This window comes from Parus major, chromosome 4 (assembly GCF_001522545.3).
Source record: "Parus major isolate Abel chromosome 4, Parus_major1.1, whole genome shotgun sequence".
In the NCBI taxonomy this organism is placed as follows: domain Eukaryota; kingdom Metazoa; phylum Chordata; class Aves; order Passeriformes; family Paridae; genus Parus; species Parus major.
Window position 1 is genome coordinate 3,915,532 of NC_031771.1, and position 144,179 is coordinate 4,059,710.

The following is a 144,179-nucleotide window of genomic DNA, read 5'->3' on the forward strand; positions in this document are numbered from 1 at the left end:
AGGCTGGCAACATGAATGCTAATTGGGGCTAATATTTTATGTGAGCTGCAGAAAATACAAGCACTGAGATAACCTGGATTTCATCTCTCCGTGCCTGACAGTTAGGAAGCAGCAGTCACTCACCTGTAGGCCATTAAATGTAACACAAGACCGGCTTCTCCAAGTACCTGAGCAATTACTTCTATCAATCAAAAATTCTCAAGTTATTTCCTTGAGGTAAATAAAGCCACTAGAATGGTAACTTTTAGAAGTGACAGAGATAATAACCAAACTGAGCTCTGATGACTGACGTGGCAGAGAGGGGGCTTTGCTTATGTGTGCAGCCATAATTGCTAATGTCCTGTTGTCCTAACATAAAAGGCAGTGGATTTTACAGAGACAGCAAAGCACAAGACAAAAAGCACAGAAAGAAAACAAATGGTCTATGAGAATCATCTGTTGTCTGTGAGTAAATGGCTGGCAGCAATTCCGTTTGCTTACAATCTTGACAAGCATCTCCCCCTCTGACAGAGTAACTAACGTGCCTTAGCAGTAGCTGCACAAGTAGCCCAAAGTGATTAAATCTCACTCTTTCTTGCAGGAAATTGCCTGTGAGTCTTGTCTCACAGCTACATTATGTCTCATTATAAGTTCTGTCTTCTATATAGATTGGACTTCAGTTTAGGAGTCCCACGGAGCATCTGCTGTTTAAGGTTTCCTACCAATATGTTGCAGATACAGGAATATATTATATATACATTACTGGAAATCTGAACAGCTTTAATCACGTCTCAGGAACAGTTGCTCTGTAAATGGAAATGTCTTTGTTTTTATTTCCATGTTTTCTTTACTGGAATCAGAGATGCTGAGAGCTTCCTTTTGTCACTTTGCTCTTGAAGGTGGAAGCATTTTCTTAATTCACTGAAGGCAAACACCTCCAACCTAAGACAGCTGAAGAAATCCCCACTTTTTAAAGACAATATTAAAAATTAAAGAGGATTCAAAGTGTCTAGTTAGTGTGCATAAGGTTTTCTAAGGTGACACAGGGGTCCATAACTCCTAAAAAAAATGGCAACTCTGACACAGGCTGAAATAATGAACTTCATTCAATTCTGAGAACATATAAAATTAAAAATCTGTTCTTTTCAATGAGGCACGCCTCAAAATCTACAAGTAAAAATAAAGACAACTTTAAAGTAGAGACTGCTCGGAAAAATATTTTAAAATTTTTCCATATTTTACCACAGCTTTTATTGCCTTTTTTAAATCTTAACCTTTTAAACACAAGCTGTCTAAGCTGCCTTATAGCACTGGGCTGAAAAAGAGATTCCACCTTTCTGAAAGCCTTCTAGACAGCCTGGGAATCTGATTTGGACCAGACTGCATGGGATGGATCTTGTGGAGGAGGAAGGATTCCTGTCAGACCAGGTCTCATTAGTTCACCACCTCCAACAGCCACCACACAGTACTGAAGCTAAAAGAATGCTGCTGCTCCCCTTGAAGGGATTTGGGAATTCAGGCTGTTCCTTAAGAGTACTTGGCAGGGCCACTTCTGCCTTGTGGTGTCAGCAACTATTAAGAGGGAAACTGTCTCCAAGGAGCCCAAACCTGTCCTTGTGCCACAGGCACGTCGTAAAGGAGCTGCAGCAACAGCCCTGAAATGGCCTTTTATGTGGCAATGGTACATTTTCTGCATCATAGAAAAGGCAGGGACTTCAACTCCCCCCATTAGCACTGTGCATTGTGAACAGCCACCACAGCCAAATGAGGCTGTACCTGCTGGAGAGCTTGGTGATGCTCTTCTCCTAAAATACATCACTTGATTGTGTTGTGAGGAATTACTGTAAATTGATACTATTCAAAAGAGGGTTTGGAGCAGACTCCTACAGTAATAAGAATTTCTGCCTCAGATACTGGAAGGTTTAGGAATCAGATGGGTAGTACAGTGATCGTGATTATTACAGTACATTATTAAATGAAACCATTTATTACTTGCCTGTCTCTTTTCTACACTTGTAGTGCTTTGGACAGTAGAAAGAAGATACCTAAAGTCTTCTTTTAGGAGAGATGAAATCTTAAGGTTTAACATTCCTCCCTAAGGAAGCACTCTGTAGAAAATGTCACCTGTTCTGGGGAACAGTAACTGCTGCATCCATTCCCCTCAGCAACATGTATTTACCCTTGAAAAACAGTTTATCCAGAATGACTGTACTCAGGTGAAATATGCTACAGATGCTAATAGGGATGAACATGACTGGATTTCACTTCCTCACAGAGAAATCCTTTAAATTATGCCTTGATCATAAAGAAAATGAAGTAATCAAAAGGAAGAAATCAAAAGGAAGAGCAGAAATCATAGAGGAGAGGGCAGCATGGTGCAAACTCTATTCTTTCTGCTGCCTGCATGCAGAAGGTGCTGAACTCCACTACTGTACCTGCCTGGCACAGCCAGTCCTACACAACTCCCTTTTCAGCAAGGATCATTTGAATTACAGCAGCTTCTACAGATCCCTCATGAAAACTTTATTCCAAGTCCTAGACAAGCACAAGAGAAACAGCCCTGCCCCACAGGACAGGCAACATGAAGAGATCAATGACAAGGCAGAAATATGTTGTGTCCTACCTGAGTGTGGAAAACTTCAGCTGAAACCTCTCATTCCCTTAGCAGCCTTACCACAGCTCCACGCCCAGGAGCAACCCATAGTGCCCTCCACAGGAGCATGCATAGTGCACAATTCCATGGATAATCCATGGAATATTCAGTATTTACTACTCTATCATACATTTCAGCAGAAAAAGAACAGGTTTTTCCAGTACTCCTTGCTGTTCCTCGTGCAAACCAGCTCTTGGGCAGTTCTGGTCCCAGTTCTCCCCCTAGGCCCAGCCAAGGACAGGATCTTTCTTCAACTAAGTGGAACAGAGGAAATCCAGAAAAAGAGAAGAGGGAAAGAAAATAAAACACTTTTTGGAACTTCTCAAAGCTAGTCCTTATCTGAGCAATAAGAACACAGTGAAACAAACAGCACTTGGTGACAGACCTGTGCAACATCTGTCCATCTGCATTTCAGTGGGACAGACTGACATTCTCATACCTGGTACTTGTGCCAGAGCTGTGAAGCTGTGCTGCCCAGGGAAAGCTGCTGCTGCTTTGCAACAGACACAGTGTAGGTGGACAAGAATAACTCTGCTGTCAATAAGCCTTTGCTAAGGAGCCACAGAAGAACAGTGTGCAGCACCAACACAGACACATTGAACATTTATCGACTGAGCCGTAAAAAGCCGCGTTCGCACCTTCTGTGTTACCTTACATGGAGGAAATCCGGTGTTACCTTAGCTACCCCCTCCAGCTACAGCATCCCAAAAAAACCCTCTGGAGGTTTCCTGCCCCCCTTCATTTGTCTCTCTGCTATTTTCTGTCAAAGCACCAAAATCAATAGTGGCACGCTGATAGAACCCAAATTGCCTGGAAGATCCAGTACGTGGCATCCAGTCAGTCAAGTGCGATGGATTTAATTCATGCAGCATTTATAATTCCCAAGCTTTGCTTGTCAACAGGGGGAAAAAAGGATAGATCTGAAAAGCAATCAGGCAGTTTTCAGAAAGACAAAATCCTGCAGTGGTTCCACTTGCTCCCCTGCCTCCATTAGTTTGTATTTTTTTTCCTTCACTCTCATTTCTGTACTTTTCATCTCTAACACTGGCATCATAACAAAGGGCAGCTGTTGCCAACTGAAGTCTGTTAAATTTTCTGGCAATTTCTATAGTGCATGCACAGGGGTTCTAACTACAGCATCACGAACCATTCTCTAATGGGCAAATTGTCAATCCAATATGAGGAAGCACATTTAAAATACTGAGGGATCCTACATGCTATTTTGAGAGTTTGGGGCTGCATTTTCAGGTGGCTTCCCTTTCTCACACAGAAACCTGTATTTTGCTTTATATTTTCACAATTAATGGCCTAATTCTGCAGGAAGAGCCCTGCATCTAAACAGAAGGGTTGTTTTTATATGAGCAGTAAGGGCACTGTGAATCTTAAAAGTTTGAATGGGACTCTAGGGAAAATTTGAGAAGTCCCTTAAATATAATTAACCACAAAAAACCCATATCATTCTAGCACATTTTAGAGGCAGGGATCAGGTGAGGGCTGAAACAATTTTAAGAAATTTTCCTGGTTTTATTCTCCCCAAACATGTTTTTATGTCCAGTGATGCAAAGGGAATAATACCAAGGTGCATGGAGCCCTGAAGCAGGCCAATTTCTACTTCTTATCAGCATGTTGGTGTGACTTAGCCTGCTCCCTTTCTCCTGGAACCTGCCTTTCTAGAAGCTTGTCCTCAGCCATGAACAAGGAATTCCTTGTGTGCTGACCAACACACAACAGTAAAAGAACACTGGGAGGTTTCCACTCCTGACATCAAGCACCAGTCCTAAGACCCAGCTGAGTTGGAACTGCCCTGGCTGGGCACCCCAGGGGAGAATAATTTCACCATGATTTAACCCCTGTGCTTACCGCCTGCTCGGGAATCACATTCTGCAGAGCCTCAATATTAACTGGGGATTCCAGGGCCACTACAGTGGGGAGGCAGTCATTGGAACCAGTGGCTTTCTGAAGTTCCTGAGAAGGTGACTTGCTGGTGCAGCTTTTGATTTTACGGCAATTTTAGCAGTTATTTTCCCCGAGTTCTCTAATGTGAGTGGCATTGCACCCTCAAAGTTTAATATGAATCCCATCCTCCAGATATACACCTTCACTGAGGTTTCAGGAAAAGTCCCTACTTTTCACACTGCTTCATCACCCAAGTTGTTCAAGAGTTGGATGAGGACATTAATTCCTGGTTTTATGTGGTGCTAACAACAGGGTAATAAGCGTCATCTTGGAAATATTAATCTGTGTCCGCATGTCAGCTTTAGGTTTCCATCTGGTAATCTGACTCCCTGCTCCACACTCCCCCATGGCTGGAGGCCAAGGCTGCCAAAAGAACGTATGGCTACACCTGCATTGCCATCTGCTGCACAGCAAAACCCTTCCAGGATCACAGCAGTGGGGCAGGAAGACAAAAACAACACTTGTGTACTGGAAACGAGAATTGCGTACCCGAATTTGTATCGTGGCCGTCAGTATTTATCATAGATGAGGAGTCTAAGACACTTTCATTTACTGACAGGGAAAAAGGAGGTCTCTGACTTCAAAATCCTGGAAGTTAGGGTCACAATTACTCTCCTACTTGGTGTGTCTCCCTTGGAAGGGCTGGGATGTCTCCATGACAAGCAGAATGTGCTTCACATGGATTTCACCAGCGTGGCACCTGTGAGTGACATAGAGAGTTTGATTTTAATTTATGTGTAAAGACACAGGAAGGCTTGGGCAAAAAAAAATAAAAATCTATTTGTATTTTCTTTGAGTTTATATTTTGTTGTATTTTATTTCAGAGTAAGATTATACTAGAAGGAAAATGCAATTAAGATATTATTCAGGGAGGCACAAAAACAATTTTTTTGAAATGGACAGGGATTAAAAGGCAAGACTATTTGTGCTGCACTGGGGGATGATGATTACTTTAGACTTAGATGACAAATAAAATACCAGAATCAATCATTCAGTTATCTTACCAAGCTGGATGAATTAACTTCTTTCTTTAACACAGACAATATTAGTAAATAGGTAAAGACCTAGCCCCAAACCTCCAGCATACCCAAAATATCTACTCTGAGAGAGGTTTCAGAGATGCCAAGGAAAGGGTTGCTATAATTTTATATACAAGTTTTTAAATTACTATGGTGATACATGCAGAAAATCTTAAAACCAAGTCTTTGCAACAAATTAGTTGAGGTTTCTGAGTTGTTTTTAACATGACTCCTAGGCTTAAGAGTGGAGGTTTCATGAATCAGGGTCATGAATAATTTCTGATTGTAAATAAAGGTAGACAGGTTACTGCTGCCATTAAGCCAGACTTCTCATCAGCTCTCTGAAACTTTGAATCTTCTTGGAAACCCAGGCTAAAGGGCCCCAGTCCTTCCCACTGTTCCACACCAGAAAGGTTGTATTTAGCACTTCAGCCAAGTACACCCACAACATTCCTGTTCCAAATCAAGTAACTGGTTACATCAGTGCTCCCACCTCAGAGACTTCAGCAAACAAAAACTTTCATGCTCTTCAGTGAACATCACTGATACCACCTCCTAATCTTCCTGATGGCTTGCTGTAGGCACTGAACTTCCACACCTTCCTCCCTCTCTTGCACAGGATGTTTCCTGAAGCATTTGTGTCAAGGGCTGGATGGTCTGGAGGTAACAGAGCTTGGGACTGGATGTCATAGGAATCACCTTGAGGCTGTCCTCTCTGAACACTGATTTATTTTTGTACCACAATCATCTAAACCCTGTGAGCATGCACCTCTCAACCACCCAGCACCGTGGCTATGTGCACCAGGAACACAGAAATGATTCCTAAGAGGGAGCAAAAAAATCACATAATTCAAAACCACTGGGGAAACTCAAGTCTGCACTGAGAACAGGCATCCTGAAAATCTGCATCCTCTTAGTTCTATTAATAACCCAGTGTTCAAGTCAGTATTGACCTATTAATTAGGTGTCAGTAATTCATACAGAAGCATGCTCAGTTCCTTAGATGCAAGGTGAGATCAGCAGAAGGAAGACAAGAAATTGGTTTCAAAACCACAAACACTTATTTTCCACAGCCACAGGGAGAAAATAAACTCTCAGGCCAAAAACAGGATCCAAAGCTGAACATTTGCTACCGCTTCCATTTCATCTTTGCTATCTCCAGAACAAACTTAGTGACCAAGTGGAGGTTTACAGGCACCCAAGTCCATGAATTCCCTTTTCTTTTTGCAGCTCTTGCACTCCTGAGCCCACAGCCAGACAGGCTGAGACAATGGCTCCAAAGGAGGTGTGACCACCCTCCCAGTGCCCAGTTGCTCACTTTGGAGCCTCGATGTGTTCATTTACATATGTGCTAACCCTATTAACCAGTAAGCAAAACACGAACCCAGTTGGTTTTTATAAGGCAGCTGCGCTTGTTTGGGGATTTTGACAGCGAAGACACACAAGACAAAACAAAACCCAGCATACAAAACAAAACCAACCCAGATGTCCTGTGGCAGCTTAGAGGAATTAAGGAAAGGGAAGGGAAAAAAAAAAAAAAGAACAGAAAAGAAAAAAGTGTTTTCTAAACTGCTGCTTCGGAGCTTTTATCTAGATTTAACGGATACATTAATTCAATTGACGTGCAGTTTAACCAGCCGACAACACATGAATACCTTCCACAAATGGTAGGATTTGCCTTCTTTCCCCCTGCAGAGACATTACCACAGATGTGAGCTTTTTCCTTCTGCTCTTTTCCTTCCCCCCATCCCTCTCTTTGTAATATTTTAGCAAATAATGACATGTACCACATGTCTCCCAACACGCAGGCAGGGGAACTCTGAAATGAGCTGCTCCCAGTTCTACACTGCTGATTCTTCCTTAACTGCCTCGGTCTCTTAATGCAATTTTATTGGCTTTTTAAATTTTTGATGGACAAATATTGATATGCTAATGACTTGCAAACCAGTATCCAAGAACGTATTCTCTTACTAAAAGAAAAAAAAACTCAAACAGATTTTTTTATACCTGGGATTGGCATGATGTCTAAGGACAGGCATAAAAAGAAGCAAAACTGGGTGTTGGGAAAACAGGGACATGGTTAGAGAAATTCTTATAAAAGGTGGAAAAAAGGAGAGGGTATAATGGAATGAATGCAAAAATACGGCAAAAGAAAGGAAAAAACAGTACTGGAAGGGAAATCTGACATTTAAACCTCGGCTCCTGGCTGGTGCCCATGGCAACTCCTCTGACAAGTTGGTAAAAACTATTCTCTCCTTTGACTGCTTTCAAGGATAATCCTTGCTTCTCTTTCCTGGGAACCATGACAGATTTTCTCTCTTTGGGGACGGTGCTGGAGTTTCTTTTATAATGGCTCTAGTAAATAATGGAGTGTTAATGTCTTTGAGGATGACTAGCTGTGAAGTTGGGTCTGTTTGGGACACAATTTCACACTTGTGTCCAAGTGAGGCATTACGTGGCAAGGAGTACAGGTACCTTCAAATGCTTTGTATCACATGTTTGTGCCATTTTAAAAATTCTAAATGGAATCCAGCATTAATAAAAAAAACAAAAACATTTAAGGGAAAACAACTTGAATTGCTCCATTGAGCTCAGCATGTGGTATTCACGGTTTCTAAATTTAAATAAGGTTTCCATCTGCTCTGTTGTTCAGGAATCTTAGGGAAAACTATTAGAGAGCAGGAGGAGGGGGGAGAGCAAGCATATTGAGGCAAGGTTATGCTTTCTGTGTGGGATACTTCTGAAGCAAACAGTCTGTACTGTGCTGGGTCTTGCCTTGACACACAGAGCCCCACAGCCCCAGTCCAGCAGCTGGCAACACCACCAGTGCCATGGTGTAAATGCCTCAGGTGTAAGGGAAACTGGGCTCCTTTGGAACAAGAATGGATGGATCAGCTGCAGGAATGAAGGTGCTCACACATGGGCCTATTGTTCTTATTTCCTCACTGAAATATGAGTAACAAATGTACCATTTCCAGTAACTTTCACCATATTAAGTAGAAAGAGAAGAAGTGCCACAAACTGTACAGGCTTGTATTAATAAGTCAAAGTCAGCAGGATAAAATGCACTCAGAAATCCCTGGAAGCATAAACAAGATGCAGAGCTCTAGCCCAGAAGAGAATAAACACAGTGTAAGTAAGCCATAAACCATGGATGTTTAAACAAAGTCATAAGGTTTTATACTGGCCTTAGAATAAAAGCTTTTAATACATTTAAAAGCCATCTGGGAAACGGGCAGGACACAAATGTGGTGATATTATAAAATGTAGAAAACAAACATGTCTAGGAGGACACGGAGAAGCCCAAGAAAGCTTGGGGCAGAAGGGAAGCATGACAGCAGATGGAATTAGTTGTGAGTAAAAGGGAAATAAAATATAACCAATAATCGTAACTTCAAACTTTGTGTTTTCTGTGCATTTAAATGAGTTAATCACCCAAAAAAGAGAAGATAATGCTACTAAGGGACAGTGCCATGAAAACCTACTGTGTCTGTGGCACAGAGCTGCTAAAAGCAATTTCTCACAGTGAGGTTGGTAGTAGCACATCAGTGTTGCAGGACTCTAAATCCCTTTCAAACCCTCCGAGAATGGTGAAGAAATGGGGTAGGAACACAGTTCTGCACTTTTGTTATGCAAATCCACAGTGCACTTCCCCCAAACATTTTGTTCATTTCTTGTCACTGGTAACAGACACACACAAAGTTTTTTGGGGGGACGGGACAGCAGACTGTAAAAGGATCAATTTAAATGATTAAAGCAACGAGGACATTTCCATATGAAGGGCGATTAACAAGTTCTGGGGCTGGTCTCTGTGTTCTGCCTGTGCAGTGCTCACTATAATGCACTGCCAACCACCACAGTAATGAGAAGCAGGACAAGGAGATCAGCGCTGCCCTGATTAAAGAGGATACATCTTAGGGAAGCTGTGATACCAGGCTACAAAGGACTGTGCAGATAAGACCAGCATTTTTATAGGCCTTCTTAAAATACAAGATGAAGGAGGATGTTTGAAAGCCAGAAATGTAAAAGTGATACAAAGTGCTGCATAATGAACCCATCGCCACAATCACCGAAGGCAAGGACTCAATGAGGTTTGAAAAGATGGCTGTTTTTACAGCTATGAAATCCACACTTTTTTCTGAAAACAATTAAAAACTTCCCTAATAACACAACCATAAAATATTACAGCATAGGATGAAGGAGAAGCACCTCATTCTTCAAACAGTGATTTAAGAATGCAGCCAAGGATTAACCTCATTTTCACTTGTGGGTATCGCCAAGCAGAGCATGATGGTAACTCAACACCCTCAAAATTAGGAAGAAGCTTAAGCAGCCTGTACAAACTGATGACTGACTGATGAAAGTGCAAGAGACACTCTTCCAGTGTGGACACATCATGTTGTAACCCTAATTCACAGTAAGATTTTCTTCCCTCAGAAGCCACAGCAGGTCCAGCAACAGAATATTTGACAAGATGGAGGCTGGACTAATTTTTCCAGAACACACTTAAAAAATAATTTAGTGAGTGGTAACAGGTTTGAGAAAATGTGCTTGCTTTTAAAGCAGGAAGAGGTTAGACAAGGATGGAATAAATAGCCTGGAAAAAGCAGATGGTATGGTGGTTGTGATGGACCATCAGCAATGTCTCACTGCAACGGGGATGCAAACTAAATGTGCCTCAGCAGTCCTACCTTTTAATAGAGGCTCATCCAACAGTTCTGCCAAAAATATGGGCTTGCTTTCCCTACAGGGTTGGGGCTTTTTTTCAGTAGTTCAGCCATGGCAAATGACCACACGGTCATGCATTAGTTGAAAAATTTGAGCAATAATTACTTCAGTGATTAGTAGTTGCAGATTTTAAAAATATTTAAATATGGGAAGAAGGAATACAAACATTCTGTTCCTCAAAACCATCTGATAAGAGTCCCATTTTCAAGAAACCACAAAAGGCTTAAAACTTTTGTTTTTAAAGAAACATTGAGGCTCCTTTTTCAGCTGCTCGAGTACAGAAACTGACACTTGAAGAAAAATGTCAAATACTGCAGCAATCACAAATTACATAAAATGTGAGTTCTAATCACAGGGTTTGGCATCACTGTGCTAGAACGTTAAAATATGCCCAAAATACATCCTGTTCTAGTGGGGAGAGCATTCAGCTGAGAAGGATGAGGCAGGATCTATTTGTGGCTTTCAGCAGTGGCTTTTGGGGCAATTATAAAAACCACCTGTAGAGCTGCTTCCCACTTTTATTTTGAGACACAGCGTTGACAAATCTGTACGATGCTTAGTAAAAATGGTCCCCAGTTTCAGCTGGGGCTGTATGTGTAATTTCACTATAAATAACAGCAAGAAAAATACTCCAAAGCCCTGTATTTAATTCCTTGTGAGAATACCAAGTCACAGGTAATCTTAGCTGAGCTTCCACGTAGGCAGAGAGCAAAGGTTCAGAAATCTCAGCAGCAGCTGCCTCTTCCTCCTGTGAATAGACAGTCCATGGTGGTCCTAATGCATTCTTTCCCTGCCTTCTCTGCTCCTTGGGATTGAGTGCAAGCACAATAATAATGCATAAATACAGGCATCATGGCCTAAAGCTTCTCTTTTCATCCCCAAAGCTTCATATTGCAGGTGTTATTTATACTCTTTGTTCCGTAAGGAAATCTCTGGAAAGCAAAATGAGGAGTTTCCAGCGTTTGGAAAGATAAACAGCTTGCTGTGTGAAGGGGAGGAAGCACTAATAGCTTGCATGCACATAACTTGAGCACATTATTCTTCAGTGTATCACAGTAAAGGCATTTCCATGGCATGCTCACATTGTTCCTTGAGCTACTGCTTCAGGAAGAGAGTATTCCTGGTAAAATCCTCTGAGAGCACTAAAATCCCCACCTGCCTGCCCTCGAGACATGCCGAGTGATGATTTGAGTATTGGAAGAGATTGAGATCTGAGGTACCTGAGAGTTACCCAGGAGGGCCCCATTCTCCAAGCACCACATCTGGACTGTAAAATAACCCCCTGCTTGTTTCAGCTTCAAAAGAGCAACACACCTGCTTTAGGACAGACCAGCTACAGACTCCCAAATTGTGAGCTGGGTGACACTTCCACACACAGATAATATCAGTGTCTAAACCACTCTTCTAAACCAGGGCGTCAAGAATCACTTCTTGGTAACCCACAGCTAAGCAGAGGTGGTGGCAGAGGTGCAGAAAGGGGATCAGACACACAGGGACAGGGCAGCAGACTCTGGGAAGTGGGGAACTGGAGTTTGAAGGAGAAATGGGGAAAAGAGGGCATTTTTCCTCACTCTGACTGTAAATATGTAGCATTTAGACTCCCTGTTGAGGAGTTACTCAAACATTTGTAATTTACAGGTAATCTGAGTTACAGTCATAAAATTAGGAGAAATCAGATGTGGCAAGAAACCAAAACAACTGGGCATTACACTACAAGCTACTTCCATTCTGCATTTGGATTAGACATCACCTTTGCAAACCAAGCACAATGCTCCAAGTTTATAAATGGAAACCTCAAAGCAGCAGGAGATCAGGAGATGAAATGAAGCACTGAAGATTCCAACCTCATGCTACAAAACATCTTGCTCTTTGCAGCAAAGAGAAACCTGAACACCCACAGAGTGCAGGACCCTGGCTCCTGTGAGAAGAGTGGCAAGCACCCAAAGTCACAGCTATGTGGGAGGTCCCAGGAATGAAATTACCATCTCAGAGCCTGAGGCCCTACAGGTACTACACATGATTAACTCCCTACAACTGCAGGCTCGGTGACCCCTGAAGAACATAAAACCAGCAGGAAGGAGTGGCTTCCTTGGCAGTGTGTGTGGCACATGCATGAGCCAGGTGATGTCACTCCCAGCCACAACAGGCCTCCCACACTTCCTTCACCAGTTCCCCCTGAAAAGGTCCTTTTGGCCTTTGAAACAGCAAGCAGGGGCTGCAGCCTCTCCACAGACTGTGCTGTCAGAACTGCATTGTAATTCCCCCAGCAAATCCTTCCTCAGTGCCTCTGGCACACTATGGCCAGCATTTCTCCCTTCTCAGGTGACTCTTCCTAGGGCTCTCTCATCTGCTCCATCCCCATCATCCTGGCACAGCTCCTTACCTCCAGCTCCCCTTTTGGATCACACATCAGCTCCCTTTCAAATGCTCTACCAGGACAAAGTCAGACCTGTGTGAGAGGAAAGGAAGGGCTTTATCCGCTGGGTTACTTAAATCTATTCCAATCTTCAAAAATGTCTGTCAGCAACACATGTAAAACCAACTCTTTTCCAGTGAAGGATTAAAGCCACCTATCTTCAGCAAACTTCAGAACATCCCACAGGAAGCAGGGCTAGATTTCACTGAACCCACCACCCCCCACACATGAACTCTGTGCCAGATGGAGCCTTAGCAAAGCACCACTGACCTAACAGCAAGGTGTGCTCAGGGCAGCACTTCCCTATTGTCCCATACATACAAGTCAGTGACAGACTGGGAGCAGTAGCTGGACTCTGTTTATGCTGAGGAAAGACAACAGGATGAAAAACAACTCCCTGCACTCTCAGTGCCCTCCAGCTGGGCTCAGAAGAAGCCACAAGTCATGTACTGGTATGCTGCTCTTGCATAACATCATCAGATACTGCTCTTCTGGACATGCCTAATGTTTTGGAGGAGAGTTTTATTTGTTGATATAGAAACAACTGAGAAAGTAAATTTTTCCCCCTCAAGACAGACAGTGAAACATCTGTGTATGGATGAGTGTCACCACATCTGCCCCGCTCATGATCAGCAATTGCCTCTGCCACAGCCAAAACAGAAATGTAGGCAGCTTGAGCTAAAGGCATAAACTCAACAAGTGAGGTGACAGATGAGGGAAAAAATGCTACACATTCCCTGGGAAATCATCAGTAGGCAGAAATCAAGCCCCCAGTTCAGCAGAACTCTTTATGCTTGAGTGTTTTGAAGACACTTGAAGAAGACAAACCCTGCAGCAGCACAGAGCTGCTGAGTGCTGGTCAACACTTGGTTCAGTGACAGTTCACAGAGCAAAGCTCCTAAAAGTGCCAGCAACATTCCCTGGAACTGCCCCAGTGGCTCCAGCTGCACTTCCACTCCAGGACTGATCCTGGAGGATCATTCCAGGGTGACCCTGGTCAGGCAAAGCAGACAGACAAACTGAAGCCAGGACAGAGAAATAGCACGAAGCTTTGGCTTTACCTTTCCAGCAGGAACGCCACGCACAGGGACCGTGGAGCAACATCTCAGTAAACAATAAAACCCCAAATTAATAAGGAACCGGCCACATGCTTTGTGCCTGACATTTCTGTACTGTATATAAGTAAATGTTAACTCAAAATATCTTGCTGGTGGCACCACATTATCATACCAGTGCCTGATTTGACATGTGCTTTCCTTTAACCAGCAGAGAGGCAATAAGCACAATCTATGGAGCTCCTCTCAGCTTGAATTCCTCTGCAACTCAGAGGGATACTGCAACTGCAATCCACCACACATATGGAGTCATAAAATACTCATCACTGATTCTCAGGGGCAGGTTCCATTGTTTTGGCAGATTGGCACTTCAGCTCCTAGATGAAGTTTAGTAGCACTTAATTTTACAAATCTTAAGAACAAACAAGGGACAGATCACAGTGTTTCTGTCTTTGGCAGCCCATGAGAATGATCACATCCTTCCTATAACTTAACCAGGTATAAGGTTGTAAGTACAATATTTCATCTCCATCTGCTTTTTGCACATCTGTACTACTGGGTCATGCAGCAGTTCTGTAAAGATACCCTGTAGATTGCAAAAAATTTTTGTTTTAAAACTGATTTACGAACTGAGAGTCATATTCAGTGCTTATGGTATTCATATCCCTAAAAATGAAAAGCTGAGAGTGAGTGATGGTTATCTCCTGTTAACAGGACTTTAAAACCATTTGTTTTCCATTTTCATTTCCCTGCACAGTCATAAATTGGTGTCAGATTGATTCAGTGACCCAGATATTACTACTTCCACAACTTGGTCATTTTTATCTCCCGATCAAAACGGTTGCACTACAAGAAGGATCTTTATGTCTTTTTCTATCAAGTTGCCATGCCAGTTATTTGCAACATAGATGCTAGAATGGCCACATCACAGGAAAGTTATTATTACTTTTACTGCAAACAGAACAGAATTAGGCACAGCAGCAGACTAAAATTTTATTCCTCAGCCCCTTTAATAAATTAGCTCACTTTGTCATCTGGTGCCCAGTTACCCCTCAGACAAACTGTATCTTCCACACAGAAGATAAAAGCTGACTGAACATCTCCTTCACTGGAACAGTGTTTCCCTTTTTGTCCCTCTTGGTAAGATGAAGGCAGAAAGAGCCATGCACGATCCTGTGTCCTACACAGGAAGTTTCCCATCTGCCCACGAACAAGGGCTCATTTTTATTGCTTTGGACATTTCCTAGGGAACAGAAAGTACCACTGCCAATTTCTGTCCTAGGAAGTATTATGTTTGATTTTAATTATATTTCCAGAGCTTTTTAGGACTACAGCATTTCTAATTACTAGTGCAAACTGAAGGTATCAGGAAGGGGTGCCCTCCTGACATCCTAAGGGCAGCAAAACAGCCAAGCTGATCACATCACTCCCCACCTCAGGGTATGGATCAATGTCAAAGGAAGGATAATATACTAAAGAAACCTTTCCTGGGCACTGGGAAAAGGCACCTGAGGAGATGCTTTACTGGGGGTCCCATTCTGAAAGCATTCTGCTACAGGAAAGAAACAAATTCTGAATGGCAGCATCACTGAAGTCCTGCAGAAACCTGGTGAAAGCCCTCTGGAATACCCCAATCCCACATTTCTTCATGGAAAAAAAAATCCCTGAAACACTGGACAGCGAATACACTGCTGAGACTACACTGTCCTCTTGTATGTTAACTCAGGGTACACAGTGGGTGAGAATGGGAAGAAAGTATTCCTGTAGTTACCTCTTTATCCACTGCTCACCCTCCTCCTGCTCCACTCTCCTGGCTTAGTGCCTGCAGAGGATCCCACTTTGGTATCTGTGGTCTGAAAACACTAACAGAACTTACAAAAAAAAAAAAAAAAATTGGAGAGACTGTTGAAATAATACAGCAAAGATTAATTCTTTCTAAGAATTACTGCCAACTAAGAAAAAAATAGGCTTTTACCTCTTTTTTTAGTTCCAAAGACAAGAAGGGTTTTAACTGAAAATAATTATGGCTCCCTAAACCTTGGAAAGCAATGGATTTAGTTAATATGCAAAACTCTCCTTGGTGTTATGCAAATAACTGGGTTATGGAGCTGCATGAGAGAAGGGTTTGTATTATGAATCAAGGTAAGAGAATTTCATCACAAAAGCACAGATGTTCCAGGGACTGGCTTCTGAAAACAAAGTTATGTAAAAAAAAAATCACTATAAAAGCTCCCTGGCAATATTCAATATTAAGGATAACCACAACTTCCTACTCTTGCACTGCTTCTGTGCATAAGTGACGACAGCACTCACCTGTACCCAGACATAGATGGTTTTGTTCAGGTGACTCTGCTGACTACATTTGTGAGCCATGTCTTGGAATTCCAGCAAAACAGGTCTAAGAGTTTTACAAACACCAGGCATTAGCAGTGCAGCAGCCTCCATCTGAAGTCTGCTGTGTGGATAGCAGCCACAGAAACAGTACAAATTACTCTCTTTGTGTTTGCTGAAACACAACACTCTCCAACAGTGACAGTGCCTGGTTACTGTGTTCATGAGAGGCCAGTGAACAGACTCGGCCAGCAGAGGCAGGTTAAAAACCCAGTTATTTTTCTATCCACTGCTACCAGAGCTATTATTACAGCTTCTCTCCTCTTTGGAAACCAATCTAAATAAAACATCACAACCCTGTAACGTGACTTTCTCAGCCTGCTGTCTGGTTTAAGTCACAGGGATGCCTCACAGAGAGGACTCGCCTTTTTGCTTGGCAGTGTCTTTCTCAGCACGCTGGTCTTCTCTCATAAGTCTAAAATTCACTCTGCCAAGACCTTATGCATGCTCTGGCCATAATCTGAGTTCATCTCAGGATACATGAGCAGTGTCCTTTCCCTTTCCTAAGCCTTTAGAATATAATTATAGAAGTGAGACAGTACTCACCGACCCCACCTGTACACGCACTCCAACCTTTTCTCACAAGTTACCTTCTCCAGAACATTAAATTCACAGTATTTGCATTAACTGGTTTATTAAATCACTGAGCAAGTGCAAGTGTGGTACTTCTGTTGGCACACAGATGTTGTCAAGCACATTCCAGAGCCCTGCTGGAACGAGAGAGCCAGTTTTCCTATGGAACCTTAATTGCATTTTTCTGTGATCAAACATGGGATTGCTGGAAATCACAAAGGACTTCCTCCATAAATAACAGGTTTTTCTCCTAATTTCAGTTGTTTGTTCACCCAACTAATTACAGACAGGGCAATCACTGCATTACCATCCTGCTGCTTGAGCACTGTAAATTGTCTAGATACAGCAGTAAATATCACCTCAGAGTTTAAACTTGGCTTACTTGGCTATTTGCTCTGAAACACTGTTTTAGACCACAATGCTGAAATCTCTCTCAGTGACCGGGTAACATTACAGTGCTTTAGCTCTGCAACAGATAAAGGAGATGTCTGTTATTCCAGATGTTCAGGATATGCCAGAGATCCAGGCAGACAGATTCCCAGGCTCCTACACCCAGTCTGTCACTGCTTCCAGTATCATAAATGCATGTATGAACTACAGAGATTCACTTCAAATAATGCACTGCAGGCACAGATGAAATTCCCAGTGAGCTCTTCATTAGAAAGGGCACTCACAGGCAGAACTGGCTCTGTTCTCCTCTGGAATTGGCAGCTATACTTTTTTCAGCTATTTTCTCGATTCTCCATTTTTTAACAGAATTTTCTCGCTCACTTACTTTATTTTTGCTTTCTTTCTGCTTCCTGGCCAAGGCCTTGTGCCCCAGGTATCAGCCTTAGAGCTGTGGCTCCAGGTGTGTTCCCCACTGTGCTGTGTTGGAGCCCTGCTCTGGAAGGGAGAGGACCTGAACCCCTGGATTACAATTGCTGACCTGGGACTGCAAAATGTCTTAAACCTCTAAGCAAATGTGTAGATGTCGCTAATTCTACTCAGTAAATAATTAATTGGCCCACAACCCAGATGGCAATGTGAGATAGTTCACTTATGAAGGAATTAAGTTAATGCTTGAGAAACTGAATTAAAATCATAAAAATTCTACGGTAGTTCACTGTTCAGATATGTGTAGCTAAAAATATTTTTAAAAAAAAGAGGAGGAATCAGAATCTGCAGTTCTTACTGCTTTAAATTCATCTACTTGACAGATGTGTACTCTACTTTTATATCAACAAAGATAATTTCATTTTATAGGAAGAAAACTAGAAATGCAAGTTACATTGTACCTGTAACTGAACTGATTTATAATTAAGATTGAAAACTTTGCTGCTGCATTCCTCATGTTTTGTTGTCGTAATGATACAACCATAAGAAGCATTTCTGCTCTGAAAGCTCTTACATAAATATGCCATCCACTCAGAAAACCTGTTTTACTTGAGCATTCTGACATGCCTTTGCAATTTTAATGATTAAAACAGGTCCTCTGTGCTTTTTATTGCTGATGCCATCAGAAAGTCAGAGCACGAGTAGAACAGGTCAATCCTCCTTATTATGATCCACAGAGTAATTTACTAAATTAAGTAAGCCCTTCCATCTCAAGTAATTCAATGCAACTAAACACAGACCTCACATTTATTTTTCAAATTAAAAAAAAAAGGTATTTAGACATTAGATAGGCATTTCTTTGTTAACCAACAGGAATTTCCAAGAACTTGGGGGAAATAGATGTTTTATGTCAGTAATTGAAATTAATTTCAAAATGAGGTCAATATATCAGCAGGAAGGCAGCTGCTGGATACCAGTGAGTGAATCCTCCCGGGAAGGAAAGCTCTGAGAAAAGAGGAATGAGCAAACACTTCTGGCTTTGCCTGAGCTGCAGCAGGAAAGAGCAGGCAAGCAAAAAACATCAGGAACCCACACCGGCCAGAGACAGCATGGCCATTCAGGCTTGGGACTGCTAATTGACAGGGCAATCAGCTGGGTAATTAGAGATCTAGCTGTGCAGATCCTTATTCAGGTTTTATCAGATAAATCTCTGCCTTAACACAGGCGTAACCTGGTCTCCCTTGAAGCCTGAAATCAATTCTAAATCAGAAGTTAACCTCTTCCACTTAAAAACTAGTATAAATAGTAAGAAAATAAATCTTTTTGTCTTTGCTTACCAGGCTAGGGAGATAAACTCACGATGGTCTGCCATCAGTCAACAGAAATATTCAGAGGCTACCGCCATGCCAATTATTTACAGAGCTGGTAAGAAAACAATTAGCATGTGCCACGGAAAAATACATAGGATCTCAAACTCAGTTCTCATTATCTGGGAAAGTTTTTGATTTGTGCAAAGAAAACACTAACGAATGCTTGCTGAGAACCAGCGATTTTTATTACAGCCTTGATTTTGCTGGTGCCATCAATTTTTCACACCCCATCAACTCAAGCTGAACATCAGGGGATTCTGTTTCTGACTTGGGAGAAGATAGCAATCAACAGATCACAGACACAACCCAGTGCAGCCAGGGTGTTCCTTCTGCTGGACACTGTGACAAAGTGAATTGGACATGAACTTGTAATTATGCTCCAAAAGCTGTGGTCTCCACTCCCTGCTCCCTCCGAGCTGTCTGAGGCAGCCTAAGTTATCTGAAGCAAGGGACTGGCTGTGTGGCTCAGCAACATGAGATAACGAGGGCTTGGTGAAGCAAGTGGCACAAAAAAAGAGAAGCTGCAAGAGCAGAGTGAACAAGTACATCCATCACACACACTTTCCTCCCCTACAACTCACCATAAATTCTAGGGCCGGAGGAGGCTCACAGGTTTGACACAGGGCCTGAGATAAATGACACATCCCAGCTTATCATTCCAAAAGGAAAGTAGGTGCAGTCAAGCCACCGACAAAAATTAACTGTACCACTGTGTCATCCCACCTTTAAGGAGAAGGGAGCACCACAGACTTCTCAAACATCAGCCCTGTGAGTGGAGCAACACTTGGAAGGGCTGTGCTGGACCCTGGAGCTTCACAGCTGACAGAGCTTCCTCCCTGTCCTAGAAATGTCCACAGCCCCAGAAACTGGGGCTCCTTTCCATGCCCTTGCATGGAGCCCTGTGAGCAGCAGTAAACATCCCAAATGAACCTTGGTACAGGCATAATTTACAAATACTCCTCACTCAGCACTGACATCCTGATGAGAATCTTAGGCCAGGTCCACCACAACAATATGAACAAAAAAAATGTCTTTCTAGTAATTCAGTGGATCAAGGTTTTCATCACCCTCTGTTTTGTTTTTTCTTTCCTGTTTTAATACATCAGGAGGGCTGTAGGCTTTGCCTTAAGCTTTGACTGACATTTTGGCAGCCTTTCTCCACAGAATAAATCTACAGAGATCAACAAAACAGTCTGATAAACTTTTTCCTTAGCAAACATAAAACAAAAGTGCACAACTTATTGTGCCCACAGATACACTTTGTACAAGCTTCCTAGGTCTCTTCTAGGGAAAGAAAGAGGGTAACAAAAATAGAGGGAAAAAAAAGAGTAGAGAGAAAAAAGAAAAAGCTTAATGGCCTAGATACCACTTTCATTTTACAACTGAAGTAAAATAAACTATTTTTGCCAAAATGAACCTTTCTTGCTGGAGTTGTACATAACCTAGACAGCAGAGTTCACCAAAATGAGTTCACAGAAATACAAAGTGGAAAGCTCACATCAATGGTGAAGGACAGCTTTCCATTGCTCACTTTAATGAATGAACTAAGGCTGAGAGAAGCATCAATAACGTTTGGGTTTATCCTAAAGTGAAAGTCAGCAGCACCATTTCCACTCAAGAGCTCAGCAATTTAATGCCACACTCTGACATGAGACACGTGGTGTGGGAAGCCAGAGGAAGCACAGAAGGGCTGGGGGCTGATGAAAAAACACAAGGTTATTTTGAAGAGTTTGTCATACTAAAATCTATGCTAGCAAGACCTCACCTGGGTTTTAAAACATTTTATTTTGCCTAAATTAAATAACCATTTTCAGTCAGTAATCAACTAGCTATTTATCCAGCCTTCCATGTTTCAAAGTGCTCAGCCTATTCAATGATCACCTCATTGAAGCAGTTTGATATCTGGGTGTTTGAATAAAGGATATCAGTGAGAACACTGACTGCACATTGCTTGTTAGTGCCTCATCCCTTTGCTCCAGAGGATGCAAGGCTGAGAGCCAGCTGCAGGAAAAGGTAAGCTCCATGGAAAAGCTCACATAAAACCCCAGACTGTCAACACTGAGACATCTCTGCTTCACAGAAAAGAAAATAACAAGATAAAGTATTTTCAGATGCAAGACTGGCAAAAGAAATCCAGCTTCTCAATCCTTATCGAATCTATTCCTACAGCCCTTATTTTAGACACTGAGTGAACTTGTAACAGGCTTCCAAAAGAGTGGAAGGAAATCATCACACACAAGACTCTGCGTAGACAAAAGGAAATCCCCTCAAACTTTGACCCAGAACTCAGAAATTTCTCTCTTCCCAGTGCAAGCCTGAAGCCATTTCAAATCATATCTGCTCATTAGAGACCAGTTTCTTAAGAAAAGAACACAAGGAAACCAACTCAAAAAAGAATGACTGCCAGCTGAAGTATTTCCTTGGCCTCTGGAAGAGTTTTTCCCAGAGAGGATGATTTTTAAGAAGAAAGAATTCAGAGATTTAGTGTGTGCCTTTCTAAAAGCAGCGTATCTATCAAAATCACAAAGCTAATGAAAGGAAAAATGGGTAATTATTGTTATTCATACAACAGTAATAGGAAAATAAATTCAATCTGCTGGTTTCACTGTATTAGAAATCCCACACATAATGTGTGTCACCACCACACCTTCCCAGATTTACAGCATGAAAAACCTTTAGTTTAATTGTTTATCTTCCTTCCAAGTGATCAGCCAACTACAGTCCACAGCATGAAACAGCAGCAGCATCTTTCATTACAGAGAGCCTGATGAACTTCACCCTTTGAATTCACATATACATTGTGTGATTTGTGCTCTACAAATGGAGAGCAGTTTTGGAAAAACACAGATAATAACATGATGAACAGCATGGTGCAGCAAAGAAGATTTTTTTAAATTGCACATTAAAGTCATTATTAATAATGTTACAGGGGGGTTGTGCCAACAAGGGTAGCAAAACCTGACCTCGTGTAAAACGAAAAACAACTACAAAAGAGCAAAGTTAAGTACTAGAACTGCAGTGTGCAAAACACCATTCACTTCCAGATACATTTATTTATGCACATTACAGACTCATTCTCAGTGCACTGCTGTTGGACACTTTATTGTGGAAGTGTGGTTAAGAGGACACAGAAATGAAGGGTACACAGCAGCTGGTACACAGAACAGATGTTCCACACCTGAGCACATCAGAGAAAGTGCTGAGAGACGTGGGGAGGCAAAGCACAGAAACTAAAGATCAAAATTAGCACCAAGTCCAAGGAGTTCAAGCTCAAAAACCAAAGGAGAAGGTTTGGAATTCAGAAGTGACTTGGCATACAAGGGCAGACTGGATTTCTCTCTTTTATGCCCCTGCATAAATGGGAACCTATCAGTCAGAGTCAGTTCAGAAGTGCACAACCCATCTCTGCCAGTGCTCCCCACTAATTAACATCAACTTCCTTTGATATCGGTAGTTTGAGATTCTTCTGGTATCAGAGGATCTTTTAATAGAGGATTTCCATTGTGCCACAAGCATTTGTGATCTCTAAATCCTTTTTCCTTTTGATCCCCCCGCTGAGGAAGCCTGTATGCCCCATGTACTTTTATTTATCAAAGCAAGGGTGATTTGTCTAACAGATAATTACAGAATAACATGGCCACAGGGTGTTCAGGTGTTTCTTTTAACTCAGGTAAAGGCTTCCTACCTCGATGTTATGGGGACAGCCTGTCCTTTCATGTGACACTTGGTTCATGTCACAAGTATGTATGAAATGTCTACTCCAGGAGTGGTTTTGAGAAGTCAGTCAAAGATAAAAGGTCAGATAGCTAAAGCATCTAAGTTTTTATTTTCATTTTCTTTGAAGTTTTAATTCAACAGCAAAAATCTGTCAAATAGGAATACAAGTTTTTTTTCCCCTATTTTTCCTGGCTTGACTTCTCAGTGCATCAACATTTCAGAAAAACAAAGTAAACAGGGAAGACAAAAAGAGGCTGCCTGCAGTTTCTTCAAAGTGTAGTCAGGATCCACAGCTCTTTGTGCCATCATTTTCCTTGGAGAATTTTGGGCAGGAGGCATTGAAAGGATTTTTTATGAACATCAGTCCATTTAAATGCAGCCCCAGGGAGATGGGGAAGCACTGTCCCCCCTCAGCAGATGGAGATCACTGAAAAAGAGGCCAAATGGTTTGCCCAAAGACATCCGAGTTAGCAGGTTGAAAGTCTGGGGATGTTTAGAAAGCAGGACATGAAATAAACATACCAGAGAGGAAAAAAAAAGAAGTGATGAGAGGCTAATTTCCAGAAAAAAATAAAAAAATTGGCAGATTAATGGTATCTCCAGGATAAACAGAGAAAACACATTAATGGAAAACTTCACCAAAATTGGATAAAATGCAAATAATCTAATATTTCTGCTAAATTATGCCATGACTGATTTTCTACATAGAATTTCAAATGAATGTGGAATGTTCTTCCATGTTCTAAAGTGCTTTTCCATCATCTATTATAGAATTAATTTAATATTTACTCAATGCTAAAATATGAAGGAAGTCGTTAAATAAAAAAAAAAGAGAAAGAAAGCCTGGGAGTTCTTCAGAAAAAAGTTTATCTTTGTTATCAGAAATAAGTTTATCTTTTAAACTGACAATTTTAAATTTAACTTCAGATTAATTTTAATTTAATTTTAAATTATTCCTACATATGGGAGGCTGGACTCCCACTCAAAATGAACGGTCAGAGTTTTTGGTGTACTTTTTTATGTCCTTTTCATACTGGGACAAAATGTCCCTGCTATCCTTCCTAGTTTTGGATTTCAGTTGGTCCCTTTTGTTTTAGCCAGATGGGGATGCAGGGACTTTGCTTTAAGAAGAAAGGCTGAGCCCAGCCTGCAGTGAGGGAATTCTGTTACCTCTCCCTTTACCTGTACAGGAACTTACAAGACACCGAGGAAACTTGCACACCAAAATAAACACAATGTGACAGATTTTAAAATCAACAGTTATTAAATAAAAAAGGCAAAGTGATAGGAAATATTCCTTGTCTTACTCTGCATTTCCTAAAGGACCTTTCTTCATTTTGTTTTTAAAAACAGCATCAGCAGAGATCTGTAGAAAAGGATAGGGCTGCCTACCACCTACCAGCTTCCATTTCAAAATGAGTGAAATAAATCCTCCTGCCTAAAAGCAGAGCTTGGTGTGTTTGTGGCACAGCTCTGTAAGAGCTATTATCTTCATCAAAACAAAGAGAATGATTACATCTTACTAGGAGGGCCTCTTCCAGTTACTTCAGCTAGAAAGGACTCAGCTTAAACTGGAATTTGTGAGTGAAAAGGAATAATTTACTCCAGCTCAATATTTGTAAAACCACATCTGGAGGAAGGAAGGGTCATTCCCATTGTGGGAGGAAGTTAAATCCAGTTTCATGCTCGCTGTTCCATTTCAAATACTGGAGGGCTGCTATTTCTGCCAAAGCACACAGGACTCCAAGCCAGCAACTGGTAGGAAAACACATGTTGGTAGATCAAGGCCACTGACTGTGCAACTTGGGAATATACTTTCACGAGTGGAATAGAGTCAGCTATGGGCTAGAAATAGATCTTAAAACCCTAAACTCATCCATGTGACATAACAAAATATAAGCAAACCCTTTTTTTTTTTTTTTTTTTGGCATCTGCTGTTTATTAATTCTAGATTTTCATCTTTGTTTTGAATTTTGGAAAAAGAGAAGGAAATGCTAAATTTAGTATTTCTATTGTCTCATGGCTTCTAGGAAAGCCTCAGCTCTCACTGCATCCCCTGGAACATCTGTCCTGAAGAAGTAAGCAGTGGAGCAGTAAAAACTGCATAAGAAATATCTAGCAATGTAGTGAAGTTGACAAGGACAATCCTCATCAAGAAGGTTCAAACTGCAAAGAGAAATAAAACATTTCTGGAAGTTTCTGGCTCTTTCATATCAATCTACATTGTGAACCCTTAGCAGGTTCCAGCTTGAGAAAGGCATTGGCAGTTTTTGGGGTAACGATGGTAGAACTAATGATTAGACTTGATTGGCAGGAAAGGTTGATGTGCTCCTAAGTAATTGCTGAAGGTTTAGGATATTCCAGGCAGACAAAATTACTGATTTGATACCGCACTTCTTGCTAAATGACTGGCCAAGATTTAAGTGAATAGCAGTTTAACGCCTCTCCTTTCCATCAGACTGTGAAGGGGAAGAAAGAATATTTCAGCTTGTAATGTGAAAGCTGACACAGAGCTGTCAGGCATTTCCTTTCAGCTAATCCTCCCTAGGAAATGCAGCGTGTGAGCTCTGAATTCCCTGTGAGTTTATCGATCTCGCTTTTGCCGTATACAAACAAGTGACATCAGCCCTGTGGATCTGTCAGCACCAAGCGAAACGGCAGCTCCCCGTATCCAGATGCAGGAGGGTTGGTTTGTTTGTTTGAACTGAATGAGCACAAGATGCTGAAGGTGCCTCAGCAGATCCAGAATGGAACAGCTGCTGGGATGAGACTCTTCCCTCAGTCACTCACAAGCTGAAGCTGTTTATAAATGCCAGTTTTTGTATAATGAGCGCAGGTCACGCAGAGATGAAGCAGCCCATGACATTTGTTTTAACTACAGTTGACAACACAGTGCTAAATTGACTAGAGCTAATGCAGCACAAAGTACTTGGACATGCAGATGTGAAAGAAGGAGCTCCCCAAATATTTAAATGGACAATGTCAAGGCAATCACAAATACTGGATCACATTAGCATGACTAACACAGTCTGCTATTCGGAATTATGGAAAAAACCCCTCATTGCTGAGCATAACACTTTGTGTAGCCTATTAGTACTTACTGAGCATCTCCTGTCTGCCCTCATTCTTTGGCCAGGCTGCTCATTTATCAGGAGCTGTGTGCAGCCAAGGTACTCTGTGAGCCCAGCACAGGCTGCCCATACATCATGGAACCCATTAGCCATGCACATTTCTTTCCCTGGCTCCAAATGAGCCACACCAATTTGTTACACAGCTCACCCGTGGGAGTGAAAGGTATATAGAGCAGCCTAGTGCCAAATATATGGAGCTCAATTACAAGTAGGATAATACAATTACACAAATATGGGGGATAATTAATTGCTTGGAGAATATGCCTTCAGACATGAGCTGTTCTCCCAGTACCAGAGCAGAGCACGAGCAGATGGACAAGAAAATGCAGATAAAAAGCGGCTTAGGTGTAACAGCACATTTCCATTTAGGAAGGATGCATTTCTTTGGGGAGACTTGAGTCTAAAACCCTGTGACTTCACAGTGAAAACAGAGCAACAAAATCACTTGTCAGCACTGTCTTACTAACTCAAAGTTGCTCTGAAGAACAGTCCGTGACATAACTGCTGAACGACCTCTCTCTTGGACACAAAAAACCACTTTTATCTCCTCAGTTCCCAAATCTGCTGCAGAACATTCTCACAGGAACCAAGAAAACTGTTCTTTAGGAACTGCTGTATTTACACCCTTACAAAAAAATAGGTCCTTCCTAATCAACTTTTTGAACTATATTCTGCCAAGTGTTTTTCCCAATATTTGATTTCATCAGCTACTTTTCCTAAGCAAAAGATTTATCCATTGACTTCTTGAACCACTTCTGGGTGTTTGTTTTCATTACATTGCAATTTCTGTTTGTCAAGTTTGTTGCAAGGCAGTGCAGCTCAACCTGGGAAGAGCACTGTGCTCACAGGGGGGACATTCCTTCGAAGAGCTTCATATCCAGCCACTGCTCTCTCCTGCAAATGCCTTGTGCCCTGTGCTGTTTATGCTGTTTGCTGCTTCCATTTCTGCTGGCTTTTCAAAAATGCTCTTTCATTATGCAGGAGGGACAGGCAGCCCTGCACACCCAGGCTGTGCTCAGGGAGGGTCCCAGGAGATGGCACTGAGTTGCCCCCTCACTGAAGACCCTCTCACTGCCCCACCAATGGTCCCACTGGTGGCACTGGCCCATCCCTAGCTCCTTTCCCAGCCCACCTGCCTGCCAAGGAACCTCTCCTGGCTCATGTTAAACTGCTAATATTGTTGTCATGTTAAACAAATACTGAGGGTCAATGAGTAATGAAGCATCAGCCACCGGTGCCATGCACACAGAGCTCAGACAGCACTCCTAGAGAGACCAGATGGAAACCTGCAAATAAATTCTGCAGTATTCCAGCTTACAACAGGACAGAATTTTTAACATTTAAAAATTGCAAGTTACGATAAGACAGAATTAAAATTATTTTTCCCCTGCTAAAAAGCTACATCTTAACAGATGGATTACAAAACACAGACACCAGAATTTATTCATTTCTAATTCAAACTGCTAAGAGGCATAGGAGATATTTCTTGTATTCCTTACAAGGAAGAAGAGGAAGGAATTCTGGTAATTTATAAAAGATCCCTGCATTTTCATAAGATTGAGCCTACATAACAAGAAAAATGTGGTGTACTACCAAAGACCAGGCACGTCCTGTCATGAATGAAAAGTGCTGCTCTGCTTTCACACGCTGGGAATGCAGAGAAGGGTTCAGCATCTCTGCCAATCCCTTGTGTGATTTGAGTCTTTGCACTTCACCCGCTCTGCAAGGGGGAAACTTTTGACAGGAAATATATATTATTGAAGGAAGTTTTTTTCTCTAGGGCACAAACTTCTCTACTAGACAGATAATGGCACAGGGAGGTATAGCCAAAGAATGTAATTCTGTTTGAGTGAAAATGAAAATGTTATTTGATATAGACTAGAAAGACATGAAAGCAAAGGGATTTTACTGCCTTAGGCTCGGTGTCGTGCTTGGCAATGTTTTTCCTTTTGGCAGCAGCCAAGGCCAAGGTGAGGGGTGTGAGTATTACCCAATGCATGAAGGGCTACCTGAGTTACCTAATGGTGCGTGCTGGGCACTCAATGAGCCATTCCTCAGCTCTGCCTGCTTTAAGAGGAAAAAGAAGTTCCTCTGAAAAGTGCATTTGTCACGAGGGGATGAGTAGGTTTGATGCTTACTACCGTAAACAAACCACACTGGATGTAAATACATCCATCCATGTGCACTCCAGAATGGATTTTTTCCCTTTTACTGAGCACAGTACTAACAAGACAGAGCATTATGTTCATGTATTAAACATTTTTTATAATGTATGCTGTCTTCGAAGCTACACAAAGGTGATTTGTGACATAATTAATGAACTTTGCCTTAGGTGTGTTAAAAAATGTATAAGTTGTGTGAAGTACTACCCATTTCTTCATTATGGCAACTAAGTTGCATTTACTGTGGAAAAAAGACCAGAATATCCCTGTATTACAGAATCACAATTCTCAGGTCAGTGATCCTTAGAGCATAGAATTTGCTTTAGCTGAATGATCCCTTCCATAACACCTCCTCTGCCATGAGCAGAGAGACCAGAATGGGTCCTGAGAAAAACAGGTTTGTTGGCCACCACCAGCCAAGGCAAAGTAGTGCCCCAAAGGGAAAGAAATCATGCAGGCTCCAACACTCCCAAGAGTTCAGCCTGTTGTTTCCCGGAATACTTAAAAGCTCAGCTCATTATAGTTCATGTCTACATACACACTGTGAAATCCTACTTGTTCCAAGTGCTGCATTGTTGGGTTCCTTCTGAAATTTAAGAAATATGACCTGCTACAGTGCTCAGCACCCTAAAGACACAAAGATTTGTCCTCAGTGTGAAGCACCATTAAGCCCTTAAAAAATGCAATGATTTATTCTTCATATTACAGCAGTTAATAAATGTGTTACTGAATTGTATCAAAAAAGAAAGCAAAGGAAAGTCCTTTTTTGGCTCCAAATTGTATTCCATTACTTGGACTTTATGCTTCATTAGGACACCAAAACACCCCATCTAACTGCACACAGGATTTCTTGGAAGATTCTCCCATAAGGCTGAAAAAACCAAGGGAACACAAAACCACATTCAACACCTTAAATATACAATTTGTGTGGGTTTATGTCAATCTTAATCCTCAGAAGTACTTTAGAAAAGCAGCAACACATATTTTGGTATATTGTTCCCAAATAATGTTTGCTAATTGTTTATGTTTGCTGCATCTACAATCACATGTTTGCATTCTATTTGCTAATTTAAATTATTAAGATAACAACTTTTTTTTCATATAAGGGAGAAATGAGGACTCACTCTCAGCCTTTCTCTACCTACTTATTTAAGCAGAAGATGAACAAAATCTCATTCATATGCCAATTAGCATATATTTAGCAGAGGCAATTTTACACAGCTCACAGCTTGTGTCCAAAGATCAATCTTCACTTGTTTTGGAAAGAATGCCAACCAGCCTTAGGAATTTAAGTTGTTCTAATACTGCATGATGTTTCCATTTTATTGGGCTCAGAGAGAGCCTTGCTCATGATCTTGGTTACACTATGAGTCTTGCAGCAAAACCCCCCCCCATCTTTCTCTGGACTCTGCAGGAGCAGTTTCAGGTAGTATTTGTTATCATGGATAAAGCTGTCATGTTTGGAAAGTATTACCACCTCCTGCAACAGCTCCCACAGGACTGAGTTTATGCAGAATTCACAATGACAAATAAAACCCCAAACAAACAAACAACTGTCTTGTCTAAGTTGTACATTTTACTTCACCAAGGGACAAAACTTAGCAAAGCACAGCTCCAGCAGCTCCAAGAGAGGTTGACACAATCCTATTTGCATGAAAGATTACACAAAGAAACAAAAGCCAGTTGACATCTCAGCCACATCTAACATCAAATGTTAAACAGCACAACCAAGTCTTCCTCCACTTTGATTCACTACAGCTTTCATCTATTGTTATTTTCCGGTCTGCCTTCCTCCATCTGAAAGCAGTGCATTCCCCAGAAAGCCTGTTCTTCCAATAAACAGTCTCAAGTGCCCATTATCCTGGCGGGATTCCACCTTTTGAGGATGAACACACGAGGTTGTGTTTATCAGGGTCAGGGGAAAGGGCACGTGTAAGGGAGTCATATCCTATACTTAGCTCTCTAATTACAATCAATTTTTGAGAGACTTTTCCCCTGGCAGGCAATGACTTTGGTGAGGAATTCTTGAAAGAGGAGATTGTCTCTGCAGAGACAATCTGTGTGTGTGTGTAAAGAAAGGCAACCTTCACTTATGTAACAATCCCACTCTGCATCACTGGCCCTGCCTCTCTTACCTTCTCTCAGTTGGCAATTTTCCTTCTGGCAGAAGGGTGCTGATAAAAAGAAAATAAAAAGAAGCATCACATTGTTATTTCTTTGTCTTCCCACTGTTCTGTAGATAAATCAGATGTTAAACATGACTTTTATAAAGTCTACAATTTCCAAGCTTCAGGCATGTAGTGGAGATCCAAAGTCCTGCTACTGTCTGTCAACATCCTTTGCCTAATAAAGCATCTCAGGACAGCTCAAGCTCCATTTAAACTGCTTTTATAACTCCCCAAATATAATTTTACTAACCTGCTTTTTAAATTACAATTGCCCACTGGCCTGCCTGCTGGTGGGGAAAACCTTCAATCCATTATTCAGCACACACTCATGCAAGCATTACTATTAACAAGGGAGAAGTTAGCTAATGACTGGCAGCTTAAAGAATAATGAAAATGTTAATATTTGAGGCCATCCTCCCTGCTTCTGTCTATCACAAGTGCTGGAATAGTTTAAATTAAATACTTTATGTGACTAAACCACATTTCAGATGATATAATGAGCTACAACTATGGCTGTTAAATGCATCTATCATTTCTAAAGCCAGGCTTAAGTCCACTTGCTCACTGAGGGTTCAATTTTACCCTAAATTACACATGGATAATTCCACCACAGTGAATCATACAATAGGAGGTACATTAGGGGAATATTTCATCCTTGTGAAGTATTTTGCTATAGGTTTTTGAAAAATTAATTCAATTCCAATAATTTTTACAATTTTTGAAAGAGACTCAATCAGCAAAAGCAATATTGTAGAGAAAAAGTGCTGCTGGTTTGATGAGACTCAAGTTACACAGTCAGGTGTAATAGAGTTTTGGAAAAGACTTCTTTTGCAAATGCAAAAAAATCTAGTTCAAGTGACATTGTATCAAAATGGATATACCAGAAACAAGCTATTAAAACTCTCATTTTTGCCCAAAGGGAAAATACCTCTGCCATCACAGAATTTCATGTTAACAGTCTATAACTAGTTCTGCAGAGGTGGAGGAAGTTTTGAGCCTTGCAGTGTATGGGGTGTGGGGTATCAATGCCCCACAGGCATTCCTGGGTGACCCCAATTCCATGATTCCTCTGGATTTTAAGACACAAGATGTAACGCTCCCATTTATTCCTGCCAGTGCTGTTTTTCCAGGGCAGGCTTAGGAGCATAACCAGGCTTCCCCTCCTCCATGCAGAGCTGATCAGAATACCAATAGAGCAAACATATTTCAAATTAAACAATGTCATTAAGTATTCACAAGACACCCAATTACCACTGTACCCAAGTGTGCTTGCTGTCAATGTGTATTAGCCACAGAATTGATAGAAGGCTAGAGCTGACTCAGAAATTGTCACAACTTGTGATCTTTGTCAATTCAGCTGAGTGACAGGCTGAGCCGTGTAAATAACTGCATCTCCTGCCATTAAAAAGATCATTTCAGGTCACTTCAAGTAAAACTTTCCTATTTTCTCACAGAAAAAAAATATTGAAGCCTTCTCTGACCAACCAAAGCTTTGTTTAGTCAGTGGGGTTTTATTTTCAACTTCTAAAAAGTGAAACATTTCTAAAACAAGTTTTGAAATAGATTTTTAGATTGAAATGAAACCTTCCCAAAATGTTCTGAAATAACCATTGTTGGGAATTAACTTGCACCGAGTGTGACTGTGGATCTTTGTGACTTTATAAGGAAATGCTCCAGAGTCTTCTGGGTGAGATAAACGGGCAACCTCCTTCCCCATGGACTGGCTGCTCCTTCCCAACCCTTTCCACAGATGTCCTGAGCCAACAAATGGTAAAAGCTTTACAGCTCATGTTGCCCTGGAGTCTCAGGAGCTGGAATTGTTTCCCCAGGAAAGCCGAGCTCCTGCTCCTCCACTTCCATCGTCAGACTGGCGGCTGTTCTGCGACACCCACGGTAATCTTTGATCAAAGACAGCGTGTGCTCATCTGCCATTTATCACCTGCTAAATCCTCACTCCCATTTGGCTGCCAGCTGGTGTTTGATGGAATTGTACCTGGCTATGTTTATGGATCACACCTTCATCAGCGTTCCCACAGCTCCCACATATGTTACTGGTGGCAGAGAGAAGGGAGGATTTCTTCCTTGGCTTCCAGGACAAGGTTAACACCTGACCCAGAAAGGACAGAATCCTGGAAGCCCATGAAGTACTTGGTGGCTGGTTTTAGCTGTTTCTGCAGAGGAGGTCTCCCTCAAATAGGCTGAAGTGCTCCTCTAGCAGGCTCAGTGGGCCGGATTGTGTCAGAGGTGCTTTGATCGATCCCATGTAATTCGGGTGCTTTATTAACCTGGCACTATTTGAAATGGCTCTCCTGGTGCACCTCAGCTTCCTTGCTTTGCATTTTAAGATATCCTGTAGATCACCATCCATAATGTATGAGCTCAGCCTTGACACAGTGACAGCACTGCACACTCCTGCAGTGGACAGGATGCTCAGGGGAAGTTTTCTGCTCCCTTCCCAGGGGGTGCTTCCCCAGCTCAGGCTGGTTTATGTGTGCTGACACTGAGCACAGCCAGCCACCCAGAAGAAAATGAAATCTCACTCTGAGGAAGGACCTGCTATGAGTTAAGATTGCAATGAGCTGTAACTGTGCCAAGTACCATCAGCAAGGCCGGTTTTGGGGTTTTATCATTATTCAGTACAACAGATTCCCTCTCTAAGCCCTGATGACGATATTGGGGTTACCCAATGTACTTTGTAAATTCCAGTTTTCTCATAAAAAGTCACAAAGATCAGAGCAGAGATACCCAGTTGTGCTTGGGAAAATAAGAATGAAAACAGTAACTGGCAAATCAAGAAAGTGGTGCTGAGTAAGTGCAGTCTGAACAACTCAAGGAAACTCCAGCACCATCTAGGCCTTGCTGGCAGAATACATCAGCAAAGGAACCTCACTTCACTTCTGTCATCCCAGGATATTCTCTTATTCCTCATCTCTAGAGTCAAACTTTTGCAATCACAGAAATGAAATGTTTTTGACTGATTGAAACATCAGACTCTAATTCCTGAACATGTGAATCTGTGCCAAGATTCCTTCTTCAATACGGGATTGTACAAGACAAACTTCAACTATTTTTCCATCTCATTCAGAATGGTTTCCTGTTAAAAAATCCCAATCTTCTGCTTTGAATTTGATGACAAACAGAAAATAAACAAGAGACTCCTCCATTCTGGGCTATCGCCCCAGCTGCACGGGTTTTTTTAAGTTTTGTTAAAATCAGTTTATCAGCAAATTCAGCTGGTTGCAAAACTCCTCAAATCAAACCCAATTTAAAGCCTTCCAACCAAAGTCATAATTTTTTGGTTCAGTCTCAATTTCCTTTTTCATATTTTTCAAGTAAAAAGGGAGAGATGAAGACTTGACTAAATTTACAGAATTATATCCAACTGACACAAACCAGCATGTGTAGCTGAAGTTTCACAAAAACATTCATTTAAAAACCCTTTTTAGATTATGCTATGCCTTTTTCTTTCTGACATTTGTAAAATGTTCAAATAGAAATTCTAGCAGTTTCTCTATGAAAACTCTATGACAGAAAATAGTTTATTTAAAAATATGTATCTTTCAAGAGATTTCATGTAGAAGCTTTTTTTGCATAGTTTATTGCCATCAGCATTGAAAACCTTAGAAAACAAAGCCAGAAGCCCAAGTTGCATTATATTGAACTTGTCCAAACTGCATTTTAGAGGTTATTTCATTATTCTAGTGCAAACACTTCTGTGCACCCATTTAAATAATTTTAAATTTGGTTTATATTGATTTAGTATGTCAAGCCCTTCTCAGCTTAAGGGAAGTCAATACAGGACAGGTTTAATTCACTTGATAGCTCTCTGAACAAGAGTTTAATACAATCAGTCCAACACTCAAACTTGATTAATCAGTGCAATCCCACAAGTTGCCAAACCACCAGAATTAGAGGAAGTGCACTATTTCATCACCTGAAAATATACTAGTAGAGAAAAGAAAGCTGATAAAAGAGATTCCATTTCTATCCTCAGATATCTACCTGGATTTACTCAGGGAGGCTGAAGTCATACAGTGACAGGAAAACGCTGCGTCCGTAATTAGCCCACAATTAACAAAGCTTTGGATGAATTCTCTAAAAATAAATGAGTGAATGATGTTTTAAAACTGTGCAAAAGACTGGTAGGAAAGAACCAGAGGAAAGACATGGAAGTCCAAAGTGCTTTCCCACTGAACTGCACACTCTTGCTCAAGGCAAACATTTCCAGCTTTACAAACCAAAATCAGATCATTAAGAAAAGCAGAATGCTGCTCACTAATATACTTTAATGACACAATGGGCAATAATGGCTGATTCAGCACAACTGCTTGCAAGTTGTGGTTGGGCCCTTGGTCCTGCTTTTCTCAAATCAAACAATGCTGCCAAGAGAATGAGGAACAGATGCTAAATACGCACGTCTCACACGCTGCTTCAATTTGTTCATCACCGACTTCCTTCGGGATAAAAGAGATATTGTCAAAATGATAATGATGCTGTAAACATTTTGGCCACTTCAAGCATTTTCTGAATGCCAGATAAATTCAGAATAATTTTTAGCAGTAGGCTTGCCAGAACATCAGCTGAAGCCTTCATTATAGCTATTCATATCCCTATAATAAAGGTTGCATCAGCAATTCCATTATCAATGCTCTTTCAGAGGGTTTGATAATTTGGCTGCAAAAAGTATTTTTGGCTGAAGCGTGTGAGTTGCCTTAGATATAATTTTTCAACTAAGTTTTAAACTGTTCAGCTGTTTTCTGCATAAACATGGAAGAAAAACAAAGAGGTTTAAATGGTTCTTTTTTTGGTCCTACATTGAAAAGCACCAGTCTGTTTCTTTCAAAGGAGAATCTCTGTTAAAGAAAAGCAAGGAGTCACCCACACTTAGTGCACACTTAGACTTAGATCAATGCTAATTACAAGCACTCTGGTTAACTGTGGCATGATCTGGGATAGGTACTAGGGAAGAAATTCCTTGGAGGAATTGTCACACAAAACTCAAGCTTTTTATTACCCCAAGAAAGGCTAACACTGATGAAGTCACCAGCCTGAGGTCAAGTACTGTTCTTCTAGAAAACAGAGTGCAATGGGACAGTAAATTTATAAATGTGCCTATCAGGTTTATTTTAATCACAAAATTAGTAACCTGAGTTGGAAATCAAGACTTTGATGGCACTGATCTTCCCTGGGGTCTGTAAGTGCCATCTACTTTTTTTAAAGATGAGGCCTACATAGATTTCAGCAAGTGTGTCCCAATGATAAGCTCAGAAGTTGGCCAATGGAAGAAAACTCTCAAGACATCCTTTGTCCTGACAAAAGAAAGCTTCATGGAATCCTACCCCACACTGGGTTCATTTTTCCAGTCTTCTTACACTCTGTTTCTCTGGCTAGGGATGAAGGAAATCTTCTAAAAATGAGGATGGTAACTACTTTGCCTGAGCTAGAACAATTTGGAGGTGCTTCTTTTCCCTCTGCTGCTAACCTGACACACAGAGGTGGCTCAGGGCTATTAATCCCTCTGTGGGCAGGTCTGATTCTGAGCTTCCTTCCTAAAAAACCTGCATTTCACTACACTTGTCTGCCAGCAGTTCAATCTTCCTGGGACAGCTGATGTAACTGCATCTCCCAGGCAGGGACACATTTCCCTGTCACAGTGAGCATCTCCAGAGCTCTGGAAGGAGTGGAAGAACCTCTCTACACTGTCATCAGGAAAACACACCATGTCCTAGTGGCAAATGGTACTGACCTCTGTGTGATGTTCTTGAGTTTGGGAATGCAGGTCTCAACAACAGAGGGAACTGCTGGAAAAGGGGGAAAGAGAGCTTTGTGACAGTGAAATCAACCTGGGTCAAAGTCACTTTTGCAAAAAACATGTATCAAAATTATTACAATTATTAGAGAACGAACATCAGCTTGCAGGAGACAGAACTGAGGTACAGAAATCAATCTGTAGGTTCTTTTTGAGCAGAGATTGTATCTGTTCATACACTCCATCAGTGCCACAGGGCAGGGCTCCAGCTGCACTTTCTGGCCATACACAGGGAGCATCCACCCCTTCCTTACTGTCCAAACAAACTGCTCCCTCCCATTTCAGCACACGCCAAGAATTACAGCACGTGTTCCACCTTTCTTTTCTGAGAGGGATTAAATCACTTTCAATTCCCAAAAAACACGAAGGTGCTTGACAGATGGCTTCAAAGCACTATCCTTCATGGTTCATTACCAGGATCTTGTAAACAGGAATAGGCTTTTCTTACCTGCCTGTGAAGATGCTGCTGAATGTTATTTCTGGAAATGCTGCCTATAAATATGACAGTGTTATTTTGTGACACTGAACTTACAGAAACCGTTTTCCTCTTTGCAAATTAGCTATGGTGAGACTATTTTGAACTTAGAACTGGGTGCAAAATTTTAGTACTCTCACTTTTCTAAATGCAAATCTGCCTTTACACAGTGTCAAATGTGTTCCAGATACTTTGTGACACACACTTAAAAAATAAAAAAAATGAAGCACAATCCCGTTGGAACCATGCTGGATTTTCTCTCAGCAACTGGCAGAACAACTTACATTTCCATCCATGACCAGAAGATCTCAGAACTCACTCCTCAATTCCTCTGCAATAACAACAGCTACAGCAGGCCTTAAAAACAGCACACTTTTTACTAGAGCTTGATATAGCAAGCAGAATGGATGTTGGAATATATTGTCTTTTATTTCTATATTTACAGATGAAAAGTATATACATTGTTCAATGGGCAATTGTAACAACCATGCAGAAATCCATTTCTCCTTCCAAAAGGGCTTGGAAGGAGAAATGCCCCAGCCACCTCCAGGAGTGGCTTGGCAGGAAGGGCAGCCCTTGCCCTGGCACACACCCCACAGTCATCCTCAGACCTGAATAAAACATCACATGACCAGGATAAAACATCCTGGCCATATGCCCTTCTTACAGAAATTCTTCAGCATTCCAAGCAAAGGTGCTACATTTATCATGGAAATTCATAATTGCTGCAATAGCCAGCATTATTTACTTTATCTCTCAAGTGAGTTAATCTTAGTATTCTCTCTAAATTGCTGGCACTTCTCATATCTAGTGTATTGATATTTTACTGTTAATGTCTGAGGGAATTAAAGACATCTTCAGGATGAATGCTTGTTGTTTTAGCAGCTGGCAGACATGGAACAGCTGGGGATTAGGCACTCAAACACAAGGAACAGCTTGCAATCTGTGTGTTTGATTAGGTAAATGTCTAAGGTGACAGCAATAAAAGAGTTAACAATGTCTTCTTTGAGAAAAAGATACTTTTAGCTGCTATTAATTCAGTTTAGCAAATATAAATGGAGAGGAGGATGACAATATCTGATCAAAGGGGTTTATTTGGAGCAAGAAACTGGTAAACAGGGTAAAGGGATAAAAAAGAGGAACATCTTCTCTCCCTAACAAATCAGGTTCTACCCTAAGCAGAAAAAAACACAACTGAATTAAAAGGACCCATCCAGAAAAATCATTACAATTTTGTACATTTTTTTAACTTCTGCATTTGAGCACAGCCATGTACATTTAAACTTAAAACTCCTGTTCCAAGTTGGAACACTTGGTCTCCTATTCCTGCACCCTTGGTCCAGGAACAGCTATCCACAGATGCAAAGTATTTACTTCAAGTAATGAAGCAATTGTGCTTTTATTGAAGTTTCTCTTTCCCCTTTCATGGCTAGTAACACACAAAGGAAGTTCACAACTCATTTTGTTTACTAAATGTGGCTGTACAACTCTAGACAGCCCCAGGCAGCTTCAGAGGCTTCATGTTCAGTTTAAGCTAAAACTTTAGCTCCACCACCGAGTTTTGAATCCCTAGGTTCTGAGTAAGCACCACTGTAATCTACAGAGAGTCCAGCTCAATCCCACAGGAAAAGCCTACAGAGCATCACTAAGGGTGGCAGGAGCCAGCCCTGTGTGACTGTGCCAGCATCAGACAAATCACTCATGTTCCAGAGGAAAAGCTCAAGGGCTGTGACTTGCTGGGCTCTTGCTGCAAAGAACCTGCCATACAGCATACAGGCCACTAGAAATGTAGTTATCTGCTTTTGATTTTTTATACTAAGATGTGGTGACACAGTGTTACATAAAACCTCTTGCATTTCTGGGTTGGGATCTCCACAGCAAACATTGCTCTGGATTGCTGAGATAGACACCAGGAGAGATTATTCCCAGTGCTTTGTATGAGGTACAGGCTGGATCCAGAGCCTGACCTACAGAGAATCTCTACACAGGCTGTAACAGCCCTGCTCAATTCTGACTATAACACAAGTGACTATATAAACTCTCTCTTCCTATACTGTGTACTCCAGAAAAAATCATGTGTTATGTCTAAGTCCCTATACTAATGCTGTTGGAGCTGCAGCTCCAAAACCCACCAGCCAGTAACACAAGAGCAGTGCTAGGAAAAGCACAGCTGAGTTGTGGGAGTCTCCTCGAGCACCAACTCCTCCAAGCATCCCAGTAACTGTGGAAACTAAAATCATGCATGAATAAAGACAAAATCTCCCCTGCCACAAACACCTCCCCTTTGCAGCACAGCACTGGTAGAAAATTTCACTGCTGCTGTTCAGGCTTTTGTCTGAGACTCTCTGGTACCTTTCTTGTGACCAGCAGAAGGAACTGGGGCTTGGGTTTGTTTGTTTTATTTGAATGGAGGGCAGCAGAACATATAGATGAAAATTACATTGGGAGTTTGCCAAGAGTTAAGTATTTTTCATTTTCTTTCTTCCCCTTTTGGGCTATAAAGCAGAGCAGTAGGGACAGGACTGCCAGACTCATTTTTACACGTGATCTATGGTGTAAGTGAACACCTGTCTGCACAAGTGGAAAGCCAGTTTATTATTCTGTCACATCACCTAACCCCCCATGTGATGTCAATGAAAGCATCACAAAATCATTCTACCAAAATTGGGAACATTTTTGTAAAAGCAGTACTGGCTGTATTCCATGTGTGGAATACTGATGCTTAGAAGACAAAATAAGAACAGGAAACATACAGCTGCTTTTAGAGAAAAGCTCAATTTTTTAAGGAACTGCTTCTAAAAGGAACAAAAAGCTTTTCAGGTGGTTTTAGAAGGATCACTTTCCCCCTCCAACCCTTCTATCTACCAGATAAATCCTCTTGGCTCTTTCCCACTGCCCTGCCCAGAGACAGGATAATGGGGATTGCACTCAATCACTCACTGCAGGGACTCCCTCATCCCTTTTCCTTCTGAGGGATTGGTAGGATGGTCAGTGGATCTGCTGCTAATTTAGAAAGATTAACCACTCCTTAAAAGAAGCAGGTGCTAAATCCCACATAAAGCAGCAGCTTACCCACTCTCCAGTACGAGCTTTCCTGCTCCTGCTCTTCTGGTCCTTATGCTGAACAAAGCAAGGCCTGTACTGAAAGAAATAACAGCTTCTCTGCAGAATTCTGACAAAATTAGGCCAGATACAGCAACAAAAATATTGGAAGCTACCCACTGGGTATATTTCTCATTAGCTTTGTGTTAAAGCAATACTGCAGAGAGGAAAATTTATTAAAATTTGTATATAATTTAAACCAAAACCAATTTCAAATTCGAGCTGCAATGACAGAGTGACTGCCACAGGAACTTTTCTAACAAATCTCATCATCAGAATTAAAAAAAAAAAGCTTTCAAACAGTAACAAATGCAAACAAAAAGTGCAAATAACATCAGATATTAGTACTGAGGCACTAAAGTGAGTATCACACAGAAGCAGCATCCATGTGTGGCACTCACTTCTTAAGTTCACTTTTGAAACACTGGGTGCTGAAGACCACAGCCTCAAAAACCATTGATCCTATTTGTTTCCCTAAGTTCTAAATTCCCTGCACTCAAGCTCTGAGTTAATTTCTAATGCATTTGTCCTGCCTTGATGCTGTTAATGCAAATGTGAATTACAGCTTCTTCCATGCTTAGAACCTCTAGCTTAATTCTGCTCGTCCCTCACAAAGCACATCTCAACAGGTAAACAAGGGATAAAAATTTCCTCAAAAACTCTACCTATTCTGTCCCAGCCCAATAAAATCCTCCTCAAAGGCTTCAGAGCAGGACCTGCAGAGCAGAGCATGGCATATGTTCCTGTGAGAAGGGGGAAGTGACAGATGTTGAGGGCATTTCAGAACAACACAATTGGGTCCATAGATAGATACAACTGTATCTGATTAGGCAGACAGCTCCATTCATCTCTCTGCACACCAGCCAGGAGGTCTCTAATTGTTTTGCAGATCACTTAGCAATTAATGATGCTGTTGCCCTTGGACAGATCATGCTACAGATCAATATTTTCTGTCCAAGTCAAAGCACTGAGGAGATATAAAGATACCAAAGTCACTCTATCAATAGAGCCTACAGCAAAGATTTGAGGGAGGAACTTCTTGGGTAAGAATTTATTTTTGTTGCAAACATGAATTTTCTCTTGCAAGCTCTCATGTCAAATAACCACAACCCTTTACAAACTCCATTTCACAAAATTAAGCCTCCAAAAATTTTACACCAAGTCAGATGAGAAGTGGGAAAGAGCTGAAGAGTGAACAGAAGTAGGAGTCTTAAAACTGGGGTGGAATGATCCTACAAGGATGAAAAGCAAGAAGGGTAAGAGAGGCAGGGTGAAATGTCTCCCAGCACATGTGTACTGTGGATATTGCTGCTGCCTAAGAGATAATCCCCACACCCCAAGCATTAAAATTCTGCATCAGAGATACTGACTTACCTCTACCAAACAAAGCACAAAGCACTCTGGAACTAAAGGGACCAGCTTGGTTGCCCACAGTAAGCTCATGAGAGCCAGGGCTGATATTGTTTCCCTCATGCTCAGGTGAAATCTCATGTTTAGGGCACTGAGTAATGACATCTGGGTGTCATCCAAGCCAATGGAAAACTCTGAGCCAATGACACCACAGCGGGGCTTTGTGCCCATTATTTCCCCAGTAAAAATAATGGCCTCCAGTTTCCTGACTGGAACACATTTGAAAACCAAAACAAATTCAATTTTAATCCAATAAAAAAAATAAACTTACACAATTTATTATAAAAAGGGTAGTTTTTTACAGCTCACATGACTCAAAATGGTTCTTGTATCTAAAATATCAAGTGAGGACTTGCTTGTATTTCTATTACAACTTTAAATTATAGCTTTTGAGTGCCTCAGGATAATTTTAATTGAGAAAGAACCATAGTTTGAAAATCAATTATTTTCAGTAATCATCTGTTTCAGTTCTTCACTAATGACCCACACAGCTATCTGTGTAAAACAAATCTTATCAGCCTGGTATCACCAACTTGAGAGCATCTCAATAAACAACCCAGTGTCTCCTGCACTCGGTACTATGTGTGTAACCACAAATTCTCCAGTGGCAGGAGTCTATTAAATCCATTAGGATTTAATAGAATGGTGGGAAGCCTAAATAATCCATGAGGATTCCACCCACAATGTGGCCACAAGAACCTGCCTGGGGGGAGAAGTGTGGTCAGCTCTTGACTTCAGCCACGGTGTCTGGTCTGTGACAGCGGTTTGGACTGAAGGTGCTGCAAGCCAAGAGTGGGGAGCCAGAGAAAGAGATCCAGGTCCTCCCACCACCTTTCCCACTGCTTAAGCTCACAAAAGCATTCCTCAAAGCAAGGGTTGGAGGAGAAGTCAGCTGCAGAGCCCTGTTTGTCTGGCCAAAGAATTTGCCTGGTATGGACACCAAAACGAAGCTGATTTGCTGTTTCTGAAATTTTACTGCTGCTTGGTTTTATTATTTAGAATGGCTTGTTTTCATTTAAACTCAGCCTTGTTCCAATGTTTAATTAACCTCTCCATTAGGAAGTTTTCCCAATGTACAAGATAAATGTAATTGTATTTTAAGTGTATTTTTTTTCCTATCTCTAGATGTACATTATAATTTCTCCCTTGCCACGCTGAAAGCACCTTTCATGTACCATCCCTTCATCATCTCTCTGTGAAGCAGCTCCAGAAGCCTTTCCCCAGAGGGCTGATTTTGGAGCTCTCTCTTCTTTCTGCTCTCCTACGGCTTCCCTTCCTTCTGCACAGACTTGGCCTTGCAGTGCAGCATCCTGACTCTGCCCAGGGACTCTGGATGAGATCCTGCCCACGCTGAGCAGAGCAAAGTGTCCATTATTTCCAATAATGCACACCTGTCCTGGAGGGCACTGCCTACCAGGTAATTCCCCCTGCAACAACTGCTTTCTTGGTAACAGCCTGCTCAAACTCCCACATCCTTACTGTAACAAAGGGATTCCTGGAAATTCAGCTCCATAATTTCAGAGCAGACTTCATACTTCCTGTGGGTAAAACCTTAAACTGATGACTTAGAATGAAAAATCTTCATTTTATCATTTTGATTGCTTCACTTCTATTTTTGTTTGCTCCTGTAATTTGTATAATAAAATAACTTTATTTTAAATTTTCCATTATTTCCATGCTACAATTGCTGATATTAGTTTGCACTAAAACTACAAACAATTTCATACTTCTAAGGTATTTTATGCATTATGGGAAAATAATATATTACATTAAATGATTATACACATTCAGACACTTGTGTACTTGCAGAAAAAGGCAGCTAGCTGTACTTGCCCATATTTATCCTTCAGAACCCTGTACATATAGAATTATGCAAATTAATTTAAAGTTTTCTATATACTAAATTATAGTTCTATTTCTTCCATTGTCACTTTCTCTCAAGCACACTAAAGAACAAGAGAACACAGAAATACAAATTATGTTCAGGTAAGGGTGTAAAGTCAGCATAATTTTTTTTCTGCCGTTCACACTTTTTTGATGTACACTTCCTACTCTACAACTTCTTTTGGTAAGAATTATTTGGAAACAGTTAAATAGGAAGGCAAAATGGATTCTGTGGAAGTAAGCAAAACATGAAATGAGGTTTTAACTCAAATCTCTCCTTAAACATGACCGAGACACATTCCTAGCAATATTGATTTGGTCCTGATTTTTTCCAGAGTTTTCTCCTGGAGGACACAGACACGTCACATCAGTGAAAATCCTGAGCTGGAATGCACACATTCCTGGTCACACTCTCCCAGGAACATCTCTATGAGAAGGAAACTGCCTGAGCCACTCTTTATCCCTGCTGGACACACACCACCTTTCCCAGGCACTCTGCCAAAGCAAATACCCGAGGCTGCTGTGGAAGACCAGCATCTTGCCAAGCACATGGCGAACCAGGAGGTTCCAGCTCCTGAGAACTCTTTATTAGAGGTTTGACCAAATCACTAGAGAGCTGGGAGCTCAGCATAACGTTCAGGCAAAACATTCTGGGTAGGATTGATGTCCACATGCCAAGACTGGGAACAGCACCCATCCTCCTCCTCCGTGCTGAGGAAAGATTAGGAGTGGGAAATATGTACTGGAACATAACAGCAAAATTGACAACAGCAAGAAAGCACAGGTCTAATCCAAATGTTGGAATGAATCCAAGAAAAATCCGCAAAGGAAACTTGCGGTAACTCTCAAAACACTCATCAATATGTCTTAAGTGTTTGATCAAAAGCATTACAGTCATTACTGTTTCTCATTTGGAGAAAAAATTGAGAGATCTTGCAAGCAGGAAAAATTGAAAACCTCATTGGGTTCCTCATCAGGTTGAGGAACTCAGGAAGCTTACTTCCTAGCAGAGGTTTTAGGCAGGAAGATGATAATGTATCTGTTTTCTATTAATAATCAATGTTTCATTGGTTTACCTGCTGCCTGTATGGGGCATGCAGGGTCGACAGCTCTTCAAAGAGAGCATTTAACTCTGACTCATAAGGTAAGACAGATTCTTGCATTTTTGGGTCTCCTGTGTACAACATCCAGGTTGCTGATGAATAAAAAATCCCTTTCCAATGAATATATGAGACTAATTCTCAAGCTGACAAGGATTTATATTACATAAATAAAACCCATCAAAACTGGGTTGGCAAACTCTCTGGCAGTTTCAAATGCAAGCCAAGAATTAATTGGACACAGAGACAAACAATTTTTCCATTCCAAAGATGAATTCCACAAGCCAAGGTTGAGTTACATTTAACATTGGCTAGAGGATTTTCATTTCTGGGAGTGTTTGCCTGGGACTTATAATAAAGACTAGACAGAATATAATATCCTAAGGTTCTGTTTTACTGAGATTTTTACTCCATGTCCATCACCATGGTAGCTGGTTGATACAGGTGAGCCATGGGGCTCTTCCAAATCCAGATGGCTCATTATTCATAACAATGACTCCCAGATTACACACACAGAGAAGCAATTCTTGCCCCCTTCTCACAGCAAAACAACTTGTCCAGAGTTTGGTCCAGTCACAGAAAAACTGTTAAATCATGTCTGTGTTTTACCATCTGGCACTTCTGTGGAGGAGAGATCTACCTAAACACCACTAACCACTTGTCAGGCCTTTGTCAAGGAAGAGAATCGGTGCTTTATTTAAAGGGTAAGTTCACCTCTGGTTTAAAATGTTGTCCTTCCAGGTAATTAGGAGCTAAGCTGCACTGAGATAGCCATTAATTTATTTCAGAACCATGTAAACCAAATTCAGGCTATTTGAGAGTGACGAGGGAGTGCATTCCACAGCCAAGGAATGCTGAGAGAACAATCTCTGCAAACAGCAGGTTCTCCTTTCAGCTCTGGCTGAATTCTGCAAACCCTCTTTGCCTTTGAAGACAGACCCAGCAGAAGAAGGCGTTCAGCAGGCACACAAGTGAGGAGAGGATGAGCCAAGACGCATTCCGCATTGCTAAGTGATGAAATCTCCAGAAATTCAGCATGGAAACACACAAGTGTGGCTTTACCCACCTTTTGAAGGAGACAAGAGGCCACAGGAGAGGACTTTGGGTTTTGTCTGCTTTCACAGAAGCCTTGACAAGAGGAGCTTAAGGAGAAGCAGAGCAGCTACAAGGGATGTGCTTTATGTGAATCACTGAGGCCCACTGAAATGGACTGCAGCCTCCAGAAGATCTCAAGAGATCTGCAATATGGCTGTATTTATAGAATGCTTTTCTCATTGCCCCAAAACCCCAAAAATCCCAAGTCAGTGCAAATTACTAAGTGCAGACAGGAGAAAATGAAAAGGGAGTTCTGAAGAGCCCCCTTTTCATCAAGCTTCCCAGCACCACAGCAAGAGAGAGGTGTGTGTTGTCCCTCTGCCCCCTCCACTTGCAACCTGCATTTTAAAACCTGCTACAGAAGGGGCACATAGGCACAGAATGCACATGAATGAAAAATGAGAAATAAAGCAGAAACAGACAAGTAACATCTGAACTTAACTCATGAAATTATGGGAATCATTCATATGAAAAAACATCCCCTTCATTATTTCACAGGAGTGAACCCATTGGAAAATCCACAGAGCATGCTAAAATCTAAAATCTACAGGGTCAAGGCTATTATGAGGGTAAAAATTTTAGTAAAATATATAAAGAACTACTCAGTGCTGTGTTTTCCTGGAATTGTCCTTGACAATATGACATTACTTTATATGCTGTGTTCAATTCTCAAAGCTGTGCATCTTTTCTCCAATGCCACTGACTCCCTTTGCCTCCAGAATCACAGACATCATGTCCAAATCACCCTAATTGCCACCACTTACTTCCCTAATAGGCCATTACTGTAATGCCATGCACAAATTCAGCATTTGTACAACTGTTGTGCTGGAACCACTGCTCTTTTCCCAAAATTCAGTGCTCTGGTTTTGCTCACCTGTCTCTTGCATCCACCTGTTCTCTTTCCAGCAAGTGCTGCCTTTCAATAAATGAAAAGCAGTAATTTTGTTCTTATCTCCCTGCATTTACTATGAGCCTGAAAGTATTGACCTGATACAGAAGCTTCAATTGCCTCTTGAAGGACACAGAAAATTCTCAAATTGACTGGAAATGGGAAAGCATCCAATACTCTTCAGAACAGAGCAGCATCTTGTGTCCATGCTGGGCAGCAGGTAGGTATTTATAAGCCCATTCTGCTGAAAGAAGATGAGGGCAACAGCCATGTTTAATACATTATGTGGGAGGTCAAGATTCAGGTGTGTTCCTCCTTTTCTGATACTAAAGCCTATGATTAACTTCAGACACTGGAGCAAGGAAATAACTTGTTACAAACCGAACATGGATTTTTCCCTATCAAAAGACAGGATGACAGGAGAGGCAAAACCAGGAAATGAAATAACTAAATGGCTTTATAGAATTCCCCTACAAAAAAAACCAAAGCACCAAAAATTAAAATGCATGCAGCCAAACAGAAAACAGGATACAACTTGAAATAAATCTATCTGTTCTTAATAGATCCATCAACAGAGGCAGCAGTTTTTATGAGCTGATTAGGAGTCTGCAGGCAAAACTGCTCACATTGCACAGGTTAACAGGGACTACCAAGAAGAGCTTCAGGTCTGTACCTTTACATCAAGTAATAATTCAAACAATCCACCTACTTTATTAAAGCTGACTCACTGGCGAGGCTGCAGCTTCTGCTAATGAGGAGAGAAGGCAAAACAGTGAAAATTATCCAGAGAGAAATGAAAATCATAGGCGAGGGGGAAGGAGGGGGAAAGGAAAGCAAAATGCTGGTTAAGAGTATAAGGCAAAAATCTACCATGAAGTGAAATGAAACTCCTGTCTGGCAGAAAAGCAATTTAGCTTTATGAACAGCTGCCTCACAGAGAGTCAGGTCTACCAGCAATTAAAATGAAACAAGTTGATTTTAATATGCCTTAGTACCTGTGATTGATCTCACAGAGCTGCTGCTGACTGTACACCAAGAAACAATTTAGGATCCAGGTTAAAGCAAAGTTTATAATCCTCCTCTAATAGATTTTAGTACCTGAGGCAGTACAGTGTTCCAAAAATTATTAAAATGTAGCCTGTCTCTGTGTAATCAATAAGCTTCCCAGTGTAAGGCTGGTGCAGTTCCAGGCACTCCTCAGCATGCCTGGCCATGCTGTGTCTGTAGAATTCCAAATAAGTCATCTATCATTATTTCTATACACAGGACTCATTAAACACCTCATCCTTCAGCTTATTAGCACTCATGTCTGCCAGACAACCAAAACAAAAGGTCACCTTATATCAAATGCAGACTTTGTCCAAAACATAACCCAAAACCCTGGCAAATTTATGTAAAAATACAGCAGGGATGGATAAAAGAATGATGCAAACGTTCAAGATGGGAACTGCAAAGTACCGATAAATGGAAATTGGGAGAATTCACTCTGATTTACCAGGAAAAGTCTAAAATGTCAGGGGGGAAAAACAAGTCACACATCAGATGGGAGAAGGAAAGCCCACCTCTCAGACCATCCCAACTCTTACACTCCTGACAGCTCATTTGTTATTTTTAAAATCTGCTTTTCTTAGTGCCAAAAATCGAGACAGTGATTTGGAATCAGATTTGGAGCTTTCTGTAGGGGAAAAAGCAACAAGTGAACACTTAAATATTAACTAGCCTATTACATGGATAAAGGGCAAATGAAAGCACACTATTGACATCAGATTAAAGACAAACTTGAAACAGGAATTTTGAACAAATCTGATTAAGTGTTGTCACTGCCTGTACTTCTACACAATGAAAATTCACGTGAAGCAAGATCACATTCTTTGTATCACTTATTTTGTTCTACCACTACAAGTCCCCTGTCTTTTTGGTTTTAATGGAGAAATCAAAACAAACCCTTCATGTGTGACAAGGAAAAATACCTCTTCTTGGATAAAAGCTTGTTTTGCTTTCCCATCAATCTAAATGCCCCTTCCATATCTTTTATATCTCAAAACAAACAGTACCTGTGTCTCCTTCCTATTTTTTCTGCTTTGAAAATGGGAAGATTTTTCTTTACATAAAGGCAAGTTTCTGGTATGAAGATGGAAGTATCTTTTAAATCAAGCAATTCAGAAATGAATTACCTCCTCGTGCACCTTTTGGCACTGCAAACACTCTGATGTTCTTGGGTTTCATCTGATTCTTTGCTTAGTCCTGTGTTTGGCACAGGGCAAGTTATTATTCTAATCAAAATATTGAAAACAACAATTTTTGGTTTTTATAGCTGCAGACTTTGCTTTACCAGCCTTAGCTCTCTGTTCTTTTATCAGAGTGTTCATCATGTATTATTGTTTGGATTCATAGGCAAAAGCTGTGGTTTCCTGCAATAATTTCATAGTGGTGAAATGGATCCTGCTGAGAAACACCACAAGGAGATGCTTTCAAGACCTTGCATCTCCAGCCTATGGGAGATATGGTTTGGTATTTTTCTAGAATTACTGTAAACTACATACAATCATGCACAAAAACCAATAAGGCAGAACATGCAGAAAAATAAAAGATTTAAATATGAAGAAGTGGCTGGCCTAGCAAAGCAGCTGTGCTCAAGCTCACTCAACTAACACCAAATGAGGGGCAGAAGGAAAAACTCAAGTTCACAGTGAAGTGAAAATAGGTCATTTTCCTTCAATTACCTATTTATTCTTTATTCCCATACTCAAGAGTTCTGGCTGCCATTATCACCCAGGGTTTAAGGAGTAACTGAAATTTCAACAACCCCTGACTGAGAACCCCCTGTGAGAGCACAGAGTAATTTCTGACCTCACCCAAAATCGCGGTGTTCTGTGGGCCAGCTCCATCTCAGCTCATGAAAGGGCAACAGGTGTGTCAGAGGCCACAGAATTGCTGTGCCAGGGCTCTTCAAAGGACAATAAATATTTAGAGATGATGATTTATGCTTTCCTCAAATGCTGTCCTGGATATGTAGCTTCCCTTAAAGCCATGGGAGAAACCCTCTCCTCTCACTATATCCAAAATGTATCCTCTGACATAATCAAGTTTTTCCAGGAGTCCCTCATACATCTCATTTTGCTTTTTTTTCTCTGTCCTCATCTCTTAAAAACTCCATGTACCTCTTCCTCCCTACTTCTTCTAATTGTGTTAATTATACACAAAGAAAAGACATTACAGTGTTCTGCTCACACAAAATCATTGTTATATTCAAAATTTAAAGGTAATCACATTTGACAATTTCATTTCCTTTAGAGTAATCATGGAAATTGAGTCATGGATTTAGGTTTTAATAGTTCTTTCCTCCTCATTAGAGCTTTCTCCTGATGAAATATTGCTACAAACATCCTGAAAAAGAAACTTGTTGGGGGTCTTTTGGTTATATTGCTCCTCTGGAAGAAGGGAATATTACATAACATTTAGGTGAACACTGGCCAACCAGAGATGAAAAATATACAAATGAAAAAGGCACAGGACACCATTTTTGGCCTGAACCTACACATTCCTCCATTATGTTCAGTAGGAGCAGAAGCCTATTGGAAGGGAAAAGGATCTATACAGATAAATTGCAGGGTTGTTTCCTTTAATAAAATATATCTTTTCAAGTAATTAGCTCTAGATGTAGGAAATATTAATTGGTACTTATGTACCAAAACAACCAGTGATAACAGCTTGTGTTTCACCAGCACCTTCCAATTAGAATTGGTTAACTAAGTCGTTAATTAAAATAATTAGTAATGATTCATATAACCTAAGGGACGTGAATATATTTTTTATTTACCTTTACATCTACAAGATTTCTTGCTAATGTTCTTACCTACATAAAACTTTCATTTTTTTTCAGAAATAAGCAATTCCCATGTGCAAAAATGACCTCATTTATACACTGTCACCAATGAAAAAAAGCATTAAACTGAAAAAACCTGAAAACTTTTGGATTTCTGTCACCCAAATCCACCTTCTTAAGATACTTCTTTAGTACACAGGCCCTAGCATTTGTAATACCATTAAAAATACGAACTGGCCACTAGCCACTTGAATAACCAATTTAAATGGGTTTTCTGCTATGATAAATGCTAATGTTTTGGCAGCAATTCCCCAAACAGATAATATAGAATTCTGTGAGGAATTAAGACAAAATTAAATAAAAAATAAGCTTCAACTAATTAAGAATTTAATTATTCTCATTTTACTTGGAAAATAACGGGTAATAAATAACACTAAGTTCTTATATGAAAGATAGGAAGGGCATATCTTCCTGTTCAATTACATTTCAGATTAAAAGAAGCTATTTTATACACCAAGACTAAATCTACTGAACAATTTAATCTGCTAATTTACAAAGTCATCAGATGTAATAAAAACAGTGCCTTGTACTGTCCTGAAATCCCAACAGCCAACACCTTTAAACTCGAGGTCTATTTCTGGTCTAAGAGAAAATCATAGAAATGATTGAACCACCAAGGAAGATAAACAAGGGCACTACAATGTATTTGTCCAGCACTAACCTGACATTTTTCATGTGTATCAGTAATGATTGATTTCTTTACTTAAAGCAGTTAAATCCCTCTTTTTTTTCAGTTTGTTCCAGTGCTTCCTCTGTGCCCTTTTCCCAGGGCAAGGGCAGAGTTCTGGCCTGGAGACAGCCAGGTCACTCATGGCAGAGAAGAGTTCCTGGCATCACAAAGCACATGTTTTCCCAGAGTTACCAGGCTGCTCAAGGGCAGTTTCATTCCAGAGAAATTCTCTTGTCATTCCATTCCTTTTGCTGAGGCCAGCCAAGAGGCCACGGAGGCAATGCTCAATCACACACAGCTTAGCGTGGCTTTTCAGCATTTAAAATAAATGAGATCATTTGAGTCTTTTATGAATGAGCAGAGTCCAAGGAAAGTTTTGTGCATCCTAATTTGCATAATTAACAGTGTAAAAAACCCTCAGCCATTCACCCTCTGATCCTTGACAACCCAGTAAGTTGGCAGGCAATAAGAGGCCTTGCTGGAGAGGAGGGTTAGATTTTTCTGGGAAGGTTTCTGAGTAGGCTGGGGCTCAGGGACACAACCTGAGCTAGAACCTAAGGCTCAAGACTGGAAACAATTTTGAAGCAACTGGTGCTTGCACAGTTGCTGGAAGCCAAAGAAGGATGGCACTGGAAAAGCACCCTGGATTTCTGCTGACCCTTGGTAACACCAATTCATTAGTACTTCCAGTAAGTTCTGGATGAATTCTTTCATGATGATGAGCAGCAAAAGCAAACAAGGGCTGGCATCTGAGCTCACTTCCAGAGCAGGAAGCAGGCAAAGCTTCCAGCTCAACCACCTCTGCTTGTCAGTCCTCAGAGCAGCAGAGCAGCCTGAACCGTGACACTGGGCTTTAGCAGACACTGAACAAGTCTGCAACACGATGAAGAAAAGACTCTTGAAACTGGGACCCTTCAATCATCAGATCAAACTCTTACTCAAAGCCTGAAGGCTCATTTCAACAGACAATGCTTTACACCTACAACCTTTATAAATTTCACAAACCTTATAAATAGGCTGAGACTACTGGAATTCAGGAGATTCATTTCTCAGATTATCTGCTGTGGAGCCTATGAAAAATATTTTGTGGTGTGAAAAGTAGTGGCCTTTCTACCAAGGAAAGAAAGCCAAATTGGGAGGAAGTGAGGTTTCGTCAAAAAAAGATAATGCCTGCTTCACATGTTTACAAGATGAATGTGAGTGAATGCACTTGGAAGTCTGACTATGCACAGCTTCAAATCATGGCTGTGTGCACACACAGCACAGAGGCCAGCATCCTTTTGTAGACAGCAGGACTGTTTTCTAGAGCTGAGAGATAAAAGCATTATCAAATCCTTTTTACACAGAATAACTGTCACTAACATAATGGTTACAACAGCTAGAAAGAGTATCAGTGAATTGAAAGAGACAGCACTGCCCCTTTGGATACTTTCATTACCGGAAGAAATACAGCCTGCAATGCCTTGCTGCAACCCCTGAATTCTTTCTCCACCAAGCATGTATCGATTTTTAGAAAGGCTGATTATCAGTAGGTGAAAAAACCCCACACAGTAGATGACTTACCCTCTCAAGGGTGCATAAGTCATGCAAAAGGATGATATTGATTATTCTGGAGCATCACCTGCAGTTGTTAGATTTACGACAGGGGTATCAGAGAATTACAGTATTATTTTAAAGAAATGCGTTAAACAAATATTTGTCCTGTTTGTACTACTAACCTGCATGCCCAGCCTTTAAGTGTCACACATTCCAAGTTCAGCTGACCTTTCAATTTCCTTTCTCAGTCCCTAAATAGAGAGCAGACCGTGTACCTTGCATGCTGTCCAGTTATCAGCTCACAAATATACTTTTAGCTCCACTACATGAGTTCTTTTACACAGTAAGGCCCATGCTTACAGCTGAACTGCCTCTAGAAAATTGAGGCTGAGCACTTAAGCAGCAAGAGGCACAAGTCTGGTGTAACACTTTGCACCAGCAGGAGCTGCTTAGACATTTCTTTAGGTGAAGGAAGCTTTCCTTTTGAATAAAAGAAATCACCCACTGGATGGCAAAGCTAGACACGAGTTCTGCAGAGTCTGCCAATTGAGAGAGTCATTGTATCACGGTTACAGCGTGACATCCAGTTGTTCTGGAATTTTACAGAATTTCAAGTTTATATGAGGTGAAATTCTCATTTCCCCTGGGTTGTTTTGGTTGCTTCGTTGTTTTTGTTCGCTTGGTTTTTGTTTCTTTTGCATTTCGAATTTGATGCTGATTAATGTAATAATAACTGATTCAGGTAATGGTTTTAAACAATTGTTAGGAAATACTCCAGAGATTGCAGTTCTCAGTTTCAATTTCCAACATCTAAGAGGCTTTATTTAGAGAATGAAATGAGCTTTAATCAAACTGATAGAAGCTCCGTGAATTTCAAATTTTATCGTACAGCATTATGTAGCAGGAACAAAATTACTTTCTGTTGACTGTTTCATTAGCTCTCATTATGCAGTTCTATCATACATAACTGGAAAAATCTTATTTAATCCTTACTAAATACGACAAAGACCTCGAGTGAACCACTTTTAGTTAAGATCTTCTTATCAGAAGTCTTCATGTTAAAGGCATAGAGAGCCTTGATTCTAAAGAAACTGTCTGTACAAGAACACTTACATAATAAATGAGATTATTTCTACCCCAGAACTCAACATCACCAGAAATCTTTTCGGAAACTAAATTCTCAGATGTCTAACAAAATATAAAAGCAGCTGTGCCTTGAAAGTGGCTCTGACTGAATGTTACAGAACTAAACCATCCTGCTATCAAGTGACACATTCACTTCTACACCAGTTACACATCTCTGACAAAGCACTGAGCTGGCTTTAGCCTGTGAGTAAAGCTGGAATTTGGTTTTTCCAGCCGGAGCCAGCCGCAGTGGCTCAGCAGAGCACAACAACCCCGGAGTGGGCCTGAGGACTGGGAACAGAAGTTCTCCTTTCAGTGGCAGGGAACAATGCCATTGGCTCAGCCATGGCACATTGCTTTAGCCAAGGATCAAACATCCCAAGACAGCTTTGTCTGAGCTCTCTGGAGTCACGTGCATTTACACTGGGGACCTACCTTCAGAAATTCATACAATTCAGACATTAATCATTTGGCCTTGGCTGTGAAGTTTTGTATTTAAACCATAGAAAGGCGTTTCTGCCTAAGAATTCCATGTGCCACACCACCTCTTTACCATGTAACTAAAAGACAGGGACACCTAAATCCATCCTGGATGAGGAAAAGGGAACAATAAATGCTTTTTTGTACTTTCAACACAGGGCCTTCAGTAAAAGGCACCAAACAGCATTCACTGGTCTTAAGGCCAGTGTAATGACAGCAGTAAATATTAGGAAGGAGATAAAAATCAAAGCACATATTTTACTGGTTTCAAAATAGCATGTTCCAAAATGACTCCTCAAGAATGCACGGAAGCAGCAGATCATGTAGTGTTAAAAAAGAGAAAGCAGAGAGAACTCTGCATCTCCCATTTCCTGAGCAGCTTCAAGCAGGCAGGCTCTCTGCAAGGCTTTTCACAACACTCAATGGCTACAAGAGCAATCTGACTTTGCTGCCCCTTCTGTTCTGCTCTCCTGCGTGGCTGTCTCTGCTGCATGTTTGGCTCCCTGCATTTCCAGCACCTCCTACACGGAGACAAGCCGATTGAACGGCTCCCTGCAGCTCTGACCTGCTATCCTGCCCTGGAATGAGCAACAGGACATGACATGACAAGATGGTACTGCACAAGAGCCTCCATAGCCCAAAAGCAGCCAGGGTCTACCCTCATTGCAGCCCAGGTGTGAACCCTGTGGTGCACTCACAGGCGTGGGTTCTGTCAGTGTTAACAGGGAAAATCCCACCGAGAGCACTGGAGTTGCACCACACCCCCCGAGGCAGGGCACAGACACACCAGACTCCAGAATCACCTGAACAACCTCCTCAGTTACAGACAATTGAAAAGTGGGAATTCCAGGTTATTTTCCAGATTATTCTTCCCGTCTGTCTTGGTTTGTTTGGTTTCTGCTTTTACTTACTTATCTGCTGCAGCCCTCTTTATTGTCATAGGCTTTTAAAATTCTCTGTCTACCCTCTTGTTGCAAATCAATGAAAGGGAAGCTGGAATGAGTAAGTATTCAACCCCTTGTGTCTAAGTTTGTTGGGGTTTTTTATTGTTGTGCATAAAATACATGGACAGACTTTCTAATCAATTAAAAGGTATAATTCTCTTTTCTATTTGCAGTTAGATATGCACAAGTGATATTTAGAGACAGCAATCCTGGAGGACAAGATTGCAATCTGCTGAGTGTACATGTTGCAAATCAGGTCAGGGACCTCTGGGAGAGCTGGTCACAGTTCTCACAAGCTCTGACCAAACTCCTGTGCTAACAAAGTCTGTCACTTGGAGTAGCACAGGCAGCACAGCACAAACTCTTTGAGACCACTCCCTGCTGTGCCCCAAAGGCTGCAAAAAAGAAAAGGAAGATATGTAGAGAAGTTCAATACTACTGAAAAACCTTCTCTTTGTACACCAACCTCGAAATAGTGTGACTGGGACAAAGAAATGAAGTTTTAACATTAATAACAGACTCTTGATTTCCAGCTTTCTATGCTGTACCAATGCATTAGGTTTATGTGGCTATCAGGATACTTATCCTCAGAGAGAGCACCCAAATTTGTCATCCTATCCCTTATTATGTATTTTCTGGAGGAATTTAGTGCCCTAGCATGCTTTTATAGATTTCTCCAGCCTCCTGTCCTGGAGCTTATTGCTGAAGGCGGTGTCTGCAGAAAGCCTGGCTGAATTGCTGCGGCTGTGCTGCCGGGATAAACAACACAGTGATCAGTTGTTTATTCCATCTGGTCTGAGAAGCAGAATCAAGTGCACTTGGAAGAAAACAACACTTAACAACACTGCTACTTACTCCTTTTTGACCCCAGTGTGGGGGTGGAACAGCCTGCTAACAAGGCATAAAGAAAAGCCACACAACTTGACCCCAAATGACGAACGTGACATCCAGAAGCTGCTGCCATTGAAAAACACCTCTTGTGTGTGTGAACTGTGGTAGAATAAAATAAAGATTTTGAGGTAAAAAATGCAGTTGCAAACGTTCTGATTGTTTTTGTAAACCCTTATAACTGCTGCACATAGAAAAGCCTAAATCTCTATTTCACTGTTACCAAAAGACATATGAGACTGCTCTAGCTGCCATATTACAATAAAGCATTTTATTTCCTTAAATTCAGATGGAAAAGGTTAATGATGTTAATTCAAGAGGTTAGAAGTCTAATCTAATCAAGAAATGCACACCTGTGATATTAAGGACAGAATTCATCTCACTTAATGTGAGCTGTCTGTAAAGTGTCTACGAGAGCTTTGTTCAGTTAGCGAAGAGGCAAACACTGGCATGCTTCTGCTTCACAGACTGAGACTTCTTTATAGGATGCCATTAACTACAGCCTAAAAATGATTCTTTTACTATAAAATGAATGGAGATGACAAGCTCAGATATATGTACCCTACACTGAATCCTGTCTTAATGTTGTAAAAAGTTTTGGGGAAAGTGTATAATCAATTTTTCTTTAACATTCATACCACTGAAATGTTATGGTTTGCTTTGATATCAAATCGGAATTGGTTGTTGAAGCTTTCATATATTCATAGAATTTTAATTACAAAAAAATTGTTAGTATGGGTTTGGATTAAAAACAGGTCAAAGGCCATAAATGAAGACTGTGGCTGAATACCAGGCATGGAGCAAAAAGGGACACAAGTTTGAACAGCCCACATACCTGCTTGTGATTAATTTTGTCACTAGGCAGCTGGAAATAAGCAGCAGTACTATTTTCAACCAATCTGCTCATAATATTAAGTTTCAATGAAATTGAACGTCTAATGCAGATTAAAGAAAACATTATTAGGGAAAAGAAAGAAAATGGGAAAGAGTTCCCCCAGGAAAATAAGATTCAGACTGGAATACATGCAAGCTAATAGCTGGAGAACAAATAACCAAAATAAGGGTAATTCAAGAGATGTGAAAACTTGGGAATCAGTAATTTTGAAATAAACCTAGGGGTGATAGTGGAATGATAATTAGGCCTCTATTCGTTGTATGGTGTGTAAGTCTGAAAGGTTAACACGATTTTGTGTTGCAGAGACATACACATTACATAAACCACAAAGAATGAACAGTCTCCTCTCCACAGCCTGACTACACCTGACACATTGCCTTGGGTTCTAAGGAAGTTGTTACTATGATTTAGAAGAGCAAATTATGACACTTAATCTCAATGTTTTTTAACAGCTAGGTTCAGATGACATTTCTCAAGCAGTTTCATGAGGATTTTGTCAACTTTAATAAGCTGCACACTAGATAAAACAGAATGACTACATGATCCATAATGACTAACCTTGTTTCCCATCTGATTTTGGTCTAGTTTGAAAGTTTTCCAGGCCTAATTCAAACTTTGCCAATTAACAGCTCCATAAGGCATAAAATTCCAGACTCTGCATCATCTCCCCTTCTAAAGGCATTGTTTAGGTAGTGGTCATGTGTATCTGGGAAAGCACTGACTGAGCAGTAGGCTGTGATGTTACAAACTTCAATGTTGTTTTTTTTTTAATTATGCTGACATTCAGTCCATTAACATAATAGTTAAGCAGAGCCCATTGTGTTGTTATTATTATTATTTCCTCATTGTTCTACCTGTGCTAGCAATCCAACCACTGTAGTCAGTACGTCAAAAGCCATTGCTCATATCACTGGGAATTTCAGAAATTGCTATTATCCTTTGGGAATGAAATAGTAAAATTTGAAACTGTCTTTCAAAATAATTTGAAGTGCAACTTGCCACTCCGTTCATAAGCTCTGGGTGCTTGTTTGTCATAATTTGAATCCCTGGAGTTAGGCTGGCTGTAAATTTCAACATGTCATTGATTTTCTCTCTACAGAAAGGAAGCTTCGCTTTGGATCTGCAGCCTCCACCCACACACATTTGAAAAGTAGAGGATTGTAATTTTCTAGCTTTAGAGGAGTTCTATAAATACAGCCCAACATTCAGTTTTACTAAAGATGATGTGTCTGGAAGAACTATGTGCACAAGCGTTCTCCTACTGTGAGTGAGTCTTGCTGAGAAAATGGCACCAAAACTCGTATTTTTTCTGTAACTTGCCCATGTGTCATCAGAAACCATTTCAGCAAAGGATTGTTCCATGAAAAATGAATATGCCACACAATCAAGCTCAAAAGAAACTGTGAAATCAGCAGATGATTGGTGAGGTAAGCCAGTGCTGATGTGAAGTGAAACAAAGATTTATTTTTTTTTTATGCCTGCTACTTCCACTGAAGCAGGGCATGATTACACCGCACTGGGAGAGAGAGCTGAAGCAGTAAATGCTCTCAGCTACAGCACCCCAGCAGCTCTGTACTCACCACAACACTGCCCACCGTGTGGCCAGCACAAACCTCCTCCTGTACCATCACCGCACAGACACATTTCACGTCCCACGGAGCGGCACAGCTCCAGTGAATGGAACCCACCAGCTCAAATCCCAGCTGCCTCTTTAAAGGTTAGCTGCCATCAGTGACACTTAAAAACATGCTGCTGATGAAAAAGAAAACCTAAACCCACTTCCTTGCCCAGGATATATCAGCTTTAATGAACACGTTGTTCTTAACATCGCATTTATTTGGGGAAACTGAGCTGGCTAATTGCAGAAAATGTAAGGGATGATATATTTAGTGAAGAAGACCAGAAGTAAAGTAAATCCCTTTAATCCAATGTACTTTCCTTCCTTCTTATTTTGAGGAGAAGAATCAGTCAGTTTTTTTTTCCTTCTTAATTTTCTGCCTTCAAAAAACTCCAGTAGAAGCTAAGAAGAGGTTTCCTTCAGTTTTCAGAGGATGTATTTTGTCAGCTAACTCCAGATGATGGATATTTCAAGGTGTTTTCTCAAGAGAATTCAACAGTCAGGGCTCCTGTTCATCCCCACCATTGCTGAAAGACTCTTCTATTTCAAAATCACTAATACCTTTCAATTTAATGTCTTTGTGCCATCAAGTGATTCAGATGAAAATGTGAAAATTCAGAAGTGATGAAACACGATGACTGCATAGCTCATGCCTGTCCTGGTACTGATGTAGATGAACACCAGCCAAGGGGTGCTTCTCTAAGCTTCTCTACTCTGCTACCCTGGCTGGCAAGTTCTCCTGATGGGGAAAACAAAAACATAAAAAAGGAAAAAAAAAAAACAACCCTAAAGTATTTCCATCCTGATTACCTGGCATTGCAGATTACAGCACACTACTCAAACAGCTTGTATATGCATGTCTGAAGGCAACTAAACTTCTACAGACTGCTGAGGCTTTCTCTTGCTCTCAAGCACACTCTCTTATCTCCAGTTAAATAAATACACTTGATCAAGAGCCCATGTCCCCAAATGCTGATTACCCCAAGCCCAGGGGAGAGGCAGAGCCAGGCTCACCAGCATGAAGCTGTCACCCAGGCACAGCCAGCACCCACTGAGCCCCACCACCCCAGGCAAGGGAATCAGCAGCCCCTAATGCTTGGTAAATGTGCTGCAGACAAGTGAAGCCAATTATCGACTAAGATCTCTTCAGATTGTTTTTGGCAATGATTTATTAAACGAGTTTGGTGTTCATATCCAGCAAGATGTTTCCAAGCAAAATTTTGTGTCTAACTGAAAACAGATGCTTCATAGGAGTGTTTCAGGAGAAAGCTCTCTTTGTTTTCATTTTATGGAAGGAATTCGGTGTTTGTTGAGTGGAATGGAGACAGTTTCTTACAAGATATGTGGGAAATTAAAACATCCAGATTTGCCAATTCAAAATGTGTTTTCTGCTTAGCATATCCTTTTCCTGACATGGGGAGCAGTCCTTGCAGGAGATCTGGGCTGCTGCCACAGCCTCCCTGTCTGACCTGTTCCTATTCATCACTCACAAGTTAACACAAAATCCCACAAGCAGTCATCAACAATGCACACCACCCATTTTCTTTTCCACTATCTGAACCCTTCACCAAGTCCCCCCTTAGCCAGAAGAGTGGCTGGAAAGGCTTTCACTGTGTGTGGAAATAACCTGGCCAAGAGCTCAGCTGAATGGGTTATGTCTACCTTGAAGTCATTTCTCCAGTGCTACAGAAGCTCTAACTGGTGACATCCACCATGTTCACACTGCCAGGATTCCATTCACCTCTGCCTTTCAGAGATGAATACCTCTGCCTTTTCTACACCTTTTTGTTCACAATACACACAACACGGGGCAAGTGAGGGAAGCTTGTTCCTTTAGCTCTCTGAGATGAGAGGAAAACCTCAGCTCAAAAGAAAAACATGTGAAAGCCTAAGTAACACATCCTTTCCATTTATTATCTTGTGTTAGCCTTGAAAAGAATGCTGATGCATGCCCAAGCCACACTTCAAAATTGTTTGGGAAGGTGTTGGTCAGGTCTAAACCAGGCTGAGAGTCTTTTTGTCAACTTAACAGCTAAGGTGACTCAGATGCAGATACAGAATGCCTGAATCATCAGAAAAGTTCAGCACACCAAAAACACATCCAGAAAACAAAAGAAACCCACCAGTTCACTTCAATCCCTTTTCGTCCCAGCTGGACACAAAGACCCACATGTGGGCCCTGGTTCCACTGTCTCAGTGTGCAAAGGTGAACTCCAAATCACTGAAATGAAAGCCTAGGAAAGGCACACCCCTCCTCTCCCAGCTCCTGAGTCTCATCTCATCTCAGTCTTCATTTTACAATAGCAAGCTGACAAAGCTCTGTAGCATGACACAGACTTCAGTTTCTAGATCCTTTTCACCTAAGCACAAGCATTGCTTAGATATTTCTAATAGAGTTGTCCTGCCTGATCTCAGAGAAAAAACCTGAAATTTCCTTTGTGCTTGTTTTTTTTTTTTTTTTACCCCATTGCTTCTCTACCTGAACACAGCCCATCCTCCAGTGCAGCAGGGGAGATGCACACAGAGCCTGAGACGGCTCACAGAGAATCTCAGGGTCCACACTGTATTTTACAGCCCCTTATAGCTCTGAAAGTAAGTACACACAGACTTACATTTCCTAGGCACTCCTCTGGCTAAGAGGGCCTGTCCTAAACAAGACATTATGGCCTGGATATACAAAAGATTATTCACTAGAAGAACTGAGGAGAAACTTCTCTGTGTACAGCAGGAACCCAGTCAGTGGAACTGACTGACAGACACAACAAGAGGGGCTCCATCTGTGAGCGATTTTAAGAAATGAGCGACATAAAAAGGAAAAAGTAATCACATAAAAGAAGGGAGTGCAAACAACAGAAAGGCAAATGGGCACACAGAGCATGGAAAGGCTCTGCTGTCTTTCAGTTCCCAAGATGTTCCACGTAATCATTTACTATTAGCTCTAATTGACTTCAGTGCAACAAAAGCACAAGACATTTCTGGACAAGCAAAATACACAGGCACCGTTGGGTAGCAGCACAAAAAAAGTGTAACTACTTCAGGGAAGTCATGGCTTGGCAGCTGATGAAAAGAAAGGAGGAAAGAGTTATTCTCTGTGTATTTTTCTTAAGCCTATACAGTACATAAGTGACACAAACAATGCCACCTACCTTACATGACCACCCTAGGGATAAGGTAATTAAGTTACCTTGTAGAGATTGCTGCTTAATTAAAGGTCAAACTAAATTGTACTTGGAAATCTCAGCAACATGTTCATGTTTATTCCTGTGCCAGAAAGTTGCTATTGAATGTGGTTCCCCATTGTGGGCTTTACCACTTTTCTTAATCCTCACCTGCTGCTGACCATTTCATCATAACATTTTTCAGTTGAATTTGACATTAATTGACACTCCTCCTTCCACCACCACACTTTAATAAGAAAACTCAAATACCAAGTTTTTATTGTTAGCCTAGCAATGTAATAAAAAAGGAGAACAGGAAAAGACTGCAGTTCCTGCAAAATGAACCATGTTTGCTCATACATCACTCACTCTACTGTATGGACACTTTAAAGCTGTTACTCTCCAAAATAAATTCTGTTGGGTTTGCTGATATGCAAATATGATTTAGCTTTTGTTACATGTGGCTAAAAAGGGTGCATTCTTGGTACTAGAGCCTAAAGAAATATATGTCACTCCAAAAGCAAAAGCCTGGATAAACTAATCCTCAAATAAGTCTTGTATCAGCATGAACTCTGAGTATGAATGCTTAGTACTTATGTTAAAAGTAGTGAAATTAATGAACAAGTTCATCAGTAACAGACAAGAGTGAAAATTACCTATCACTCAAGTTTATAAACACATTAGTTTTCAGAATTTCTGCAATTTAAAGCCAGGCATATCTTTTGGAAACACAACATTTGAACATTTAAAAACAAATTAACATTCATCCCTTTCTTTCTCCCCTTTTATATTTCAACTCCCAACACTTTGAACAGGATATTAATGCAGACAAGTCTAGGACTTTATGTAAATACTTCCAAGCATATGGACAGTCATTCTTTTAAAGATGAAAACAAACTTGGACAAAGGCATTTTAAAGTTGAATCATAAATACTTATTGACAGCTAAAAATACCTATGTTACAGTTTAAAAGGTGCACAAATGCACTTTCTGTGAATTTGTACAGAAATGTCTGAGGATTAAATTTATAGCACAGAGCTGAGATTCAATTGAGAGCAGTAGGACAAGTTCCTGAATAACAATTTGATCACAACGAACCCTCTGCAAGACAAAGCTGTCTCTAGTATTTGGTTTTGGCTGCTGTGTCCTTCTGTTAGTCACTGCACCTATGTGTGGCATGTCTTGCCCAGGTGCAAGAGGATTAAATATGGCATCTTCCCAAAGTGAGGATGAACTTTGTGCAGCTGGAGAGGGACAAAGGCTTGGGAGCAGTCTCTCCTATTACAGCAGCCCAGGGAAGCACAGCTGGGCTGCAACACCACATCCTCTGTCACTTCCTGGTGTTGAATAGGACCTGCTGTTGCACACAGGAACATCCAGGCTCTCTGAGTGACAAACAGGATAGAAGACAGACCAAAGCAGTCTGGAAATGCCAGTATTACACTGGGTCTGTATTACTTACAGCTTGAATTCCTGAGGTTTGAAAATGCCTGATGTCACAGCCACAAAGCACAGGGCATCCCAGGGCAAACACCACCCAGATCTCAGTGTCACAGTCAGACACTCGGGCATAGAACACAATCCTCAGCAGCAGAAATCAATACTGGTCAACTGCATCAACTCCCAAGGTAATGAATATTTATCATTTCCAACTGATGCTTCTAATTTCAGCCTGGTTTACTTTTCTAAACAAAGAAGAAACCTGCTTGTTCAGGAGTCTTTGGGAATTTAGACACTAAAACAGTTACAGAAAACCTGTGCACCTGTAGCCACACACTGTGTTGGTACCTTTGTGTGTCCATCAAAGCAGAACACCACGAGGAATTATCTCACTTGCAGTCAGTTATGGGAATCACTTCCTGGGGGTGGATCAGTAACTCAACTCTCACAGTTCAAGAGATGCCATTCTGTGGTGCCATATCAAAAAAGAAAACATATAACTTTAAAAATGTTTGTAAAGGTTATTTTGACCTGCTTAAAGTGTTATTTCAGAGCTCATTTAGGGAAACACACAGGGAAGAGTTGGCAAAACATTTATTTCACCAGTTTCTCTATACAATACAGATTAACTATTAACAAGGTACAGAAAAAATAAAAACATAATAAAATAAAATATAATAAAATACACAAGTCTGGTGCTTGGGAAGCTGCTCCACCAAACTGAGCTGCAGCTCCCTTTACTGCCCTGCCCCAATGCACACATTTCAATGTATCATTTTACACCACCCCAGCATATCTTAAATGATTTTTTAAATTGGTGTCAATAAAAAGCCTTTCTGGAAAGCAACTCAGTTATCCACACTGCTGAACAACTCTGGAGAAGACACTGAGGGAGAGAGGGGAACCAGAGCACAGAGGCCTCCAAAGGACCAGGCCAAAGACCTTCTGTTCCAGCACTTACTGGAACAGAAGGTTCCAGTAATAGAAGGTTCCACTTTATAGAAACCTTTCCACTGATTTCCATGAGTTTTTGGGTCACACACAATTAGCACAATTCCAGATGTTTTCACTCCCTTTAGCTGAAGCATGAGCATGACTCTGTCCAAACCTCCTAGAGACCGACTCCACCCAGAGCCTCACCATGAATTACACACATGGAATTAAGCATAATCTCCACATTGCTTTCCAACACTCAAGGCCTCAACTCCCTGAGACAAACTGTACTACATCTGAGTCACAACACAACCAATAATCCTCAATTTGACATACTTCTTGTTTTTTGAGATGAAACTTCCTTACGCCTAATGCAGCAGCACAGCAAGGAGCACTACAATACATGTGATCATGTAGGAAATGCCCAAGCCCAAATCAGCTTTTACACTTGTCCATCTCATGCTTTCACAACAACAGCTATGTAGCTGCTGAGATTTTTGTGTAGCCTGCAACATTTGTAACAAGTTTAACATAACCAACCCTAGCTGATTTCTGTTGAGGCAGTATTTCCAATTTGCCCCAAGACAGAGTTACTTAAATGGCATCTTCCCATCTTGGAGAGATTCTCAGTGGCTGATGAGTGCATTAGAATGCAAGACAGACTCTAAGTGTGATTACATAACCCTGTCCTACACTTGGGACAAAGATAATGACAAGAACAGAAAATGTATCTGCTCTATTCTCCTGACTGCCAGTTTTTTTCCTAATGGTCAGTTATGCAAGTGTCCCACGGGAATCTTTCATAGTAATTTTGCTACAATGAACATGGTCAGCTCAAAAGATTTTTTTTTTTCCCAACCCCAAGGAATCATAAAAATGAGAGATGATAGAGTTGCTAGGTCACCTTACCCTTTATTTTACTCTACACTTAAGACTATGTTCCATACAGTTATATTTATTACTGCTCTGCCACTGAAAGAATTTCTCTGATTTAGATGACTGAAATCCCATGGGAGGGAAGTGGACGAAAAATTATTTACTTGAGATAATGATCTAGTTTATTCTCCTTGATAAAACAAAACATTCACATAAATGTATTCACATAAACAATTTCAGTCAGAAAAGACCATGGTTTATAAAGTGTTTTTTTGGAGCTGTTCCCATTCTGCTGATTTTTAAGTCTGTTTGTGGGGTTTTTTGGTTTTTCTTAAGCAAGGTCAGGAGACGGTAAATGTGAAATCAACAAATTATAGCAAAGTTTTGCTTTTAAAAACGCTCCTTTGCCTTTCAGTAATATAAATCACTAACTCCTCTTCTTGATTTTCTTTTTCAGCCAAACACTAAAAAATCATAGATACATCAAATCGATTCCAAATTGCCCTTGTGCCAAAACTGAAAAAGACAACTTAAGACCTCAACTTTGAAAAATTCAAAAGATTAAACCCTACCTTTAATTCATAATTTATTCATTTGAACTGGTATAGGTTTATTTTGCATAAAACTAAGGCTTGCTAAAATGTAAGCAACATTTCTAAAGCAGAATACATCCAGACCACAGAAACATGTTTTCAAACTGCTGGTTGCATACGAAGATGTTAGGTATATTTATGTCATCCACTCAGTGACAACAGAACAATATTTAAAAGCTCAAAATAGGGCATTTGAGATAAATACTCCAGGGGCCTGCTTAGCTGGAGTTCTGCACTAATGAAGTTGCTAAAACTACTTTGGATAATTGGTTATTATCTTTTTCCATCAGCAAAGCTTCAGAAATCTCAAATGAAATCAAACACTGAAATGGTTAATTCACTTGCAGCTAAAGATTACCAAAGCTGTCTGTATTTTTAAGCACCTCAGGCCTAACACAGTCCATGGATTTGCTGATAGCTCTAGAAAACACAAGTGCCAACTGAGTGCCACGTCAGAACTAAATGGTACAGTGAGAGAGCAGCAATAAAGCTGAGATGAAACACAAACCCATATGGGCATCAGCTGCTCCAGCCACAAGAGAATGAACCAGCACACCACAAAAACTTGCTTACCTCCTTTAGTGCTGTGAAGTTTAATAGCTCAGCTTTGCAAATAGTTCTAAGATGGGGGATGAAAACTGTGAGAAAGCCACCAACCAACCTAAAAGAAAAAGGAAGCGTTTTATTAAACTGCACAAAAGCTGAGGTTGCAAAATCATTACTTTTTAGACTGTAATTGCCATTAGAGATATAAAAGCTACTTCACTGAAGAACCTGAAAATCCCTTTGGCTCATTATAACTCCAAATCCATCCCGAGTTGCATGTTTTAGCCGTGAGATCCGCAATATACAGAAAACAAAAGCAGTTCAGGTATCGGGAAACTCTAATTTACTTGCAACTCCACCAGCTCTGAGCAGCCCCAATCGGAATCCAGGCCCCAAGATTCACATACTCCCCACTTCTCATTTAAAATAAATTCTCCACATTTCTTTCCAAAACAACTGTTAAATATTCTGTGTGATATCCCTTCACTTGATATTCAGCACAAGCGATTTGACTTTGCTTCCAAATGTCTGTGGACTGCAGATGTTGGATTGTGAATTTTCATTTTATGCTATTTATGTGCTATTAGATCTTGTCAGGGGCTGGGCTCCCTGTGTTGGCAGCTGGTTGGAGAAAGCTGGAATTTCTGGTACATTCAGACAATTCTGGTGAATAAAATGGTTTTGACAGTCACTGATTCAAGATCTGAAGAGATCTCAGAAAACAGGAACTTGTCAACTTAAGAGTCACCTAAGTACCTTTCAAAAACATTTTAAAATAACTCCTAATTTGAATGTTACTCTGGCACAAGTGCTATTTAAATGTCAATGGGACTCTTTCAGAATTAAATCATGAACAGGCAGTTGGCTTTGTGTGGGAATTAAAGCCAGCAGACTCTCACAATAATGTTCAAAAGAACAAAACATGTGATGAAGGAAAAGAGCTAGTGAAGATTCATATCAACTCAAGCTGTCTTGTCTCAAAACCTGACATCTACCTCTTACATTTGACAGTGCCTAGTAACTAAACCAAAAGAAAAATTATATAAGAAAAATTTAAGAGAAAAAAATCAAGGCAAGGGTGTTGCATAAACCTCACAGGAGAGGTTGAAAGAACTTCCCCTGCACCACAACTCAATGAGATCTCAATAAGCAGAATGCTCAGTTAGTAACAACATCTGCACATCCAATTGTGGTGACATTGAAGAACTCTGAAGAATTCAGCATACTGCCCTGGCACCCAAGAGAGTTCACAACTATGGATTTTCTCCTCAGTCCTCACAAATACATCTAATTTCTGGTCCCCATCCATGACATTACCTTCTGTTGAAGAAACAGTAACCTGGAGCTTGGAGTGAGCTAATTGACATGATTTTTGTAATTGCAGTAGAGGTTTAAAAATCCAGAACCTAAGGATTTAAAAATCCTTTAATCTAAGGAGACTACAATGCTGTGCAAGCTCAACAGCTTGCAATCAAACTTATGAGAGGCTTTTCCAGGCTAATTTCTGCCACTTGTGGCTGTTTTATCCTCATCATTAGGACATACCAATAGCTGTCCAACATCCCCATGCTCACAGACCTCCATCCAGGATATGAAGACCCATCCAGAGAGCACCAGCTATGCTCACACTGGATACAGCACAAGGGGCTCTTAGGCACAAAAGCCTCTTAGTTCCTGAAATATTCCTGGTGCTGCCCCACTCCTTGCGCTGAAATGAGGGAGCAGCATCTCATTTTTCACACAAATGGAGATAGAATTTAGACACTGAGTATTTCTGAATGGTCTGGACAAAGTGAAGCTGGTGTGAGGGACCAAACTCTTACTAACTTCAAGAGTAGATGATTTATTCCTCTGCCTGCACTCTTCTATCACCTACCCATCACCAAGCTTTTAACTATTCTTGTTATTATTATATTCTTATTGTTATTATCATATTCTTATTCTCAGATATGAGCACATGGCCAAAACATATATGTACTTAAGTATAAAGTACATTAATTTTTCTTTTAACTGAAATTCCTTCCCTCTCAGTCATTTTGTAACTTTAAATCTTTTCTAAATATATCACACACTTCTGCAGAAACATTAAAGAACTTTCATTTTTGCCATGTTCAGCTCCTGCCATAGACCCTTACCTAACTCATTTTAATTCCACCGTTTGGGACAATGATGGGTAGGAGTAACATCACCCCTAAATTGTCTCCCCTCCTTAAGGAGGTGAACCTTTATGCACAAGAATCATTCAAATCTTCTATTATTATCTTCTATTAAAATCTATCTTGTTGCATAAAAAAAAATTATTTTTAAGAACGTGTAAATTAGGCAGAAGTGGCCACAGTGATATTTTAAATATCACAGTATAAGACTATACATGTAATCATTAGAAATTATATTTAACAACCATGCAGGCTCATTTAAGATCATAGTAGTCCACTGAACACTGCAATAAGAAAATAGTGAGGATTCAACAGAGAACACAGGAATTTCCTCAGTAAATGTGATGATATCCAGCATGTTGCTTGAATAGAATAGTCCCAGGAAGTGCAACAGGAGAGCATCAGCAAAATGTATAGGGAAAAGAGAAGTTAATGGGTACACACAAAGAGCAGCTTTAGAGATAATGCTGTTGTGGTGTTCCCACTTTTATGAGCATCGTTCTTTCTGATGTTCAATTCCCTATTCTAAGCTTATGAAGGGTCTTTGTAGAGGGCAATGACAACATTTCCCACCCAGTGCTCCAGGGCTGGGCATGCAGCACAAGGGAAGCCTTCATGCCTGCTGCCCTTCCCCACATCTGGTGCTTTGGAAGAAGAATCCTTTTCCTGACACACACCTCAAAGCACTCTCAAGCACAGATTAGAAGTGCAAGCATCTATTTCTAAAACTCTGTCTACCTCACCTCTTCATGCCCAATTAAAACCCCATAAAACTGTTGCGTGCTCAAGTAAAAATTACATTGGAGCTCTGGCCCCAGAGGTCATCAGCATTTCCAAAGGCCATACATAGAGAGAGGAGATACAAGACTTTTAATTTCAGAAGCTGTCCTGAAACATCCAACTCACATTTATATTGGGTCATAAAAGCACAACTCACTTCAACACAGGGAAAATTGAACATGCTTAGAAGCGAAGGACCTGTAGAGAGCTTTACAACACAGAAAGCTGAGGCTAGCTGACTGCCTTCATGTCATGTCATGATATGTTATCTTTTACACACATTAATTCTGCTAACTGGTGCCAAGGGATTTTCACAGCCATTTCAGCACCTCCAAGGTGACACCTAAGGGGAATTACATTTCACATCAGTAACTAAGTGTAAAAGCACATGAAAATGCGTGTGGATATGTGCTAAAACTCACTATCACAGGATCCCTAAAAGCCCTGTAAATCTGGTCCTTGCTCTTCATCTACTTCATACACTAGTAATTTCCATCTTGTAAAGCAAGGTTCTCCTCTCCATAGGAAGCAAAAAGGAAAAAAATCAACATGGAAATAAAGTAGGAAATTATGCATGAAGGACCAAGTAGTTCTTGCAATGATTATGGTGTGGCTGTGTAGCTTTTTAAAATGCTTAAACCCCAAGACAAGTACTTTTGGATTTCCCATTGACAAATGATGCCAGTTCTATGAATCTGAGCAGACCTTTCCCAGTTTCTTGGCTGCTTTTCTTTGTTTTCTGTTTTTTCTACCTTCCACTTCCCACACTGCTGCAGTGGTGACCTACTTGCAGTCCAGAGAAAAAGGAGGTGGTCCTTGGAGACCAGGTGTCAGCATGGCCGATGAGAGCAAAGGGAGGGCTCACAGCCACACAATGAGCTCCCACCAACACCCTGGAGGAACTCTTCACCTCATTTAAATCTGACTTAACACTAGGCACTTATAAATATGTATTAGAAGCTTTATATATATATATAAGTGTCTGAATAGCATTTCAACATACTTTATATCATATTAAAACACCATGACTTATTTTAATAATTGGGTTATAACAAACTGAAGCTACTGAGCTGCACAGTGTTTAAGCATTATTTGTAGTTGTTTTTTTCCTGGCATGCCTTGAAAAAAAAAATAAATTCATTATCAATTGCTTAACATTTTGCAGGCTTTGAACAGCTCAGGCAACAGTCCATAAAAACTGGTTTAGGAAGTTTAAAAGATAAAAGGCTTAGCTTTTTCTAAAAACAAAACCAAAGAAAATACCTAAGTTTAACAATTAAAAACAAGCAAACAAACTTGGAAGTGCTTAGTTAAAGAGCTTTTCAGAATTCATACTTTTGGGGTGTGCATTGGATTACTTTTTACTGCCAAATTACTGGCAAAGATTCAGGAATTATGGATGCTTACTGATGTCCAACAAATATCTGCCCAATTTTCACTGAATTGCAGTGTCTGAAGCTGCCATTTGCAAATACTCAGTGAAAAATAATTAAAGACTGGCTAGGAAATTCTCAGAGGAGCCTGTAATGATAGCAGCACTCAGAATGAGTTGTGAAGATAAGCCCGTTAACATTTGTGAAACACTCCGATGCTACGATAATGAACTGCACAGAAAGCCCCTGAGACCAGGAATAAATCTGTAATCAAGTGTGATATTAGGACACTGTGGAGTAAATAGAACTGTGCACCTCACACTGAAAAATGCCTGGATTTCCCCATGGTTACTGGCAGGAATCTGCAGGCTGCCCAAAAAGAGTACCATGGAAAGAAGAGATGTTTATACTGATATAGGAGACAGAAACAACAATTTGGTAAATTTTATACACAGAAATGCCAGATAAAATTCAGAGATTCAAAACTGTGACTCTGTACTTGAACTTGTGAGGGTCTGCCTTTGCCAACTCAGCCCTTGAGTGTTATTAAACCATGGGGGTTTTTCCTCTCTCTGATGGAGCAGTGTCATCACAGCACCTGAGCAGCCCAGAACAGCAGCCTGCCCACAAAGTGTGCCAGCTGGCTGAAAAGAATCAATTCTTTTTTTCCATACAGGCAGCACATAGAAATGAATACAGTCCAGTCTAAAAGCCCATCCTCTGAAAGAAGTCACAATTTCTTAAAATGTCACCCTCAAGGAAAGGCAGGAGCCACTACTGCACTTCCAGCTGTGGCTGAGCTTCCTGCATGTTTGTACAGATTTATGGACTGCACATTCTGTTCCCTACCAGACCCTTGACCTATTGTACACTACAAATTTATTTTCCCTGGCAGCCAAAAGGGAATGATTAAACCAGGTGAAGTGCTTACAATCATATATTCATGTATGAAAAAGTAGCTTAACTACTTTTATCTTGGATGCCTCCCAATGTTTATATGCATACCTGTATCTGTGTTATTTCATTTTTATTTTGTGCTGAGACACAAGCCCAGCCAAACAGAAGACATTCAATTGTAAAGGCTTTTTTACTTTTGTCCAAATTGAACTCCTTCAGCAGTATGAATAGATATGAGCCAAAACTTCTCCAAAGTTATGTCTCCTTTCTTTATATAAACATCCGTTGACTCAATTACAAACCTCTCAAGTAGTTTTTTTCAGCTATCAACCAGATAAGCAAACATGAGAGAAAAAATCCATTTGCCTTTGAGGAAGAGTGTCACAGCGTATACAAAACCCCACATCTCTGGAGCTCCTCCATGCACACCTCAGGAGGTTTTTTCAACTGGAAAAGGAGTGTAAGAAGCAGCCACTTCCTGAAAAAGCAGAAAGCACAAAGGATTCATTCTCTGAGCAGGGAAAGACAAAGTTGACTCAGCATCTTCAGTATAGTGAAGGGTCAGATGTTTATCTTAAACCCATTAATTTTAGAGAACAATGAAAAATGAAAGCAGTATTTTACATTTCTACCTTTGTAATTTGTTATAATTCTGTGCAGCCCTTTTGATTCTCTTACTGGTGAAGTGAAAGAAGGATGGGCTTTCCAAACTTTTCTTTAAGAAAAAACTTGATGGAAATAATTCCCTAAGTGTGCTGTTCCACAGAAGAAGCCAGTTCATGGAAGACACAAATTGTTTAGTTTACTGTCTGGAACAACAGAATAAACAAAACTAACACAGATCAGCTGGGATTTGCATGTGCCTTCAGATTTCATTCTGCTGGAGAGAATATTCCTCTGAAGGTATTTGCCATGTTTGCCTGAAGAGTTAGGGTAAACAGATGAGGGCTGGCCTCAATGAAAACAGTGCTGAAGAAATGACAGAGCAGCTCCCAGGCAAGCAAAGCATCTAGCAGACGTTCACTGCTCTCAGGGAGCTAAAGCTGGCTTGGACAATTTGTGTTCTGTGCATTTGCTCAGCTGCTGGTAACCTCCTCTTGTCTCCTGGTCTCTGGTTCTGGGATCTCACAACTGGAGCAGATCTCTGGGGCCAGTGTGACAGGCACTACCCAGAGCTCACCAGCAGAGGCGACAACATCACTTCATCTCCTTCAAACCCTTTTACACCATTCATGCTGCAGTACCTCAGCTGCTCCCTGGCTCCTTCCCTCACAGCATCATCTCTGCTGTGACAGTAACCCACTTTCCCACCCTCCCTTTTTTTTCCACAAATTCTCAGCTGTCATTCATCCCCTGCTACATTTCTCATCCCTCTCTTCATTTCTTTCCTATGATAAAAATAAAAGTGAACTATTTGAAAAGTAGAAATGCCACTCTCACAACCCTGGCTGCCTCAATGAGGTCACATAACTTCTCTCAGCCACAAATTTCACCTCAACCCAGCCACACCAAATTTACACTTGACTTAACACAGAGGGTTCCCAGGTCTTTAGGGAGGCTACCACTGTGGCCACGATGCAAGAAAGTAAGGATGACAGTGGTCTTTGTCTCATTATTTTTTCTGAACATTCCCTCTATTCTGCCCAAGGTAACCAGAAGGGAAGTACTCTAGATGACAGTATTGCCACAGTTCTTTTAGCAGATGGTATTTAATTTGTTGCAGTCAGAAACCTCCAAGACAGTAATAGCTCTCTGCTGAGAAGGAATTCCATAGAACAGAAACCAGGCAAGTTCTTGCACATTATGCCATGTTTCAGAAATGTATTTAATTATAGACCCACAAAGCCTGTGACTAAGATTCTATTTGACCTCTCCCAGATCTCTCAGAGACACATTTCTATTTCTGAATTGTGAAGGATGCGTGTTAAAAGTCAAGATGTTAGCAAGAAAAGCCAAGTGGGAATTACTGATTAATTTAACAGGATCTACCTACTGAACTCCCTATTCTGATTAGCATGCAGTATCACCTCAAGAAGCCCAAATATCACTTACCTTGGAAACAACAGTATTGGATCAACTTTATAATTTATAATCATTATTAAACTGATGAAATGCTGCTTTACACAATTAGGTGAGAGAACTGAGTCTAAGTAGCTTCAACTATTTCATTAGCAGTACTTACTGAGTAGTAAGAGCTCGGCCCAATTTTGCTTCTCTCTAGAAAATGACTTCCAAGGCCCCTTATGCTCTGGGATAATTTTGCTTGGACTTCCTATAGCATTTTTAGACAGTCTCATTTGTACATTTGACCTCTGTAGTGTGGAAAATCTTGAGGAAAGAGCTATAAAGCTCTTGACCAATGTGACCCCCAGTTCCCATGCATCTCCAGAGAACAAGCCATTCCCTGTGGAAGCAGGTGTGAAGCGACAGGGCTGTGACACTGCCACGGACAGACAGACCTCTGATGCTGCTGCTGAGACAGCAGGTTTGTGGTGGGATGTGATAATCATCTTTCCTGCAATTCAGCTCACACCTTAATACGGGGACAATTGCCACTGCTCCTGGGAATTTAACTGCCTTAAGAGTCTGCCTTACTCAGCTGAAGTATAATCTCCTGTAAAAAGACTTGAAGCATAAAACATTGGCTTAATTCTTCCCTCTTTGACTTTAGGTAGACTTCAGGGTAGCTGTTAAGTAGCTTCTGCAACTTCAGTGTGTCAGATCAATACTGAAAGCTTTTAAAAATTCCACAGAAAGTTTACCATCTTCTCTGCCTCCCTTCCCTCTGCAGTGGCCTTGTAAGAAAGAGAAAATAAACCAGAGAAAAAGCAAGCTGCTGATTTACTTCCCAGCCCAGAGTCCCTCGCTCAGTCATCCTGCCAATACCCATTCACTAGTGCCAGCACAAGTGTGTGAAACAAGCTGCTCCTTCTGCTGCATTCAGGATTTCTGCCACAGCTTCTGTGCCCTCTGTGCCCTCAAAAGGACTTTGAAAAAAGACCAATCTGCTATTAAATGCTTGGTTCGAAAAAGCCTTTGAATAAACACAAAAGCCACAGTCCCTTCACCGTCTTTCTGCTCCCAGCCATTCCACATTACATGTGGAGAAGGGGGATTGTGCTGCTGTGCAAGGTAATCCCTGAGAAGGTGGCATTGATAATGACCATTTAATTTCTGTCCATAAAACAAAACAACAAAAAAAAAGAACAAAAAAAAGTGTTGCTAGGTGAGTAGTAGCACTGTTATCCAGTATGGGAGAAGATGGAAGATAGTCAAGTGAAAGATAAAGTAAGATGCCCTTCCTCAAGTGTAGAAACCGGCCTTCTAAGAATCAATGGACAGAGCTGCCTTATAAATCTCCTCCCTCAGTTGTCTACTCGGTGCATAAGTTGCGGATGTCAGCAGCCCTGATGAGGGAGATTAAATGGGTTTAGAATGACTTTGTGGAACAAATGTAATAGATTCCAAAGATTGCTGCTCAGGGCCTTGCATGCTGGAGTCGCTGCATACCAAACAGCACGCCGGGAACAACTGCTGTGATCTGCACTTTGCATTTCCCTAGGTTTGCTTCCCAAAAGGCCAGGACAGTCTCCTGCTCTCCACAATTACAGAACTCACAACTGGCTATATTATCATTTATTCTCTTTCCGTGCATTTGTATTTTCTGTATATAAACAAAAATGAAAAAGACTCTCAGCTCAAATATGCTGTCCCCCCTCTCTTCCCCTTCCCACACCCCCATCACAAAAACACGCACCACATTTTTCTCATGCTAAACAAGGACTGTAATTGAGAGATACAGGTAAGAATTTAAGGCATTCTTTTACTTTACACAAATTATTTACCAGATCCAAGCCTCAACAGCAGTATTACCAGGATTAAATTTGTTCAAGCTTGATTCAGCATCTAAGTCAGTGATAGAACTCATATTTGCTTTGGTGATGCAGCATCAAACAGAAAAAATATCAAAGCAAACCTTCGGCTCTTAAAACACCAAGCTTGGCAGAGCGTTCAGAGAAGCCCCACTTGAGCCTGTCAGATGCCACACGCACACAGAGGCACTGCCAGGCTGTCTCAGCAGGCACAGAGCTGCCCAGGTACACAGCCACTGCCAACAGCTGGCTGAACCCAAACTCGAGTGCCCAGAGCCCTGGAGCCATGAACCAGCTCAGTGTGCCAGGTGCGCTCCTGCAGGTACAACACACACTGCAGCTCGGGGCTGAAAGACAACAGCAGCAAACCCAGCTCAGCTCGGGCACCAACCTCCTGTCCAGACCAGCAGGAGGACCTTGAGCAAGTTCTTAATCTCTGGTTCTCTGGAGAGCACTTTGCTGCTGGTGGATTTTGGGCTGTTGCTTCTGTGGCCATCTGGCCACCAGACAGCTGAAGATCTGAAATAAAAGGAAACCAAAACTTTTACCCTAGCAGGCAGAACCCCCAATTGCTAGGGAAGATGTTCTAGAAGTGAATTAATTTTTCCTGAACTGTGAAGGCTGAATAAAGATTTCAAACCAAAAACACATGCTGTGCTTTCTACATAAATGAAATACAAGATTAGCACTGCTTTATGAGTAGTAAATGTAACAAATGGCTGGACTCATCCATCAAACTCCTAACTGCTCCTAAGAACTCAGTATAAGCACTAAAGTTCTCAAGTAGACATCCAAGTTGTTTTTTCTTTATTTACCTACAGTGCCTTCACAGAAAGTTCCCAGTCCTGAATCCCACCACCCAAAAAATCCCAAACCAGTCGTCTCCCCCACTAAAAAACCAAACCCCTTAAATAAACAGACAAAACCATAAAAATACCTTATCTTCACCACTTGGAACTATTAGCTCTGTGTTACAACCTTCCCTGAAGTGAGAAGGCAACTCCTTCTAAGACAGTGATTTCAGAACTCCATCTACCTATCCACCCACACCCCCCAACAACTCCCCCCAAACTCATGTTCTTGCCAGGATATGTGAGGGACAAAGCCAGGATTTAGGCTACAGTTGGCATTCTTCCCCTTCTACCTTACACAATCAAGTTTGGGAAAACCCAAGGAGCTCTACTACCGGAGGGCTGTGCCAGATCCTACTTCCCTGCCCTCCAAGAAGAACAACAAAGCCTCAGCCCCCCGCCATGCCAATACCCCCCTCTATGAAGCTACAGACACAAGGACAGACAGCCAACTCAAACGTGCCTTTCTGTGCTTCCTTTCAAATCTCTCTGGCACGACCAGATGGCATTCTCTGTCTGCCTGGTATAAATTAGAACTTAAAAGTGGCTACAGCACTGCCAAGAGCAATCAATTGCACATCCTTTCAGGCGTGCTCTTTTCCAAAGCTGGGATGTCCCTTTCCATGATGATGGATATCCAATTGAAATCTACCAGAGAGGAAAAAATCCCATGGAAAACATCACTACAGAAATAACTAAAGTGAGGGAATGAGAACAGTGATGTAGTCATGTGGAGCGCTGATAAGGCACTGGCAAGGAAGGAACAAGAATAATTTGTTTGTCACTGAATGTAGATTTGTGACCATGGAGTTTGGATCCTCCTCCGTCAGCGGTTTCTTCATACCATGCAACTCACCAATTGCAGTATTTTTTACTAAAATCTCAGAACTGTTAAGAGACTGACAGGAAGCCCTAAAAATCTTAGGGCTAAATCTAAACCTTATCTTGAGATAACACAGTTGTTCCTCACTGGATTTTCCTTCTGCCTCTTACCCTAACATGTGTTTCTGTTCTTCCACTCACTGATGTGAATTCTCCTTAATCACTTGTGGTTCTATTTCACATGGATTTCACCACAGAGAAAATCAGCAATAAAATATTGAGCTTTTAGTTGTCTTGGCTGAGGAATTTAGCATCTGTGAGAGTAACACCAATAATTCTTATTAATTTTTCCCATGTAATTCCGTAACTTTGACAGCTAACTCTTAATAACAGCAATCTTGTTATACTAATCACCAGTCTCCCTGGAAGATCTCATCACTGCTGACAAAATCCTATCGCGTCTCATAAACTTATCCAAATCCACCAGGAGTCTGCCTGGGAAGATCAATCTTTCTTTTTTGTGAACAATGGAACCAAAATCACCTACAGGGAGGACAGCTACTCACTTGGTGCTTCCTCTTGCTGTCCTTCCCGTTACTGACACGCTCCTTGTGAGCCCACGAAGATTTCCAAGCCGCGCGGCTGTAGGAGGGGGTGAGCACTGAGAATACCAACGGGGCTCCAGAACTGCCCCGCAAATTGGACAAGCAGAGGTACTGCAACAACAGCAGCTGTAAATGAGCTGGGAGCCTTTGTCTCCTTTCTCCTATGCTGCTTTTTATTAGCTCATCCCTCCTTCTGCTACTGACTTTTCTGTATTACTGGCATCATGGATGCTATTGTTTCTCTTCTCCTCTGCTGCCAGTTCATTTGATTTTGCTTGTTTTCCTTACAAATTACTGCCTTAGGGAAAAGAAATGTTTTGAACCTCTAAGCCAGTCTCATCTATTTTGGTGCAGTGGTTGTTCATTTTTTAAATCAAGTTCTCTCCTTGCTGCGAGTGCTTCTTCTAAGTTCTTGATTTCCACAAAGCTATTGTTTACTACTGTGAGGAATACAGAATGTTACCACAATTGGTAGCAGGGCTGGATCAAACAGCTGTCAAGGCTTCACTCTGAAGTGCTGGTAAGCTGGGGGCCCAATTCAATAACACAATGGAAGCCACAGAGTAGGATATGGACTATAGAATGGGAGCACTTGACAAGAAAAGTCACTACAGGTTATCTTTCACACACACAGGTAGGAAAAATCCAAAGCGTAGCAGCTTCCTTAGATCAGTAAATCTCAAACACTTGTTCTCACATGAGGGCTCTCTAATCCACCCCTCAGGTAGCCACACTCTGATCTCACTTCCTACCCCAAAGGATGGCAACAGCAGCTTCTCTGCCTCTCTAGAAACCACAGCACCAATGCTCCAGATCCCAAGGGTTTTCACCTTTGACAGCTTCTTGGTTCAAGTTTTTTTCATTCTGGATCTAGCTTTTCCACTGATTTCATTTCTTTTAAGTTGATTCTTGCTTTCATCAACGAATTAAACAAAACAGACTAGGCTGATATGAAAGTAAACACAGACAAAATAATGAGATTTGAAGAAGAATCTCATGTCATTTTTTTCCCATTCTTTAAGCTCTAAAAATCTATTCTCCCACACCACCGAATATATTTCCTAGCAAAATTTATGTAACAGAATTAAGTGTTCTCCATGCAACAAAAACCTGTTGATCAGCAGATCAATGACTTTCTAAGAAACAACAAGGTGCAGAACATGGCATACACCCATTATCATCTAAAATTAAGAAAACACTAACCAAAAGCCAAAATGAAGAGTTATGAATTCATCTGATTTTTGTCCAAGCTCTGCAAAGTGCAGCAAATCTCAATAGTATGTTTTTTTCAGCAGAAATGCAATGCCATGATGCTAATTTTTCTGGGCATCAGAGGAATACTAAGGAACAGAAGTTTTAATTATAAATGCAAACAAATTAACACACTGTGGACATTTAACAAACATGGGGGCATCAGTATTCCCTCATGTGTGCCACATAAGAGATGAAGACAGCCCCCAAGAACGCAGCTTTAGAGGTGCAGCGTGAATTTTCTTATTGATGCTGCTAATTGTGCATCCCTGAGATCCATTTCTATCCCCACAGGAGTCAGCAGAACACAGTTCAGTTTACTTATTTAGCTTTTTAAGACATTGAATGTACTCAGTGGCCTTCACAGAAATATGTGACATTGATTTTCAGTGCTTTGCACTTTTCTGTACACACACAACAACGCATTTTTACTTGCCCCCTCTCCTCCTCTCCACCAACACCTGTCCATAAATGTGCAATCCAACAGCAACCAAGAGCCTTAGGAACTGAAATCTCGTGCCAAGTCAGTGTAGATGGTGCCTGCAAATGCTTCAGTGACCCTGAAGAAATGGTCTGTGCACAAGCCCAATGGTAAAGCTGTACCAGGTATAGGTGCAATTGTGCTACCCAGAAGTTAATTAGCTTAACTAACAGACTCAGCAAACAGCAGCACCAACAAAGAAAACACAGGCTGGTTGTTGTGCCTCCTGGAAAGGGTCAGGGAATGGGAGGGAAGCAGCACAGCTCACCAGAATCTTCCACCACGTGCCATTGCTGCAGCTGCTCTTGCACACTGGGTAAAGCTGGGAGGTGTGTGAGGTGTGCCCCTGCACACATCACACTGGCTGCACCCCGCAGGTGGCCAGCTCTGTACAGCCAGGAGGGGCAGAAAGGCAGCATGATGCACATCACTGACCTAGAAATACACAGCAGAACTTCATTTTGCATCACTTCTTCAAATAGAAAGAGCAAGAGGAAGGCCCTGTCTCTGGCCCATCTGGAGCATGCCACAGACATGTGAAGGTTAGCACATCATGCTGGAGTCAGAAATAACCAAACTCAATATTCTGCTATCAATATTTAGTAGGTGCTCTGTATTAAAGGGAAGAGATCTGTACAGGCTGTTGTTTCTCCCAGAAACTGCAAACACTGCCTTCTGCACTGGATTGTATTTGAACTGCTGAATCAGTCCCTAGTTTTGATTTAGCTTTTCCATAAACCGTACTTCACGTGGGAGAGCAGTGGACCCTCTGTCCAGAGGATACAGGCTCATTTGAATCCAAAACACTAATGCCCTACACGCTGATTACAGTTAGGAGAAAACCGAACATAGTTTGGGTGTTTCAAACTTCATTTCAAGGGGGACTTGACATTTTCTACATGAAGAATGGAATAAAGCAAATGCTGAAGGACTTGTGTGCTTTCTTAGGCTTGATAAGCCCTACTTGAATTTTGACTACTTGGCCTGGTTTTGGCTGGGATAAAGTTAATTTTCTTCCTACCAGCTGGTGCAGTGCTGTGTTTTGGATTCAGGATTATGATTAGCCAAACTCCCTGTGGTGTACACCAACATTGTTTGCCTTTTCTATGCAAAAAAAACTTAGAGCTTTTGCTTCTTTGGATCAGCTGACTGGCTCTCTGTTCACTATCCCAGTCTTAATTTAGAGTAGCTCTACTAAGTTTTCCAAATACTCCAACTGCAGTATTTAGACACTACAAATTGTACACACATTTCTTTCCATTAAGTATTCAACTACATTTTGTTTTAAACACTTACTTCTGATAACTGAAAAATATTATGCAGCAAGTTCTTTCCATATATATCCACTATAAAGGTGCAGTAGCACTGCTGTAACTAAAACTAAGCAGTACAAGTGAGGGAAGGCTTTGGTTCAGCACCTGGGAAGTTGTGAGCAGGTTGTCCTGGATGCTCCCTCTCCAACAGGCAGGAGTGGCAGAACACAGTGAGTATCTTCTGGCACCACCCAACTCTTTTCTCACTGGTTCTCAGACTCAATCAGGCTTCATGCTGGCATTCTCACTGGGAGCCAAGGTTTAATTCCAAGGGAATAAAGACTTTGTAGGGAATTGCTGTTCTGTTTTAGAAGGTGCTCTTGCTTTGTGTTTTGCTGGGAGACTGAAACGCTTTCCAAGGACTGCTTTATGGCTATTGTCTGGTTTCAGTACTTTTAAAACCAAGGGAAAAAGCAGCAAAACAACACTTTCTTTCCCACACAGAGAATTTGTGTCTGCATAAGCTGCTCCCCACTATCTGATTTCATGTCTGCTATAATTCAGGGGTTCTCTCCTTACAAAGCTATGCTATTCAATGAATACACTGATATATCCTAAGCTATAACCTAAAGGACAGTTCAGATCCCTGTGTGAAATCTGACTGAAGCATTACAAGCATGGATTATGGTCCAAAGCTGCGAAAAGTGAACCCGGTACAAGAAATATTTCCTCCTGCCTTCCCCAGCAAAAAGAAGTCATCAACTTTAAGACTCCAAGATGTCAGGGCCTGAACTTAGGTTCAGTGACTTTTAAAATTTCTCTAATACGCTGTGACTTTCAGGAGATTGCTCTCGGAAAAGCCTTTTTATGGCCTGGCTTTCATTTCAGCTCTCAGCATAAAGATTCTATTTAGAAAAGTTTCAAATGCATTCATATGTGCAAGAGGCAGTCTCTCCTCTCTGGTTTTTTGGTTTGTTTTTTTTTTTTTTTTGGACTGAGTGGGATTGAAGAAGGGTTGTGTTGCTCAGGGCATTCTTTTTCCTTCAGTGCCTCATCCAGACAGACAACGATACGCTGTATTTGTTTTAATACATCTTTGTGTGCTACACAGAGTAGCTTAATAGTGCTGTTTGTGAAGAATGCTTTGGTCTACACATTGCTCCAGGCTAGGAAAGCTGTACTTACCAATTCTAATGGAGAAGGATATAGAGCTATTTTTAGTTTACATATTGCAGGGTTTTGGATAGGCAGTAATACAGTCGTGTCTGAGCTTTAAATACTGGTGATAGAATCATGGAAACGTGTGGCTGGAAGCTCTAAGACAAGATTAATTATATATATATATGTATATGCTTCACTGTAGTTATATTCAGACATGATCCCTAATTTTCCTAAATACTCCTTGTCATGCTCCAAGGGGCGCCAAAAATCCAAATCCTTTGAAGGACGCCCCCCTCTTCGTTTTCCCCAACGTTATGGCATTTGACCTTTTCAAGGAAACTGATGAATAGAACTGGATTGAAAATGAGAGGTTAATTTAGTCTCAAGACTAAAAAATTCAACTCTTTGTCTATGAAATTTCAGTAAGCTTTTTAATTCAAAACACATTTCCTTCTTCCTGTTTATCTGTCCTGCTGTCTTTTTGATCTAAAGAAGAAACTAGATTTGTTTGATGTGATTTGTGCTCAGCAAATCTGTGCTGATGAGTCTTCACAACCTTATTCTGTTCTTGAGGCACAGAAACCAAACGTTCCCTAATTTACGGTTGTACCTGTCTGAATTATCCAGTTACTCACACCTAGACTTGACTCTTCAGGTCCTCATCCTTAATCTTTGATCTCTGCCAGCCTGCTAGGACCTAAACTGTTCCATCCAAGTTTCTACAGTAAATGCTCTCAAGTTCAGAAGCTTTGACACACTCATTAATAATACAAAGAAATTCACATGGATGAAAGTCAGCTTGAGTTAATGTACCCCAAAATACTTTCAACTTATTTTAAAGTCACCATCTTTGTCCTCTATTACTCTTCTTATAACTGTTTCCTCTAAGTGATAAACTTCCATGGTAACAAACAGAAGATTAGGCAAACAAGAATGCCTGTGAGAAGAAAAACTACAAGTCACACACAACAAACATTGCTGGATGTGGCTGCTCCAACAGCATCAACATGCTCCATATGGCAAAAACCTAACAAACTACAGGAGAAAGAAACTAAATCATGAGTTGAACAAAAGGATGACAGAAATGGTGAAAGATAGAACCCCAGATAACGTCTAAATGTTTAGATTCAACAGATTCCCAAAAAAGCACCAACTGTAATTATAGAACACAATCTATGACAATATGTTACTCATATTTTAGGTTTTTGACTTGCTATTTTATTCAGGTTACAAAATGTATTCATATATTACATCAATCGGCACTTAATATAGGCCAAGCTGCATAGATTACTAAATACTTTCTCAGTCTTCAGGGCTAATTTGATACAATCAGAAATGTTAGATTTTCATTAGCCTGAAGCTGAAATGCATAATTGAATACAGCATAATTCTAGACAGAATTTATTAAAAAAAGAAAAGAAGGGCTAGGTTTAATAAAAAATTAAAATGGTACCACTCTGCCTAGAATATATTTTTCCACGGCTCTTGGAGTTATTTTTCCCTATTTTTATTAGAAAAATGAGAGAAGTTTACAATACGAGCAGAAATTTTACAGTGTCAGATGGCTCTTCTAAACAATTTCACTTTCTTCCACATTTAAAAGGCTTTTTTTTCTTTTAAGAAAAAAACTAGCAAATTCTTGATGTGGCCTTTTGGTGAAAGAAAGGTTGAGAGAGAGAGAGAGATGGGGCACCTCCTAAAATTTAACAGACACCAGAGCCTTGGTTTTGGTTACAAGAAGACTGTACTGACTTCAAAGTGGGAGGTACATCGCATAAACCGCTACATAATGAAACAGATGGGGACCTAATAATCATCCCAAATTATAGTCTGACTCATGCAGTGATGTAGCCCTCTAACATCTATGAACTGGAGCCCAACTGCATGAGGTGCTCCTGCAAACTCTCTCTGGATGGGGTTGGTCAAAAGCTGTGTGGACCCAGACTCAGACCCACAAGGGCATCCCATGGGAACACCCTGGTCTGCATGCCCTGTGCCCAGCAACCAGCAGGGAAAAGGAGACCCTGAAATACCAGCTATCCTCAAAACTGCAACTGAAACTTGACCTGTTTTGTGTGGTGTGGTCAAGTGCTCAGGTGCTTCATTTTAAGTCCTGCCGATTTCTCAAAAAATTGAGAAAATATTATTAAGAATTCAGTATATATGAAAATAAGACACAGTTCCTTAACTTGCCATAGAAAACGACTGCTATGCTTCTTTTTTCATGGGAAGTTCCAGTGTGGGGCCCAGTTTCACTAAACCACTTCTATTCATTGCCTAATAATTACAAAGCTAATTACCAAGTTATTAAATTGCTGCTTCGTAGGGGCTTGTAAAATTCAACATATTCTTAGGAAGACTGTTAACAATGTTTTCTTTAGGATAAACATCTTAAATGAATGTCAAAGGACTAATGATGTCTGAACATATCTCAACTTACTATTTTGTTGCAGGTGATTACATCAAAGAGAGGTTTTTCACTTTGAACACATTTCTGAAAACATGCCAAAGGAAAAATAACTTAGACTTTAAAAACCAACGTTCTGGCATTCATTCAACTACTTTGATATCTCAGATCCAGATCTACAAGAAGACTAAAATGCTGAAAGGAAACTAAAACGGAATAAGGCATCAATATCCCAGCAGGTAAATCTCTGACCATCATCAATCCTCTACAGGTCAATGTTTTTAGCGGTCCCTAAGTGTTCTTGCATGTGTGACTAAATTTATAATTTCTGTGCCATACCTAGAGTTGATTCCATCTTCATGGAGCTAAGTAGTCTGGTGGAGCATCAAAACAGATGGCCACCTGTTTGTCTTCTTCTAAGTCCCATCAAACACACAGATACCCTTCACACCTGCAGAACACACACCCAAATAAAAAGCACAGCCCTTGAGCACTCCCTTTGCACAGTGCATAAAGAATCTGCAGGGGATGCAGAAAAGCCACACTGTTCTCTTGGATCCAAAAGCATTGAAAGAAGGATATCTTAACTGATTGTTTCACACACAAATGTAAATTGTCTTGGCCTCTGGGAGACACTGTCCACACTTCTGCTGCAACAAGGGCTTTTCTGGGTCTCTAAAAGGTTTCTTGATTGAAGCAGTATGTGAGAACACAGGTGAGCTGGACTTTGCAGCCCAGTGCTTACAGTAGGTAACCCAGTGGGTCTGAACTACAGCTCAGCTTCGCCCTGCTCCTTCTAAGAGCTGAGAGCACATCTGATATTAACCAGGTCTTGTATGAAATGCATCCAGCTGTCAATTCTGGGCTCCTTTTGCCATCACAGAGTTACTAACTTAACCTGAGAGAAGGAAAGGATTAATATATGTCCTTTTATGTTAAGGAAAGGCTCTACAGCCACTGAGCTGCCCTGCTGTGACCCTTCTCCCCAGCACAGGATTACAGCTGCTGGGAGGACCAAAGGAAGCAAAAGGTAAAGATGCCTTTGTCGTTTCCAGCCATTGCCACCTTGGTCTCTGCCACAGCTATCATCTGGTCTTTTTACAGCCTTGTCATGTTTTGCAAAGGCCTTTGTCCACCTGTGTCTTCAAAGAACAAACAAGCAATGCCAGATACGTATTATTCTACAAAGCACTTATATACATGAATGAATCATTTAATTCACTTTTTTACTATCATGACAGTTCAGTTCTCAATACCAGCTAACTGCAGTTCAGTTTTCCTGGCAGGATTTTATTGGATAAAGGTAGTTGTTTTGTAATCCCCTTCATCTCAAAAAAAAAAAAAGAAAAAAAATCCATTTACTTCAAATTTCCCCTAACAGATGAGGAGGTACCATGCTGAAGAAGTACACTGGTCCAAATGCACTTAGAAGCTGTATAAAATACAAAGGTGTATTTTTAATATGGAAAGCTATAAATGTAAAGCCCTACAAAACCTACAGCAGTATTTGCTTGTGGAGCTACTTAAAACAGTCCTAACAGACAACATTTGTGTCATGTCCAGTCCTACTTTCCTACTGATAGCAATGACCCCTTCTGAAGTGAAAAGGAAAAAGTAGTTGCCAAAGTCTATGTTTAAGTGTAAAACTATCAATGAGTTACAACTTGATCATATTTTCTGGGAATAAAACAAAGTAAAACCTTTCCTTGTAACTGACATAATGGTGGAAAAACATTCCTCACAGCAAAGCAGCAACATGCAAGCATTCTAGATCAAACCCTTTGACCAAGTACTATCCCATTTGAACCACAAAAAGGCATAAAATCGAGTCCTCAAACCTGTGGAACACCTTCAGCAGGTGCCACACTGTGTCATAATTACTCACCCATTGTGCTTCTCACAATGCCAAACACAGAGTTACTACCTGACTTAAAAGGAAGAACAAAGCCCCATGCTGTGAGACAAGTTGACTAAAGCAACTACCAAACACTGAAAAATAAAAGAGCTTTGTAAAATCCTTACAAATGAAAACAGGATCTGCTGACACGCCTCCTCATTATTTATCACTGCTGCTGGAAGGTCTTAAAATAAGCCATTAAAACCAACATAGCACTGGAATTGTAATGAATTGCAGACTAGACTCTAAACAGTGCTAAACAATTGCTTGTGCAAGAAACTCTAGTGACCACTACAAGGTTCTCATGATGGAGGTATTCTGTCTTGGAGTGAGGAACAAGTTTAAAAAGTGAAAAAAAACATAGATTAGGGAGGTAGGAAGGAAGCAAACTGCTTTCCCAATTATCTCTGTCAAGGCTAGTTACTGCAAAAAAGGCTCTTCTTAAATATAGAAAGCATGTGGGAAGTCGAGAAGTGTAAGGTTTTAGTAAGTCTGAAGGTTGCATAATTGAATTTGATAAACTGACATTTTCCTAGGAAGTTTTAAGATTTCAGAAGATAAATACGCAATAAAAATAAATCTAGTTCAGCAGCTTTTTCTCTACAAAATTATATGCCTTCACTTCAGGAAGAAAAAAAAATGCATTTCTCCTGCTTTTCAGAGTACAATCAGTACTCCCTTTCCTGTTTATACTCTTCCTCACTACTTTGAAAAGTTATGTGAGAAAGACAAGGCAATATTAGAATATGGAAAATACCTCTTCATGTAATTGATGGTTCTGCCAACAGAAATGAAATGTAGTGACTGGACAATGGGGAATGGCTTCAAACTGACAGAGAGGCAAGCATTAGATTGGATATTAGGAAGAAATGGTTCTCTGTGAGGCCGATGAGCACAGGGAACACAGAGAAGCTGTGGCTGCCCCATCTCTAGATGTGGCCAAGGGCAGGTTGGATGGGGCTCTGAGCAAGCTGGGATAGAGGAAGGCATCCCTGCCCAGGACAGGGATTAGAATGAGATGATCTTCAGGGTCCCTTCCAAAACAAACTGTTCTATCAGTTCACATGAATTTCATGAATCTGGTGTGATCCTATGGAGTCACACCAGAAATGTGTTTTTCTACAAGCTTCAGGTCTACCCTATCAAGAAGGAATAGTAGGGACATATACCACACACCACCAAGAAGCCCAAGGACACTTTCTGCAGTACCTGGATAGCTTCACAATGATATCCCTCCTTTCTGACTCTTTAAAGCACAATATTACCCCATCTCCACAGCAAAAGCACCGAGAACTTCCAGTTCATTCAAAGCAGTTTCTATCACTTCACATTGATTTTAAAAAAAACCCCATCTTAAATAAGATGATGCATTACTAATTCCTGTCTCTTAGGTATCTGCTGGTAAAAGCAGAAACAGACTTCGGTCTGTTTGTCTATTCTTGGTCATTGCTGCCACTTTGAAGAATCCTGGATGCCAACTTTTAAGGAAATTCCTGGATCAGAGCCAGGACTGTGCATAGCCATTTCCGTTGCCAGTGTTTCGATCCTGAAGTGTCAAAGAAAGACATTACAGTCCTGTCATCTGGGTACACCTGAACTGTAGCCCAGAGATCTCATCTGCCCTGGCTCTGAGGTAGCCCAGTAGCCTCTTGAGAGTGAACTGACCAACCCAGAGGTTGGTCAGGGCCAAGTCAGATTTTTCACTTTTTACTTCTCAGGCAGCAGTCTGGAGACAAACACAAAGTTTCTGTCAAATTTCACTTTTCCAGTGAGAGCACAAGCCTGTATAGAGGAAATTATGATGAGTAGCCAGAAACTGAAAAGTATTAATTTGAAAGTAAAAAGCCCCATACTTTTCTGTATTACAAATGCAGATGAGCTTTTCAAATCCACATAGAAGCTTTAAATTCCAAAGCTGAAATTTCAAAAGGAGTTTGTTGGGAAATGAGTACTAAACCTCAGAACCTCAATTAGTGTTTAGTCACACAACTCCCTATGAAGCCAACAAAAATCCTACCCTGAAAGCTGTTTTTATTTCTCACCTCAACAGAAATAGTCTATTCACAATGACACAGATTGAATAATTAGTCAAAGCTACAGAATTCAGAGCTGTTGGCTCTCATGGATGGGTTACATCACATACTTGGGCTATAGGCTGCCTTTAGGCAACATGCAAAACTTTTTCTCCACTCTGAATAAATAAGCAACACAGTATCTGGAAAAAAACTGGCCTTGCCAGTGGTTCAGCTCAGAACTAATTTGCTCATCAACAGAGATTTGAGGCTGTGCCCTCCATAATTTCAGTTCACAGAATGTGATGTGAAATCATGACTGACTACACTAGCACCAAGGGCCACAGGTAAACTTTCTCCAAGAACAACAGACACCCAGGAAAACACTTGGAACCATGTTACCCATTTGTCAGTAACTAACAGACAAGGACAATGAAGGACAGTGTTTGGCCATTTAAGCACTGGGAACTTGAAGACACAGTCCAGGACTTTAAAGCTGCCCAACCCATCACTCAGCAGAAGTGTGAAGAAAATCAAGAACTGCAGTCACCTGCAGCTCCCCATCTCACCTAAACAGCACCTCATCAGATCTCTCTCACACAAATAATTTTGTGCCTGGCTTATTCATTGACTAGGACTTGACAAAACACAGGATCCATCCCATCTGCATTTAGCCACCTGTGCCTATGAAAGCAACTTGTTTTTTTGTCTCCTTAGGTCTGTAGTGGCTAGAGATGGTCATGGGGCAGTTCAAATCCTCACTGACTGTAAAAACAACTAGAACTCAACAGCTTTTACCTCTAGTTAAATTATCAAGTTAGCAGACATAAATGCTTACACAAGTAAAACAAAAGCAGGCTGACAATTCTAGGGAATTTTCCAGCTTGACAGAGCACCTGAGCTACAGTGATATAAATGAAATCCATTGCAATTTGTTAGATCAAGCCCGTATTTTTTCACTGGTAGAGCTAAGAACAAAGCTATTCTTTTCTACTCACAAATGCATCTGACCTCTGGAAACCATTACCCATTGTATAAAAACAGCTGTATGTGTGACTTCTCTCAGGGCTGTCACTTTGATTTCTTAGAGAAGCATGTTTTCACCTAAGGAAAGAAGGAAGGATCGAAGCAGTTTTGCTGTCTCTCTAGCAGTCTCCCTACTTAGCTGCCAGCATTCCTCAGTTATGTTCCCTGCTTTATCTCTGGGCAAAATCAAACTCGCATTAATAAGCCACAACAATCATAGCTGCAAAGCCTTACACACTGTTACAGGTCAGCTACAGAGATGGGAGCTTTTTGTAGTGCTAATGAAGGGCTTTGGGAAGTTACATTCCTTGAATGCAAACTTCCATTTCTTTCCCAACTTTGCTGAACAAGAAACCAAGTAAGAATCAACTCCCCATACTGAGCCTAGAGTCACACTTTAATCCCCCTTATTAGCCACGTTCAGTGTTGGGTAACTGCACTGATACAAATGCAGTTACTTCAGAGCCGTAACACAGTAGTAGACTCCAGCCTCATGATTTTTGTTTTAAATCATTTCATGTTAAATCATGTCAAAGAAAAAATAGAAATAAGAAAAGAACCATCAAGTTGTGTATTTTCATGACTATGACTCAGTTTGTTTTGTATGTTTTAATTGGGAAAAAAGAGAGGTCACAGCACAATTCCTGACATCAACTGGCACTGCTCAGTTTCTCTCTAAAACCGAGCAGAGCTGGAAATCCTTCCTTATTCTATTCTCCTCCAACAAGAATGGGTTGGCTCAGCAAATATTTTAGCACTTGAGCTCTCTGAAAAGACTTGATACTAATTGCTGTTACACAGCTGGTGTCAAGAAGAGAAGTTAAGCAAAGCATCTCCTCCTGAGTCCACATTTGCCACACCATACATGTGTTGTATTAAAAACATTTTCCTAATGCCTCTCTCATGCTGTGCTGGCACTCTCAGAAGACAAGAGGCAAACTCCCAGGGTGACACAACTATTCCTTACCTTTTACTTGACAAAGTTTAAGTTGTCAGCTCGGCACTTTTGATTTCTCCTATCTGCAGGCTATGGAATACACACAAAGCACCATTCGTCTCTCCTAAAAACCTGGTAGCCACAAGTGCAGGATGTCTGCCTGTAGTTCTCCCACTTCTCCTGTGATTGTGATAGCACAGTGAGAACCTGCAAGAGCCAAGAAAGACAAAGGCTTCAATTAAAGCTTACAAGGAAAAATTAAAAGCCAACTGACTTGTGGGGTAGAATTACAAGCAACTAAAACTATATTTTAGGTACAAAAGCCCCCAGGTTTTAGTCTGGGGTTTTGGGGTTTTTTCAGTAGGAGGAAATACACTACAAACCTTACCCACACTATCTGGGAGACAAAGGCTACATCAGAGTTATTATTTTCCATTTTATGTTTTCTTAATTGCTTTCTTTCTAGCAATTTACCCAGATATCAGTAGTTGGAAACTCTGAGCAAAAACCTGGACAAGCTGTCTTGTCAACCCAAGAGTTGTCAAACATCTCTTAAGAGATGTAGAGTGGTCCAATGACAGTCACAGAACTTGGCCATCCAAGCTGGATTTTCATTTTATTTCGATGATTCATTTATTAGATGATGCATCTTCCACTGAATCAGTGTCTCAGAAATATGTCTGGAATTCTAGAGACTTAACAACAAATTCTTCTGGAAGAAGCACATCACCTGAAGCTAAAACACCTCAGAGGTTATGCAGGAAACTATTACAGAATGGGGTATGAGGCAAAAAATATTTATTTTCATTTTATTTTACAATAAAGAACCATAAATATGAAGTCTTATTTCTTACGCTACTCGCAAAAAAAAAACAAAGTAAAGGAAAAAACAAAACCAAATTCAGGTCCTGTTGCATTTGAACTATACTAAGAGCAAACAGATTCTTTTTCCACCAGGTAAAAAAAAATAAAAAAATAACATCCCCATGTCACACAAACAGCACTACAGAACAGTGAGAAGCTCTTCTGTGAGTGTGCTGTGAAGACAACACAAGTCAGAGGCTCCTCAGTGATTAACTGAACTCCAACAGAGATTTAACCTAGCAAATACATTTACCACAGAGTTATTTACCTGAGCAGCTTCCTGTGTGAGTTTTGCATGTTTCTACTTAAACTTATCTCTCTATTCCACAGTGGTATAATAGTGCTAAAAGAAAAAAAATCCCATGAAGGGCTGTTTCCGTGGTTACTCAATTTATCCTCAAATCAGTGTGAACCAAGGAACAGCAAAAGTAGATTTGGGTCTTCAATGTTCCTCCAAGAAAAACATCATTTAAAAACATGACTGACCTGGAAGTCTTCCAGGTCAAGTAGAAAGTATAATGTGCACCTTGATAACTAAAAATTTTAATAAATGTTAAATCCTCTTTGTTATCATCAGCTTACCCCTTCTTCATGGGGAAACACACAGTGACAGCAGTGTCCCACCGACACAGGTCCATCCTCACGTGGCAGCCAGCAGTAATGGAGGGGGATCCTGTCCTTTGCCTGGATTCTGCCATTCCGCTGACCAAACCCAACAAGCTGCCCCAATGCAATCCTCACCAAGTCCTTTCAGCAAGCTTCAAATATATTCCTTCTACAAGGGAACAAGATCACAGGGAAATAATACCTTTTGCTGTTCTTGTGTTCTCAAAGCATTTGGTACAGAATCCATTTCAAAATCATTTGAAAACAACTCAGAAAAGTTCACAAATAGAAGACAACTTTAAACTTCCAATGCTCTCTTTTTCCTGCTGTGAGGATATCACAAGGCAGATCTCTCCTGGAGCTTACAGGACCAGCTCCCATCCCAGCTCCGTCACCTGCTGATAAGACTACAAAGAACTCTGATCCTCCTTTTTTCTAACTACAATAATCCAAAGCAGTAAAATCCCAAGCACAGTGAAACCCATTGATGTATTCCAAGGAAGCAATAACTGCAAGAGTTACTGAACTTGCACAGAGATTTTGTCTCTTCACCTCTTCTTCCCTTCCCTGCTATTCTGTATCTATTCCAGATAGTAAAAGCTTTCCAGAATATAGAAAGGGTTAAATAAAAAAGGGGAGGAAAAAGGAGTTAAAAAACCTCCCACCTTTCCAAAACTCATGACAGGGAGTTGAAATAAGAGAACCTGTCAGGGCCAAATATCAGTATTGTAATGCAGTTACAGCAAAATCAGAACCGTTGCTTGTAACACTTGAATTCTTAGCATGGTTTACATTCACACAGCTTCTCTTTCAGTTGGAATGGTTCAGATAGCAATGCTTAAAAAGTTTTTGGGTTATTATCTCCTTATGTCTTCCCCATACGTCCAACTCCAAGGTGTGTGTGAGGGATTTCAGTTAGCTTTATTGCAGCCTTGAGGAAAATCTGAATTAGGGCTCCGTAGCAGTGGTTAACTTGCAGCTGCTGCTCACTGCTGCCACCTCATGGGAACAGGCACAATCCAAACACTCAGCAAAACGCAAAGGAATTTCCTTACTTTCCTGATTTTACAGGTGTTCACTGCCTTGTAAAGCTGGGTTTCTCACCCACATCTAAGCTTCCATTCCACAAAATTTATTAAACATAAAGGCATATAAAGAGGAGATGAAGTGCCAATGAGTTTTCCACTTTTCTCTTCCCACAAAGCTTAATGTTTGGCAAGCACAAAGACAAGTTCTTGAAAACAACTAAACGCACACAAATTATCTTACAGTAGACCTGAGAGAGAAGCTTGCTGCTGGTTTTCACATCTCTGATAACGCTAAGGGAATTTCCCTCTGGGGAGAGGGCTCAGCACATGTCAACAAACTGTGACGTGGGAAATGGAAATTCAGTGAGGGAGCCCATTTAATATTAAAATAAGGAAAAGACATGCCAGGATTTGAATATTACTTATTTAAAGAAATGTTTCTTCGGCAAATCAAAATGAAGTGAGAATGTTTTCAGAGCACAGCTTTTCTGCAACTTCCTTTTCAGTTTTTACTCATTCCAAACCTGAATTTTGTGAGGTCCAGCCTGGATCCCCCACAGTAAAGCAAAATATATACTTTGCAAAACAAAATGGAAAACACAAGGAGGTAATTGCAGATATTGGAAAATAAAATAGGAAAAACAAATAATTATTTTTACTTTAAAACACAGCCCAGTAAAAATTTTAGGAGGCAGCAAAATGCTCTCCATTCTGAAATCCCGAGTGACCTGGCAAGCTCCAAATGTAAAGACTTACTGGTCAGTTCATGAAGGAGCAGAAATGCACAGGGAAAAGAAGAAAAAAAAGCAGAAGGACCCAAAGACAGAGTAATCAGCAAAGGAACTGAGTAACAATCTTTGGTGGTTTTCCTTCAGAAAAGCAGGTTGCAAGGTCACAGTAAGAGGAATGTGATTAACAGCCTGAAATGCACTGGCAAGATCGCCAATGTATTTGAGCAGAGACAAGGACAAGGTCTGAGAAACATTTGAATTAAGTAAAACAAGATCTTAAAAATGACCTGGACACAAGCAGACAGCCCTAGGAAGATAAGCAGAAAACAAGTGCGGTCCTTCACGCCAGGGAGTCCATTTGCTGCTACACTCTAGGTCAGCTGCAGCTACGGACAGACACAAATTATTACCTCGTTAAGAATTAATATTTAAGTGCTGGCTCTAAGTGCACAGAATGGGCACTGTTGCTCACCAGATGCCACAGATGCTATAAACTCCAGAGTGAGAAAAATGGTGCTGCGTCTGAGGCTCCCTGACATTTTCTGTAAGCAGAATTGTGAGTAACGCCCAGTTCCTGCACTTTATTGACTCAAGCCAACGGCATGCTTTCACATTTTGGGGTTGCCAGTGCAGTCTGCTGAGGTGCTCCTCTGATGCCATCTCTATGTACAAACAAGAACTGCTTTCTTCCAGAACAGCAAAACCAAGAGCAGCAATTCCAGCACTACTGTAGAACAGAACTGCACAATACACATCACAGCTCCGTAGAAGAACTCATCATTTGCTCTTCAATTTGTGACTGTCATGTAAAGCTAGCTGGTAAATAGGCAATTATTTTTATATCACTGCCTTGAAGACACTGATTACTGTCACTTATTAAGTTGTTTTGCTACTCCTTTTGCTATTCCTTGTAGATGATGAAGAGCTCTAGAGTTTACTGCAAGCCAGGCTCCCCAGGCTGCACCATCTCAGCAGCTGCTGCTGCCAGATCCACGTCCTGGCACCATTAGAACACGACCATGGCACGATTATTGGGTTCCTGCAGTACAACCTCCCTCTGATTTAGTGAGTCAGGCTGGCAGCTCATATGTTCAGCTTTCTATATTAGCTGAGGTGCAATTATGCAACAGATAAAGTCCCCTTTAATGCAAATGTCATCTCTTTATGATGCTATATGTGTGTTCATTAGAACTCTTGGTGTCTGTAGTGTTTTATGAGTGTTATATCTCCAGGTTCTCAAGGAGAAGTGATAAAGTCATAAAAATTCTGGTATTTGCTTCCTTCTTCTCACCTTTCATCTTCTATTTACATGAGGTTGCACTAATGCTGTCAATTATCCAAGCATCATTTGGTCTTGGGAAGATGTACTTTTCCTACTTACTGCTTAGATAAGAGAAATGCTCTGAACTGTATAACTTCAATTCTTTACAGCATGCATGCAAAGAGAGAGAGGTTACTGCTGAATTTTAGGACAGTCCTGATTTTATTTATGACTTAAGTATTGCTTTTCATTTTCATTTTTAGTGATAATGACTTGCTGTCTTTGATATGAATTTTCAAGGTCCTTTGTGAACTCTTCCTTGCTACGGTGTCTTAGGTAGATTAAAAAAAACCAAACCTCTCCATGCTTTACAAATAAAGCTACCAATTAAAGTCTCATACAAGCTTGGATGAAAGGAACTTATTTCAACTAATTCACAGGGAATATAAGCACTGGACAAAACATAATGAAGCTGTGCTTTTTCAGCTGTAGAAATTTCCTTCCTGCTGATGCCCTGCTGTAACACACAGTCACCTGGACCAGCAAAGAGCTTTGACTATAGACCAGCACTGATTCAACCACTGCTATCACATCAAGAGGCATCAACAGATACAAAAGTGCCTGAATTATTTCACAGGAAAGACACCACCCAATGCATTGGATGCAATTTTTAGATGACCAAGAAAACTGCTTTCCTTAAAAGCAATTCCAGTTCTTGTTTATATCTAAGTATATACAAGCTCTGGGCACGGGTTGTGATGTTGTCAATCACCAAACATCTAGCAATATGTTCACAGTCTCCACCCCTACACCAACAAATAATGTTTCCATATAGTTTTATTAGGGTTATAAAATATTTCAACTTTCAAAACATTTAAGACTCACTGAACTGTAGACAACCTATCCTTTACTTGGATTCAAGTATCTTTTCCTGCTGCAGCTCAAATTATTAAAATTCCACAGGGATTAAATTCAATACTCAATAAAATGAGAAAAAAACTCATCTATAAAAGCTGCCTTAACTGGCTCTTGTCAAAAGTGTCATAAAAAGTTCATGATATATTGTCAATGGGACTTAAATGTTCTACAGGGACACATTATATTAATGTTTCATCTTGTCTCTCCACAGAAATAGCAGATTTTTAGTTGTTCTTGTTGCTACTGGTTGGTTTTTTAAATGTCAATGACAACAAAGCCAGAACCAGTACTAATCCTCCTTAGTATGAAATGGTATCATCCTGGATTAAACAAAAGCAGAAACAATAGTTCCAAAGGCTTCTTTCTACTAAGATAATTACCAAAACTGCTGAAATCTGGTACTTATTTATGAAATAGCCATCTCAAATAATAAAAGTGTAACTTGTTTCCAACAGAGCCTAAATTAGGCAGGACTCCAAAGACTATTAAAAGCAGCCACGGAAAGAATACTAGGGAAGGATTCCGATTCCTTGGAGCATCGTGCCAAGTGAACGCGTTTTGGGACGGCTGTCCCTGTGGGGAATCCCAGGAGCCTGAACTCAGGATCTGTTCTCAATGCACAAGAGGAAGAATGAAGATGCTGGGACTGATCCTGAGTCTTGATGTACTGATCCTGAGTACTGATGGCTGGGATCAGACAGTGCCAGGAGCAGTTTGCTCTCCCATCACCGGCCCAGGGTCCCTCTGCACAGAACCCATCCCTGCCCTGAAGTACTCAGCCATCCCTGCAGCAAACCTCGCCAGGCTCCAGCCTCAGGAACACCCACTCTGTGCTCAGAGATGCCCAAGGACTCAAATGCTCGGATTCCCAACTCAGTAGGGATCCCGGACACTCACACACCTGGAATGCATCCCTGAGGTACGTGCCATACAGACAAAATCTGAAAGAAACTCAAGACTAAAAGTAGCAATAAACAGCTAGTAGGATTTTAAGAAGCCATCAAAAATATCAGTCAGATAATTTGAGATATTTCTTTTAGGAAATAATGATGCAGCTTTTGTTTTTCAGCATTATTAAGCACCTACCTCACAACCTTTAAAAATCTTACTCATAATTATTAAATCCCTTTATGAAACAGGAATAACCACTGGTTCTAAGGAATAACCACTGGTTCTGCATTCCAACCCAGACTGAAGCAATTAGTGTAGGACTTGAGTAGTTTACATTTCCACTATAATAATAATTTATGTACCTATCTTTTATTAAACTTACTACAGTGAAGAGGAATTACTACAAAAATGAACAACAAAACCCCTCCAAGTTAGAGCTTGATAATTTATCTTGTCATCTGTATCGCTGTCATCCACATTGAAAAACACTTTAGAAAATGAACTAATCAACTTTCCTCTCCAGAGCACTAAGTATGAGGTACACATATAAAGAATAAAATTCATAATGTATTCATGTGCCAGCTCAACTAGAAACATCAAGGATCTTTGTGTTGTGTTTCTTCCATCCTCCCCAGTCATCAGTTTTTTTGACACAGAAGGTGACCCTTAGAAAATAGCACAAACCCTGCAAATTATTATAATAAGCCAGGTCAAACAGCAAAGGGGAACAATTCAGACTTCTTAATTTGTGTTCCCTTTACATATAGCTGCCATTGGGTTCATCACCTTCAGGTTCTCCACAGAAGCAGGCAACAAAAAGAAGCTGAGGAAAAGCAGGGTGTTTTCTCAGGGAGAATTCAGAGCACACTTCTCACAATCTCATGCCTTTTCTAACACCCATTGCTGTGTTTCTTTCTCCCCTTGGAGTGTGAGAAGTTTCCTGAAAGGAAGCGAGTGCCAGTAGCAGCTGCTGCCAAGAAAGAGAACGGCACCAGGGGAGAGCTGAGAGCAGCACAGGACCAGCTCACAGAGAGGAATACACCCTAAAAATCTGTGGGGAATCAAAAGGATACGGGAGCCAGCTATGGATGCTTTTGGTTTGCACCATGGGGCGATCCTGAACAGAAAACTGAAATGCAGCAACATCAGTCTGACTACAAGGATTTCCTGCAATGGTACTGAGCTTTTGATGGCTTTTGTAGTCTTGACTTCACAAACCCACAAAAAAAAAAGACACAGAATTGTGTTCAAACCTATCAGAACATATACCATCCATATTATATTCTAACTAGACTAGCTTGGCCTGAATCTTAGTAATAATTAATCTTGCTTATTAAGCACCTCTGTATCTTCAAGCCATGTTTGCTCACAGACCAGCCAAAATACATTTTTCATGCTGACTCTACTCCCCACACTATCTCAGGGTTCACCCTCTCCCCAGTGATGCCTTTCTGGGCAGTGAGGATTGTGGTTTAAATAAGACCAAACCAATTCTCTAGCTCTACCAGGGACTACATGTTTTTGGGGGGCCGTGGAGATGGAGATTTTTTGGTCTTTTGTTTTTCCTGAGGTAAATTTTTAATTAAATGTCAAATCCAGCTTGGCACTGGAAACACACTGTATGACTTTTATTTGAGGAAAAGCTGTCAGCTTGTCTCTTCCCCTGTCAAACTCCCATCTGCTCTACAGAGATTAGTCTGGGCCATGGATCACCATTTGGCAGGGTTCTGTTCTGTGCACAGCTCAATAATACACAATGCAGGGCACAAAAAATGACCACCTACATTTTGGAGTTACCGTTCCCAAAGTACTTGAGGGTATTTCAGCAATTTTCTATGCCACTAAATTACAAGAAATGTAAAATATTGCTTAGCTTTAGAGCAAAGACACAAAGAGCAAATCCGTTCACATCTGCCAACTCTTTGACCAGTTTTCACTATTGGCTGAACTCCATTTAAACCAAACCCTGCTCTTCCCAGAAGTGGCATTTCTATACTCCAGTGGCCTAGCAGACAGAACAAGGTTTTAAAAGCTAGTGCTCCTGGTTTTCTTGAAAACTACTGACTCCACTGCACAGCCTCAAGGAAATCACCAAACTTAATCATTAAGTCTCAGTTTTCATTCTGCTAAACGGTTATTGTTTTGCACCAACACCTTTACTGCCTTAGGAGGCAGCTACTTAAACTCATTCCTAGCTGCACACTTGCATGAATTTGATTCGTTTTCCTACTAGGTTTTGGTCAGACCTTAATTATCTGCTTGAACTTTTCCCTTTGTCTAATTTATCTACTGCTCTGATCAGTTCTACATCCTCTCTCACAGGGCTTCCAGAAATTACATACCTAACTTGGAGACCAGAAGAAAACTCGGTCCCAGCTCCGTGTTGCAGTAACAGGAGCTATCCTGAATGGATTACTGAAATAGCTGCATGTTGTATCAAGATCAGTACAGCTTGTCTCCACTTGGCTATAGATCTTTCTGCCAGAACATATTAAGGTTTAACACCTCTCTGATCCACTGGCTGTTTCTCCCCCCCGAAGACCAGAAGCCAGGATCAAGTGAAGACCCTTTAATAATCTCACATCACAGCTTGTGGCTCAGGGAAGGCATCTTTGAAGGTTTTGACATGAATAAGAGAAACACAACAGGGACAGGTTTTGTGAGAGAAAATGTAGTCTAATCCACTGCCAGTTTCTTCACGTGTGCTGAGCTAATTAAGACCACTTTAAGGCCAGTAAATTTACCGTAAAGGGAAGAATCCTGCATTATGCACAGGAGTCTGTCAGCACATTCTGTACGCCACGGAAGAGCTGAGATAACAGAAGGTAAGTTTGCTTCAAGATCCAGGTGTAACTAGGCCATACAAATTCATCCTTAAGCCTCAGCTTTGCATGGAGGTGTTCACCAAAGATCAGGATCAACACCAAAGTAACGGGTACAAAAGTGGAGCTCGTAGCAATTGCATGTTGTTACTGGAACTTTCCCCATTAAAATGTGGGTATGCTACCTCAAAAGGAGCATTCACGAATAGTCAAAATAGCTTTAATTGTTAGTTTTGTTGGGAAGTGGAAATAACTTGGCAGAATTACTACTCCAGTAATGCATTATTTAAAAGAATTAATTAAAGTAGTATATGAACTGTATTTCACAGTCAAAAATAATATTCAAGAAATAAATTTCAGACAAACTACAGGACAGGAAAACCGTTAAGAAAAAGTAAAAACAACTTTAAAGTGGGTTAAGTATATACAGATGCATATATTTACTGAATGATTAGAAGTCAAGAAAAAGCAAGCATCTCTGCCTCAGAAAATGGACTCAAACTGCCATTCCAGAACCTACTCTGCGTGAGGGTTCATTTAGAACCAGAGTTAAATTCCATGCATGGCAACACCCATTTTAATGTAGGAACTGCATTATGAATGCAGATGTACCTGACACAATACCATTACTAGCCAGCCCTGCCCAAGGAAGTTTACTGTGCTCAAGATGAATACAAAGGTGAGGACATTTTCATACTTTACAATTTCCTAAGTAGTCTCCAAAGTTTAATTCAAACTTCATTTGAACACCTGACTTCTCTGGCACTAAGAAGACACCACAATAAGCAACATATCTTATAATAGCAGAGCTTTACTTTAGGGTTAATGCTCTAACTATTATTTTCAAATATTGACTCTAATTTTGTATGTTCAGCAGACCATAAGCCATGTGTTGAAAAAAGAAAGCATCTCACATGCTTTTCATTAACATACACAGTAACTTTTCTTTCAAATTCAGACTGATAGTAAAAAAAATAAACATAAATGACAGCTGGTTATTCTTTGCATTAGATGTGTACTTCTCTAATCTTCTGCTTCTTTGCTCCTCTAACACCAAGTTTTCTACCCTGATAAAGCTGGCAAAAATTAAGATGTAGATACTGCCAAATTGTATTCTCCCTGTAATTAATCTGCCTTCTTAAAGGTCCTTAACATGTGCAGATAACACACGTATGTGAAAAATAAGTTAAAATTATTTCAGAAAATGTCCACGTGAAGATAGCCAAATAATTTTTTAAGATGAAGAACTCCAGCTAGCTTACAACAATCACATTTACTGAGAAAGAACCAAACTCATGAAGGAATGCAGACCTCTTCATCCAGACTTGGTATTTCTCAAAATACCCAGTGACCTCTGAAGTAACAGAAAGCTTCCATGCTGTTTGGCATTAAAATCATACCTGCAGGACATTTACATATGCTGACAGCCTCTACCCTGAGATGCTGAGAAGGAGAGTTGTAGCTTGTAAAAGCTTCAAAAAACCCCAGTGTCACACTGGGCATCCCATTGATTGTGCTAGACATATTTTAAAAAAGGGCATAACATCAAAAGCAGAAGAAATCATCTGCCATAAATACTGCGCCTCACGTTGCAGTCCACATTCAGGTCAAATGTATTCTGTTGTTAGGGCACACATCATCTCGAGCACTCCCAGCAGTCACTCTTGCACTGCATGAATAAAAATACCCAGCCTCCACTTAAAATACAGCTAAGGAGATGCTCCTTGCACTTACCCAAGTGGTGCAGTGTGGGGAGAAAACTGTATTTCCTTGGAACAAGTACACAGCCTCAGAGCTGTGGGTTTAGTGCAGGAGTGAGAAGCCGATGTTCTGCGGCAGCTCTTCGCGCCCCTCGTGTCCTCTCAGCAGACCCGAAATCCTGCTGTGGCCTGGAGTACCGGAGTGCACTACACAAAGCACCAGCTCATTCAAAAACCACCATTACACCAACCCAGCTTGTTGCTTCAGACCAAATTCAAGGATTTACCTGGCACCTACCCTTGAACCTTTTCGTGTTCTTACACAGAAGTTATGAATTAAAGACTCCTCTCCCAGATTTCAATGCAAATAAATTAATTTTTTGTAGATATTTATTATCAGCACAAAAATAAATGAGGTTAAGTAGCCTGGCCGTGTACCTCTGTGCATCCAATCTACAAAGCTGAGCGCTTTTAGCTCTTATTTCAAATTTTATGACAGAGGAAAGATGTTTTCCTTATTCCAGTAACATATTGCCTCTTCCCTGCTCATTTTAAATTTTCTGGGTAAAAGGTACTTTCCAAGTCTGAATTAGTCCTATTGTATTTCTCCCTCCACTGAAGACTTATTTTACTCCCTTTTTTGCACAGGGAATTGCTTCCCCCTAGCTCAAACTGAAGGGGATATTGGGAAAATTCTACAGCAAAATGTAATGATTTTTTTCATCTTGAGGTTAATTTTCTTGGTTGGTTTCTGCTATAGGCTTTACAAATATTGTTGGATTTCTTCAGGTTTAATCTCAGACCCTGGTAATATTAAGTCACAGAAGTTTTTTTAAAAAAATACTTCTGCACCCAGAATGGATTCAGCACACCATAATGAAAATGGTTGGCCAGCTATTTGTAGGTGCTTGTTTTGAGTTCAATAAAAATAACTGTACTGTGATAAAACGTGAGACTCCTTGCAGGACTGAGTATAAAGCTTTTATTTTCAGGATTTCAGAAAGAATCTTAAATAAACTCTACGCAATTTTTGTAGCTATTAAGCTGTGATTATCCACCCACCCTTTTTCAGTCACTGCAGGATACTACCTGTTAAATTTCTGCTGTCTGAGTGACCTGCACGTCCCCCAAGACTTACGGCTGTTAACAAGATGGCTCTTGCATTTCACTTTCTAAGTAAGTGTTTCCAAGCAATTCCCATGGTAAAGAGAGAATGAGGATCAAGACTAAAACAAAAGCTTGCTTACTGCCTGTGAGCAGTGGAAGACAGAACGCTTTCAGCCTTGTCACCACATATCTTGGTGCTTCCAAATGCTGCCCTGATCCGTTTTGAAGTGCACTGCCCAGAACCGAGAAGAAAACCATGTGTTTTCAGAGACAGAATGGAGAGGTTTTCCATGTCTGAGAGAACATTTCAAACACTGCACAAAAGATGAGTGAAGGAAAGCAAATGCCCCCAGGACGACTTCATGCCTCTCCTCCCCACCAAAGCCAATAGCACTCGAAAGAGCGTTCCCATTTCAGTGGAGACTAACAACATGGGTTCTCTGGCTCTTCTGATGGAAGCACTGCTGTTTTCAATAGACTTTTTCATGGTACTGAAGGGCTTTTTCTGAAGGGTTTATTCTTTCAAGGGGGATAATTATTTTCTGTGACCCTCTGAATTTCTGGATCAGGACTCATTTCAAGTAGAAGAGTGATAGACCACTTCTGGGATTATTCCAGAGGTGTTATGCTTTGGTGGTGATAACTCTACCCTCTAATAGAAATAGTTCTTTGTTTTGGAAATGGGGTTTGTCTACTATGGGTAACTGACTGGATGTGAATTTGGACATGAAAGGAAGGAATAATTTAAATTACAAATTTTAGACAAAGCTTTGAGTTCCTGATTTCTATTTGCAAGGTAGCACTCTAGTAATTTTTCTTATTCTCCAAGCTGAGAGGTTCTTTTCATCATTTCTTCGAAGTCCTCCTTGTGGATCCAAATCTTAAGTATTAAAATCTTAATACTGCCATTAGCTTGGTTATTTCTACTTTTTTTCAAGATCACTAACAGTAGAATTTTACAAGACGCTTTACTAGAGTATTCACACAAGGTACTTAAGTCTCTTAAAACTTAGGAACCTCAGATTCTCAGGTGAGGACAATGCACCAGTGTCATCTCCAGCTGGATTAATTAGCAAGCTCATTATCTTAAGTCTTGGAATAAAATACTAAATAGTCGTGTTGGATTCCTGGCCATGAGATGCTAATGTATGAAGGTGAACTGTGCATTCCCTCTCCAATGCTACTAATCTCTCAGGCCCTCCCTGTGGCTTTAACACATGATGAGATTTAATAGCAGAAGAATTGCCTTTGAGCCCCTTTTTAATCAAATAATTCATGGAATATCCAGACTTTGATGATCCTTGTCTGTCTTTACTAAGTCCAACTCTATGAAACAAGAGATTAATTTTTTTAAACATAAATATCACAAAACATGATGCACAAGTAGAACGAAGCGATCCCACATAAGCGCTGCTCCTGGACATCATTACCATCTACCTTTAAGCAAACACCAGAAAAAGGAGCAAAAGGGTAGAAAAACCCTAAGGCTGTGCGTGAGGCTAAAAAGGAAAACTAGAACCACCTCTGCCCCTGGGCCCAGTATGAGGCTTAAGTTTTGCTCCTAAGATAGCCAAGGACATTTAAAGGTGAAATTCTTGCATGTAAAGCACCAAGAGTTTTCATTTCAACTGTCAATAAGATGCATTCCCAGTACAATATGCCTTTTAATCTTGCCTATTTTTGGGATAGAAGACTGCTTACTGCATGCCCACCCAATACAGATCTGTATCTGGCATGGCAGACTGTCATAAACATTCTCTGAACTTCAAGGATGATCTAATGGTCCGTGTCTGCCCACACAGAAATGAAATACTGCTCCAGAGCCATTAGTACAGGGACATATTTGGCAAATGATGGCTAAGCAGAGGGAGGACATGAGTCTGAAAACTCACAGATAGATGAAGATAAAGAATTTAGTGTTCTATATGCAGTAATAGCAAAAATAAGAAAAGGAACAGAGTGTCACATCAAAGAAAAATATTTTGACAGACCGTGGAGAAATTTTCCAGGGAGATTTCCAATTGAAATGTCACTGCTTTTAAAGTGAATGCAGGAAAGCATTAGGAGAGTCTGAGAAAGTAAAAACTCTGACTTTTTCGAGAAGTACCAACCACTCCCAACTTCTTGAGCTGAGGGTAAAACACAGACACGAGAACAAACCCACAAAGGCACCTCTCCACCATGCCCTCCAAAGCCTTCCTCGTGCTTACAGCAAAGGAAAGGCAAACTGGCATTCTCACCTATCTGCAAACAGCTCCTTGAGTGCTTGCTCAACATACTCCAACACCTCATTGTCAATTCCTCTAAGGACAGAAAACTGATGTAACAGCAAAGAGTCCAAAAATACCAAAACTCGATCTTTCATTTGACATTTAACAGAAATGCTCCCTTGTGTAACCACAATGCACTCCTGAGACTTGTCTTCCCATTAGCTATTTTATTCTACAGAAGAGAAGTATCAAGTTGTATTAAGCTACTAATTCCTTCCTTGTAAAACTTCCACTGGTAGCATTACCTCAGGGTATTTGTGAACAGTTTTGCTGGCCTGACCTTAAAGAAGGACCCTCCTTACTTAGCACAAGTCCATAATAATCACTTGAAATAATGATTTGCTGTTCCTCCCTAACTACTACTTTATTCAGTTTCCATCTGGAGTGGACCATCTTGTCATGGTAGATAAAAATAGAAATAAGCAATACAGGTCACGGCCAAATTTTTGCTGTGCACTTACACTGCTAAGTAGGAATACATTTACACAATTACATACAGAAATAAGAAAACACATGCAATCAGGTTTTGGTTTATGTTAAACTACTGCCATGTTTTCAAAGATGAACGTCTCCCCTAATTACACAGCCTACAGTTTATATGGGACTATTTCCCACGAAACTTCAAAGAGCACTGATCAATTGATACACAGGAAAGTTTGACTATTTACTATCACTTTATGTAATTAAAGTCCACCATCCCAGTATTTTGACCCTCTACAAAACACATGACTACAACAGAACAGTTCCAGGGAGACAAAGCTTCTCTGCCTGCTATTTGTGTGTCTGTATGGCACAGCCTTGAGAAATAAGGAGAGCCACTGGAATTCAACATCTGGGCTGTTGCCACCCCATCTCTAGCTGGCTATGTGTGCTACCAATAACATCCCTGAGATTTCCTCTCCAGGATGTCCCAGGAGCATCACATCTGTCACACAGCATTTTCTTTTCTTAGATCTGCACTGTACAGAGCACAATTAAGACACAGAACAGACAGAGGGTGAAAGCTTTTCATAGATTTCTAACTGTACCCAAGTCTGTCCCTACCCTTGAGCAGAACTGTGACTCCAGGAGAAAGAGTAAGAGTAACAGGAGTAGCAGAAGAGTGGGCTTCAAAACCTGGGTAGAGTAGTTTTATGAAGAACTTGTATATCCATAAATCTGTATTCAAGCCTGTGATAAGGATGTGTCCCTCTTGATCCTTTTCAAGAGATTTCAAGGTATGTTTTAAAGGCTTGTAAATAACTTGATTAATAAATTTCCTCAATCCAGTACATTTATACTTGCAGGATTATACCAGAAAAAACATCCATAAACACTTCAGGCTCAAGTTTTCAATCTGCACATGACATGCGGAGAATGAATCTTTAAAAACTCTTAACATCTTGCCTTTCATTATCCCATCTGCAGGAACAAAATTCATGCAAAACCAGAGTGATCTTGGGGTCAAAAGTTCAGGCTTTTCTTCCAGATACTGTGAAGGAGTTGCTTGAAAATTCCAAGTATTCATACAGATATGTTGGGAAACTCCGCCTATTCATCCGGGTTTGGTTTTCTTTTAACATCAAGCAATATGGTTGCCATTACTGTATAAATTTGAAATTATGCAACATAAAAGGAGGTTTTCCAAATAGCTAGAAGAATGAGTCAATAAAATCCACTAATGTCTAAAGGAATAAGACATACAAGAGAGTCATGAACATATCTGAAATTAAATAACAAAAGGAAACATTTGATTTTAGGAAGAAAAACATCCCACTCAAATTTTTAAATATACTGTTGTCTTCAACCAAGTTTGATGGTTATAACAATACATCAAAACTAATAAACTACACCCACAAATATAATGTATCCAATGTACAGCTGATCTGAATAAATCCCATAGTAAAATAAAAGCATTAATCTTGAAAATTTGTTCCTTCCCTGCTGTTACTTCTGCAAGTTTCAGGCCAGACATATAATACATCTGTAAACTGTAAATTAAAACTCACAACTAACTTATAATCATGGTTTAATCTCTGTTACTTTAAAAGATTAATGAGTCTAAAAAAGCTTTTAAGAATAAGAAAATGCAAATCCTCTGTTACAATAGAAGCAAAATCCAGGCCTGAAAACTTTTGCTGGGGGTGGTTGATTTATTCTGGATAAGCCAGAGATGTCTTTCCAATGTATCCCTTGATACAGCTAAATATTATTGCACAAGCTACAATAATATATGCATTACTGTCCCCTCACTTGGCTCCCAAGGCTCATACTGCTATTCAACTCTGCCACTTGGCATGCTAATAAGAGTCCAGAAAATGATAATTACCCTTAGGGACTACATTCAAAAGCTGCCCTTTCCATTAAAGAGGCTCCTTCATAGCCCAGGTTAGTTCACATTTGAAAGGAAACCTTATGCCATTTGCCAGACTCCTGAAACTCCCAAAATAGCATTATTTGATTAACAACCTTTACTTTTAATTGCTGTTGATTCCTAAGTCCAGAGTAAATAAAATCACAAAACATCAACAGTGTAATTCTAAAAATAACGCAATTAAAGGAACAACTGCTATTTGTTCCGAGGAAGACTGGAATGCTAAATATACTTTAAATATTCAAACAAGTATGAACAATGGAAAGCTGCCAAGCTGGATTCTAAAAATATAACCCAGGTAAGGCTAACCTTTGATCCTGCTCTCTCTAACCTGACCAGCCCCACCAAAAACAGCATTAACAGCAAAAAAAAAATTATTTGTAACATAGAAACCCTGAAGATGATTGCCAAAAGCACTCTCAAAAAGCAGCACACTCAACCCCCATCTACTTGTCAGCATCCATGGGACTTAACAAGTCAGGTTATACCATCTCATAGCTACAAATCATTTGCATTTGCGAGACAAGTTCACTGTGGGGATTTTTCCCCAGGACCAACATAACCCAGAGAAGTTGCAGTCATCTTAAATTGACTTTTAATTATAAAATTACAAGTACTTACCTTGTGTAATTCTCAGCCTTTTGATTCTGACACCAGCAAATTTCTAATTCTGCACAGACAGCACCAGAAATGACCACATCACAAATAAATGCTCAACATTTTCTGAAATATTTAGCATTTGTCCTTAAACTTAAAAAGCTTTGGAGACTCACTATTACTCCCCAAAATACCACTTGTTATCAAAATAATCAAATTAAATGTAATTTGAAATCAAAGTAGACAGAGATCAGTGCTTTTATTTAAAAAACTATTATAAATCAGGTTTTCAATGCTCATTTGTAGATGATAAAGCACCACAAGCATCACAGAGGTGACTAATGATTACTGAGCACATTAGCTTGGTCAAGTGGGTTATTCAGTTGTTGTCATCTATCATCCTTTATCTCCCTCAAAATAGAATGACTTAATCTTTCATCTCTCATAGCCTCCCCTTAAGTTAATCAACTGTAATCAAAATGCAGACCATAAAACACAACAGACTAAAAATCAAATCAACGCTAATATCTCTCTCAAAGTAAAAGATGCTGTTAGGAACATCTTGTCTCCTTCTAATCTGATTTTCTTCTGAAGCACAGGCAAAATGTACTAAATGATAAATGTGTGAGAAATACAGAGTAAAGGTGCTCATGGGGAAGGCCTGTAGTAGGTTGGCTTAGGCAAACAAATACAAGCTGCCATGACAAGAGAGTAAAATTTGTGAAGTAATGTCCAGAAAGCACATTTATTCACGTAGAGTAGAAGCAGGATATCAGTTATTGATAGGGTCTCGTTATGCCCCGAGTATTTCACTGTTTTCATGAAATCAACAGGTAAACAAACATATGCTAATGTAGATGGCCACAGGACAAATGACATTTGTTTCCAAAGTCAGTGATTCCATGCCCAGCCTTCCACAGGATGGACTCTTGTCTTCACCTATATTCAATTCTCCCTTTGTTTGGCAAATTCCTCCCTGTGCTCACTCCTCTGCGCCCTTTGTGTGCTTCATGAACTTCCTAGGCTTCTCCTTCTTAATACTTTATTCTCTGAAACCATCGAGAACACGCACAGCTGAAGAAAAAGAACCCTCTCATTTGCAACAGGGATTTTTTTTTTTCCTGCATTCTTATGCAATTTCATCAAAAGGCCACTTATGCTTTGAGGTATTAGACCAAGCTCAGCAGGAAGCCACACCAGAAAGCACAACCTGTTCTTATCTAGGGCTGTGTAAAATGCAAAGATTCGTTTCCTTGTGATACTTGTCCTGAATTAAACCCACAGGGCAGAGAGGCAGATAAACCTCTAGGGCAATCTCTTCCATCTGAATGGCCATTCCAACCACATCCACATTGCAAAACCTTTCCTAATAACTCCTTTCTGTTTCTGGTTTCTGTTCCATCTTAACAACATCCTAGCTCTCCATAATAGGTTAGCAAGTTTGCTGCTGTTCTTTGTTTAACTATGCTGGTAAACATCAGAAGCAGGATGCTCAGTTTGAATTCTATGCTAGTATTTAACTAAAACTGCATTCCTCTGCTTTAGACAGCACTTAGCTGTAATGCTCCTAATGTGCTCTGTCATTACTGGGTTCATTACCTCCTCAACTGCTGAAGTTTCAAAGTCAAGTCTGCAGGAGGAGAGCCTTGCCAACCAGTACAGCTTGTGCCACAAGTAAAACCGGAACAACTTACGGACCATGAGCTGAACTTGGGAGCAGGGGGAGCTGACAGCCAGAGAACCTGAGACACAGAAAGCACCATTAAGGCAGAGTTTTAATGACAAAGGTTAAAGAGCCTCATAAGGCTCTAACATTTCCCAATATGTGCAGCAACTGAGGGATGAGTTTTCCCAGTGGGACTTGAAGGTAACTGAGCTGGAAACATCTGAATGACCTGATGCTGTGGTCACTGTAGGGAGCTCTGATTCGCCTGGAGGTCTTTAGACAACAAAAAGGACATAGGTGATTCAAGAAAAAGCAAAGTGCTTTAGAAAGCACCTTAGTTGCAGTGGCGAGAGGACTACTGCCAGGCTGATTTTGCTAAGGGGTATTAGTTCCTAGTACCTGCCAAAAGTTGAATGGACAGCCTGACCAAGTGAAAAAACGTTAATACACACATAAAATAATCCAATATAAACATTGCTGGTTTTAGTTGGTTTATCTATTTGGACTTTTTGATCACACCATGAATAAACCACTTAAAACTCTGGTAAAGATTTCCATACACCAAACAACATAACTGGATCTGTAAGTCCTATTTTACCATAATTTCTCTTCTGAATAATTTTCTTATGAAGACTCTGAAATCACCATAATCATCTCAGCATTCACTTTACATTTGTTTTCACTTTGCATGTTTATCTCCATATAATTTTGCATGTGCCTCCAAAAAAAAATTACCATGACAATCAGTTTTTGAATCTGGAACTAAATATACATCATTGACTCAATTCTTCCATTTAACTAATGCTTTATTTTGATTCAAAAAAAATGTTAAGTTTCATTCTGTTGTGCATATGCTGTCAGCACAAGCTCTCGTACCAAGAAAACATCTGTCAGGACCACAGGGATTTTACTATTATCCACCACTTCCTTGTTAATGTATGGTCAATACTATGACAAGAAATCTCTCAATAAATATGCAGTGGGGAGATAAATTGCCAGAAAGTTGGGACTACCAGCTGTCAATACAATTAGAGACAAAGGAGGACTGGAGCTGGTCTCGGAGGATTATACAGCCATTTGGGAATTGATTTCCTTGGGGGTTACTGTTCAGAGCTTTTTATCACAAAATCAGCCCATTTGTTGAGAAATGCCATTTGTCAGCTCTTTTCTACATTTACATACATTATTTCTGTCTCTCCCTGGCCAGGCTACTATTCTCTTTTGTAAGGTTGTCTCTATAAAAACACACTTAACTGTACCTTCTCTCTAGGGACATACAGATTTTTATTTATCCAATTGTAATGGCCCCAAGTATAAGCTTTGAGATGTAAACTGAAGAACAGGACAATATTCTTATGCCAGAAATCCCTCACTTCTGTTCTCATATTCAGGTCTTTGTAAGGGGAAAGAAGGCAGCAAAGAAAAAAGACCAGAAATGTATGTAGTTTTCCAGCATTCCCCACAGAAAATCACCGCACACCTTCCTCTTTGCTGAAGAACTGAATTTTCACTCCTTTCCACAGCAGCTTGCTTTCAAGGCTTTCAGGCTGCACATGTAAGCAGAATAAAGTCTCTTGCAGGAAAAGTTGACATTGTCCTGCAGATCTCAGAGTTGATCAAGACTCTTCTGACAGAACAGCTTCAGGGAAGCAAATGCCAATTTCAAAGAATCCTAGCACACTGGAGAAACACATCGATTATGTCAAAATTCCAATAAGATTTACTGGAATACTGCCCAGTTTTGCCTCTGCTCATCTTCCCACCTCCTCAGACAATATTTCCAGGCTCACAATGAAAATAAAATGCAAAACCAAAGTTAAACTAAAGGAAGTTGACTATCAGAATTAAGGAGTCACTCAAAAGCCTGTGTAAATAAACGACCTTAGTATCTTAAGAATGGCATTATTTCAGAAGTTGTTCTGCTTGTTGGCTGGCACAACTGAAGTACTGATATTGTTACAACAGAGGTGTCTGAGCAAAGCTTCCCATCACAGCCTGCAGGGGCGCTCGCTCCACGATTAGTCTTGAAAACTTCAGGAAACGCCATTCCAAAGCATGTTCATTTGGGACAGCTTCAAATGGCAGTAAAGAACAGTCACAGGGGGTAAACACTGCTCTTGGCTCTGCTATATGCCAAACTAACACTCCACTAGGAAACACAAGAACACAACCGTACAAGATCACATCAGGGACTTGTGCTCTTACACAAAAGCTTGGAGGGTCCTGGACCAAACAGTTCTGACTCAACTGAGCTCTCAGCTCATTCATCCTTCACATATTTATTTCTGCCATAAAATCATCTCAATTGATTTTGCCTGTTTTCATCTTTTTCTACGTTTTTTAGAACTATCATTCCTCGCTTGTTGTTTATTATAATTACAACAACACTATTGCTATGTCACAAGCAAACTGAGGAAGACACAAATCCAAGTAGGATCTAAAGTAAAAGACTAAGAAGCACTAACCCATGCTGGGCCAAATGCCACTGATATTAATTAAATTTTCTATGTTTGAGCTACACTGCTCTGTGCTTCTTAGAATTGATCTTTTCCAGCTCATTTGTTGCTGACTGAATGCACAGCATGCCAACCAGCCCTCTGCTGCAGCACTGATCACCTTGTTATCAGCTGCCATTAAACAGCTACAAATACAAAGTACTGGGAATCTCTCAATATTTAATTTATTCAACTCTTCCACTCCTGTTTTAAACCATATCTCCTCCTAATGCACCATATACTTCCCTGTTTCTCTGTGATTACCGTTCATTAAAATACAGCACTCGGGTTTTGGTAACATGACAGCCAACATCACTGTTGTGATCCATGACCTTATTATTTAGCCCCTAATCTCAAACTCGGCTTTACTACAAGAAACACGCCGCTTGAAATGTCAGTAATTTGTAAGGTGAACAAAGTAACAGATCCATCAAGTACAACAGGTGCAAAACAAACAGCGGTATTTAGGTGTGTGAACTCAATGCCAGCAACCACAGAATACAAATGTAATTTAATAATCCATCTCCAAAGTAGCAGTCTCGAACAACATTCCAAAGCCCTCTCCCAACCATCCTCCATCATTTAGATGATCTTATTCCCTCTCCCCCTTTATCTGCCTCCATCTGTCTAGTTTGCTTCCTTTCCCCAGTGTCATACCTACACTTCAGTTAGACCACACTAACCTAATTAATTTGTCCGTTGATTGAATTCTTGCTGCCCATCTCAGAGGGCTGTTATACTTGAGCTGTGTTCAATACTTTGAAAAGGAATACTGTAAATAAGAGTATTACCTATAGACAGAGCTGTCCAGGGGCTGGAAGAGAGCCTCACTGGAGGAAAGCTGCAGTCTCTGCCTCACACGGCTCCCCACTCCCATCTGTTGTGTGCTGTGCTGTCTGCAGCTCTTTCAGAGTAGGACTCTTCTCTCTCAAGTGGAAATCTCAGCTAGATAGATGTCCTTAAACATCAGAGAGAAATACACATTTCTAAAGCACTGGTTGTTTTTTAAAGCAGAGAAATAAAATAATTTTGATAAATTGTATCCCAGAAGGATCTAGTCCTTTCTCCTGAACACAAAAGCTCATAATGACTGCCTTTTATGTAGGCAATTAAATGTTACTAGAGATGTGGAAATGAAACTGAATTCTATCTCTGGTTTCTCATGGATAAAAACCTGGAAATCTTTGTGTGTTTTCATGTAAGATTTTCTAGATTCTATTTTGCATGGAACATGCCTAATAGCAGTTGTTCAATTCCATATGTTTCAAGTAGTCTGTGACTGAACAGTTCTCTTAGAGACCAACAAAAATTTTAAAATTCTAATTAGACTAAATGAAAAAATAAACCTTGACATGTTTGAAAGCTTTCTTTTAATTGAATTTGGATAAAAACAAAAACAAGATTAGGAACTAAAGGATGTAAAAAAGGTAATGAAAATCTGCACCACACAAGACTCCAAAAAACAACCACATCCACAATACACCAACCAGCCAGGGACCACTTAAGAGATACAGAGGACTTATCTCAGAGTGCCAACACAAACATGTCATTTGTCAGTATATTCTTCCCTAATAGCAAGTTCTACATATGCTATCCACAGCTTTCAAAACGGTAACTTTTAACTTTTCCTCAGTTTTCCAAACACATCAGACTTGCCTGCCAATTAGAATCAACAGGAACTATACTTTTCCATGTTAAATGAATAAAAACCTCTACAATTTTCCATATTATTCAACTACTTAAGAAATAGCACCACAAAAGGTTTACACATCACTTTTAACACCCTTCTCCAGGTCTTGCTCATACTTGTTATGCTTTATCCACTTAATTCCTACAGTGGACTGAATGCAAATGGTGTTTCACTTGCACAGTTTTAGCACTGTTTGACAAGAATGTATTTTCCTCAAGTAAAATATATACTAAATATATATTTCCTAAAGTAAAATATATACTGAAAATAATCTGTACTGAAAACAATGGGAATTAAAAACTCCTAAAACTCTGAAAGAACAGTAGCAACTTTATGACTCCAAAATGACCAGGATATTACTTATTTATAACCTGAAAGACTAAGAATGCTTTTCAGATATGTAATGCAATTTACAGAGGTCTTGATTCTCTTCATTAGATTATTAATCATTTCCTTGGTGGTTGATCTATCAATTGCCAAAAAAATTAATGAGTGACAAAACTAACTAGACAACAATTTTACCATTATTTGCTTGGCTTATCCATAGTATTACACCCAAGTACTGCTAAGGAGGTAAATGTTTTACACTCTATTAAGAACATGAATTTTTAGTGCCACTGTCAGAATAAAGCAGAGAATTAGGCCTACTGAAACTAAAAAAAAATTTCAGAAAACACAGGAGTAGCACAACACAGAACAGCCCAAAAGCCCCCCCCACAAAACTGTGGAAAAATTCAGTACTTGATTAGCAGTAATACTGTGCTTTCCTGTGTACTAAGAGCTGTATGGATGACAGCTACTGTAAGAGAAGAAAACTGTGGAGGAATTGCAGCAAATTGCTGAAAGCAAGAGACAACTGATCAAATTTGGGCAGTATGGAAACTAAGCTACCTAGCTGCACATCAGCTGAATTAAAAAAGAACATTTCATAATGCTGAAAAGTCTGTACAGTGAAAAAATCAGGTCTCTGCTCAAAACTTTTTTAAATGAATCTCAATCAGTTTAAATTACACTTGATCTAATTCCTTTTTCCTCAAACTCTTGATATTAACTTCTGTATTTTACTAAATTACACACAGATAATAAGCTCTGCATATGAATCACTTAATATGATAAGCTGTCTGCATTAATTTAAATTTTATTTAACTGGATTAATACTAAAAGTCTGTTTTGACAATTAAAAAAGCTTTCTCAAAGGCAGAAAATATGATACATTATGTTACCTTATCCCAGCATCACCAAACATAATAAAGATTACTGTCCATTTAAGGCATCATAAAAGAATATGACAAAAATATTTATCCTCATGAATACAAAACACCTTATAGCTCCCAAGAACCAGTTCTGATTTGTAAAAACAGTTGGTTGACTCTCAGACCAGCAAGATAGCATTTAAATATTTTTCTGAAAATGCATTTTTCTTACATTTTTCCCCAAGTTGAGCTGTTAACTGTATTTTGGAAAAGATGTTTTAACTGAAAATGTAAGGATTCAGTGACTGCTAAGCAGAAAATAATTCATTTGGGCTTTGCATCAGGATGTTCTTATGTTGCAGGGTATAAATCAAACAAAATTTTTTTGCAGATTTAAACCTGCACAAGCAGTTTAACATCTTCAAGCTCTCAGAGCCAAATTGGGCATCTGAAATATTTTGAGAGTCAAGATTTGAAATGTGCTTTCTTAGTGGCTAATCAAAACTGACTACCAGTTTTGGCAGTATTGTGACAGAGGATATGGACCAGTGGTCATCTCATTCAAGAGTTGCTTGTAAGATGTTAAGAAACAAAGGCAGATTAGTGAAAAAGTCATCTACATGCAAATACAACTCCAGTTAACATCAGCTGCAACTCCATTTATTATTATTGTTATTCTGTACATCCATTGTATTTATACTACCCTTAACTAAATTTATATTTTAGAAGGGGCTATTAATACCATAGCAAAGGTATTTGCAACAGCAAATCAGGCTCAATCAACCCAAACCCCCAATTTTTAGAATGGGTGTAAAAGATGTCACAAAAAAACTTGATGCCTGGTAACATTTCCTCTTCCCCTATTTAAGCAAGGCCTAATCTTTACTGAGGACTCCCTCTGATCTCCTCTATAGGAAAAGGCCAAAGTTTCCAAGACCTCACTTCTTTAGTTCATTCAAGTAAATGGAGAAATGTAGATTAAAAAAAAAAAAAACCCCAAAACTCAGTGTTTATTTTGGTCTACTGCTAACTTGAGCAACACATTACGCACATTTAAAATGGTAATAGTCCTGGACTTCAGCCAATTTATCTGTACTTCAGAGACTGCACCATCTGACCATCTCCCTGCCAATCATCTCCCAAAAAACACTCCTATTCTTGGCTGAACTGCATTTAAACTTACTGAAATGGTCTGCTAATCAAAAGCTATAAAGTTCCTAAAAAGGTGTTATGGAAAACTAATAAATGTTGAATGCATATATGAGTTCATTAAATTTTAAGCTTGCAGCCAAAGCTGCAATGAACGATATTAATCTGTAATTGCTCAGCCCCTTATTATTGCCAGTCAAGTTAAGTTCAGCACTGTTTTCTTGGCACTGTGGCTGAATAAATCTTCTCCCACCAACTTGGTTCTTATCTAAGTTTTTAGCCATCATAACAATGTATTTTGTCCAGACCAGGCCATGGAGGCAGCTGGTGAAAGAGTCACTGCCTGCTCCTTGCCTCCTTATTGTGCCACAGTCACACAACTGCAGATATACCTGATTCCTTCCTAGAAACCAGAACAGCCTTGGAGAAAGTCTGAAATTACTCTCCACCCAGCTTCTCCCACAGGCACTTCTATGATCCCTACAGAATCTGCTGCTTACCTGGTCCAAGGTGTGACTCAGCCCCAAGTATTTCTCTCCTGATGAGAGGATTGTTGTGGATCAAAGACATCAGAATGAGAAGCCCCCACCTGCCGACTTGACACTCAGTAGCCATCTTCCTGAAAAAGCCGTGAAAAGATCCCGAGTCCTTTCCAGGAGACTCAGTTCAAACTTAGATCTTTGGCTCTGCTACTTGGAGGCTGCCACATATCTCAACAGAAAAGAAATGCAAATATAGTTTGTTTGCTCAAGCGGATAAACTGTGAGGTAATCTGGCTTGCTTTAATGAGAACACCCAAACCTAAGGTAGACTAGGATAACAAACACAAGGAAAGCATCAGTGAAGTTCTTAAAATACCTGTATTTTTAATGTATGACCCTCAACAGAAAAAATACAAACTTGATGTACAGGAGCTACTGTTGCCAGCATTTGTACAACAGCCCAGTTTCAAAAATACCTGGAGGAAAAATTGAATCATGGAAATGGTAAATATCAAAGAATAATTTCAGACCATGACCCTGTTTAAGCAGATGCATGTAAAGAAAAGAAGAAAAGGTAGACAACAGAAAGCGTATTACTTTGAGGCTGAGGGAATTATTACATCTGAAAGGAAAGACAGCAGAATTTGCTAGCAGGGGATTTGGACAGTGGGTCAAGCATTGATGGAAAGTACAAAGATTCCAGAGGAAAGGAAATGTGTATCCCCCTAGAGAATGCAGAGGCACCTGTTGGTACTTAAGCAAGTAAATTAATCCACAGCTGGGAGTCATGCTTGTCTGACAAAACATTACCACCTGTCTCCTCAAAATAGGTGGAAAAGACAACAAACAAAAGCAGCCTGGTGATATGGAAAAAAGGGGGAAATTGGAAAGAGTGTGAAATCTGGAATGAAGGTACTAAATGGATTTAGAAGAAAAACTTGAAGTTGCAGACCAGCACTGACAAAATTCCACTAGGGTTTATATCCAAGATTGCACATGGTGGAAACAGAAGAAAACACTTGCGTGCTTTCAAAAAACCCATCACTTACTGAACACTACAATTTTCTGCACTGACAGTAACTACAGCAACTAGGAATAAATATAAGAAAATCATCTGTACCCACAGCAGGAACAGAACATCTGTGCATCAAATCTTCAAATTACTAACTTGTCAGTTCTGAAGACAACTGGATCATTAAAAGACTTAGAACACAAAGAATACCATCAGAACCTGAAAGTTTTCAAATGTCATCTAAAATCCTGCATGATGCTTTCAGAACTAACACCACTCTTCCTACTAGAGGAAACTATAATCTTGTGGCAACATCTATGAATCCACCTCAAAATATACAAATCAGTACTATTTCATCTAGAACAGCTCTTCCTAATGGCAAAATTAATGTAGTGAGGCTAAACAGTAAACACAGCAGCAGAGAAAGGGTCTCAGCAAAGAAGCTTTACATGAGAAAGCAAGAACAGAAACACACCTTCTCTACACTGAGGTTCTCAGTACAGCCTAAGAGTACATCCCTATCACAGCCTGAAAACCTAAACATCTAGCACATGGCAGAATGGCCAAAAGAAAAGATTAACTAGAGATCCCAACAGAAATTAAGTATGCGGATATTTATCATCTTTGTATTTCCAAGAAATAGCCTAACTTACTTTGCAGTCCATAGGAGAGAGACTACTTGTTACTAGGAATCCTAAGTGTTCAGCAATTAGGTGGCAGCACTTTACTGCAGTTGCTTCCAGCGATCTATTCGTGCTCTTAATTGCCACTTAAAGCCTACAGGATGTCACTCCTCTGCCCAAATGGAGGGACTTGTGCCAAAACTCGTTTTCCTAAAACCCCTTCAGAACAGGTGCATCAGCCTTTCATGAGGTAAAAGTTCTAAAAATCAGAGGCATCACATCACCGAAATTCCTTTGTGTCTACACTATCATGATAGAGAGATTTGAAATTAGATACTAATCCCATTCCTGCTCTGCCATGAACTGATTGACTTGGGGCAAACTAAATGTTTCTGTCTCTTTTTCATTGACAGGTCAATCTCTGCACAGTACAGAGGAACACTGGCAGACGTGGCCACAGTACTTGTAAAGCACATTGATCAATAAATCAACCTTTGGACTATTTTAGTAGAGATTTTTTTTTTTCTCCTCACAAGCCCTGTACTTAAAATTCTGAAAATACACTGATTCCTTTTCAAAGCACTGGGAAGCAAAAACCACCCCTGTTTCCACTTCATCCTTTTTGCTTTATTTCTGGGATCAGTGCATTCCTCTATATGCATCACTCTTCAAAACTGCTCCAGTCTTCTGCAGCTGAGAGTCAATAGCGAAGTGTTAGAAGAAATCAAAGTTAGCTGTTATGTTCATAGGCTTTCAAAAATCAATAAGTAACTCATGTTTTTAAAAGCATTATTGATACAATTAGAATCTCTTTACAGAGATTCTGATGACAGGTTTTGTTTCATTTCTTTTCTCACTGCCTGGCAACATGACCTGTATATTCCCTGGGTGAGTGACATGAAAAACTCTTTTTTCCTGTGAAATAAAGTATCTGATGTTGGCTCTCCAGGACTGACATCGAGGACTGTCAAAACTTGTTTCAAACTGGTCTTTGCTTGTTAGTGAAATTGATACAGCACTGTCCATTTTACTCTACAGACCACACTTAAAAGCTGGCACTGGCAGCATTGGGTGTTTCCAATACACTAAGCACCACTGCTGCCACCTAGGTAACAGCTGATTTTGCCTAAAAAATGATCAGTGTTACTCACAATGAAGGAACACCAGAACTTTCGAGTATGACCTTGGTGTTTTTTTCCTTCTGGTATATTACAGTTACTAAAATAAAGGTCAGGCTGGAAATATGTATCTATTTCTAAATGGCTAAAACATTATTTCATTCTGGCCAAGCAAAACTCATCCATAAAATACAAATATCTCCTTTAGAGCAGTCATTTACCTTACAAATTATTATTGAGGACTGCTCTGTGATCTTCTCTGTTAAGGATATCTAGCATGTCCCAGTTTAAGGGCTTGAACCTATGTAGAAAGGACACATCCTGGAACAGCCCACATCAGTTGAACCCTGGTGCCACTCAAGAGTGGATTTAGCTGCTCCTTGCCCTCAAATTATTTAAAAATCAGCAGGACTTTTGCACTGAAGGAGCAGTCAATTTTTCTTAAACAAAGCTAATGTACCAAGAAACCAAAGACTGACACAAAGATCCATTCAGCTCTAAAGCCAGTAAAAGACAATATGGCAGTTACAACCTATGCACAACCCCATCAAAAGATCTTCATGTCAAAAATCAGGCAGAAACAATAACAAGTTGCTAAGTTCTCAATTAAAAACTATCATGTGCATAATCATTATATACCACAGTCTTGTTACAAGCAGAAACAATTAAGTATTTTAGCTAATGGCTTCAAATTCTTGGTTTGGTTACAGCTCAGCCTCCTCAACTTGCTGAACTTAAAAGTCGTACCCTATTAGACAACAAGGGGACAGGTACAGCTGGGACCTGCAGGTGGAAGCCAAAATCAGGCCCTCATTAATTTTTAAAAGAAAGAACAATCTGTGATCTGTGAAAAACACGTTGTGTCAGTAATCTGCTAGCAGGTATCAATGTACCTTCAATGCAGAAGTTCAACACTGAGCTGGCTGTTCATGCCTTGTGTCAGCTTTAACAACCCTGAGTAGGAATCAGGACATAACACACCATCTTGAGGAGAAATATACATAATATTTCAAAAAGTCCAGGCTGTAAGTTATCAATAAAAACTGAGGTTCTCCAATTCTATCAATTAAAGCATAATACAGCAAAGAGCATGTTCCAAATGAGTAAGAAACCAGCACAGAACACTAGCAGCACATGTCAGCACAAACCCCAAAAGCTAGGTGCATCCAGAAATTTAGGATCCTAAAAGGTACACATAAAACAAGAGACCACCAAGCAGATACCTTTGTCCACAATAAACTGCACAGACATCTCTCATTCAGGCAAGAACGTTTTTAACCACACAGTCTAAAGCAGCGTCAGCCATGCATTCCACAACCACAGAGCACAGGTGGGCCTCTAATGCACACAGAACACCGAGCTGCTCCGTCACAGGAATGTGGCACCAGCAGCTTGTGTGAGAATTTCAGTCTCCTTGGTGCCAGATGCTTGCTTAATGACTTACTCTAAGTTTCTTTCTTATGGGTGGGGAGGGAAGCTGCATTTGTTAAGGTTATAATTCCATATATAAGGTTATAATTCCAGAATAATGTCACATGGGGACAAGCTTCTTCAACAAATTTGCTCAAGAAGCTGTTCTGTTGATGCTCACCTTGGATTTATGGACTGAGCATTCTTGATTTAAAAAATGTAGGAAAATAAACAGCTCAGCTAGATGATTACTGCCCAGCTCTTCCTTTTTTTTATGCAATATGTTACACGTGTGTGTCTACACAGTATACTGCAAGCTAATAGTACAGTCACAGTATGCATTAGTATATACTGTATTACATACACACTGTGCAGTCTCTGTATGTGCATGGCAATTCTGACAAGCATCTTCTGTTTGCTTTTAAATGGCAGCTGCAAGCTGAGTCAGCTGGCTGCAAAACTGCCCTCTGCTGTTGTGCTGATTGCCTTTGGGTCACCTCCCCACCTGCTTCTGGCACAGCTCCGTGGCTGCCTGGTGCCTCCTGAAGACCAGGTGACCTTACCTTGGCACTGTGCTAGAGTGGCAAGTGGCTACACGTGCTTTGCTTATTGCCAACACTCAAGCAAGACTCACACCAGCATGAATTCGAGTCATTCTCTACAGCTTTCCCCTGAACTCCTTTCATCAGCAGACTTTGATGTCATTCTTTTTAAAAATTAATGCATTTATGCTCTGAGCAAAAAGACCTCGGCAGGGAATAAAACTAGTTCCAAGGTTCTCTCATGCTCATTAGCTTCTTTCTAAATATTTCCCATTATCTTGTGATTTTGTTAAGTACAAACCCTAACACTGCATAGAAATACTTTACATCATCCTTTGCCTACTAATAGGATTATAATTATTATGAAGAACTGAAACATGGACTATCACTTAGACAATGGCTGAGAGAAACAAAAGACTCTTCTTTCTTTTATACTTAAAAAAGAGACAACCACCATGGACAATCAAAGCAACAAAAGGCTTTAAACGTTTTCTATGCAGACAAATAAAGAGACAGATACCCCATTAAAACCCAAATTGTTCCACAACACTGTTATACACACTGTACAGTTCTTCTGGCCAAAAAATCCACAGATTTCCATTAATCAAACATCTCAAACCCACAAGAGCTCGAGCACGAGGCTTTCCTGTCCTGAATTCCAAGGCAGACAGTCAGCTCTGACTGTTACCTACCCAACGATAAAGGCACCCAGCAAAAGAGCCTGTGCTTAGGAATACTTGACACCAAGAATTGATGTAGTCTGACATCCCCCTAAGAACCACCCAGCTGTCTGTAAAATGCTGCTTTGATTTCACAATTAACACCTGCCAATATTTCAATAGTTGGTCATTCAGACTATATTTCAATGAAAAAAAATCGAACTACCATGTGTTTTCCTGAAGAAATGGACAATTTTAAAGACTTGATACCATTGAAATTTAGAAAGCATTTCCCATTTAGCTGTCCAAACATGCTACCTCTGTATGTTTAACCTCATTCTTTCAGCAACAACCCATATTTCACAACAGTCCTATTGTTCCAAAATAACTTAATATAACACAGAAAGGTTATTCAGATGCACAAAAAGATAAAACCATTCACTGCTTAAGGACAGAGACAGCAGCACAGGGTTAAAACCCCAGCAAAATACTCCTCTCTGCCAAAACTAATTCTTCTGCTCAACAGCCCACATGACAAAAAAAAATCCAGAAAACAAATTATCCTAACAATGACAAAGTGAATGATTTGCAGCTCATGTCTTCTCTGCTGTAGTTACCTGTAAGTCTTAAAATCTGGTATTGCATGGCCCCAGAAATGCAACAAATAAAGACACCTTGCAGCTTAGTGGTCAGGTCTACATTTTGTTGCTTTTCTGGTGAAGAACAGCCAAGGTTATGCAGGGAGCACTTCCCAATCCTCCTGCCTTGCTACAGCATACCAGCACCTACTGCCCCAAGTCATCTGCACGGAGAAATACAACGTGACGCAAAAGAGTTCTTTTGGCTGGATTTATTTCCAACCCATATTAAGCTCTGTACTGATACAGTTCTAAATCCCCAACATTCTGGAATCATCATCTTTACTTGTGAGGCTCAAGGAACAGGGTAAGAATTCTGGCTGGCCAGACTAACCCAGCTAAAACTGTTTCCAGTTTTAGCCTAACAAGGCCTCCCTCCCTGCTTCCCACCTCCTCCAAAAAACAGGCCTGCAGAGACACCTCAAGTTAAGTTCAGAGCTCAAAGACACAACTTTCTCTGGATGTGAGGAGTTCTGCAAGCAGTGAAAGGAGACTCATTAAGGCATAGAACAACACTGAGATAAGGGTCCTGTTCCTAATTGCTGACAGCTCTATCAGAGCTCTGACCCTCATGGTCATTAGCACAGCAGATGCTTGAGATTTTTAACACAGGTCCCTGAAGTTTTATTTTTGCTACAGCTTGAAGAAATGAATGTACAAATGCCACCTGTCAAAAGGAACTGAAAAAAGCCAAGTAGGGTGCAAATGCATTTGCTGAGTATAAACTCATTGCTTATAATAGTTGGATTTGTGTAAACAAATATTTCCCTTTTGTACAGATAAATCAATTTTCCACAGATATCCTAAAATTCAAAACTGACAAATACACTCCAAGCCAGCAACAGCTGATTATGTTGCGTAAATATAAATAACACAGTATGTGGCTTTTAGCACATTACTCTGTGCCACCATCAGCTATTTAAGACAACTGACAGGTAATGGTCTCTGACAGCAGATGGAGGTGTTTCTATCATAGCTTGGCTTCTCCCTCTGCACAGAAAACATGTGATTAAACTCAACTTCGTTTCAACACACATTGCTAAACCCATCAACACACAAAGGATTTCCTTTCAGTAGAGCATTTTCCAAGCCATCCAGATGAAAACTCAAGGGTAACACAGAACTTGCATCTTGAGCTTCATTTTAAGATTTAGTTTTAAAACAGCCCAAATTACATTATTTTTATTTGCTCTTTTCAGATATTCCTTGTACAGTCTCAAGTGAATCACTAATTACTTCATGATTAAGTACTCTTAAAGGCTAAACTAATAAAAAGAAAATTAGTCACTGGGCAGATGCAAGAGCTAAGCCTCAGACACAGGGCAGAGAGAATTTCACATTAAGAGTTTAAAAAGTGATGAGGAATAACATAGAATGAGACTGTAAGGCAAAGCACTTGGAAATATATCACAAAGCATGAGCCATCTCATACCCAAAGGACCCGCATTCTGAAGATGACAAAGCTACACAGACACTAAGTGCCATCTGACTAACCTGTAACAACTGGAAACCAACTCTAAAGTTCATTTGTTTCTTGTGTGTAGCTGACCAGCTGGCCCACAGACAGCAATCACCAGCTTCCTGCAATAGCTCACTGAACTGCCAGTAGCTGTGAGAGCGGCTGCAGCTACACTTCACTCTGACACACAGACTTCAAACCTTTGGGGTTGCCTGGTGACTTTTTAAGGAATCAAAACTTGTCCTCATGCTTACCAGCGTCTGGAAGTGCAGTGGCAAGTTTCCTAAAGGCGCAAATGTTTGAACAAGTACAGAGAACAGTAAGACTTGAGGAATACCCCTGTTTGACATCCAGCCATGTATTTTTTTGCTTGCATATACGTATCCTGATTAGTACTGTACCACACAGCTAACCAGTGTATTAGAAATTACATTGCTCCTTACATTTCCAATATGGCTGGACTGGAACAAGCAATATCTGTATCTAAGCCAGCATCCTGAAAGACAGGGCAAAGCTTCTCTGTGTCTCTCAAGATCTATCTCAGATAAAAATGTCATATGCTAGTGTAAACCATCCTTAAACAAACTGGCTCAGACCCATCCAATACTTATTGGTAAAGGACAGCTTTACCAGTTAATAAGACCTAAATCCCATACTCAGAGCAGCAACTGTTTAAGGGAAGACAACGCGGCCTTTCACCTGCAATACATCCCTGTGCTGGCCTCTGTACGGTCACAGTTACAGAACACCCACAGCTGTGATGGATGCTGGCACAGACACCGCCCTCATCACACCAGCGGAGATGGAAATGTGATACCTAATCCACTATAAAATCCTCTATACAATCACCAGGCAACAAATTCTCTTGGTTTTATCAGGCATCATTGGGAATGAAGAGCAGTAAAAACCTGTTGATCTTTGTTTCACAGTCACAGACAAAGCTATTTACCACATCCATGGAAAATAATGAGGTGCTCACTAGGAACTTATCACTATTATGATACCTCACCAAAAAGTAAACTGACAAGTATTTGAGTGAAGGGACTGTGAAGGACAGGAAGGGAGCTGTGCTCATCTACATCCACTGCTCACACCAATCCTTACACAATCTGCTTGTGATCAGCAATGCACTTCAAGCTTCTAAAGGGACACTTCCACTACTGAAGATACTGAACTGAAATACTGAACTGAGTTTGGGCAGCCTTGGACAGTAAGAAAACACAGAACCAAACTTCAGAAAAAATACTCACATCAAATACAGAAATCCATACACAATATGTATTTAGTAAAACTATTCTTCAAGCCAGAGTTTGTCCTCTGTTTAAAAGCTAGCCTCTGAGGTAACTTGCTGTCCTATAACTCACAGCACCTCAAAGCCACAGCATAGCCACTATTATTGTGGCCACAATGCAAGATTTTAAGAGAACAATAGAAAGTGATCTCACTCAGCAGTGTACTCATGAGCTGAAAAGAACTCTGAACTCTTTTTACTGTAATAAGCAGAATATACTCTGCTGTAATTGCTGGGCTGTTCATTTTAGTCCCCTGGTGGCATTTACTGAAATGCCATCAATTCAAATGAGTTTTCATAAACTCTGCAGTCTGAGACCTTGAAACAGCATCCTCTTCCTAGTATTCATTTTCTAATAGCAAATGAATTAACTAATATCTGATAAACAGAAAAAACAAAACAAATTCTATTTATATACCTTGTTTGTTCCAAGGCAATTAATACCATTACAGAAACTGCACCTATTAATGCTTGCAAATACACATGAATATGACACAAAGATAAATATTTGCCATTTAAACAATGATGTAACACTAAACCACTTCACATAATGTGCCTACCAAACAACCCCATTCCGACAAAAAATACCCCCTTAAGCCTTTCTCTCTCAGAAAATCCAACACCAAACCCCAAAATAAAAAGAACAGCCTCAACAGAAAATGACCCCCCCGCAGCTTCTCCCCATTTTTTAATTTGGGTAACACAAACCAAAAGCCACAGACACCTCATTTCATTCAGAAGATCAACAGTAACTGCTGTCAAAATTTTAGCCTGATCAATTTGAGTTTCACAATTTAGCTTTGTTTTCTATTTTATGTCTCACATGTTTCATGTCACAAGGAATACCCTTCTCACAGGCCTATACCAGTGAAATGAACAACAACTGTGGCTTGATTACAAGAACCAGAAACTACAAACAGTGACAAGGCCACAGAAGACCACACAGTATTTACTGCTGACAAGAAGAATGACTTGAATGTCCCCATGCCACCTTCCTCACAAATTTCTTTCCACCAAGGCCATTAATCAATATGTGTCACAGACATGGCAGAAGCTGTCACCCCTCTTGGTTGTTATACTGCTGCAGAAATCACCCAGAGCTGCCACCTAAGCTCAACTCTGGGAACACTGTAGTGGTTGTCAGTGGAAAAATGATTGAGACCCACCTGCTCTGTAACAGCTTCCCTTTCACGCTGCCTAAGACACTTGCAGTGATCCATTATAAGTATGGGTGGTTTTCTAAATTTCAGTTCCCTGTAGCTTAAAGACATTTTCATTACTCTAAAAAAACGCCTTATTTCTCTCTCCAAGAATGATTCAGTGGGTCAGAAGAGATGCCTGAAGATCAGTCAGGCTGTATGTAGTGATTATTTCCTACTGCATTTGGCATATAAAATTTCAGGTTTGTTTACTGATACAACATCTCCCCAAGCATTTTATGACCCCAGTTCTTCCACTGGGTCATAAATAAAACAGAATATCATTATCACCTTCCTCTTTGGAAGACTGAGCAAAAATATACCAGGTGACTTGCTACAATTGCATCAGAAAACTATGGCACTCTCTGCAATAAAAATTGAATTCAACAAACTTATGTCTTTAATATTGAGTCAGCTTCCTTCACCTGCTCTTCTTACTTCCTAGCTCAATGACCCAAACTAATCCAACCAGAAGTGATCTCAACCCACATCCTGAAATTTCAGTTCACACACAGGCAAACAGACCAAAAGCACCACACAAGAAGAGTATGTCTACAAACTACATGTAGGATATTTTATAACTGCACGACAGGCTACTATTATTAGTTCAAACCTCATTTATATAGAAAAGCAATAATAAAATGGTAGTAGGAAACTTTGGAAATACATACTACCTAAAGAAAAGATTCTTGAATTAGAGAAGTAAATTCAAGAAGGAGAAAAATCTACATTCAACTGCAATTAAAAATTGCCAGCTCAGCCTCTCCTTTCTTTGGTTCTACTGGTAGGACCATTTGGCTGCAACAAAGAAATTCACAGCCAAGTGGAAAAGGTGTCAAGAGGCTTTAAATTTTCCTGATATATTGCAAACCTTTTTTTATTTTTGAAACTCAGGGTAATTATTATTACCTTTAAAAAAAAAAAATGCAGCACTGACGGGAAAAGGAATTGTTACACTGCATTCCCACCAGCATAACTTAAATGCAAGCCCATGTTCCTTGATGGAAACACAGGCCTTATCCCAATATATTTCCCAAGTCAGATTACTGAGTAATTTCCCTAATGCCTTGAAAACAACTTCATCTCAGCACAGTGTGGTGTCTGCCTCGCACTCCAAACTTCTAGTGTAACATCCAAATGCATTCCAGCCCTCAGTCCCTCTCATAGTGCACCAGAACTGCTGAATGAGAAACCTTCAATGCTATCAGCAATATATATATATATTAATAACCAAAGGCATTACTACAACACAGGCTGTCAACAAGTCAGCTGTAAGCTACAGAACGAAAGAAAAGCAGAAGACAGCGACTGGTAGTCAAGACAGTTCCTAGTAAGCTTCTCATCCATAATCAACTTCAATATAATTTCCTGAGAAAGTTTTTAGATATCTCAGTACTACCCAGCAAGGTCTCACAAAATAAATACACTTCTCTTCCTGCAAAATCCAACTGGAGACACTCAGAAAACACAACACCTTCTATCAATTTAGAGGCCAATCAATCACACAGCACAGCAGGAAGACAACTGAATCCTGCCTTCTTCCTCACTCCTCCTGACAGAGGAATAATTTACAAGTAACAAGAGGATTGCTTTGCTCTGATATGCAACAAACTCCAAATGTTAACAGTTCCACTTCAAGCATTATTCACAAAAATGCTCCAAGCACAAGAACTCACAGGTTGTCAAATGGTATGACATACAAGTCCTTGACATTCATCATTACAGTCCCTTCTTCTGTTTGCAGTTTACATGTGGGAAAACACAGAGCTATTCCCTTGGAGCAGGTCTGGAAGAATACTGCTGATTACTTGATTACTAGGTACATTCTGATTTGGAAAAAGCAAGATTCAAGTCAATATTACTACACTGATGTAAATGAAGTCTTAGCTCAACAGCATGGAGCTTTCAAGAAAGAGCAGAGCCTGGCCAAGTTACAATCAACCAAATTTCTTCTGGTAGCTGACAGCTGGAAAACATCAATTTGAGAAAAGTGTTTCTGCATTTCATTAAGGGTCTGGCACTGTGAAGTTCTTACACACTGCTGAAGCAACAAGTGGTAAAAAACCTGGAGGATGAGAACCACTAGGTGTGTAAAGAGAAAAGCTTCGTGGTGATAGCTGTTTAAACACATACAGGACAGTTTTCCAGTCCTCTGTAAGGGACATGACCAGAACCAAGCCACACAAATGGTCCTACAGCGGTGCAGCTCCACACACTGGAACACTCTAAGACACATCTTGGACATTCCTGCGCATATTCTAGCCTTGAGATCACACATTTTATTTTTTGATATAATAACCAAGAGGAAACTAAACACCACTGAGTATTTACTGCGCTCATGAAAATTTATGTCAACTGTTATATCAACTTTCACTACCTGTTAACACCAAAACACACTACAGTGTTTGCTGCTTTGCTTTTCACTGAGGATACCATTTCTATTGCCTGGTCATAATTGCATTAAAGTTTAAAACATCTGGCAAGAAGACAGGTCTCAAATCCAAGCCAAAAGAGATTTAAGTAGGGAAAATAAATGCAGACACAGGAGGGTTTCCTTCACCAACCCTCTGCTGCACTTTTTGTTACATGGTTATTGTTTTCCACTCCACCTCAGCCTACTCAGTTAATATTTACCAGGTGCTGCATCCTTGCTTCTTCAACACCTCCTGGGCTACAGCCTGAATTCCACCAAGCTCAGGGAACTGCTCCAAGGGAACACTGACCACCAGGGGGGCCTTGGCCCTTCCCCTCAGTGGCTGGCAGACCTAACACCAGCAGAAACCATTTCCTTTTCACCCAAGGTGGCAGCAGGAGTTGCAGACCAAGGCAGCTCTGGAGTCTGACCCTTACCCACCATGCTACAGAACCTCTGCCTAAGTCAGAAATAAACAGAATGACTACTTCTAAGCTACCTTTCCCCACAGTTTGCAAGGTTACATTCAGTTTGGAAATTGGTTTTAATACTTACTACAATGCACTGTGAAAAAACTTGGAAAAAAAACATGGTCTGCTGCTACTGTTGCAATACTTGCCCACATTTATTACCCTGTAAACATCATCAGCAATATTTGATTATCATCTTCAACCAAGTACATTAAAGTTTGTTAACAATATTCAAACATAACACTTGCTCTCTACATACATGCTTTCTAAATAAAAACAAGGTAATTCCCCCCTGGCTTGCCCCCTCTATAAATAGGGCAGATGCAGAACCCTGCAATAAGCAGCAATCTTGACACCCACACAGTTCATGTAAAACATAGCAAGTCATGCTTGTGCATGCAAGGCTTAGGAATTACATGCATGAAATTTCTGCAAGGGAATTATTTAAGGATGAATTTCAATATTGATTTCCACAGTACACTTATGCTGGTTCTGTGCTTTATGTGAATTTGGCAGACACAAAGCTTGTACCACTAGTTTACAATTTTTTATCAAACTTCAGCAGAAGATTTTTAGCCTGGAAAAAAAAAAGTCATGGCCCCTCCCAAACATTCTGGGCAAGTGAACCCAAGACTGCTTATATATTATGGAAAAAACAAACAGAGCTCTCTGGAAGACAAATTAAAGTCCTCCAAAACACTATATGACAAACTCCTTAGCCTTCAACTGCTAAAAAAGGGTTTACTTGTTTCCTCTCATAAGAAAAGACAAAAGCCTGTGCATACTTGTTACTTAAAGGCTGGTTGTCACCTCAGAAAGGCAGTCCTCAGCACAGAAACCGTACTTCTATGCCATAAATCATTTAACTTGCAATTACTTAAACAAGACCCTTCTGTGAGCTCATTTCCTACGCTATTCAACTAGATCATTTTACACAAGTTTACTTCATATTCAAAAATCAGGCAGGGATAGATTTTTCATTATTGCCTTTCTATATTCAGATGATTTGTTTAAAGACAGCTGTCTTTCACCACTGCTTCCCTCAGTCCCACATCCAAGTGATGAGCTAACTACAATTTGTTATCTCACATTTCTCTTGCATTTCAGATCAGCTCGGGATCCTACCGTCTTGGCACTGCAATTCAGCTGTGTCCTAGTTCTCTCCCTCTTATTTAGGAATGGGTTATTAAGCCTGTCTCTTAGGCAATGAGATAAATAATAGCTGTTGAGTTTATTACATTTGAAGGTCATTTTTCACTCCACCTTCAGCAGTGTCTGTTCACAAGCTGACCAACATCTGTTGTGTAGAAACTGTAAATTCTTTATGGGGAAATAATTGAATCACTAGACAAAAGAACACCAATGTGAAATACATTGCCATTAATTCCCTTCCCCACTTCCAAAGTTCACAATCTGCTGGGAGAGGTTTGTTAGAATGATGTATGTATTTAATTTAATCCAAATGGGAAATACAATAGGTTCCAAAATGTTAAGCATACTATGGCCATTATTACCACATATTAGCTGTGATCCACCATATGACCCTACATTTTCCCAATAATATAGGGATTTCTCTTTCTCCATAGATTATTATTTCTCTTCTTCCATCTTAATTCACACATAGCTGCATATATCTTCATTACACAACACAAAGAAAATAACATCTTTCTCTGTCCTGGCAGCCCCTATGACTCATTTCATACAGGCAAACACCGGATATCAGAGTAGGAAACAAAGTTCATTACTGCTGTAAAACTCTACCCCCCTCAAGAATGGAGCTGCTTCTATCCCTTGAGCTGCTGGATAGTGACAAGAAAGTTAAGACCTGTGGCATCCCATCCCTTTAGAATTAAATAAGCTGGGCAGAAACTATTCATTAAGCTCCCTTGCACACTACACAAGCAACAACATCCCAAGACTGCTCATGCCACAGTTCACGACCAATTATTGCTTTGGAACTCAAGCACAGAACACAACACATGGTGAAGTCACAGAAATCACCAGTAAACATCAAAAGCTTTGGTCCAGGTAGCTCCTATGTTTTAAAAAGCAACCCAAAATAACTAACAGCAAACAGCAGGTTTTCAGGTGAATGAGATAGATGAGCAGTGGATTATGTACACCTTTGCTCGTGAATCTGGGATTAGACAACAAAGTACAGCTCATCTTAAAATGAATACTGAAATAAAAGATTGTATGTTACTGATTAGTATGACAACAGAAATGCAAATGATAACTTTTTACAGTCAACTTGTACAAATCCTTTAGATCCAGATTACCATACTTTCTAAAACGAGCTTTAGAGCCCAGAGGGACTTTGATAAACATCAGCTGCATCAGGATCTTGTCAAGCATTTCTGGGTTCTGTTGAGTGAAAAAGCAGAGAGCCTGGAACATGGATTGCCAGAATTCTGAGAACTAACTTTTGGGGATTTTGGCTCAGGAAGTACTGACCGAGGGCACAGCAAGGTTATCAAGCCATCTGGCAGTTCCCAAAAATATTCAAAGGAGATAGAATATCAAACTCCTTATGCTGAGGGCAGTGGGGGGAGGGGGCAGAAAAAAAGAAATATTTACTAAAATTAAGACACAATAGGCTCAGAAAATATTGTTCACCTCATGCCTAACAGAACTAAACAATAAACAGTGTCCCATGGATAAAATGCTGAGGAGAAAAAAAAACTAATGATGCTTTAGGAAAATCCAGGTGAAAAATGAAATAAGCTATGCAGTTGAAAAGGACTTGGCCAAAAAGAACCACTGCCAGAATCTTCAATACCACAGCAGGTACTGAAAAAGCTCTGGGTTAAACTGTTCCATGCTTGCAGGGATGAACACAGAGCAACTACCACTCCCTTCAAATGCATAGCCAGGACATGAATCAGTGACCTCTTGCTTTTCTGGGGAATTTATCCAGTTGGAAGGCAGCCAGCACAAAGAAAGAACACCTTCCATATAAACACAGTGTCTCCCTCTGCTCAGCTCAGGAGAGATTCAAAGGCACAGCAAGTTTCTGGTTGTGTGGGGTCTGAAATGCTGTGCCAGAAGGAGCTCAGAACACACGATTTTGGCCTGTCCCTATGCTGACATAATAACATAATATAACCATTGAAGAAGATGCTATTTCATGTGCTGTGTCTTCTCCCTGACACCGCTGCAACTGCTGTGCAATCAATTCATTTGAATTTATGGGGACCTGATCTGGCTCACTTGGCCCAGGCTCAGAACACAGTGCTTGTTCATGGAAAAGGCAAAAATCTCTGGAGGGAGCTTGGAAAAATATCTGTGTACTCTATATAAACTCATCTCTTAACCAATACATGCTCTTTCAGATAGTATTACTGCCTCAGTAAGAATCAAATTAAAAATTTCCAGTGTTCAACAGACAGTCTCAAGCTGTAACTGTCCAGTACCATGAAAATCTGGTCATTTTCATCAGAAAACAAGCCAAAGAAGCAAAACTTGGCCTTTTTCATCTAGCCAGAAATATTATTTTAACAGATTATTAATAACCTTTCTTAAGATGAAAAATAAATCCTTTCATTTCCAAGCTGTGCTAGATGTGAACTTCTTTCTAAAATTTTATTCTAACTTAACTGTAATCACAGTGGGGGTTCTTGCTACTCACATTAATTTGTTTTGGACTAAGAGCCACATATTTCTAAACAAAACAGGCTATATGTGAAGATGGACCATTATAATCAAGTTTAATAAGGAACTAGAGCATTGTTCAAGCCATTTGGTTTTATGTGTCTTGGTCACAGGGATTTACTGCTGAATCCTTGCTTTCATGTAAAATACAGAGCCAAAAACAAAAGCCCCCACATTTAAAACCACACAGATCTGCCTGACTGCAGGCAGCATTACAATCCCCTCACGCCAAGCTCTCGAATCCCTGTCCAGCTGTACACTAAACCACAGCTCTATTTTCAGCTACTCCATCACTCTTCCACACAGGGAAAAATGACAAGTGTCAAGAGCTACTGAACACAGAATTCTCACAGTTGGTCAGCACATCAGCACACAAAACAGCTGCTCTTAAAATTGTGGTACACTGAAAAAAGTGTACCACCATTCATCAGCCTCTAGCTCTTTTATGTTATCATCTTAAGACACAGCTCCTAAGCATCTAAAATTGAAAGGTTTAATTTCTTTGAACTAATGTGTCAGGTCAACCCCAACACTCCCAGGGACAACAGACTCTTAACACTGTTTGTCCAAGTTAGATAACCTCGCCATTTATGAGAACAGGTAAAATTTGTGAGAATTAGGATGCAGGAGCAAGGCTCAAAACTAACAACAAATCTCACATCTACTCTAATACTTCTGAAGAGGCGAGGCTGCTGTGGTTTTCCTATCCCTCTTCATTGCTCACTATTACAATCATCACACAGTCACCTTTTTTCCTATTAAAAGCTGGAACATTTCCTTGTCAGTGCACATTAGAGCACAAGAAATCCCACAGGGGGACAAGCCTCCAATACACTGAAGGCACACACTCTTAAAGAGGAGAGAAGCCTATCTGTGAATTCCAATCAATCCATACAGCTCTCAGGACTTAGAGCCTCTGAAAGAGAAGTTACATTACAAGTCACTGGGACACGACCGCTTCCCCAACAGCTTCCTGTCTGCTGGCACAAGCTTTCCCTACTTTATGTCAAAAAGGAAACGGTGCTTGACATAGCATTATTTTTAACAAGACAGTTCTGCCCACATTTTCACTCCTTTCGTTTGGCCACTTTCCTAAAGGAGGAAAAAAAAATTAAATAACCTAACAATCAATCCCTTCAGCATTGCACACAGTGTCCAACTGCTTTCAGTTCAGGTTAAATTAAAAAAATCCAGCAAAACCCCTGAAAACACACAAAAAAATTCCAGAAAATATGAAAGTGATGTCAAAGGTAGGATGATCTCTGACACACAGATCAACAGCAGCTGCATGGTTCATGAGGAGCTGATGACCAACTTTTCCTCCACTTCCACAGGGTGACACTTGCAGAACTGTCCATCTCTGGCACTCTAACCCCCTAGAGCAGCTCCTGCAGGAACAGATGTTATGAGCTCATTTTGCATGTACTAGTCATAAAAAATACCAGATGTTTCAGAAGGAGGAAGAAGAATACAGAGAGAATGTAGTTCAGCAAGGACAGTGTTTGAGGCAGGGAGCATTAAGGAGGTACCAAAATATCGCAGGGTCTCAGCTGGGGAAGAGAAGAAGGTGTGACATTTAATCCTGCAGCAAGGTCAGCACCGTGCAGAGCAGCTGGCCCACATATCCTGTGGCAGGACAGCCTGCCAGTCCTTCCCTTGCAGACTCCTTTTTGCTCCAATATCCATCACAGAAGCAAACACCAGCCAAGCACGTTTCTATTTTATGCTCTGCTCCATGCACTCCTGTCAGACCTGACACATTGTGCTTTTTTTTTATGAGCAGTCAATGGGAATGTCATTAGTAACCTCACAGCTCAGCTTAGGGAACACCAACAGGATTTCAGGAAAAAAAGACATGGGACAGCATCCTAAACCATTCTTCTAGGTGACAATTCCCAAGCTATGACAGTCAGGTGACAGTGCAGTGCCAGATGAAAACTGATCAAAGCTGCAAGTGAACTGGGTTAGACACTTGAGCAGCCACTGGCTGCAGCAGGGACACCACTGATTGGACCCAGAAGCACAGGATGCACTGGAAACCTGCCACAACATAACCCTAACCTGGCTGCCAGACTGAGCCTGGCTTTCCTCCAGCCACAGATACAATGTCTTCATTTATAATTTAAGAGTAATACTGCCCATGGTGTTTAAAATACTAGAGTAAAATTTCCTTGTCCTAGTGAGCAGGAAAAATCCTCTTGACCACCAGATTTGGCTCAGCCTTCTAAGCTTTACCAACAGTAAAAGCTCTACAGTACTGAAAAAGAGAAGGTGCTGGTAACAGCCAACAGCTGCACACATTGTTCCAGCTCCACTCAGAGGAACCTGAAGAAAGCTCTGTCTTTGTCTGACCAAAATAAACCAGGACCAACACTGAACTCCATGCCTTCTGCAGCATCTCCTGAATGTCCTTCAAAGCTGTCAGCCTCTAAAGAACCACCTGTCCTTTTGATTTCAGTTTACTCTTTTCAGTCCATGATAAACCCCCATAGAACAAGAATCTTAATGTTATCCATAATTTCTCTTTTAAAATTTCATCTTAGATTATGATTAGAAACCAGTAATTTCATATAAAAAAAAACCTGATACGAATTTTTTACCTCAAGTAGTGTAGAAACACAGGACAATAAAGTGGAAGACAAAAAGAGAACAACCTGCAACCATCACTGACAAAAGGGAAGTTCTCTTCCCTGCTGTTTGTATGCCTCTCAAACTGTTTCCCACCTCCTTCCCTGGAAAAACATTTGACAAAAAAAAACAACATTTCCAGCACATTTTTCAGAAGAGAGAAGAGTAATATTTCTTTCACAGAATCTCAACCAACATCAACCGTGACTTTCACCGGTAGAAACATCTGAACTGACAGTGAGGAGATTGTCTCACTTCTGTTGTTACTTCTAGGAGATCTTGAACAGCTGAGATCTTGAGACTGAATTTCTTGGATGCAGTTTTGTTGGTTTATTTTGAAATGGACTTAGAATTTGTTCTCAACACTGCTGCCAGCGTTTCCTTCTCTTTGGCACTACAAGCAAACATGATTTAAATAAGACCCAGGTTGTGCACAACTGACAATTTCTCCAGTAGCTGCCATCTCTTTTCCTGGTGTTTCATCTACCATCCTTAAATCCCTTGTTCCCTTCACGACCTTCCTCTAGCTCCCCACCTCAGTGTGTCACTGTGCACCGAGCGAGACAAGCTCAGCTGGCTGAGCAGTGCTCAGGGACCGTGGGTGGAAGGACAATTCCAAACCTGTGACTGCTCACCCACACCAGGCAGCAAATGTGCTGTCACAGAGGGGAAAGGAAACACCTCCTTTCAAATCATTGTTGCAGCACACAGCTCACTAAACTTCATAAACTGTAAAAAAAACCTACAAGATTTTACACTGGGTCTAGGTAAAAGTCCTTTCTGCCCACTTCCTCTGTGACAGACAAACTGCTTTGACAGAACTGACACCTGAGTTTTGTAAAGAAATAAAGCTAAGTGCTTTCACATTATTATTTGTGTGACAAAATCGATCTTTAAACTGTCCTGTAAGTCCTGCTGCTTGACCAATAGTTAGATAGACATGCAAGGGAGACATTAAAGATTGATGTTACCCATTTTAACAAATACCAGCCTGTCAGAGGTGCTAGCAATGTACATATGAAGAAATCTGGCAGTAAACACATTAATATGTAACAACCAGACATTTATCCCCATGTGCCTAACATCACAATAAAGAATAAAATCCTTCTTCCCCCAAGAGGGAAAAACAGGAAAAAACAACTCAGGGGTGCAACCTTTCTTCTCTATAGTGTTTAAATGAAAGGCATCTTGCACTGCTGAAATACTTTTAATTCTAGAGCACACTGTACTCCTCCATCCTCCCACTCTCCGAACAAAGAGCTTTGGCACTAAAATTTAAGAGATTAGTGCCCAGCAGGTGATGATTACAGTGGCAAAAAACACAAGAACCAGAACATTAAATTGTGAGCTGTGTTGCTTCGGCTTAAGAACAAACAAAAAGCCCCTCACAAACTACACAACCAAAAGCACAAACCATACCCATTGAAGTTTTTATCAGAGCAGAAGAAATGCTCTCAATACAGCCCTTTCCACTACACATTTCAGACCAGCTGAAGGCAAACAGCCTCCTCCCACTCCTTGGCAGTGCAATTCAGGGTCAGCTGTGCATGAGAAACATCTAGTGATGATCTAGTGATCATCAACCTTTTGTTTAAAAACAGAAATGCATTAAAAACCCCACAATTTGCATCGATGTGTTAATCTGATACTCCAGTCAGGCCCTTGCTAGTGAGAGGTCAGTACACTCACACTGCGCTTATTGCACCCCTCACCTGATGCTTACCAAACCCAGCAACCATCACTACAGAAAGACACGATTATAGAGTAAAACAGCATCGTGTAAAATACACATAAAAGTAAAACGAATATACAGTCATTCAGTTGAGGATTTTATCACCTTAGCCACAATAAATTTTTAAAAAATCTCCAACTTGTGAGAAACACAATTTGCCTTGATAACAAAAAAACTTCCATTGTTTAGAGTCTGGGTCACAGGTTAACAAGGGCTGCTTGAGCCAAAACATTTATGTGCCCACTTCCAGTCAACGACAGACAATTACTTACCTTTAGAGAATGACATCTTGTGCGACACTGCCTGCAGGATTCTGAAATAAAATGAATACTTACCATTCCCATGCATCAAGCTTCCTGAAATTTGTTTCATCTCCATTTTTTCCCTTTGTACAAACCTGTCAAATTTTGTCCAAAGCAAAAGGCAGAACACATTTAAAAAAACAAATTTTTAGTGGACAGAAAGCAACTTTATTCAATGTTTACCTCATCCCACAGAACATATCCAACCTCCACATGTTTTCATCTGACTGAATTCACATTCCTTCTCTGTGCATGTTCCCATAGTTATTTTTAAGTGTTCTTGAATACTGATGGCAATCTTGATCACATTTCTGTGTTTCAATGAATATAATTAAAATTATTAGTGACTGCACACGGTGCACCTCATGGGCTGGCCAAGTAAACACTGGTGGTGCATATCTTGCTAGAGACTGACACACAAAGAACTCCATTAAAAATTGAAGTTATTTGCTCTTGAAAACAGGTTTCACATTTTAATTCTTCCAATATTTTGTCCAAATAACTACCCGAGTACTTAGCTCACAGGATTTCTGCTACACTGCCTCAAATATTTGGGATACCCAGTGCAGTATTCTAGCGCATCTAGGTCTGGAATTTGTTTACATTCTCCTTTACAACTAAAAGAATAAATTTAAAGTCAGAAGAAAACTCTTCATTGCTGCTGTTCTAGAAGAAAAGTGAAATTCCTGACTTTAATTCTTAATTAAACACTGAAGGCTACTCATGTTTTACAAAACCACAGATAATGAACACAGACAAAAAAGCCTCACTTGATATTCCAAAGGAAAACCAAAACCATCTCTCCCCTGGTTACAAACTTGGCTAAGCTTCACAAGCTTCACCAGAGTTACAGATGAGGTTTTTCTCTCCTAAGCGTTTTCTATGTTCTTATAACCTACCTGAAAATCTCAAGTTGTTTTTTTTTTTTTCATTTTCCTTGACTTAATCAACTCTTAAGTACTAAAAAATCGTAGAACTAACCAAACATTTATTATGCAGTGGTGTGGAGCAACAAACCCCTAGGTAAAGTGTCAGTCACTATCACTAACCTTCATTTCTTTCCACAGGAAAGGGTTTGGGATCAGCTCACTGCACTGCTGCCTCCACAGCATCTCCTGTTCTCTCCTGTCCTTCCACAGCACTGGCAGTGGGAAAAGCAGCTCCATCCTCTCCTCAGAAACAACACTACCAAAATCAGCATGTTTCATAATCACGTATTCCCCAGCATCTGTTTCTCCCTCTGCAGCCCTCATGGCCTCTATGCCCCTTTCGTGATCGACAGTCCCTCGAAAGAATTATTTATTAAACAAACGGGCACCTTGTCTCTGCCACCTCCCAGCATTTGCACTAAATTTTTCCAGGGAGAACAATCACTAGCCGTGCCTTTTCGGAATGGCCAAAGCCCACCCTGCTGTTGCCGCAGCCTCCCCTCACGGATCAGGAGCGGGAACAAAGACCCAGCACCTTCTCTCAAGCTCACCTCCGACCAACCGGGACCCACCTCTCAGCTACTTCTCTCTCTGCAAAGTCAAGAAAAGGCTTGAACCATCCCCCTGAGCTGAAGCGCCCTTTTAATCCCCTCTCGGGGCGCACGGAGGGGCCCGCTCGCCCCTCAGGAGCCCGCGCCGCCATCGCACCTCGCCGCCACAAAATGGCGCCGGCGGGGCCGCCACAGAGCGGCGGGGGCAGCGTCCCTGTGAGGGGACGGGAGCAGCCCGGGTTTGGCGCCAATTCCGCCCGGCTCCGAAGTGGGGAAAATCCCTCAATCCCCTCACATCGCGCCTGAGAGCCTGAGGCACGGCTGGGAAATCCCTCAATCCCCTCACACCGCGCCGGAGAGCCTGAGGCACGGCTGGGAAATCCCTCAATCCCCTCACACCGCGCCAGAGAGCCTGAGGCACGGCTGGGGTTGGTCTTCCCCTCGTGTCACAGCTCTGGCAGCCAGGCGCTTCACCCCCGGCGGCCCAGGAGTACTCTCGGTTTCCATCCAGTCAATGCCAAAATGTCAAAGCAGTGAAAACAGGCCATAATATTGTTCTTCTTGCATCAAGTCACCTCAAAACAAAAAAAAGGTAAGAAACACAGGCCACAAGTTAATCCAAGCCACCAGCGATGCTGTTGCTTTGCATCCTGAGGAGGCTACTAAAGCACAATTTTTTTTTTTAAATAAAAAGGACACATTTGGGGTTTTTAAGCACCATTTTGGCTACAAGATACACTCTTATATTGGGAAAAGACCACTCTATCTGTTAGCCACGGGGGAATTGTAACCATGGCACTAACACAGTTCTGCTCTCCCGTACCAAAGCGCATCAATCGCTTTTTGAAAGCCCTGACAAACCACTCGAGGCGAGTCTCCTTCCTCGCAGAAATGGCTGGGCCAGCCTGAGGAGGGAAACAACATGTTGACAGTACAGTATTAATCTCTACACCGAGAGGAAAGGACAGATGGACTCACTTTTCCTCTGAAGGATAAGTGTGAGGTTGTACCAGGCAGCTTAAATAACAGAAAGGAAAAAAGCAACATAGGCGAGGGAAGGAAAGGAAACAAGATTGACAAGGTAATTTAGTATCTAGTCTGTGTTTCACGTAACACACCTCGTCGCTCTCTAATAAAGCTTTCGAAGTTTCCCAGATGCTCTCAAATGGCATCCTGGCATAAAGGGATTTTTATGCATGAATGCATTATTTTCTCTTTATCTGTCGTATATTAAGGACAAAGTGGAACATGCTCTACCAAAGTTCCTACCTAGCCTTTTAGGCATAGAGGAAACAACACCAAATAACACTTCCCAGCAGTACAGCCTTAGAGAGATCAGAAGTAACAGAGCAATACCAAAAACACCCAGTTCATTTCCCCTTGGATTAGGCAGGTTTATCTGTCAGCTGAGCTACTGCTGCCTGTAGCACACCACATTCTGGCTTGACCCTTCCATTTTTAGTCCTACCAGGACTAATAAAGAGATTAAAACAGAGCAAAACCAGACTCTGTACTTCAGCAGATGGCATCTTTCATCCTGAGTCCGGGACTGCACCAGGGCTCCTGAGCTGTGGTTCGGGGCTTTTGGGCAGCAAGACTCTCACACAGCCTGAACAAGGACAAACTGTTTCAGCCACTTGTGTCCCTGGAAATATCCATGTTTTTTTTTGTAAAAGACAGGCAAGAGAAATATTGCCTCAGCTTGGGAGTCACCCAAATTGGGCAGATGGAATCGTGTCACTTTGCTTACACAGTTATTCACATTCCCCCCCTTGGATTCAGCTCCTCTTTCCTTTAACCAAAGACAGCAAAGTTGTGGTCTTCAGCAGATTCACCTCACACAGTTAGACCCATTCATTGTGCTTTATGGTAATGCTTTGTCCAGCTCCTCAGGGGCAGAACACAAGATCTTGTCAATATTTCGTGAGTAAAAATACTGGTTTCTAACCATAAATCTAAAAGCTATATCAAAAAATGTAACCATGTAATTTTTTTTTTTTGGTCAGAGCACATGACTCCAGGGAGATTTGTCTGCAGAAGAGGATGCACGTGTCATGTGTGCAAGTTCAATAGTTTTTCTTTGCAATATCATTTTCTAAAAGCCACAGTAAAAAAATTGGTACCCCAAGTAGTTTCAAATTTGAAAGCATACTGACTGCAGTAAAATCTGCCTTTACACTGCAGAACAATAGATGCAACATATTTTACGTGTCTGATTGCATCTCAGGAAAAGATGACAAATGCAAGGAGACTGAAACAAGGAGAGGACAGGCCCTAGAAAGCCTGTACTGTTCACTAAAGAAAGCCATAAAAACTCCTCCAAGGCACAGCAATTCCATAGCACAGCAACTTGACATTTTACAGGTGCTGTCACAAAGCCAGTGGACACCTAGTTTTTTGTGTACATTTTTTTTTTCTAGGAGTATTTTTGTTCCAGGAACATTTGGGCACCCCAGTACATAGAGATCCACTGTACTTGCATCTTCTGATACTGAACCAGCTACCAGCAAAGTAAAATGGAGAAGAAACAGGTTCTGAGATTCTGCTGCTCTATTGTCTGTTCAAGGTCATATTTAAGAAACTCAGACTTAAGGAGATGTCATCAGGGCCATTCAAGCATGTCCTGGGAAGAAGACACCACTTGGAATTAATGCAACTCTCTGAGAAGACAGCCCTTTTAAAAAAAACCCAAAAACAAGCCAAACCAACCTACAAAAAACAGGTACAACATTTTAAAGGGAGGGAAAAACACTGAAGTAGAGCCAATTTTAAAATTTTCACTGTTCATTTCTGATCAGGAAGAAAGAGGCTTTCATAGAAATGTTGCAATATTTCTGCAAAGATCAGAACCAGAAGCTGCAGTTACTTCTGATGCTCTGCCCACAAAGAACCTTTCCATTTTTTGCTTTATTGTCTGTGATTGGGAAATGAATTTAAGAAAAATAATAGAAAGTTATTAAGAATTCAGTTTGAACTTCTACTTGGAAATAATCACACATTATAACACTTCTGATGGAATCATTATTGACTACATATTAATGTCTTAAGTTAGATATGTTAGCAAGATTTTGACACAAAATTGTTATGAGTATAGGGCTTGCCATTCCCTATTGATTTTCACAGAGTACCCATAAAGCAGTACCCTATAACAAAAGATTTTTCTTGGTTACAGTAAGTTTAACTTCTTGATTAAATTTCAGATGGGTGCACTGCAATCTCTCTCTCCCCTGCCTTTTTTGCCGATAGATCTCAGAATCTTTGTGGAAATGAAACCTTATTTTAAAAGCTAAACCACCTACTGGGATTTGTTCTTAAGTATCTGCCTTCTGCCAGCCAGCAGGTCACACTTCAGACAGGGCTGTGATCTCATTAAGCACCACTGCACTGCCTCACTTCAGCCAGGAAAGCACTGAAGGGATAAACACCACAGAAATCTTCCTTAAAAATCATGTCGTTTTTAACTATTGACGGAGCTTTCAGGAAGTATCCACCAATAGTTAATATAATTGCAAGACCTTGCAAAATTAGACTCTACATGCTAGAGCTGTTGAATTGGTACCTTAATCTAGTTGTTGATGATGAAAGTATCTGTACGTGTTTTCTTTGCTGCAGTTACTTGGTTTTCACCCCTGACATGACTTGCACATCAGGCTTTAAAGGCAGTCTGGCTGTGCTGGGAGTCACTGCAGAGCAGCAATAACAAAGATGAGCATCACAGCAGCATCTCAGAACACCAATGAGGTTGAGATAGGCCTGAAATAAAAACCTAAACTTAATAAATTGGAGCTGGAGAAATGGTCTAAACATGTGCTTGTGTTGGGGAAGGGAGAAGTGACGAGGAATTCAGCTGGGGACAAAGTAGATAAATCTGGGAATGAGCTCCAAGGAAAGAGGTACCATGATTATTTAAAATCAGGGAACAAATAAAGTGGAAATCCCTCAAACACAAGCAGTGAAGAGGGGGATGCCATCAAACCCTGGTCCTGAAATCTGTGGCTCAGTACCGTGTCTGTCACTTTCACTTAATCCGGGTAAGAAGCACAAAATTGGCTGATAAGTTTGTTCTCCTCCCATGGCATAAAGGAATGGGTTACATGTAACCTTCCATGAGGGGAAGGTCGCTGAAACTTTCCTGAATAAAGCACTTGTAGTTACCTTTGGGGACTAATAATACATTTTATTCTGCTTTTGGATAAGCTGACTACATCTCCAGTGCCATTTAGCATCATCTTGCACACACAAGCAATTGTCCTGGACAATTAAACACCTGCAGTCCAGAGCCTGGTGAGAGTCTCTTCACTGCCAAATGTCTCTTTCACTGCACAAACAACATGTTGAAGGGTGAAAAACAGAAGACTTCTTGGCTCAGAAGAGCTCTGCAAGTCTCTTCCTTTTCTTTAGTTCACTTTCACAGCTTGTTGCTACTCTGAACAAGGTATTGACCAGTGTCTCAATAGAAATGCCATTCTTCTCATCAGCGGTAGGAATTTTATGATCATCTGCAAGGTACTTGCCCTAAATTCTTTTGGAAACCTTCACGGGGAGACAATCAGGATCCTGTTCAGACAAACAAAGAGCCAGAAGCCATAAATTTCCATGCAGACCTGAAACTTTCCCTCAGCATTGATCAGTAAAAATACATATCCCTTTCTGCAAAAAGAGGGGACAAAAATCCTGTCTGTTGCCCAAAGCTGAAAATGGAGTTTCCATGATTTTTCTAAAGTTTGTGGCTTTAATGAGACATTTAAAAAAGTGATTATCATGAAGGACTACTTCTCTAATTATAATAACCTTTCCTATTCTTTCAGAATAAATTTTGTTGAACACTTTTCATGTGATTTGCTTCATTATCTTTTCATTTAAATCATCTTTGATGACACACCATTTAATTAGGTTTACTGTGCAGGTATGGATGGTTAAACTTGTGCATTCAGCACAAGCATTCCATTTGACTAACATAATATATCTTATTCATGCCACTGTCACCATCCATTACCAAAATTAACAAGGCATCATACAGTTAAACTAAGTTTGCAAAATGTTGTTTATCAAGAATTTTGCTTTCACACCGTTATAGGATCCCTTATTGATGACTTTGCTGGTGTTCTGTGATCCCAGTCATAAATATTTACTTGTCAACATAAACTGTGAAATGTTACTTTCCAGGGAGTCAGCCAGTGTTCTCCTCTACTCATAAATATGATTCCCTTTGATGTAGTATTATTAATGTTGCATTTTTTCCTGTTAAGAGATTTTACAGCCAGGAAAAGAAAGAAAATTGCCTGGTAGTTAATAACAATCATTTTATACACACACAACCAAAATCTCACATAACTTAAAATTTACTTTGGCCTGCAGCAAGAGGTAAATATTCACAACTTGTTAAATTTGCAGATTAATACACACAAAGTTGTTATTGTCAGGATATATTGTTCGATGGCTAAAAACTAAAAGTATTGGCAGAATATCTCCGAGAATTCCGGCTGTAACCATTACGGGTGCTACAAATTCCCTTTGCTCCCGTTATTTTTAACAGCTGCTTTTCCAAATGGAACAAGATTTGCAGGGAAGAGTTGTAAGACTTTCTCAGAGCAGCTGATACAATTGTCAGACAGAACCAAGTCAGCCATGGCAGTGGATTTGGTGAGCTGATATCCCACCTTGAGCGCTTACACCAGCTGGAGTGCCAACAGCTGCCCCCAGGAAAAGGAGCTGCTGTCCCACTCCTGCAGCGGACTGAAGCCCAAGATTCTGAGATGGCTCAGATGGTTTCTCACAAATAAAAACTAACTAGCCATCAGTTTAAATAATTTCGTTGTAAAATAGCTTCACTTCCAGCTTTTTTTTATCTTATAAGATGCTCCACTCAACAAAGAAAAGCAAAACTGCTGGTACCACAGCAAAAAGGATCAGCCTCATTCATGCTGGGTCTCTTCTCCAAGGACCACATATTTAGTGATTGTTTCATCAAGGAATACCAGGCAGGTGCTCCTAAATAGGCTCAGAAATGCATGGCTCAGATAAGAACAAAACCAGGTGTAGAAGAAAGTCTTTTAAACTCCTGCAAAACACCTGAGGGAAAATAAATAAGGACAAGGACTGGATGCTCCTTCAGAAAAACAACACTACTTTGTAGGTCAAGCTCCTGCAATGCTGTAAAAAGTGCTTAGGGGATCAGATGTCTGAAATAAAAGCCCACAATGAACAGCCATGGTTGCTGTGCACTCACCCTTTGTGTAGGTAAAAAGACAAAATATATTTTTATTCCAACTATGAACAAGATAGTTTTTAAGATCTCAGGGTTTCAGGCTTAGTGACAGTAGCCAGGACTGTCATGCTGAGGCACCAGCAAGTGAGAAGGTCCAAATGGTTCGAAAGCAGGTTTGAAAGAGGGTGTCAGTCACAGACAATGTGATGACAGTAAAGCTGGAACAGCTCCAAATGAAAAAATAAAACCAGCCA

The 144,179-nt window shown here is 40.4% G+C and overlaps 2 long non-coding RNA genes across 11 annotated transcripts; both read right to left on the reverse strand.

The window, feature by feature from the left end:
- Window positions 1-4,412: 4,412 nt before the first annotated feature.
- LOC107203569 lies at window positions 4,413-118,637 on the reverse strand. Of its 8 annotated transcripts, XR_004497050.1 has the most exons (13): window positions 115,109-118,637; window positions 111,368-111,534; window positions 109,562-109,761; window positions 108,015-108,157; window positions 90,714-90,906; window positions 89,298-89,474; window positions 74,956-75,083; window positions 65,514-65,601; window positions 17,153-17,236; window positions 16,744-16,907; window positions 15,578-15,677; window positions 12,719-12,784; window positions 4,413-5,288 (listed from the first exon to the last, which is right to left on the reverse strand). It is a non-coding gene; the product is annotated as an uncharacterized LOC107203569 (long non-coding RNA). The 8 variants fall into 8 exon arrangements; XR_004497047.1 differs by lacking the exon at window positions 74,956-75,083 and having other exon boundaries at window positions 4,414-5,288; window positions 16,744-16,904; window positions 115,109-118,634; XR_004497046.1 differs by lacking the exon at window positions 74,956-75,083 and having other exon boundaries at window positions 4,414-5,288; window positions 115,109-118,634.
- Window positions 22,721-39,555, reverse strand: LOC117244284. Of its 3 annotated transcripts, none has more exons than XR_004497053.1 (3): window positions 39,491-39,555; window positions 30,102-30,140; window positions 22,721-23,100 (listed from the first exon to the last, which is right to left on the reverse strand). It is a non-coding gene; the product is annotated as an uncharacterized LOC117244284 (long non-coding RNA). The 3 variants fall into 3 exon arrangements; XR_004497054.1 differs by lacking the exon at window positions 22,721-23,100 and adding an exon at window positions 28,726-28,837; XR_004497052.1 differs by lacking the exon at window positions 22,721-23,100 and adding an exon at window positions 29,508-29,842.
- Window positions 118,638-144,179: the final 25,542 nt, after the last annotated feature.